Genomic DNA, 144179 nt, shown 5'->3' with positions numbered 1-144179 from the left:
AGCTTTTCTGGAAGCATTTCACTCTAGGCTGTCTTCTTATCTTTGATGTTTTTAAACTCACTTCAGTAACTCTGGATCAACAATCACCTCATTAACATCCTACCTTATACTCCCTGTGCCATTGCTGGAGACCATGTTTGGTGTAAAAATGATTAGAATAGGTGATGCATTTGTTCCAGGAGATAAGTTTTATCATCATGAAATATCAGGCAAGACTAGGTTAGATGTTGCTGTGAAATTGTCTGATGAGATGTAGCTTCTGGAGGCAAGAAAATTAGCCTCAAGCCAGTCTCAAGTGTTTCCTGGATTTATTTATTTTCTTAATAATTTATTGAAATAAAATTCATGTAACATAAACTTAACCATTAAAGTGATAATTTGGTGACATATCTAACACATTCACAGTGTTATGCAATCACCTCTTTAGTCTAAGACAGTTCCATCACTCCAGAGTAAAACCCTATATCCATTAAACCATTTCTTCCCATTTTTCACCCCTCCCTAGCCCCTGGACATCTGAATTCTCTATGGATTTATCCATTCTGGATATTTCATGTAAATAGAATCATACAATATTTGACTTTTCATATCTGACTTCTTTCACTTAGAATAATGTTTTCAAGGTTCACCATATACATCCACTGTGGTATGTATAAGTACTTCCGTCTTTTTCATGGCCGAAATACATATATACATACATATATATATATTATATATATACACATATTCTTAAAAATGACAGGACACTTTTATTTTTGGCTGTACTGCGTGGCACGTGGGATCTTAGCTTCCCAAAGAGGGACTGAACTTGCACCCCTACAATGGAAGTGCGAAATCTTAGTCACTGGACCAGCAGGGAAGTTCTTGAAATATATTTTTTAATCATAATTTGTTTATCCACTTATCTGTTGATGAATATTTGGACTGTTTCCACTTTTGACTACTACAAATAGTGCTGCTATGAGCATATGTATCCAAGAACTTATTTTAGTACCTAAATTCCATTTTTTTTTTTTTTAGGTGTATACCTAGGAGTTCAATTGCTGGGTCATAAGGTAAGTCTATGTTTAACTTTTTGAGAATTTCCAAACTGGTTTCCATAACAGCAGAACCATTTTGCATTCCTGCCAGCAATGTAAGAAAGTTCCAGTTCTTCCTTGCCAACACTTAGTTTCCATTTATTATTATTATGATAGCCCCAGGAGATATGAAGTAGTACCTCATTGTGGTTTTGGTTTATATTCCCCTGATGACTAATGATGCTGAGCATTTTTCATGTGCTTTTCGGCCATTTGTATATCTTCTTTGGAGAATCTATTTATGTCCATTGCTTATTTTTTAATTCAGTTGTTTGTCTTTTTATTCTGGAGTTGCAACAGTTCTTTATATATTCTGGATACTAGTCCCTTGTCAAATATATTATTTGCAAATATTTTCTCTCATTCTGTGGATTATATTTTCACTTCTTTGAATAATATCCTTTGACACACACAAGTTTTTAATTGAGATAATTCCAATTAACCTATTTTTTTCTTCTCTTACTCTTTCTTTTGGTGTCATACCTAAGAATCCATTGATAAGTCCAAAGTCAAAAAAATTTACCCCTATGTTTTCCTCTCATAGTTTTATGATTTGTAATTCTTATATTTAGGTCACTGATCCATGTTGAATTTGTATTTATAGGTAGGAATCCAACTTCATTTTATGAATGTGGATATGCAGTTGTCTGCATCATATATTAAAAAGATGAGTCTTCACCACTGAATGGCCTTGGCACATTGCTGAAAATCTATTGGTCATAGATGTATGGGTTTAATTTTTAAACACTCAATTCTACTCCGTCTGTCTATACTTCCACTGCTGCTGCTAAGTCGCTTTCAGTCGTGTCCGACTCTGTGTGACCCCATAGACAGCAGCCTACCAGGCTCCCCCGTCCCTGGGATTCTCCAGGCAAGAACACTGGAGTGGGTTGCCATTTCCTTCTCCAATGCATGAAAGTGAAAAGTGAAAGGGAAGTCGCTCAGTCGTGTCTGACTATCTTCGACCCCATGGACTACAGCCTACCAGGCTCCTCCATCCATGGGATTTTCCAGGCAAGAGTACTGGAGTGGGGTGCCATTGCCTTCTCCGTCTATACTTCTAGGCTTATGCTAATACCACACTGTTTTGATTACTATAGCTCTGTTGAAGTTTTAAAATTGGGAAATGTGAGTTGTTCAACTTTACTCTCTTTTTTGAGATTGTTTTGGCTATTCAGGGCCCCTTACGATTCCAAATGAATATGAAGTAATATATTTCAATGTGTTGAGATTTAAGTCTTTGTTCTTTTGTCTTGTGTTCAGCTAGTATTTTGATAGCAATTTCCATGTTCACCAGGAGCTAAAACACACACACACACACACACACACACACACACACAAAACCCTCCCAGTTTTTAGAGATTGACTCCGTGATGAGTCACTCCCTCAAACTCAGCTAGGCTGTTTACAACTCTGAATTAGACTTCACTTCCTGCTTGCACTGAGACTAGAGGTCAGCCAGAGGTAAAAGCTTAGAGCATTCTATGGTCTTTTCTGAGCATCTGACCTTCCTTGGACAAATATTTGGGTTTCTAAATTCCCAAATATATGTGGATGCTTTTCCAAGCTCTGGTTTCTCAAAAAAAAAAAATTCTTCCCAGCCTTTGGACAGCCTGTTGCATCTCAGCCAAAATTTTTAGCCCCAGGTGGCTGTGGGTTGTTTGTCACCTTACAATGTTTCAGAGTAATGCTGGCCAGTTTTCTACCCTGAGTGAGCTCCAAGTTAGGCAAATCAGAGACCTTGCTAGTGTCTCAGGCAGCTCCCAGAGAGCTTAGACTAAACAAACATAATATTTTGTCAATTAGATCTGCTCTGCTCCCTATGGACCAGGGAGTCAGACTCTTACACTGGGTAGGTGGGCTGCCATCTTCAAGAACACCACAAAGCTGGGGAGGGGTTTGAGCAAGAGGAAGGAAAAATGCCACAAAGCTTTCCTATCATTGTTAAGTTGCCTTCTGTTTTTGATTCAGCATCCACCTGGCTGCTGTAAACCTTTAAGTGTTTTCCAGAATTCTAACAAAGTTGATTCTGCCAGTTTCTGCTTCTTTTCAGTGTTTCTGTAGAGAGATAGGAGCTTGGAGCTACAGCTCTGCCATTTTGCTGATATCCCCCAAATTTCTTTTTCAGATCAGGTCAGATCAGTCGCTCAGTCATGTCCGACTCTTTGCGACCCCATGAACTGCAGCACGCCAGGCCTCCCTGTCCAACACCAACTCCCAGAGTTCACTCAGACTCATGTCCATCAAGTCAGTGATGCCATCCAGCCATCTCATCCTCTGTTGTCCCCTTCTCCTCCTGCCCCCAATCCCTCCCAGCATCAGAGAGTCTTTTCCAATGGGTCAACTCTTCACATGAGGTGGCCAAAGTACTGGAGTTTCAGCTTCAGCATCATTCCTTCCAAAGAAATCCCAGGGCTGATCTCCTTTAGAATGGACTGGTTGGATCTCCTTGCAGTCCAAGGGACTCTCAAGAGTCTTCTCCAACACCACAGTTCAAAAGCATCAATTCTTCGGCGCTCAGCTTTCTTCACAGTCCAACTCTCACATCCATACATGACCACTTTTTAAGGCCATGCAAATCTACTCAGAGTGTATTTAGAAGCTCTTGTGATGGTCTACATCAACAGAATAACTGAAACTGGTTAGGAGGCTACTCATAAATTCACTTTCCCAGGAAATAACCTGTATGCCAATATACAAAAAAATTTTTGAACAAATTTGGTTTACAGTAATGACTAGAATTTTATTTTGATGCCTTCGGGTATTTTATAAGTATTTTTCATTTTAAAATATAATGAATAAAAATAGCTCAGTTAAAACCTATTATATGCCTAGTCAGTACACCTATTAGAAAAATGCCACACACTACTATTAAATGTAAAACTGCTACAATACAAGGATAATTTGTAGTTTGAAAGATAATCCATTATCTGTGGTCAAAATTCCATCTTTATATTTCACTAATGTATTTATTGATGTTCAAGCTGGTTTTAGAAAAGGCAGAGGAACCAGAGATCAAATTGCCAACATCCGCTGGATCATTGAAAAAGCAAGAGAGTTCTAGAAAAACATCTATTTCTGCTTTATTGACTATGCCAAAGCCTTTGACTGTGTGGATCACAATAAAATGTGGAAAATTCTGAAAGAGATGGGAATACCAGACCACCTGATCTGCCTCTTGAGAAATTTGTATGCAGGTCAGGAAGCAACAGTTAGAACTGGACATGGAACAGACTGGTTCCAAATAGGAAAGGGAGTACGTCAAGGCTGTATATTGTCATCCTGTTTATTTAACTTATATGCAGAGTACATCATGAGAAACGCTGGACTGGAAGAAACACAAGCTGGAATCAAGATTGCCGGGAGAAATATCAATAACCTCAGATATGCAGATGACACCACCCTTATGGCAGAAAGTGAAAAGGAACTAAAAAGCCTCTTGATGAAAGTGAAAGAGGAGAGTGAAAAAGTTGGCTTAAAGCTCAACATTCAGAAAACGAAGATCATGGTATCCAGTCCCATCGCTTCATGGGAAATAGATGGGGAAACAGTGGAAACAGTGTCAGACTTTATTTTTCTGGGCTCCAAAATCACTACAGATGGTGACTGCAGCCATGAAATTAAAAGACGCTTACTCCTTGGAAGGAAAGTTATGACCAACCTAGATAGCATATTCAAAAGCAGAGACATTACTTTGCCAACAAAGGTTCGTCTAGTCAAGGCTATGGTTTTTCCTGTGGTCATGTATGGATGTGAGAGTTGGACTGTGAGGAAAGCTGAGCGCCGAAGAATTGATGCTTTTGAACTGTGGTGTTGGAGAAGACTCTTGAGAGTCCCTTGGACTGCAAGGAGATCCAACCAGTCCATTCTAAAGGAGATCAGCCCTGGGATTTCTTTGAAAGGAATGATGCTAAAGCTGAAACTCCAGTACTTTGGCCACCTCATGCGAAGAGTTGACTCATTGGAAAAGACTCTGATGCTGGGAGGGATTGGGGGCAGGAGGAGAAGGGGATGACAGAGGATGAGATGGCTGGATGGCATCACTGACTCGATGGACATGGGTCTGGGTGAACTCCGGGAGCTGGTCATGGACAGGGAGGCCTGGCGTGTGTGGTTCATGGGGTGGCAAAGAGTCGGACATGACTCAGTGACTGATCTGATCTGATCTGAATGTATTTATAAGTAAAGTACTATTGTTGTTGTTTAGTTGCTAGTTCAGTTCAGTCGTTCAGTCATGTCCGACTCTTTGCGACCCCATGAATTGCAGCACGCCAGGCCTCCCTGTCCATCACCAACTCCCGGAGTTCACTGAGACTCACGTCCATCGAGTCACTGATGCCATCCAGCCACCTCATCCTCTGGCGTCCCCTTCTCCTCCTGCCCCCAATCCCTCCCAGCATCAGAGTCTTTTCCAATGAGTCAACTCTTCGCATCAGGTGGCCAAAGTACTGGAGTTTCAGCTTTAGCATCATTCCTTCCAAAGAACACCCAGGGCTGATCTCCTTTAGAATGGACTGGTTGGATCTCCTTGCAGTCCAAGGGACTCTCAAGAGTCTTCTCCAACACCACAGTTCAAAAGCATCAATTCTTTGGCGCTCAGCTTTCTTCACAGTCCAACTCTCACATCCATACATGACCACTGGAAAAACCATAGCCTTGACTAGACGAACCTTTGTTGGCAAAGTAATGTCTCTGCTTTTGAATATGAGTAAGCGTCTTTTAATTTCATGGCTGCAATCGCCATCTGCAGTGATTTTGGAGCCCAAAAAATAAAGTCTGACACTGTTTCCACTGTTTCCCCATCTATTTGCCATGAAGAGATGGGACCAGATGCCATGATCTTTGTTTTCTGAATGTTGAGCTTTAAGCCAACTTTTTCACTCTCCTCTTTCACTTTTATCAAGAGGCTTTTGAGTTCCTCTTCACTTCCTGCCATAAGGGTGGTGTCATCTGCATATCTGAGGTTACTGATATTTCTCCTGGCAATCTTGATTCCAGCTTGTGCTTCTTTCAGCCCAGTGTTTCTCATGATGCACTCTGCATAGAAGTTAAATAAGCAGGGTGACAATATACAGCCTTGATGTAGTCCTTTTCCTATTTGGAACCAGATTGTTGTTCCATGTCCAGTTCTAACTGTTGCTTCCCAACCTGCGTATAGGTTTCTCAAGAGGCAGGTCAGGTGGTCTGGTATTCCCATCTCTTTCAGAATTTCCCACAGTTTATTGTGATCCACACAGTCAAAGGTTTTGGCATAGTCAACAAAGCAGAAGTAGATGTTTTTCTGGAACTCTCTTGCTTTTTCGATGATCCAGCAGATGTTGGCAATTTGACCTCTGGTTCCTCTGCCTTTTCTAAAACCAGCTTGCACATCTGGAAGTTCACCGTTCATGTATTGCTGAAGCCTGGCTTGGAGAATTTTGAGCATTACTTTACTAGCGTGTGAGATGAAGACATGTCCAAATCTTTAACCACGCCATGGACTGTAGCCCATCAGGCTCCTCTGTCCATGGAATACTGGATACTGAATGGGTTGCCATTTCTGCCTCCAGAGGTTCTTCCCGACCCAGGGATCAAACTCACATCTCGCTCATATAAAGACATATTGCCTACATATTTTTAAAATTTTATTTTAAAAATAACAAAAAAGTATATTTTGGAGGTCCTATTAAATATTTAACCTCATTTGAGTCTCACAGGAAGCCTGTGAGGGAAAGATTCCTAGGGCAATTATATGAGGCATCAGGAGTGTGACTTATGGATATCACAAATATCATTCCTATCTTGTATCTGAGAGAGACAAACTGTGAGAAACAGAAGAATATGACTTATAAAAGACTACCTTAATTGGACTTGAAAAATGGGACTAGCCACTTGGGAGGGGAATAAAAACCGAGAAAGTATCAAAATATTTTCGGGAACTTCTTGGCCAAGAAGATTCCCTTCTCTTTACTGGACTCTTAATTAATTAGTTTTTTATTTTATTTTATTTTATTTTTTGGTAGGATAGTGTGAAGAAAGTTCTAGAGCTCTAAGAGAGAAATATCAGTTAAAAGGGTTTGCTTATTTGTTTTCAACAAAATCTTACTTATTTTCTATTTTGATCGTAAGGGTCTATTTTGTTTCAATTATAGGAAATTAAAAGCACCCCACCTCCCACCTCCCCACCCCACCTCACTCACTACTGGTTTTAAGAAAGGCAGACAAAAAGGAGAGATTCATCTTTTATGCTATAGAGAAGCAAGCATAAACTTTTTTTTTACCACGCAAAATAAGATTTAAAGATTTGATAAAATATCCCTTAATTTTGTTTTATCTATTAATCAAACTTAAATAAGTTATTTTTTGTGATTTGAATTGCCCAGGTGTTACAGAACTATATTAAAATAATAAAAAAAAAAACTATTGAATTTTTTCCCTGGGATTAACTAAATCCTACAGCAATGTGTGTAGGTATGAGTCATTTTTTTTCTTATATTCTGTTTTGAACTCTGTGTGATCTTTCTCCATACTTGTTTCTTTCTTCTTCTAATTTTAAATGTTTTCTTTTACGTCTTTGGTAATTTTCTTCCTGCCATATCTCTTCTTTGTTATAGGACTTCCATCATATACTGGGCCTGTTGGGTTTACCCTTTATATCTCACTTTTTCCTCTCTCATTTTTTACACAAATATCTTTCCAAAGAGTTTACTCCATGTCTCTTCAATAGCTAGTGATTATGCTGTTTCCCCTGCACATTTCAAAAGGCCCTGGGAAACTCCACTGTCAGCCACCCTGTGGACACTGGCTGGCACTTCCCAGTGCCATCTGGGATCCTGGAGCAGGGTCCCAACAGGCTGACACTCTTTCCAGCTTGGATCCTGAAAGACCATTCCCCTTACCCTTCATAAGTATTCACAGTACATCAGCCAAATATGAATGGCTGCTTCACTGGCAATCAGAGCAAGCTCAGAAAGAAATTACAAATTTAAATTCTAATAGCTTCCCTTAAATGTCACAAAGAAAGGATTTCCTACGGGTGCCCTGACTCCAACTTCTGACCAAGGTCACCTACCTTCAAGTTTGTAACCATGCGGGGAAAATGCAAAAGTAGACATGCTTTAAAAGACAAACTGCTATTGTGCTAGGATGACAGGAATATGGAGGATTGTACTTATTTTTTCCCCATCTTCCGGCATTTGGGTAAAGTATGCATATTAATTTTAAAATAAATAACAAATTCAAAGTAAATCTTATCAGTATGAAAAGCATATCAGTATTCATTGCTTGATAGTCAAATATTCATGACTTTGTATGTGCTCCTTGTTTTTTATGCATCAAATTCGGTGTCCTTTTACCATATTCCCTATTTTAAAGAGAAGATATCATTGCAAAGTACAGCAAGCATGTAGAATATTGATGCTTTATGGTATTCCTCAGCTCCCGTAACTTTCCAGTTCTTGATGTAAGACTCATATGAGGCCCAAGAGCACCTCTTGTCCTTGGACCCTATGGTATTCCTGTACTCTCTATCATTTCTTCATGTTTAGAACAAATTAACCTACATGATTTCAGTTAATTAGAATGGAAAGTTCCCTTAGAAAGACACAGGGCAAAAATCTCCAGTGATGAAAAGCCACCACCTAGCTAATATGAAGGCTTTAAAAAATGTAATAGAGATATCTGCCACGTCTTAAACGGACAGTTTGGAAAGGCATTGCCAAAAGCCATTGCAACTGTGTCCTTGATTTGAGTTATAGGAGGAGAAATCAATTAGCAATAATTTTAGTTAGGAAGACAGCTAACTTTGGAAGTCTATTATTAAGAAGTTCACACTTCTTTTTTTCCCCCTATAAATAGCTCTTGGTTTACTTCTTTAAAGTAAAGCACATACCTTAAGGCTCAGAGTGGCAAGCAGTACTCTTCAAGTATAAAAGTTAATCAAAACAATTCATTTCTCAAATGCTGATATTTACTTTTTTTTTAAATACAGTTGACCCTTGAACAAAACAGGTATGAACTATGTGAGTCCATTTATACGAAATTTTTTTTTTGTTCAGTATTAACTACTTCAGAACTACACCATCAGCACTTGGTTGAATCCACAGATGCAGAACTGGGGATGAAGAGAAGCCTTGTATATGATGTGTACATGTGCTCAGTCGCTCAGTGGGCTACCAGGGCTTTCCAAGTGGCGCGAATGATAAAGAATCCATCTGCCAATGCAGGAGACACAAGAAGCATGAGTTCAATCCCTGGGTCAGGAAGATTCTCTGGAGGAAGAAATGGCAACCCACTCCAGTATTCTTGCTGGGGAAAATCCCACGGACAGAGGAGCCTGGCAGGCTACAGGCCATGGGGTCACAAAAGAGCCGGACGCAACTGTGCTACTGAACACCCACACGCCACAAAGGTCACATATATGGAAGACTGACTATAAATTATATGGTGGGAATAGGGACTCCTTGAGGGTTGGTGCCCCTAACCCCCATGTTGTGCAAAGGTCAACTGTAGATACTATTACTGACTTTTTACAAATGGGGAGATTGAAGCTCAGAGAGCTAACTATTTTGCTTGAGATTTCAAACCCAGTAAGTGTGAAAGCTACCCATAAAATCCTGATTCTAAGTCTATTGGGCTTCCCATCTTTCCAGAGCCACTATTTTTTACAATAAGACTATTAAAAAAAAGACTACTTTTTACAATAATACAGTAAGACTATACAGGACATTGATCTCAATGGAAACCAGCCTTATGAATAATACAATCAGCTAAAGAATGTGTTGAGAAACCATGAGCAAAATCCCCTTCTCCAAAGTATTTCACTCACTACCTAACAGATTTCCTCATCCTGGCACCCAGGTCAGGAGGAATTTACCTGAGATGAGAGCAGTAAGACCTCTGCCCTTACCAGTTAGTAATGGATATCAAAATAATATTGGTAGCCTTTTCATTGTACAGTACTTATTCCTAGAACTCTCTATCTCCTTCTCCCAAATCCATATTTGGTGTGGGTAGGGACTAGCACATATGTATAATGACAATCCAGGGGATTCTCAGTTCAGTTCAGTCGCTCAGTCGTGTCTGACTCTTTGCAACCCCATGATCTGCAGCACACCATACCTCCCTGTCCAACACCAATTCACGGAGCCCACCCAAACTCATGTCCATTGAGTTGGTGATGCCATCTAACGATCTCATCCTCTGTTGTTCCCTTCTCCTCCTGCCCTCAATCTTTCCCAGCATCAGGGTCTTTTCAAATGATTCAGCTCTTTGCATCAGGTGGCCAAAGGATTGAAGTTTCAGCTTCAACATCAGTCCTTCCAATGAACACCCAGGACCGATCTCCTTTAGGATGGACTGATTGGATCTCCTTGCAGTCCAAGGGACTCTCAAGAGTCTTCTCCAACACCACAGTTCAAAAGCATCAATTCTTCAGCACTCAGCTTTCTTTATAGTCCAACTCTCACATCCATACATGACCACAGGAAAAACCATAGCCTTGACTAGATGGACCTTTTTTGGCAGAGTAATGTCTTTGCTTTTGAATATGCTATCTAGGTTGGTCATAACTTTCCTTCCAAGGAGTAGGTGTCTTTTAATTTCATGGCTGCAATTACCATCTGCAGTGATTTTGGAGCCCCCCAAAATAAAGTCTCTCACTGTTTTTGCTGTTTCCCCATCTATTTGCCATGAAGAGATGGGACCAGATGCTTAGTTTTCTGAATGTTGAGTTTTAAGCCAACTTTTTCACTCTCCTCTTTCACTTTCATCAAGAGGCTCTTTAGTTCTTCTTCACTTTCTGCCATAAGGGTGGTGTCATTTGCATATCTGAGGTTATTGATATCTCTCCCGCCAATCTTGATTCCAGCTTGTGCTTCCTCCAGCCTAGCATTTCTCATAATGTACTCTGCATAGAAGTTAAATAAGCAGGGTGACAATATACAGCCTTGACGTACTACTTTTCCTATTTGGAACCAGTCTGTTGTTCCATGTCCAGTTCTAACTGTTGCTTCCTGACCTACATACAGGTTTCTCAGGAGGGAGGTCAGGTGATCTGGTATTCCCATCTCTTTCACAGTTTTCCACAGTTTATTGTGATCCACACAGTCAAAGGCTTTGGCATAGTCAATAAAGCAGAAATAGATGTTTTTCTGGAACTCTCTTGCTTTTTTGATGATCCAGCAGACATTGGCAATTTGATCTCTGGTTCCTCTGCCTTTTCTAAAACCAGGGGATTCTAAAATACTCTAATTTAATAACTGTCTTATCGGGATTTGTTGATAGATGGCAGTGAGTAAACTAGTTTTCTTTTGTTGAGGTGGTTGTTGTTTAGTCACTGAGTCGTCAGACTCTTTTGTGATTCCATGGACTGCAGCCTTCCAGGTTCCTCTGTCCATGGGATTTTCCCAGGCAAGAACACTGGAGTGGGTTGCCATGCCCTCCCTCCATGGGCTTTTTGCAACCCAGAAATTGAACCAGCATCTCTGATGTCTCCTACTTTGGCAGGCAGGTTCTTTACCACTAGCACCACCTGGGAAGCTCCACACTGTTCTTCCATCTGTGTCCAAATTTCCTCTTTTTATAAGGACATAAGTCATATTGGATTGCTGCTATGTCACTTCAGTTGTGTCTGACTCTGTGTGACCCCATAGACAGCAGCCCACCAGGCTCCCCCATCTCTGGGATTCTCCAGGCAAGAACACTGGAGTGGGTTGCCATTTCCTTCTCCAGTGCATGAAAGTGAAAAGTGAAAGTGAAGTCACTCAGTCATGTCCAACCCTCAGCGACCCCATTGACTGCAGCCTACCAGGCTCCTCCATCCATGGGATTTTCCAGGCAAGAGTACTGGAGTGGGGTGCCATTGCCTTCTCTGCATATTGGATTAGGGTCACCCTAATAACCTCATTTTAGCTTAATTATCTCTTTGAAGACTCTGTCTCCAAATATAATCACATTCTGAAGTATTGGAGGTTAGGACTTCACTTTGGGGTAGCAGGGAACAAAATTCAGCCCATAATACAAATTCTTACTGGGTACAATATATAGCTTGCTAGTAATTTCTTTAAGGAATCCTTCATCTTGATTCTGTCCATCTCAGGCTGGGTTAGGTTTCTTTCCTCGGAACTCCCAAAGCAGGATATACATTCCTCTATCACACGAAAGGGTCTGTTTTTTTTTTCACTCCACTCTAATATATGTTTATATTTTCTTCATTCCAGCACTTAACCCTGTTCTTAGAACATGGCAAGTGTGCAAGACTCTTTGTATTTATTTGCTTTATTGAAGTATTAAGCCTTCTTGCTCGGCTGTATTATGACAGCATTTCTTGAAATAGGAAATATAGGATTAGCAAGTTTGCCCAAGGAGCTTTCTTTTGTATGCTGAGTTTAAGCTCTATTATGGGAAATTCTTAAAGAGTTGGGAATACCAGACCACCTTACCCATCTCCCAAGAAACCTGTATGCACGTCAAGAAGCAACAATTAGAACCAGACATGGAACAACTGACTGGTTCAAAGCTGGGCAAGGAGTAGGACAAACCTTAGATATGCAGATGATACCACTCTAATGGCAGAAAGTGACAAGGAACTAAAGAGCCTCTTGATGAGGGTGAAAGAGGAGAGTGAAAAGGCTGCCCTAAAACTAAACCTTAAAAACACTAAGATCATGGCCTCTGATTCCATAACTTCATGGCAAATAGAAGGGGAAAAAGTGGACTGTGACAGATTTTATTTTCTTGGACTCCAAAATCACTGTGGATGGTGACTGCAGCCACAAAATTAAAAGACACTTACTTGCTCCTTGGAAGCAAAGTTGGACAAATGTAGACAGCATATTAAAAACCAGAGAAATCACTTTGCCATAAAGTTCTGTATAGACAAAGCTATGGTTTCTCCAACAGTCATGTATGGACATGAAAGCTGTCCCATAAAGAAGGCTGAGTGCCAAAGAATTGATGCTTTTGAAATGTGGTGCTAGAGGACTCTTGAGGATTCCTTTGACTGCAAGAAGATCAAACCTGTTAATCTCAAAGGAAATCAACGCTAAATATTCATTGGAAGGACTGATGTTGAAGCTGAAGCTCGAATACTTTGGCCACCTGATGCGAACAACCAACTCATCGGAAAAGACTTGATGAGAGAAAGATTGAAGGCCAGAGGAGAAGGGGGCAGCAGAGAATGCGATGGTTAGATAGCATCTCCAACTCAATGAATTCGAGCGAACTTTGGGAGATAGTGAAGGACAGGGAAGCCTGGAGTGCTGCAGTCCATGGGGTCGCACAGAGTTGAACGTGACTTAGCGACTGAACAGCAACAACAAAGCAGGGAGTAGGAAGTGTGAGCACAAGCTCAACATTTGCTGAATGGGGTGTGATCATTTAGTGAGAATAGAAAATGAGAAGAGAGGCATGAAAAAAGCCTTTAAATAATGACAAAATTTTAAAGAGTGGGAAGAACAAAAATTAAATGGAAAGGTCAGAGACGTAAATGAGACTTAAAGAAGGTGATTTCAAATTGCATTTACTCTAATTTCCAAACAAGAATCTGGGGTTTTTTGGTGAGCTGTTTTCCCTTTATGTTGCCACCAGGGGTCTCCAGTAACCCCTGCAATATCTGTTAGGGGAGCCCTCAACAAGTATCCTTTTAATTCAGTTCAGTTCAGTCGATCAGTCGTGTCTGACTTTTTGCAGCCCCATGGACTGCAGCATGCCAGGCCTCCCTGTCCATCACCAGCTCCCAGAGCCTACTCAAATTCAGGTCCAAGGAGTTGGTGATGCCATCCAACCATCTCATCCTCTGTCATTCCCTTCTCCTCCTGCCTTCAATCTTTCCCAGCATCAGAGTCTTTTCAAATTAGTCAGTTCTTCACATCAGGTGGCCAAAGTATTGGAGTTTCAGCTTCAACATCAGTCCTTCCAATGAATATTCAGGACTGATTTCCTTTAGAATGGACTGGTTGTGTCTCCTTGCAGTCCAAGGGACTCTCCAGGGTCTTCTCCAACACTGCAGTTCAAAAGCATCAATTTTTTGGCATTCAGATCAACTCTCACATCCATGCATGACTACTGGAAAAACCATAGCTTTGACTAGATGGACCTTTGTTGGCAAAGTGATGTCTCTGATTTTTAATATGCTATCTAGTTTGGTCATAACTTTTCTTCCAAGAAGCAAGTGTCTTTTAATTTAATGGCTGCAGTCACCATCTGCAGTGATTTTGGAGCTCCAAAAAGTAGTCTCTCACTGTTTCCATTATTTCCCTGTCTGTTTTCCCTGAAGTGATGGGACCCGATGCCATGATCTTTGTTTTTGAATGCTGAGTTTTAAGCCAACTTTTTCACTCTCCTCTCTCACCTTCATCAAGAGGCTCTTTAGTTATTCTTCACTTTCTGCCATAACGGTCCTCTCATCCGCATATCTGAGGTTATTGATATTTCTCCCAGCAATCTTGATTCTAGTTTGTGCTTCATCCAGTCCAGCATTTCTCATGATGCACTCTGCATAGAAGTTAAATAAGCAGGGTGACAATATACAGCTTAGATGTACTCCTTTCCCAATTTGGAACCAGACTATTGTTTCATGTCCAGTTTTTTTTTTTTTTTCCCATGTCCAGTTTTAACTGTTGCTTCCTGACCTGCATACAGATTTCTCAGGAAGCAGGTCAGGTGGTCTGGGATTTCCATCTCTTGAAGAATTTTCCACAGTTTGTGGTGATCCACACAGTCAAAGGCTTTGGCATAGTCAATAAAGCAGAAGTAGATTTTTTTTTTTTGGAACTCTCTCACTTTCTCAATGATCCAATGGAAGTTGGCAATTTGATCTCTGGTTCCTCTGCCTTTTCTAAATCCAGCTTGAACATCTGGAAGTTCATGGCTCACGTACTGTTGAAGCCTGGCTTGGAGAATTTTGATCATTAATTTGCTAGCATGTGAGATGAGTGCAAATGTGCGATAGTTTGAGCATTCTTTGGTATTGCCTTTCTTTGGGATTGGAATAAAAACTGACCTTTTCCAGTCCTGTAGCCACTGCTGAGTTTTCCAAATTTGCTGGCATACTGAGTGCAGCACTTTCACAGCATCATCTTTTAGGATTGGTGGCTCAGGGGTAAAGAATCTGCCTGCAAATGCAGGAGACACAGGAGATGTGAGTTCAATCCCTGTGCTGAAAAGATTCCCTGGAGAAGGAAATGACAATCCACTCCATGAACAACTGAGCATAAACGTGGCATTAAGAAGAGGGCTTTTCCAGCTGTGTCATCCACACATCAAGAAGTCCAGGTACCTCACAACAGTAACAGTTTATTGGATGCCTGATACTCTTGACTGAAGTAAAGTTAGATGAGTCATTCAAGTGATCCATTGGTCTGTGGTCTATTGACTTCCCTGTAGTCACTTGTATTGGCAGTTTTATCACATGATAAATGAATGAAACATATTTTCCCATTTCAGAACTGGACTGATTATCTGCCTAGGACACACTAGTGCCCAACATACAGATTGTATAAGGTTTGGTGAGACCTCTAAGCGTACTGGAAAAAAAAAAAACAACACCTGATGTTCTAAAAAAAAATTCATCATGTTATAGTAACTCTAGAAAATATTTTTCTTTCTTTTAAAAAAAAAAAAGATGAGAAGAAAAATAGGTCTGTCTCCTGGAATGATGAGAAAAGTGAAACTAGATAAAGCTGCCGCTGCTGCTGCTGCTAAGTCACTTCAGTCGTGTCCGACTCTGTGTGACCCCATAGACGGCAGCCCACCAGGCTCCCCCGTCCCTGGGATTCTCCAGGCAAGAACACTGGAGTGGGTTGCCATTTCCTTCTCCAATGCAGGAAAGTGAAAGGGAAGTCGCTTAGTCATGTCCGACTCTTCGAGACCCCATGGACTGCAGCCCACCAAGCTTCTCTGTCCATGGGATTTTCCAGGCAAGAGTACTGGAGTGGCGTGCCATTACGTTCTCTGAGATACAGCTGACAAGTGTTTATTTCTAAACTTTTCCCTTTTTCTCATTATTCCTACAGATGACACTATTTCTGTAATGACAACATCATTATCTCCAACAGGTTATAATGCAATTAAGTTATGTGCATATATACTTTTATATTGGATATTTAAAGTTTTACTAACATGAAGATGTTTATTAATACAGAAAAGTAGAAAAGTAAAATATCACCTAGAGATGTCCTATATCACTAACACTTTGCCGTATTTGTTTGTTCTATATGTTTTTTCTCTTGAACCCTTATAAAATAAATTATATTCTGATGCTTCAACCTAACTGCTTTAGCATGCATTTTTAGAAAAATAAGAGCATTCTCCCAGCTATTGACAGTACTGTGCCCGTGTGTGTGTGCTAAGTTACTTCAATCATATCTGACTCTGTGTGACCCTATGGACTGCAGCCCTCCAGGCTCCTCTGTCCATGGGATTCTCCAGGCAAGAATACTGGAGTGGATTGCCATGCCCTCCTCCAGGGGAGTCTTCCTGACCCAGGGATTGAACCTGTGTCTCTTACATGTCCTGCATTGGCAGGTAGCTTCTTTACCACTAGCGCCCCCTGGGCAGCCTGACAGTACAGTAATCACATCTAGTAAATTTGGAAAACATCTTAATGTCACCTATTTCCCAGTTTGTATTTAAATATTGTTACCTCTTTCCAAAGCACATTGTATAGCTTTTTACTTTCAAACCAAGAGCTAATCAAGAACCATGCATTGTCTTTAGTTGGTTTGTCTCGCTGAATCTAAAACAATTACAATTCCCTCTTCCTTTTTCCACTACAATACAGACTTGAGATAAGACAGACTGTCTTGCAAAATATCCCATATCCTTGATTTGTCTATTTCCTTGTCGTATCCTTTAAATTGGGCTTTCCTAGGAGAAGGCAATGGCAACCCGCTCCAGTACTCTTGCCTGGAAAATCCCATGGATGGAAGAGCCTGGTAGGCTGCAGTCCATGGGGTTGCACAGAGTTGGACACAACTGAAGTGACTTAACAGCAGCAGCAGCAGCAGCAGTGGCTCAGACCTGGAGGAGGAAATGGTAACCCATCCCAGTATTCTTGCCTGGAGAATCCTATGGACTGAGGAGCCTGGCATGCCACAATCCATAGGGTCGCAGAGTCTGACATGACTGAAGTGACTTAGCTAGCTAGCTAGTGGCTCAGACAGTAAAGAATCTGCCTGCAATGCAGGAGACCTGGGTTCAGTCTCTGGGTCAGGAAGATCCCCTGGAGAATTCCATGGATGGAGGAGCCTGGCAGGCTGCAGTCCATGCAGTTGCAAAGAGTCGGACATGACTGAGTGACTCACAAACACACACACACACACACACACACACATCCTTTAATCCTCTAGCTCCTGTATTTCCTATATACTGGAGGTTAAAACTGGGCCTCCTGAATTATGTTCAAGTTTAAATTCTTAACAGGAATTCTTCCTAAGTGATACTGTGAACAACATTGTACATCACACTGAAAGGCACTGGCAGTGTGTCCCTGTCATGTCTGATGTCCCACTATTAGTGACAGTAAATGTGATTACTAGATTAAAGGCGACGAGCTAATCTCTTGGTTTTAAAATTAAGTTATTTTCCTTTGAGAGCTACATATAATCTGCATTCCCCATCAACCATTTACTTACTGGTTTTAGAATTCATTAACTTCCCCTACTGTGACAGGCACAATAAATCCCTCAAAGATGTTCATGTCATAGTCCCCAGAACCTATGAATATGTTATCTTACAAGAAACAAAGAAGTTTCAGGTGTGATTAAAGTCAAGGACCTTGAAATGGGAAAATACACTGGAATATTGAGATGAGTCCAATCTAATCACTTCTCCAAGTAGAGCAAAGAATCTTTTCCACATGTAGTCAGAGAAAGTGATATGATGATGAAGCAGGGTCAGAGAGATACTAAGTTGCTGGCTCTGGAGATGGAATAAGGGATCCATGAGTCAAGGAATTCAGGCAGCCTCTAGGAAGTGGAAGAGGGAAAGAAACAAATTCTCCCCTAGATCTTCCAGAATGGAGCACATCATGCTGACATCTTTTCAGTCCAGGGGGAACCCTCTAGGACTTCCAACCTACAGAATTGTAAAATAATACATTTGAATTTTTTAATAATATTTATTTATTTATTATTTCTGGTGGTGCTGGATCTTCTTTGCTGCAAGGGCTTTTCTCTAGTTGCCGTGAGTGAAGGCTACTTTCTCGTTGTGCTGTTAGGGCTTCTCATTTCGATGGCTTCTCTTGTTGGGAACACGGGCTGTAGGGCACACAGATTTCCGTAGTTGTGGCACATGGGCTGGGTGGTCATAGCTCCTGGCTCTAGAGCACAGGCTCGCTAGTTATGGCATATGGGCTTAGTTGCTCCACGGAATGTGGGATCTTCTCAGATCAGGGATAGAACTTGTGTCTCCTGCACTGGCAGGCAGATTCTTTACCACTGAGCCATCAAGGAAGCCTTATATATTTGTACTTTTTTAAGTCACTAAATCTGTGGTAATTTGTTATAGCAGCAATAGAAAACTAATGCAGATCTTCAACTTACAATGGGGTTGCTGCTGCTGTTGCTGCTAAGTCACTTCGGTCGTGTCTGACTCTGTGCAACCCCACAGACGGCAGCCCACCAGGCTCCCCTGTCCCTGGGATTCTGGGTTACAACCCAGTAAATCCATCATGGGTTGAAAATATGATTAAGTCAAAAATACACTTAATACGCCAAACCTCCTGAACGTCATAGCCCAGCCTACCTTAAACATGCTCAGAACACTAACATTAACCTGCAGTTGGGAAAATCATCTAACACAAAGCCAATTTTATAAGAAAGTGTTGAATGTCTCAAGTAATTGTTGAATACTATGCTGAAAGTAAAAAACAGAATGGTTGTATGGATACAGAATACTTATAAGTGTACTGATTGTTTACTCTTGTGATTGCAAGGCTGACTGGAAGCCGCAGCGTGCCACTGCCCAGCATTTCAAGAGAAGATCAAATGTATGTCACTAACCAGGGAAAAGATGAAAATGCAAGATTCAAAGTATGGTTTGAAATGCATATCATTTTCATGCCATCATAAAGTTGAAAATCATAAGTTAATTGTAAGTCAGGGTCATACCTACATCAATTATTTATTGAGGGATATGAGTGAAAGTGTGTACACATTTTCTACATCAGTCATATTCCAAATCATGTGTTCCTCAAGGCTGTACCTGGTCTATTATGTTGAACTACAAACATAATCATGGCCCATCGGTATTTAAGTAGTTATGCAATTGAATGATTTTTACTAATTTTCATGTCATAGAATGAGATTTTTCTAGTTTTCAAATACTCTATACCTTCTCTATCAAAACTTTGGACTTTATTATATAGCAACAACATGGAGGCAAGCCAGAAAGTATCCATTCTTGGAAAGCATTATCATCATCAGTTAAAGAATACTGCTTATATGGGAATTTTCTTGCATAGTTCAGGAAGTTTTAGAAGCTTTATAAACATTAGTTTCCTCCTCTTCCTATACACGACTTTGTCCCAGAAGACAAATGCTAACAGTAACTAAAAAGAGCTGGAGTACCTGTTACTATTGTCAGACAAAATGAACTTAAAAATAAGAACTGTTACTAGGACAAAAAGGGCATTTTATAATGGTAAAAAGGATCGTTTCATTAAGAAGGTAAAACAATGATAATATGTATGCACCTAAAAACAGAGCTCCAAAATGCATGAAGCATAAACTGACAGAATTAAAGGGGTAAATAGACAATAACAATAATTGTTGGACACTTCATAATCCTATTTTCAATAATGGATATAACAACTAGAGACATCAACAAGGAAATAAAAACTTGATCAAATTATAAACATAGCAACAGACAAAGAACATCTATAAAACACTCCCCCAATATCAGAATATATATTCTTTTCAAATGCACATGGACCCTTCTCCAGAAGAGATCATATATTAGGTCATAAAAACATGTCTCAAACTTAAAAGAATCAAAATCTTACCAAGTGTGTTCTCCAACTTCAATGGAATGAAGTTAGAAAATCACAATAAAATGACGGATGGAAATTTGAAAATTTCACAAACATACAGAAGTTAACCAACATACTCCTAAATAATCAATAGCTCTACCTGGCTGGGCAGCTGGATTGGGAGATGTTAGTACTGCAGTCCATGGGGTCGCTAAGAGTTGGACACCTGAGCAACTTCACTTTCACTTTTCACTTTCACACATTGGAGAAGGAAATGGCAACCCACCCAGTGTTCTTGCCTGGAGAATCCCAGGGACGGGGGAGCCTGGTGGGCTGCCGTCTATGGGGTCGCACAGAGTCGGACACGACTGAAGCGACTTAGCAGCAGTACTATAGAAGATTGTGGTAAGCCTTAAGGCTTAAATCAATGTTGCTGCTGCTGCTGCTGCTAAGTCGCTTCAGTCGTGTTCGACTCTGTGCGACCGCACAGATGGCAGCCCACCAGGCTCCCCGGTCCCTGGGATTCTCCAGGCAAGAACACTGGGGTGGGTTGCCATTTCCTTCTCCAATGTGTGAAAGTGCAAAGTGAAAGTGAAGTCGCTCAGTCGTGTCCGACTCTTCACGACCCCATGGACTGCAGCCCACCAGGCTCCTCCATCCATGGGATTTTCCAGGCAAGAGTACTGGAGGAGGGTGCCATCGCCTTCTCCAAAATCAATGTTAGGTAGGGCCTAAGGAGCACTGTTGCGTTCAACTCTCAAATATTTCTTGGATCTGTCTTTGTCTATAAGCAAACATACATTTAATGGCTTCTCAGATAAGCTCCCAATCCCATTTATAATCAAACTAATCTATTAAACTATTGCTCATTACTGCCAATTCAACTGCCCAGCTAGATTAATCCCTCAGGGTTTTGTAACTCAAGGAGCCTTCACATCCTCTGTGCCTTAGCTGTACTACTGAATGCCTGCTCTCCTCTCTGCTTCAGTATGACCCTCGATATGACATTGTGCTGTGTGCTGTGCTGTGCTTAGTCACTCAGTTGTGTCCAACTCTTTGTGACCCCATGGACTATAGCCTGCCAGGTTCCTCTGTCCCTGGGGATTCTCCAGGCAAGAATACTAGAGTGGGTTTCCATGCCCTCCTCCAGGGGATCTTCCCAACCCAGGGATTGAACCCAGGTCTCCCGCATTGCAGGCAGATTCTTTACCAGCTGAGCTACCAGGGAAGCCCCAATATGACATTATGTGTATGCATTGTTGTGTAAACTAGAACAATACATTGATGTAAACTACATTTACTTGCATTCACATCCTTCAAGAACCAGTTAAATTTCCTCTTCTTCCAAGAATCTTACTAAACTCCTAGAGTCCTCATTGATCTCATTTCTTTTTCTTTTTTAGATTTTCCTCTCTCCCTTTCTTCCTTCCTTCTTTCCTTCCTTCCTATTTTCCTTCTAAAACTGTATTTTCCTTCTTCTATACCTCTATCCCCCACACACCTAGTAAAAATTATTTTGAATTGTGTATTTATTATTTCCTGGTTTATTTCACAGGAATATCATTCATGTGTATTCCCTGAAATAAAACATTGCTACATTTTGTCTTTTTTAACTTCACATAAAAGCAATTATAATGTATTTGTTCTTCTGTACTTTGTTCCTTTTTATCATCATGGGTCTGTCAGTTAACTTGAGTAGGAATTATATACAAGGTTCAGACAGCAAAGCAACACAATACAAAATACTGAATAGCCTTACTCCACCCTCCCCCTCTCCGCGTTGCCGCCAACCTATGTCTCCCTCTACCTTCTTCCTATGCTTCTATTGAATCTTTCCAGGGTAAGCAAACACAACTGTATTCTTATCCCACCCTACCTTTTCAATTTAAAAAGGAGTTAACATCATGTATAAATCTTTTCATATAAATTTACACAGAGAACTTTTTTTTTTTATAATATGCATCTGCCATAGTTTCATAACTAGTCTTCTTTAATGGACTCTTGGATACTCTCTAATCTTTTACTAATACAATGTTGCAGATAACAACATATTCCATTTTCTTCTATGTTCATGTATTTCTGTAGAATAAATTCCTATGCGTAGGACTCCTGGATGGAAGGGGAAAATACATTTATAATTTTGACAGGCATTACCAAATTGCCCTTCAGAAAAAGTGTGCTATTTTATACTTGTCCAACAATATGTGCCTGTTTTCCCTCTGTCTCATTAACCTTAGATTTTTGCTAATCTAATAGGTGAAAAATTCATCTACTGGATTTTAAGTTGTGTGTATTTTCTTATTTTTAAGACTATTTGTCTATCTTTTCTATGAGCTAACTTTTCATGTCTTTGGTACAGTTTTCTCTTAGATTACTGATACTTTTTTCAAATTAATTCCTAGCATATCAATTCCTAGAATTACAGGAATGACAACTTTATTATCTTTTACTTTGTGTATTATAGTTTTGCCACAAAGAAATTTTTATAAATGTTAGTTTTGTCTGTTTTAAAATAGCTCTGGGTTTTTAATCAAAGGTAGAAAGTGCATTCCTAATTTAATTTTGTCAAGATATTCTTCAATGTTTTCTTCTAGTACTTACGTGATTTTATTTAAATCTTTGAGTTTATATCCATGTAGAATACAAGGACTGGCTCTGACTGTATCTTTTCCTAAGTGGAGTTACCTAGTGCTCCACCCCAACATCATGTATAAGATTCACCAGTGTTGATGCATATAGCTACTGCTCATTCATTCATTCTACATATTGAATTTCATTGTGTAAATATGAACAACTTATTTATTTTCTCCAGCAATCCAGTGATGTTGGTTATTTCCAAAATTTTGCAATTATAAGCAGAGCTTTGTAAATGTGCTTATAGTATCTTATTTCTAAAGTCTGTAGCACTTACTGTCTATCATGTATAACTTGCATTAACTGGATAAATGAATTGATATTTAACTATTTCCTATTATTTATTCACTCTTTTCACACTAGGACTTGAGAAAAAGAAGACAGTAATCTTACATCTTCTCCACTGACTAGAAGAGAGATGAGCTCTCAGTAGTAAATGAATTGAATTGAATTAAACTGAATAGAATTAGTAGCCTGCTATAGGCAGTGAAATGTAACATTATTTCCTGTTATTCACCAAAAGCAGAAGCAACAGGATAAAATTAACTGCACACATATTTTGAATATATATAGCTGTTTATTTTTTAAGGTTACAGAGAACATGAATCTTAACGAGAAGCCCATTGTTATTGTTCAGTCACTAAGTCATTTCTGAGTCTTCTGTGACCCCATGGACTATAACTCACCAGACTCATCTGTATATGAGATTCCCCAGGCAAGAATGCTACAGTGGATTGTCGTTTTCTTATCCAGGGGATCTTCCAGACCCAGGGATCAAATCCACGTCTTCTGCATTAGCAGGTGGTTCTTCACCACTTCGGAGAAGGCAATGGCACCCCACTCTAGTACTCTTGCCTGGAAAATCCCGTGGACGCAGAAGCCTGGTAGGCTGCAATCCATGGGGTGGCTAAGAGTCCGACACGACTGAGCGACTTCACTTTCACTCTTCACTTAGCCACATTGTTAGTCCACTCAATTAATTCATTCACCTTTGATACTCTTGGAATATTTCATGTGCATATGAATACTGATATAGATTCTGTGTGTGCTGTGCTTAATTGCTCAGTCGTGTCTGACTCTGCAATACCATGGACTGTAGTCTGCCAGCTTCCTCTGTCCATGGGGATTTTCTAGGCAGGAATACCAGAGTGGATTGCCATGCCCTTCTCCAGGGGATCTTCCCTACCCAGGGACTGAACCCAGGTCTCCTGCATTGCAGGTGGATTCTTTACTGTCTGAGCCACCAGGGAAGGCCTTTTATGACCTATCAAAAACAGATGAGAAATGAGAAATGGTGGAAATTTTATTGCAGTTTCCTTTTCATGCATTCAAAAAGAACATGCTGGCCTTATTTGGTGTTATCTCTCACATCACTTTTGACTAATCCTTTTGTTTAAATGATAGGCGTCTAGGAGTGCCTACATCCTCTTATGGTAGAAGCAAATGCCTTTTAGAATTCATTCCAGGCTAGGTTTTTGCCCAGGGATTAGAAGTCTGAGTTTTAAGTGAACAAAATCTACATCTCTTTCAGAACTGTAATTGATTTTCCTCCTTACCCTGCTATTACTGCAAGTACTGCACTAAAATAGTCACCAATAAGCTGGAGTCATCCCTTTTTAGGACTGATTAAACTTATGAAAAATAAATTAATATCTTATGTTCACACTGAGGCTTACCAGAGGCTCATATTTATACTACAGTTAAGAGACAATCTTAAAAGTACATTTCCATTAGCAATAACATATTGAGCTCTCAGGAAATGGTATACCCAAGGAAAAGCAGTGTTTAAAAAATGAGATCTATGTACATTCTTAAGGTAAGAAAATTTATTAAACGACAATATAATAGATAGAAGGATGCTTTTCTATAAGGCAAAATCATGATTTTACTATTAAGTGATAATAGTCCATTAAGGCAAGGTGTTGTGTTATAATTTAAATATTGATAGAATTAAAATGCCTGTGAGCTTTGAGCCATTTAGGAATCGCACATAGTTCTTCTGACATACAAGCCAATTTGTCTTTTTCTGTGCTTAAACACTTTTCTAGAAAAGCTATAATTACATTATTTAGGAAATAAACTGCTAAAATAGTTAGAAAAATGTAAGACAATAGTATTTGTTTAATTTTTCGTGATACTTGTCTTAAAAAATACCATAACTTGGTGGCTTATACAGCACGTATTTATTTCTCATAGTTCCAGAGGCTGGGAAATTCAAGACCAAGGTACTAGCAGATTAGGTGTCTGGTGAGAACCTACTCCTCCCTGTGTCCTCACATTGCTCAAGGGCAAAGGAGCTCCCTTGGGTCTCTTCTATAACGAGTGTGTACTCAGTTATGTCCAACTCTTCGCGACCCTGTTAGCCTGCCAGGCTCTTCTGTCCATGGAATTTCCCAGGCAAGAATACTGGAGCGGGTTGCCATTTCCTCCTCCAGGGGCTCTTCTGACCCAGAGATCGAACCCGTGTCTCCTTTCTCTCTTGCACTGGCAGGCAGATTCTTTACCACTGTCATTTGAGAAACCCTCTTTTATAAGGACATTAATCCCATTTATGAGAGTTCTACCATCATGACCTAATCACTTCCCAAAGGTCCCACCTCTTACTATTACAACATTGGAGGTTAGATTTCAACATGAATTTTGGGGGGATGCAAGCATTTAGTCTATGGCAGTGCTCATGGTTTTTTGTTCCTGCTGATGAGCAAAACTTTAAAAAGCCCTCAGTACTTATTCCTAAAAGGTATCATTCTACCCAGGGAACATGCTGCCATAGACAATAATTCCACAAATACCAGTCAGTCCTCACTGCATTTGCCCACAAGGAAATATTTATTCTAAAAATGATGTAAAATTCTCCATTGCAAGAAACACAGGGATTCCTAGCCAATGACTTCAATAAACTCCAATGCTCTAATGTCTCATGCTTTTATTTTACACCCCTATCTTTTACATCACATTTTCCTTTTTTGCCTAGGAAAGTAGTGAGCATTTAGCATTATTATTAATGTTTAACACTGACTTGTGGAAGAAACAGATAATAGCTTTGCTTTCTGCTTTTTACATCATGTCTAAATTCATCCAGCAATTCAAGAGGGATTACTCAATGCTCTAGGTTTAGGTTAAAAGTAAATCTTACTAAATTTTGGTGAAATAGGGATGGAGTTCTTGCTATCAAAACAACAAAAAGAAAGAAAAAATTCCCTAGAATTGAAAAATGATTGTGCCAGTATTTCCCTTAAAATTATAAGGGACTTAAATAGATAATAACATCTTGTGACTCTTTAGTTTAATAAGAAAAAAAATTTTGATTGGCCATAGATCATTTCCAGAATTTTTCAAAATTAAACTTGTAAAGAAGAGTCTTATTTTACTTGGTTATGAAAGATGTGAACTGGAATTATCTGTTGCTTTGTCACTGGTAACATGAAGAAGCTTTGTAAGCGACATTGAAGTCGCTCAGTCGTGTCTGACTGTTTGCGACCCCATGGACTGTAGCCTACCAGGCTCCTCCATCCATGGAATTTTCCAGGCAAGAGTACTGGAGTGGGTTGCCATTTGTAAGGGAATGAATTTGAAATACTACAAGGGAGAGAAAGAATTCTAATGAAGTCAATAAACCCAATTGGGTTAAACTAGTTCAAATTATGTTTCTGTCCTATGCTACCTAGACAATGGCAAGACATTGAGAAATTACTATCTGGAAAATGGGGTATTGCAAAGGAAAGGCCTTAATATATGATTCTATTGGTGAAGGGAGACAATGGTGAGATACAATCCATTGAAAATGATATTAAGAAAGTTAGTTAAATTTCTTTCCAGTTTTCTATTAGGACACAGGCCATGCACACCAAGGCTGTTACTTAAAAGAATTCCAAAACAAATGTCAGGGTATTGGAGGGTGTGGGTGACATCTTGCAGTCTACATAAACTACAAGACAGAGATAAGCTAGGATCCAAAGCTGGAGCATCAGAAAGAAGAAAGGATCCCTTGGTACCAACCAACAGTGTCAGTGTTGTTAAGAGAAGTACTTTCTACCTGTTGCCAAAAATCCAAAGCAGCAGGTCAAAAAAGCACATATTCTGCTCATACAAAGATGAAACACTCTGTCTCATACTGAACGTAGTGTGTTGGCTTAGAGAGGTGCTTTCCGGAGGAATCAGAGAAATGGGGAAGATTTTATCCCACGTGACTCACCAAATGATCTGTGTCCTCGCTGTTAGGCTCCTCTCCAAAAGCCTCATTTCAAGATGCAGTAACCTGGAATCAGTCCTGTGGCAAGCTGAAGCTTTCTATTATCTCTGGCTGTTTGAGGATAGTGGCCTAGAGCAGGCAATTAAATTGAGGTTAGAGGGGTAGACAGAAAACCAAACTTGTTGCTCAGAGATCAAATCTATGGCTTAAGGCTAGAGATGGAAAGATTTCACTTGAAAAGGGGGGCAGATTGTATCCAAAGATGACCATAATAATATTTTCCATGCCACATTCTTACTGTGTGATATTTACATCTTTCCTATTGCACAGTAAAGTCTATGACACCATGATCTTGAGGGGACCTTTGTAACTACATTGATCAACAGAATTTAGTGAAATTGATGCCATGAGACTTATGAGGCTAGTTTAGAAAAAATGTTAATCACTTCCACCTTGCTCTTTTGGGATGTTTATTCTTGGAACCCAGCTACCACATGTGAAGAAGTTCAAATTAACCTATGCTGAAAGAACACATGGAGAGATCATTTGTAGATGTTTTTGCTGATAATCCTAATCACCAGCCATCATCAACTAGACAGTGAAGCACCTTCAGGTTATTCTAACCCTAACCATTGAGACAACCCCAGGTTTCAAGTCTTTCAGCAAAGAAGCCTTTCCTGTGTGTGTGGTCCCCAAGACCACTCTCAGGTTCAATGATTTAGTAGAAAGACTCATGTAACTCAGAAAAACTGTTAAACTCATGTATGATTCATTACAGTGAAAAGATATAAATTAATTTCAGCAAAGGAAAAAGACACACAGGGCAGAATCCAGGAGAGACATGAGTTTCTAGTTTTCTTCTTTCAGTGGAGTTACAAGGACAGCACTTAATTCTCCCAGTAATGATGTGTGACAATATTCAGGAAATATTTCCAGCCAGAGAAACTCACCTGAACCTTGGTGTCTACTGTTCTACATAGGCATGGGAGTCTGTGTGACTGACCTTGGTTACTCAGTCTATAGCCACCCAAGAGGTCAAACTGATACAGCACAGCCCATGAGTCACATTTTTAAACTATCTAGTACATCTTAAGTCTCCAGATAGATAAATGCATTTTTCTGAGGCAGGATACTCCAAAAGTTTAGAGGTTATCTCCTAGGTGACAATTAAAGCCAATTTTATATTTGGAATTTGCAGGGTTTGAACAACTGATATCCATTGAGTTAACCCTCTACTGAGCGTGAGGCTAGTTCAGAAAGATGCCCAGCACTTCCACCTTGCTCTCGGGGACCTTGGAATTCAGCTACCATGCTGTAAGGAAGTTCAAACTAACCCAGGCCAAAAAAAAAAAAAAAAGAAAGAAATCAGAGAGAGGCCATATTCAGATGTTCTTGCTCTTAGTGCTGGTCAATATCTATCATTAATCATACATGTGAAGACATCTCCAGAGAATTTTGTTCCCCAAATGTTTTGTCATCCTTAGCTTTTAAGACTTCCAGCTTAAGTCCCAGAAATCATGGAACAAGACTTCCCCACTATGCTCTCTCCAAATTCTTGATCCACATAGTTTCTAACCCTACTAAAATGGCTGTTTTAGGCAGCCGACTTCAGGCACTGGATGTAGGGTCCTGCCTCCTTCCCTGCCCTGCCTCTCACACACAAAAAAATCTAAAACATCTTACACTGGCTTTGGGAAGAAGTGAGAAGAAACTCAAGGGCCTAAGTATACTATTTGAAAGTCTAAAGGGATTCCAGGCAACAGTTATCTAAAGCTAAAGAAGGCCGTCAGTGAGTTTTTAAAGGAAAGTATGAAAGTGTTAATAGAAACTGGAGGAAAGAAAGCAGTTGTTACGTAGTGGTAGAAAATTTGCCAAGACTGTTGTCTCTAGTAATGTATAAAACAGAAAACAGCTAGAACTGGATAACTGGAGAATATTGAAAGTGCCACTTGGCTTCTTTTTACTCTCTATGGTAAAATGTGAGAAGAGAGATGAACTAAAGAATGAAATGCATTGTTAAATAAAAAAGGGACTGGTACTTTCTGGGTTCAAAAGTAAAACTGTTTCACATAACCAACATTTCCATATGTCTAACAATTTTTAAATTAAGTATTGAGAAATGGCTTCTTGGTAAATACCAAACCTGGGGTGGTATATAACAGTCTTTGTTAAGACAGCAAAGAGATTTAATAGATTGACTCATATATAGTCTTTAGACAGATGGAGGGCCCCCTGAGGTTCTTAAGGGTGTGCCTCAGATATCATCTGCATTTTAAAGTATTTCTAAGAATACTAAATATAATATCTCATGGAAATTTCACACTGGAAGGACAAGATAAAGAAATGATACTATCAGAGAAGTCTGTGGATGTGGCTTTGGCTTAACAGAATATATTACACATTGGCACATAAGAAACACAAATGGTTTTTCAAATAATTATAAAAGCTTGAACTGAAAGGGAAAAGTCAGTACAAAATGCTAAAAGGCCTTTGGACTCCTATTTTTTGCATTCAGGAAGCAGGTTGAGAAAATGATTCGAATGCAAACATGATGTGCTCTTGGTAGAAAAAGAAGAATGCATCAGAAAGCAAAGCCAAGATTCCAGAGTGGAGTCAAGATCCATGAAGAACAATTGCCAAGGAACAGAAATGAGTGCCAATCAAGGAAGTCACAACATGGTCCTGGCCAGATTTCAGAATTGCTATGAAACAGTGGTTGTTATGTGCCGCCTGTTTTACACATTATTGAAGGGGGTCGTCTACAGCAGGTATTCCAGGACTCTCCCACTATACACTAAGTATGTGTGAGGCACAGGTATCTTGTTTCTTTAGTTCAGAGTTTTTCAGATCAAGAGGAATTGTACTCAAGGAGCTGTAACCAAATAGCTGCACTTGAGGAGTATCATCCACATCTGGACTTGGTGTGGATGACAGAGACCAGACTTTGTACTAAGGAGACCTGAAGATCTGAGAGAACGACATAGTTATATTTGGCATGTGAAGGAAGGTGAGTTTTTGTGACAAAGGGTAGATGGTAGAAGATTATATTTTCCAAAGAAGATTGCAACTATATCTCCTACTTTATATACTCTTCTTAAATTGTGATTTTTATACTCTTCTCATCAAGGTGGAGTCTATGTCTCTTTCCCTTAAAACTGAGAAGATGTTTATTATTATCTCAAACAACAGAGCATGATAGAAGTGGTACTACTATTATGACTTCCATAGCCAGAACATAAAAAAATGCCATGAATTCTACCTAACTCTCTTGGAACACTTGCTTTTGAAACCCAGCCACCAAGCTGTAAAGAAGCCCAAGCAGCTCATAGAAGCCCTAGCTGGAGAGGAACCGAGGCCTTCCCCCACCCACAAAGATCTCTGAGGTCCCAGCTGATAGCCAGCACTAACGTGCCTGTTGTGTAAAGCCATCTTGCAGCATGCCATGTAGCATTCAGTCATCTCAGCTGATTGTGCATGCGGTGGAGACGGGGGACTCTGGCCTTTCCTGTTCAAACTGCAGATTTGTGAGCAAAATAAAGTTGTTCTTGTTGTTTAAAGCTATTAAGTTTTAGGGTGGTTTGTTACACAAAAATAGATAGTAGACTTCTGGAATCTTTTAAAGCTGAGTGGTTCTTAACTGGGGATAATTTTGCTCCACAGAACACATCTGACAATGTCTGGAGATATTTTTGGTTGTCACAAGTCGGGAGGGATGCCACTGGCATCTAGTGGGTTAAAGCCAGGAATGGTATCTAACATTCTATAATACACAGGACAGCCCCCTGCAACAAGTAATTATCTGGCTCAAAATGTCATTGGTCTCATGGTTGAGAGACAGTCAGACATAACTAGCACTTTGACTTTTCTTAGCACACAGTACCTGAGACATGAAGTCTTCTCAATCTTCTTTCATCACAGGCCAACCTTCTGAAAGCCATCAACTGGAATTTATTTGGGTTTCCCAGGTGGCACTAGTGGTAAAGAAACTGTCTGCCAATGCAAGAGACACAGGAGGCTGGGGTTTGATCCTTGGGTCAGGAAAATCCCCTGGAGGAAGGCATGGCAATCCACTCCAGTATTCTTGCCTGGAGAATCTCATGGACTGAAGAGCCTGGCAGGCTACAGTCCGTAGGGTCACAGAGAGTTGGACACAACTGAAGCAACTTAGCACACACATGAAATGTCATTGGTCTAATGGTTGAGAGATGCCTATTTAAAGTTTCCCTGAAATAAAAATGACAGGCATATTCTTAAGTCTCAAGCCTGGCAAAAGGTGTTGTTTTATCCCAAACATCTCAGTCCTCCAAAACTCTGCTCTTATGCTAGCACAGCTTTCCAGAAGGAAATCCTCAATCAATGCCTTTCTAGAATTCATTTTAGGGAACAATGGATAAGGAAGAGTTTTCCAGAAGTAATAATCCAGTGCCTCTAAAGTAGAAGACAAAGGAACTAACGCCACTGGCAGTAAATTTAGTGCTTATATTCTCAATTCTGCAAGATATAGTGTTGAGTGTGGAAGGAAGGCCACTGATTGCTTCTGCTTTTTCCTAGTAACAGTTTTATTGTGACTATGTTGCTTTTGTTCTCCTACTGTAATGGGTTATATCATGTCCCCCCCAAAAAAAAATTCATATCCACCCAGAACCTCAGAAAATAACCTTATTTGGAAATAGAGTTTTTAATAGACATAATTCATTAAGATGAAGTCATATCAGATTAGTGTGCATGCTAAGTTGCTTCAGTTGTGGCCAACTCTTTGCCATCCTATGGACTATAGCCCGCCAGGCTCCTCTGCTTATGGGATTTTCCAGGGAGGAATACTGGAGTGAGTTGCCATGCCCTCCTCCAGGGGATTTTCCCGACCCAGGGACCAAACCCACGTCTCTTAAGCCTCCTGCATTGGCAGGTGGGTTCTTTATCACTAGTGCCACCTGGGAAACCCCATACCTCATTAGGGTTGGCCTTAAATCCAACGACTGGCATCTTCATGAGAGAGAGATGAGAGATTTAGACAGAGATACAGAGAAAACAGCCAAGTGAAGATTCTTCAGGAAGGGCTCATAAGAACTGTATTTCCTAAATTCTATGTTTATAAAAGTCTTTGCCCTTTAACTTGAAAGTTACTTCATATAAAATCCTTGGTTTACATTGTCTTTCTTGAATAGCTTAAAATGTTACTCTATCCTCTTCTCATCTAGAGAATTGCTAAAGCAAAAGCGCACTGTTAATACAATTGTCTTCCCCTTTTAAGTCACATCCCTTCCTAAAGCTGAATACCCAAAGGATTTTCTTTCCTATTCTTCAAAGTCCAGTAACTTTACTAGACTATGTCTTGTGTTGGTTATTTTGAGTCAATATATTCTCAGGTAAGCAATATGATCTTTCAATATCTAGTTTCATATCATTTTTATAATTTCGGAAAGTTTTCTTGAGTCACCATTTTTTAGTGTTTGTTCCTTTGGTTTTCATCTTCAGAGACTTCTATCATCCATGTACTTGATCTCATCACCTTTTTAATATTTGATACTTTCTCTAGAATACTTTATATTTGTCTTCATTACTTTTTAAATTTTTTATTTATGTTTAATTGAAGGATAATTGCTTTACAATATCGTTTTGGTTTTTCCCACACATCAGCATGAATCAGCATAGGTATACATATGTCATCACTTTTCGATTTTTTAGAAATAAGAATTTTTACTATCCGTTGTTTGTAGGCATTATCGGTTTTTTGCCATAGTATCCTTTTTAGTTTAGCCTTCATCTATGTAATATTATTTTCTTCATTTCTAATTCTTTCCTGAATTCTATTACCTCAGTTATGAGTTTTTCTAATTCTGATTTGTATGATCCTTTCATGACATGCATTAACTTTTTGATGTCTTTGTTTTCAAGTAACACACTTTTGCTCTGTTTTGTGGACACATCTTTCTGTAGGGAAGTTATTCTGCTCCGTTTGCTCTCTTTTCTTATAAGTTTGTATTGTATTTGACCTTAATAACTTACTGTTACCCATTATTATGTGACATTAATTTTCCTAAACTTATACGATGATGCAGAGTTTAGAAAATTTTGTCCAACTTCAGAGAGCTCCATCCTCCCTTGTTTTTATGAAGCGCTAACAAATACAACAAGATTTTGGAGATTTTCTGACTCCATTTCCCTTTCCGGCTGTTGAGCACTTGAAATATGGCTAGTATGACTGAGAAGTCAAATTTTAAGTTTTAATGGATTTTAGTTAACCTAATTAATTAAATTTTAAATAACTACATGTGGTTACTGGCTACTACATTGGAGAGAGCTCCTCTAGCCTTTCACTTTCCACTGTCTCTTCTGCCCCAACCTACTTATTCTGATTTCCCTTGACAAAGTTTCTTATTGTGGGACCCTCTCTTAGAAAGAAGTCCTAGTGGGTGAGTCATGAGATATCACGGGGTGAGATTAATTCAGCTCCTTCAGTCACATTTCACTGTTTCAGCTGCTGTTTGAAATTTGGCCTGAAGTGTTTTAAAATGGATATCTGGAGGAGAACATCTTGAATTTTCCTGGTTTCTGTCAGACACCAACTTATTGTTTCTCTCCCTCCCCTGACAGAATTTTTTATACATGCATGTCTTGTGGCTTTTGTTGGCTTGTCCTTATCTGTTGTGTTTTTGGATTTATGGAGATACCTTGCCAATTTTATTGTAAAGGCTGTCCATGGCTTTTGGTTTTGCTAACCAGTTGATCAGTTTTTTGTTTTTTTTCTTTTTAATGTAGATTTTTCAGGCAGGTTGAAAAATTATACTGCCACTGCCCCATCTTCCTAAAATGCTTTGAATAATATATTTTTAGATAAGGTTTTTCCATTAAGAAATATGCCATGATCATCATGGAATATTTTTTAAAGGAAAGAAGGAATCCCCATGGACCTATCAATCAGAGACAAACCTCTGCTAACATTTTATGAATTTTCCTCATGTTTCTTTTCTGTGCATGATATTTTTGCACAGTTGTGAGCACAATCTATATACCATTCTATTTTCTATTTTGTTCCTATAACATTGATTGTTTACTGTTAGAAAAAATTAATATAAACTTATCATGTGAATCATTCATTATTTCCCTAGCCAAACACCAGTGTTTGGTCAACTAAAAAAATTTTTACAGGTAATAATTTGCTCTGAAAAAATGTTTGTCTCCCCATAGAACAATGTGTAATCCATACAAGCTGCTAATGAGCAATAATAGCTAAGTCAGTAGCACAGGAGTTCCTCTAACAGGTGTTAATAAATTATGAACATTTGCTAAAGAGGCCACCTGGGGCTACATTAATAATTGAGGAGACAGGTACAGTCATCTTTATCTTGGAAATTTACCTTACCTGGTGTAGAAAACTTTCCTATTGGTGTTTCATTTTCCTAGTGTTCTGGTATGCTGAGTGTGTGTGTGTTTATACGTACATGTGTATATGTCGATGTTTGTGCCTGTGTATTTATAACCAGTCATCTGTATCTCCATCCCAGATGTCTCTTTTGACTGCCAAACTCAGATCCAATTGGCCTTGCAAAATCATTACATACAAACGAAACTCATCTTAAGGTGGGAAAGGAGAGATTTACAGCCACCGTACAAGTCACCAAATTAGATCCCTAAGAGTGACTCTTAGGAATGCTCATCCTTCCTCCCTTCAAGTCAATCACTCAATTCCAGTATTTTCTACTTCCTTAAAATCACTGGTTACTCCTTTAACTCTCTATGTTGCTGCCTCAGTTTGTCCTATAGCCTATTTGACATGGGATACAGCTTTTACTCCCCAAGTTTACTTTCTGTTAAATTCAATGAGAATTTGACCCTTTTCTATAGCTGGACATTGTTGATGAATTCCTTCTTGAATTTCTTCTCTTAAGAGTTTGTTGGGAACTCTAATTTTTTTTTTCCTTACTAACTAACCTTTATTTCCTTTCTGTGCTTTTCGTGCTCAACTTTGCTCAATTGAGGTCATTGATATTCTCTCTTATTTTGCTATATCCCATGCTGATCATTTCCATCCATGGCTTTCAATTATTTATCTATGTAAGATATTGACACTTAATCACCATTCCACCCCAGTTCTCATCTCCAAGATTAATATTTGGATACTTCAGTATCCCAACCTCAAACCTAATGAATTAAAAACTGTACCTTTTGTCCTCATCCCACTCCCAGGAAAACACAACTAAACATAGCCTATATTTTCCTTTTTCCAGAACCACCTACAAAAATGAGCAAGCCAGCAACATGTGTGTTATCTTCTACTCATTTTTCTGTCATCAATTACATCTTGTCATCAAACAGTGCAAGTTCTAATTCCTTAGTATCTCTTTAACGTAACACTTGAACAGCTAATAAGAAATTGGAATCTAATCCTCCTAACCTAAAACTTATCTACCTCAATGTTACCTTGTATATAATTGGCACAGTAATGTTTCCAGGTAGATATCACTTAATTTCAACTAGCAAATGATACACAAAGTGATGCTAGAAGGTTTGGGAGGGAAGAGAGAGAGAAGGGCAGAATATGATGCTAAAAAATGTTTCCAAAGTGTTCTTGCCTGGAGAATCGCAGGGACGGGGGAGTCTGGTGGGCTGGGGTCACACAGAGTCGGACACGACTGAAGCGACTTAGCAGCAGCAGCAGCAGATATTTTCTTTAGTATTTGTCTCTCAAATTTCACAAAATAAGCCCAAAATTTATGTTACAACATTGTTTGATGCCTTATTTAAACTGTTTCACTGGACATTTTCCATCTGTTAAGCTCCCTGAAAGAGACCAAATTGCCTTGTCATAACTAAACCTCATATTCACTGGAGTTTACATTGGGTAAACTTTGCAGGAGCCCAAACATTGTAGCATGGTTTGGGAAAATGGCTTGGAAAAGTTTTAATTAAACTGAGTGAGAAGAAAAATTCATGACCATCTTGGTCATTCCATTTTTACTTTATTAATAGAATAAGAAAAACATCACATCATAAATCAGTGCTCCGTTTGTTACTGAACTGAATTTGGGTCTGCCCATCCAATATGAGACAAAGCTAAGCTGCTGACACCAGGCTGTGGTGAAGCAAACTGTAGTGTTTATTGTGAAGGCATCAAGCAAGGAGGACAAGCAACTAATGCTCAAAACACTAAAACTCCCCAATGGTTTTTAGGGGAGGGTTTTTAAAGGCAGCATTTGGGGTATGGGTTGTAGGATGCCTGACCAGCTTGTGCACAATTCTCTGACTTGTCGGTGGTGAAGTAACAGCATGCTATTTCAGGAATCCCAATCATCAACCTTCTTAATTGCAACTGGTCTGGGGCCTACATGTTGGTGGTTCATCTGACTGGGGTGGGGGCTGGTTTCTATAAAACCAGTACAAGGATATGGCTCAGGATACTATCTATAGCACTGAAGGAAGAAACTAAAGGCCCCTGGCTTTACTTTACAGCCAAACTATTATTATTTAGTTTCATTTGACTGTTTTCCTTTGTTTTTGCAATTTCTCATATAACTGATTAAATTTGCTTTTGGGGACTTGGAAAAAGCCTAGGAAGTTAATGTTCTTCTACAAACAAAAGGCAGGGGACACCAGGGGACTGTCCAGGGGAAGGTCCTAAGGGTTCAAAACGTTAGCTAAAATGAATTTGGGTTTTTTACAGTTACCATATTTCAAAAGGTAAAGGGGATAGAGGACTTCCCTTGTAGCTTGGTTGGTAAAGAATCTGCCTGCAGTGCAGGAAACCTGGGTTCGATTCCTGGGTCGCGAAGATCCTCTGGAGAAGGAAATGGCAACCCCCTCCAGTATTCTTACCTGGAGAATCCCATGGATAGAGGAGCCTGGCAGGCTACAGTCCATGGGGTTGCAAGAATCAAACATGACTGAGAGACTAAACCACCACCACCACCACCACCAAAGGGGAGAGAAATGTGAACCTAAATAGCTATGTGATTTGGGACTTTTTCCCTTTTAAAAGTAGATGCAGATTAGGTGGTCACTTGCTATCTAATCATTATAATTTTCTATCATTACCATGAACAGAGGGGAAAAAAAAGACTCCTCTCTTTTAATTAGTCAAAAGGTTGTTTTTTTCCATCCCAAACAAGCTGAAGACACTGCTTAAAGACTCATGAGCTTTAGCTCTGTTCCCAAGAGACTAAGAAATTGGGCAGGTCCCTATACCTCTGGGGTCCTCAGTTCCCTGCAAAATGAGAAAGTTATACTCAATAATCCCTAGAATTCCTTTCAGGTCCACCAAGGCAATAGTATTCATTGCAGTTGCTCCTGAAGGAGGCCATGATATGGATCCAAATCTAGAACTGAAGCGCTGCTTGTTATGCCTATGATACTGCTTCATCTAAGCATGAGCACATGAGGAGCCTCACATCTTTTCACACAACAGGGACAACGGGCAAGCCTCTTCTTCCAAAGGAATGGTGTAAGTTATCTCTTTAGTGGTTCACATTATCCTCATTTTTGAACTATCAAATCCTCAGACAACCCATATAACCATCTTCATTGGCTGTCTGAGATAAGGTTTCCTGCCAGTGCTTGGGATAGTGGAGAAAAGTATTTAGCCAAGTGCCTTTTCCACAACTCAACAGTGCAATTATAGAGTGCAATTATAGAGTGCAATGCCCATCACGAAGATCCCTAACAATCCCCACAACTTGTCTTTTTCTTTGCTCTGAATTTATATTTAAAGTCCCAAGCAAAACAGGTACAAGCTGACTGAATGGAAAAGGCTCTTCCTCATTTCAGCTGGAGGCAGCCTGGGCTCCAATTCTTTGGGAGGAGGTAGTGAGGACGCCCAGCGGAGCCTCAGAAACCAACTCCCGGCTACCCAATTGAGCTCCGCAGGGTACCGCCCCGAACGCGGCCCCGCCCCTCACCTTGCTGGCGCCGCGCTCCGCAGCGAAGGTGCGTGCGGCGCTCAGTGATTGGCGGCTGCCCGGAGGGGCCCGGCTGTCATTGGCTGCTTGGCCCTCTTTGTTCCCGGTCCCCGCCGCAGGCCGGCTGCAGCCGACTGGGCGGCGGAAGTTTGACCGTGCCGGGCAAGTGGCTGCGGCGGTGGTGCCGGTGTCCCGGCACATCTCCTCCAGTACCCGCAGCGGTGCCAGACGCCAGGCGATCCTGGGCGTGATATCCCCGCCAGGAGGAGAAACCCCCTCTGACACATAGACATGGATTTGGAGGCCAAAGTGAAGAAGGTAGGGTGGCTGGCAGCAGCCGCTTCACCTGCGCGGGGCGCCGCCCCCTGGCTACCAGTGGCTGGTGGGGCGCAAGGGCCGTCAGGCTCGAGCGGTGTCGGGATCTCCGGCGCCCGGGGCCCCAGTACCCGGTCCTTCGGGTAGAGGGGTGTCCGCTGGCCCAACTAACTCCTGAAACCCAGGAGCGACTGAGAGTCGCGCGCGAGGGCGGGCGCGGGACATTTCTCCCTGTCTAATCAAGTCCAACGGTTGGAGGTGTTTGAAACTTTTTCTTAAGATGTTTTGGCTGGGCCTGTGCCTCCCTAGAAGAAAAGGATGAGCTTAGGGCGAGTTCGGGCGAAACCATGACACTACTTCTTCCTGTCTCAGGAAGCTGAACTTTATTAAGCCTTTGTGGTTTGGGGTCACTGATGAGACTTTTGACAGCTCAGACCTCCTCCCTTCCCAGCTTGGCAGTCAAGAGGCTGTCTAGAGTGAGCGTTGATTTAACGTCCTTCCTTCGCAGCAGCGGCTGGTGATGGCGTGAAAGGTGAAGTTTTGGGTTTTTTTTTTTTTTTTTTGTCTCTCTTTGGTCATTCATTACTTGACTTCCAAAGCACTGCATTCGTCTTCCAAAGAAAATGTTCTCCTTCTTTGGCAACTAGTCCCAAAGGACGATTGTCAGCGGTGGTTTAGCTCCAGGAGACGTTTCCTGACTGGCTGCCCTCCGGGCTTCAGGACCCATGGCCCTACCTGAGCCGCTCCGTGAGTTTAGGAGACTCACGTTTCCTGGGAGAAAAGGGTGGGGACCAGACTGTGACTCAGAGGGAATGCTGATGTCACATTCCAGTGTAACGTTCTGTGTGAAAGGTCGTCTCATTCCAGGGAATTGATTAAGCTAGTTGCTCCTTGGAGAAGGAAATGTTGCTCCTTATCAAATAAGGAAGGAAGTTCTGCTGAGAGTAAAGGGGGGGAAAATAGAGAACCTAATTTTCTTCTCTTGCTCATTGTGGGTTATCAGCATTGCCATTACTTCATCTTCTAAAGACAAGGTTTCTGACCTAAGCATGAGTTCTGTTTCATGCCCACAGTTGGATTTTTGAAAATATATGCAAGTGCAAAATATTAGGTTAGGTTAGGAGGCTGTTGAAAAATAAAAAGCCTGCAGTGGGGGAAAAAAAAATGTTTGCCCTTTGTGACTAGACTCAGCATCCAAAAGGGAATTCAAGAACAGGAAAACGTAAATTCTGAGTGTACAGTGATTGAATTCTGTTGTCTTATAGTTTGGTTTCTTATTCTTTTCTTTGCTTTTAGATGACACTAAAAGCAAATTGATTTTTTGTTAATCTTGCTTGCTACTAGGAAAGCATTTTGTTTGCCCCTTAATTAGCCTTCTGTTGATGAACGCTTTGCTTATTTTGTTTTTCTTGTGGGAAACAGTGGGTAATTTAGTACTTGTCTAAAATTTTTTGTGGGGGGATCTTGTCTATGATTAAACACAGTGCTTCAAAAAAGACTTTTTAAATGCCCAGATTCTTTGGAAAGGAGGGATGAGTGGGTGAAACCATTCTGTGTTACTGTAATTGCGAATACCTGTCATATATTTGTCAAAACCCACAGAATAAACACAAAGAGTGCACCCTAAAATAAACTATGGACTTTGGGGGATGATGATGTGCCAGTGTAAATTCATCAATTGTAGCAAATGTACCACTTTGATGTGGGATATTGATAAAGTGGTGGGGGGGGGGTCTGAAAGGGGATAGGAGATATATGGGAATGCTGTATCTTCTGCTAAATTTTGCTGTGAACCTAAAACTGCTCCAGGAAAAAAAACAAAACAAAACACCCTCTATTTAAAAGGAGGAAAAAAAAAACACACAAGTAACATTCAAAAGTGATTTTGAAATTATTTGGGACAAGAAGTAATTCTGAGGGAGAAAGTCCAGAGTTAAGTATTATATGTGCTAGCAAGGGAAAAATCCAGACATTATTTATACACAGTTTCCTTAGTTTCAGAATGTGGATTATCGTAAATAATCGTCTTGATATATGGTGTAATTTTTCTCCTGCATCTTCCCTTTACTTTAAAAGGTTATCTTTTCAACCGAGAATCTTATCCTTCTAATCCTCCTCCCCCCCTCCCCCCACCCGAAGAAAAAGGATTCCATAAATTTAAAACTTTTACAGACAATACCATGACAGTAACAAATCCTGTTTCACTACCTTGTCATCACTGGTGATTCTCAGGGCAAAGTCCTCAACTAGTAAATTGGAAAGTAAAAGATCCCAAAGATGTCCAATCTGATTGCCAACATACCCTCTCTGTGTCTAGGTAGGATCCTTGACAGATTAATGTTCTGTGTATTTGACAGAGTGTTTCCCAGTACAAATTATTTAGAGGTTCCAGGAATACAGAAACTTGCATTCCCTTTAGAAATTGTTTTCTAACACATGAGAAGGAAACATTACAATATCATCTTTGATCTTATGAGTCTTCTTACCCTGTTTTGGTATCTAGGATACTTTTCAGGTCTCCCTTCTTTTTGACTTGGATATGCAAGAAAACTGATGGTTTGAATATACCTTTTAAAAATCATAGCTGCAAGTTGAAATAAAGGCACAGCCATTTAAGTAAAACTAAATTTGACTTCTGTTTTAAGATGCATGGCATTTTTTTCCTTTTAAAACCTTTTTACTGTTGTTTTCATAAGAAATTTTCTCCAGGCAGATGACAAATGTTACTTTCCCATTAACATTTCATGTAAAAAGAATTAGAGGGTTGTCTTCATTTCACATCCACCTAGGTGGATGATGTTATTATAAGATTCTTTGTTTTTAAAAGGAGAACTTGGGTGTCTATCATTGGCATAAATTTGGATTAATTACCGGTTAAATACACCATCAGAAAGGCAAGGAATTTTTATAACTAGATTTTACTATATTGTATTTTGTTTGAGATAAGTGAGCTGTTGCTAGGAAGTGAGAGCTAGTTTGGTTATACAGAGTTTTGTTTTAATAATATTTTAGAGTAGAATTTGATTTTTACATCTTTGCCCTTTCTTTGGAGTTACTTGTCTAGATCTCTTCCTTATGTCTTGTGTCTCTTTATTATAATTGACTTCATGTAAGTAGAGCCTGTGTCTGCTTGGAAAAAACAATGACCTTTGAGAAACAGAAACAGAGTCTCATTTTATGGTGAATGCTAAATCATGGCCCACAGCCAGATGTTTTCCTCTTTCCTTTCTGTGTTACTCTCCCCTGAGAGGAGAAGGAAATGGCAACCCACTCCAGTGTTCTTGCCTGGAGAATCCCAGGGATGGGGGAGCCTGGTGGGCTGCCATCTATGGGATCACACAGAGTTGGACACACTAAAGCAACTTAGCAGCAGCTCCCCTGAGAATCACTTTTTTCTCTTTAAAAACATACGAGAGAGAAAGAGAACTATAGTAATTTCCCTTAGGCTGCCTGGAATTGCAAAAGAGCTTTTAATATTACACTTTATTCATTGTTTGCCTCCTTTCTAACCTCCATCTTTTGATCCTTCCTGATGTCTTGTGTATTTTTTCTGTAGGACCCTTTTCTTTGTTTCTTTAATTTTAAAAAGATGAGATTTTAAAGATTACAAAGTCACTAAAACATCTTGTTTCTCAGCATCCAAACATGTTCTGAAAGCTTCTGTCATTGCTGAAAAATCAAAGTGAAACCATGTGATTGCAGTTGGAAAGATAACTGAACCACAAAGATTATTTCCATTAGAAATTAGAATGAACCTTTTCTCTTAGGGTGGTCCCTGACTGAAGTGGAAAAGACAAGTAAATGGTGACCTGGAGGTTCAAATCTACACTTGAATTCTCTGCTTGAAGCCATTCTTGCCTGAGAATCATTGGCAAGACTTGGGGTAATGGGAGGGCTTCCAGGGCTTTACCTTAGAGGCAGTTACTCTCTCAGAACAAGTATAGAATAAAGTGTTCCTTAGCAGGGCTTTTATCTCTTTTAAGCCATAGTGTGAGTCATTACATTAATTAGATATGAAAAGTCACTTTTTCTAACTTGCTTTGAATATTGGTTTGAATAGAACTGTAGTAGGTTTTCTGTTGATTTTGTTCCTTAGTCCTGTCCTGTGAAGTTGAATTAGGGGTTTATGTCTCCACTGGCTGTCAAGCTGTGTACCATCACCTCTCTCCTTGACTTTGCTAGCTCACCTTCAATAATACTAAATATTACTAATCCAAGACACACTCCTCACCCTACATGCCCCCTTTTTCCCCCAACACACACATCACCCTCCTTTTTTTTTTTTTTGAAACAAAATAATTTTTATTTCCTAACCATAGCAAACATATACATCCAATATGTACTTCTTCTTGTTACCAGCTAGATGGAAAATCTCTTTCTTCTATATTCCCAAAGCATCTTATCATAACTCTTAGCAAACTCATTACTTTCTCCCTCTAGATTATAGTCTTTCTCTTAACTAGATTGCAAGGTTCTTGAGGGAAATTCATATCCTATTTATATTTGTATAGTTATTTTGTTTTCTGTTCAAAGCAATTTATGAAGCAGACTAGCTTCATTTTAAGGATAAGAAAACTCAGGCTTAGATAGGTTGATCTGAAACTGGCAGAACGTAACTGTGATCTTGCACCATGGTCTTCATAATCCACGTGACTTCCATTATGTCACCTAGCCTGAGTCCTCTGATACTTTTGCTCTGATCACTGCATATATGTTGAATGAAGTACCCTAATAGAAAAAAACCTAAGATGCATTTAAGCATTTTTATTTGTTTAAAGGAATTATATTGGAGAAATGGTTTCTGTTCCAATAAAATTACCACTCTACTGGTTTCCTATAGTTAGTTTATACTTTACCCATGGTCATATGTATGCCTTTAGTGTAAGTTGCCTTTGACATTTTTTGCATGGAAACAAAGTCTAAATAAGTACAAATATCATGAAAAGTAACTTCTGGGAGATTTTACAGTCAAAGAAATTCCATAAGTTCCAATAACGTTCTGGACCATATCTTCTAGAATTCCCAGGTTTTGTTGGGAGCAGTTACAGTGCTGCCTTCTAGCTACTTAATATGGTTCTGAACAATAGCAACCCTGCTTTTGGCTCTTTGTCTCTCAACTAGTGACATCTGGAATTGTATACAGGTACTCATGGTTGGCCTGGAGAACAATCTGTTCTACCTGCTGAACCCCAGAGTTGATAGTAAGCCTTACACATAACATGGTAGGCTACACCTCTTTTTCTCCTAGCCACAAAGTACTCTAAGTGCCACTGGAATGGCAGATCATGCAGCTTAGAATAGAGCAGTTAAAAACAAAAAGTTCAATGTTAGGAGAATTGTTCATACAATAAGATCTATTGAGAAGCAGTAGGAAACACCAAAATGAACTATTTAACGAGGCACTCACTGAACTCCAGGAGGGTACCAGTCTTGTGAGCCTGGAATTAACATCATGGACCACAGAATTAGTCTGAGGGGTCTATTTAGTAGAAAGAAAATGATAAATTGGTAAAAGAGTATTACTTCCTATGTTCTTTTTCTGAAAGCCAGAAGTAGGGATATAGTTTGCCCCATGCTAATTTGAATATGTTTTTTACACACCAAATCACTACAGTGTGTTCAGAAATTAGAAAAGATCAGTAAGTACCCAGTATAGGTAAAGCGCAGTAGTATACAGAAAGATCTTCTGTGGTATATTAGCTTTCTCATGTCTGTTTATCAGTATGATGTTTTAAATTCGCTCTGGGCTGAGAATTAGCAGATCTGGGTCCACTGTAGTCTTTGTGATCTTGGCCACTCTGGATATCAATTTCCTTATCTATAAAAATCAATAGGGGAGCCAAGTGATTTCTAAGATTTCTTCAAACCCAGTTACTCTTTTTGACTTTGGAAAATATCAGTAGTTTACCAAATATAATAATGTTCCACAGTGCTTAAAAATCATACAAGCCAAGAATATATAAATATATATGATTTTCAGTGAAATGGCCTGTATATAAATGTTATATATTCTTATGGAGTCCATGAGAAAATGAAAATTTTTTTCATGGATCTTAGCTGTTTTTTCAGCTTGTTTTTACTTAATTAGTTTGCCTTTTAAATATTTGTGGGGTATTTGAAAACATTAAGTTTAATTCATTTAACTCTTTAGTTTACAGCTTCAAAGGCATATAAATTGCTTTATTAGCATGAGGCAAATAAGCCTAGTCATGATGTATATCACTCTCGATGGTACTTAATTACAGGAAAATGAAAAATAATGGAGCTTTTATTGTCTTTAAAAGTTATCTCTCCTAAAATAAGATGATTCATTTAAAAACTATGTGAGTAGTTTATGTGCAAAACATTTTTCTAAACCCTGGGGGTATAGTATGAACAAAAAGACAAGATACCTTGTATTACAGAACTTACACTATTGAGAGAAAGGATAGAGAAAAAAAAATGACAAAATAAATGATAGAAAGTAAGTACAAATGGGATTATATCCCTTAGTGAACTCTTTACAGGTCAAGAGTACACTAGATTTGTAACACAATGTCCTATTTTAGTGGTGATTCTTGGCATTTATTCCTGGCTTTGCAAGCTTTGTACTTAGGAGTGATTATTTGTCTTAAGTAATGTCAAATGAAAAATGAGAAAGCAGCTTATATGTATTAGAATGTGAAGAAGCTTATAATCAGATAAAGCTAAAATATTTACAGTGTTACACCTATAGATACACAAACTGTCTTTTTCCTGATTACAAATGGGCTTCAAGGGTCATTCCTGTATTGCGTTTCCTGTTTACGATCATTACTAATTTTTGTTTGGTAACTACTGTCATGGTACCTGAAAGAAGGACTTTTAAAAATCCATTTATTAGATCATTGATATATAATACATACAGGAAATTATTTTGCTTTTTACAAAGTAGTGATGTTTAGAGATTATTATATGAATTATGAAATAACTTTTTTAATGATAAGAAAATAGAGAAAAGACTAACCAAATTGAAAATGAGTTTTAGAACCTCAAATTTTCAAGATTTTAAGGAAAAATTAATTTGAAAATTGATAAATTTGTATTTGATCTTTGAGTAAAATCCATGGATTAAAATGTGCCTTAAGCACTGTATTAGAGGATTAAGTTTAGAGGTTATGTTTTTCAGCTATCCAGCTCCAGTCTTTGATTCTCCTATAAAAAAGCTGTGGTCATATTTAAAATAGTTTCACTTATTTTTTTTCCAAGTACCTGATCTACCTAACTCCCTACTTAAATAATAGGAAATTAGAAGAATTAATATGCATGACTATAATTTTCTAATGCAAGTTCAAGCTGTGATTCTAAAATGACTTTTTAACTATTTTTCTTTCTTTTTTCTTCTCAACCATTATAATCACTGTTCATTGCCAGTTACAAAAACTATAAGAAAGAACAGAAGGTGATAGAAGAAAGAACCTACCTAAAGAAACTCACTAGGTATAATCTGGGGACTGCTATGGAAGTATTTCATGTTTCTGTAGTATTTAGCTATAAAAATTGGTTGATTGTAGGTATCACTGCTTTTATTTTGGTCATATTCAACAAAGGAGAAAAGCATTGTTTAGGATTGCCAGTTTCTCTTATCCTTGGCTAGTCAACAATGTTGGACTGCTTGGGTTTGAGTATGGCTTGAGGGAGGGACTGTAGGAGAAGCCAGGCAGTTTGAGGACTGCCAAGAGCACATCTGCCAAGCAACAGCCAGGCTACCACTATGTAAATATAATTAAACTCTGGATGAGGCCGGATCATCCTCAAATCACCTATGCTTCAGTCTGTCTTTATTACAGTGACATTCTGACCACCATACAAATTTTAAGAAGGGGTTTCAGGGCATCTGTTGGTTACATAGCTTCGTATCTAAAACAGTGAGCCTAGCAAAAAAAGAGGCTGAAAGCCTAGCACAGATGCCTTGGTGCTGAGTCCGTTAATGTCTGTTGCCACCATGAACTTATTACCCCTGTTTTGTTTAAAGATAAAGTGATATCATGTTTCATTGCAAAATGACAATGCAAATATTAGGTGTATTTTTCTTTTTATGAGTGTAATATCATGGAAGTCTTGATAGAATGAGTCACAAAGTGAAGGTAAAGAATATATTTCCATTATGGGATACTGGCATACAATACAAATAATTGAGGGTTAAACAAAACAAAGTCACCATTTGTTTTTCATAGAGGATATTAAAATTTCAATTTAGATGTAAAACTACAGAATCTAAATTCCTTTTCTATCAGTATCATCTGTTGAGCTTGTATCCCCCAAACTTCCATGATGTCATCTGTGGTGGATCAAAGAAGGAAGGTAGGCAGGCTAGCTAGTGGGCAAGATGTGAATTAACTACAGTGCTGGATAGAATGACATCAGTGCTATAATACAGTGTTGCTCAAAATATCTGTGTTGAGGAACCATTTTTTCAAAACTCCGAATCTGTCCCAGGCCAATACTTTTTAAAATACAATAAAAACGAGTTACTAAAAGAAAAAAAAAAAGATAAAAATGAGGCCAATTTAAGAAATATACCAGACATACTGTCAAAGTGCTTAACAATTCTAATTTCTTTCAGTTTCTTTGTATGTTCCATCACAAACTGGTAACCAAAAGTTTGCAGACTGCACACTTTGTAGCACTGCAATAATAGGAATACAGACAACTACGACTACCATTCTCTACCCTTATCAGTGGAGAATATGTTCCAAGACCCCCAGTGGATGCCTGAAACCCCAGATAGTACCAAACCCTATATATACGGTTTTTTCCTATATACACATGCCTATCACAATAAACTGGAAAATTCTGAAAGAGATGGGAATACCAGACCACCTGACCTGCCGCTTGAAAAACATTTATGCAGGTCAGGAAGCAACATTAGAACTGGACATGGAACAACAGAATGATTCCAAATAGGAAAAGGAGTAAATCAAGGCTGTATGTTGTCACCCTGCTTATTTAACTTCTGTGCAGAGTACATCATGAGAAACGTTGGGCTGGAAGAAGCACAAGCTGGAATCAAGATTGCCGGGAGAAATATCAATAACCTCAGATATGCAGACGACACCACCCTTATGGCAGAAAGTGAAGAGGAACTAAAAAGCCTCTTGATGAAAGTGAAAGAGGAGAGTGAAAAAGTTGGCTTAAAACTCAACATTCAGAAAACGAAGATCATGACATCTGGTCCCATCACTTCATGGGAAATAGATGGGGAAACAGTGGAAACAGTGTCAGATTTTATTTTTCTGGGCTTCATTATCACTGCAGATGGTGACTGCAGCCATGAAATTAAAAGACACTTACTCCTTGGAAGGAAAGTTATGACCAACCTAGATTGCATATTCAAAAGCAGAGACATTACTTTGCCAACAAAGGTCCGTCTAGTGAAGGCTATGGTTTTTCCTGTGGTCATGTATGGATGTGAGAGTTGGTCTATGAAGAAGGCTGAGCGCCGAAGAATTGATGCTTTGGAACCGTGGTGTTGGAGAAGACTCTTGAGAGTCCCTTGGACTGCAAGGAGATCCAACCAGTCCATTCTGAAGGAGATCAGCCCTGGGATTTCTTTGGAAGGAATAATGCTAAAGCTGAAACTCCAGTACTCTGGCCACCTCATTGCAAAGAGTTGACTCATTGGAAAAGAATCTGATGCTGGGAGGGATTGGGGGCAGGAGGAGAAGGGGACAACAGAGGATGAGATGGCTGGATGGCATCACTGACTCGATGGACGTGAGTGTGGGTAAACTCCTGGAGTTGGTGATGGACAGGGAGGCCTGGCGTGCTGCAATTCATGGGGTCACAAAGAGTCGGACATGACTGAGTGACTGAACTGAACTGATGATGAAATTTAATTTATAAATTAGGCACAGTAAGAGATTAGCAACAAGAACTAAAAATAGAAAAATCATAACTATATACTATAGTAAAAGTTTTGTTGATATGATTTCTCTCCTTAATTAACTTCCTCATTCCTACCAAAAATGGAGCTGTGGCTTATTCAATGGCATACCCAGTCTCTGCAGTAATTTTTATATTTTTCTGTCCAAACCTATTCCCAAATATTTGTAACCATCCTTTGCATGTGTGCTTGCTAAGTTGCTTCAGTCGTATCCGACTCTTTGCAACCCTATGGACTGTAGGCTGCCAGGCTCCTCTGTCCATGGGATTCTCCACGCAAGAATACTGGAGTGGGTTGCCATGTCCTTCTTCAGGGGATCTTCCTGTCTCAGGGATCAAACCCGTGTCTCTTTGTCTCCTGCAGTGGTGTGCAGGTTGTTTACCACTAGTGCCACCTGGGAAGCACTAAATGGTATAAGTCATTTTAGGGGATCCCTTGCTGAAGTCTTCATGTGGGCTTCATGTTTTCTGGTGCCACATGTTACCACCAACTAGAATATGTTTCTGCTTATGTCTCCCACCCATGAGTTTAATGCCTTTTCCATCTTAACTAGGCAATTAGCACGTACTGTGTGGCTATAATTTCTGCAGTTTGAGGTGCAACAGCAACACTAACATGAATTTGTTTTTCCTTCTTTACAATTTCATGAATAGAAGATTTCTTCCTACCATAGATCTTAGTAGCATCAGCATATAATTTTTTGCTGCTAAGTGGAGAAATATCCTTTCCTTTCACTTAAAGGAATGACCTTTCCTTTCACTTAAAGGAATCACTTTAAGTTTTCTCTTTGGCATATCTGAATTGCCAGCATCACTATTTCTGCAGTTTGGAGCCATTATTAAGTAAAAATAAGGGTTATTTGGAACACAAGCACTGCAATGATACTGTAACAATCAGTTTGGTAATGAAATTGGCTACTAAGTGACTAACTAGCTGAATAAACTGGTCAAAGGATGATTTGTAACTAAAAGCAGGACACAGCAGACTCCAGATTTCATCACACTACTCAGAATGCAGTTAAAATTTAGGAATTGTTTACTTCTGAAATTTTCCATTTAATATTTTTGGATCATAGTTAACCATAAGTAACTGAAACTGCAGAAATCACAAGTGTGGATAAGGGGCAACTACTGTATTATGAGGTTTCAGAAGCAGAAGCACTATAATTGGGTGGATTGGGAACAACATTATGGAGGAAACATCAGTCAAACTAACTCCTGTAGGATAAGTAGGCAAAGAAGGATTTCCAGGAAGAATAGATAATCTGAACTAAAGAAACATGGCTGCAAAACATCAGTAAACCCTTGGCATTCTCACCATTAACATTTTCAGCATTGACTCTTCTAGAATAAAGCTAAGGTATATGATTTGTGATTTTCCTAGATTACACGTTTGAATTTCGAAGTGTGCCGCTGAGCTTGTACGGGAACCTAATCTACTGCTGAGGATCTATATCTCTCGCCTAATCGTGATTCTTATTTAATGTCATCTCTTGACTTAGAGGAGAAAACATCACACTGGAGTCTAGCTGAGGTAGTCTGGGCTTGGCTGCAAGCTGTGGGTTAGACTATCCTGCTTTGAAGTAAAACTTTACTTTTGCTCTAAATACACCTGAATGCCAATCCTGGGCAAAGTGGAAAATAAAAAGATGGTCTTTTGACACCTTTTACCCCAGATTTTCTGTGCCTTCTCCTCATCGGGCTTTTCCTCTCCAGATTCCCTTGGATGCTTGTCCTTGCCTGGGCAGCCTGCTCTAACAGCTCTTTCAAACCAGTGCCACAGGCCTTTCCCTTCATTCTGTCTCTGAGAACATGCCTGTACTGTTCTCTTTTCTGCATGTGCTCTGATTAGGTAGACAGTCAATGTCAAGACATCACTTAATTGTATAGTCATCCTTACTCCTCAATTATACTCCTAAAGAAATACTGTAGCCCTTAAGCCTGGTAAAAAATGATGGGAATATTCAAGTTTAGGTATGTACAGTCTTTAAAAAGGCTTCTCAATAAATAGCAATATCTGTGGAATCCACTCTTTGAGCCAGCTGTGGAGTTAGTGACACAAGACCAAATTAGAATTGTTTGTCATGATCTAGATTCTTTTAGGAGACTCTTACAGACGCCTTTTGGAATCACATTTTAAAAATACCTTTTATAGCTGATAATTGGGAGTTTCTGAGGCCTGTGTATAAAAGCACATGCATTACAAAGTCTTTCCACTGAGCCAGAGCTCAGCCAATCCTAATTAAAAAATCATTTCGTCGGCAGCTGTAGCCTGTGACACTTTTATAGTCTGCATTGTCTTTCTCAAAGTAACAGAGTTAGGAGGAGGCTCTTTTTGAATAGAATTCACAGAATTGGTGAACAGCTCAGGTGACTGCCTTCATGTAAGAGTTTAGAAATAATTTGATAGTAGTAAATTTGAAAAATGTTTATAAGGAACCAGCATAAACTGAACAGATGCAATACATTTCTTTTTATAATTTACTTACCTAAAATAAGTGCAATCTTAAAAAAAAACAACTAAATTATTTTGTCTCCAATAATATTGTGAGGATATATTAGGTTCTGAAAAAGTATACAGTACTGAAAAGTTAGTTATGAACTGCTGCCTATAAACATACCTAATTTGAATCAAGTAATTTACATTCTGATATCACAAAGAAGTACTATATATTTTTTCCTTTTCATCACCAGAAAAGTTATATAATAAAATAAGGTTTATATCAGTCTTTTTCCAGTTTTATCCTCTGTTCATTAAGGAGGACTATGACATATTATAAAAATTGTGAAATTTTTCTTTTGAATGTATTTCTAGAAATTTCTTGCTAGTCAAACCTGATCGTTTGTATTCTGGTTTGTGACTGTGTTCTAAAACAAGTATGTATGTATGTGTGTACACAAGTGTGTATGTATGTTGAGATGGCTAGAGAATAAGATGAGAGACAAAATCATTCTACTGTGTCTTCTGAAAGATTGTTCCCTGATCTTGACTGAGTGAACAGTTAAACTGAGGGGAATAAAATGAGAGCATTTATAAGGAAAGAGCAGAGTTTTGTTTACTCTGCCCATTGGGGTGGATAGAGACTTAAATATTTGAAGTGGAAAAAAATAGAGGCAAGGGTGGTAGATAAGCACATTTATATCCCCTCCCTTTGTAAAGTCTGTCATTACAGATCACTTAGTCTTAGCATTTAAAATCAAAACAGAATAGAGGCTGTCAAGATGGCCCCCGTTGATCCCACCTCCTAGAATTCATAATCCTTTGTGTTCCCCTTCCCTTGAGTGTGGGCTGGTCCTGGTCAGTAGCTGCCAAGGAATGTAACATGGCAGATGTGATGGTACATCCCTTCGAAGATTAAAGACTTCAGCCTCTATCTTGGGTACACTCACTCTCTGTGGTTTGCTTGGCCTGGGGAAAACTTGCTGCCATGTCATAGGTGCCAGTGTGAGAGAGCTTAAAAGTGGATCTTCCCCAGTCAAGCCTTGAGTGACTACAGCCTTGGTTGACCCCTGACTGCAACCTTGCAAGAGTCTCTGAGCCAGCCCACCTAGATAAGCCACTCCCACCTGCCTGACCCATAGAAAGCTATAAGATGATAAATGTTTGTTATTTCCAGCCCCCAAATTTTGGAGTAATTTGAAAGTAATACAGAGGTTTTCCACTAGGAATCTAGTGATTTGGGAAAAAAAAAAAAAGAATTATTGCAGTTTTTGCTTCATTATATTACCCCTGGACACTGCATAAATATATGGAATCTTCTATACAATATAGTTAATAATTTTCAGTACTAGTGATAAACCTACTTGTTTTGAATAAAGATCTTTCTACTTTGAGAATTAACTTGTTCATTTGCATTTCGTTGTTTCTTTTAAAACATTTTTTTTCCTCTTCCTAAAACATTGTAAGAGAACTATTTTACATCAGGACCCTGGATGTTTCCTTGACTTATGCCCCATACTTTTGAGGGTCCTCTTGTATGTGTGAATGATCACCTCAGGGCTTTCTGTGTAGTGCAGGTGGTTAGCAGACACTCGGGTTTTTATAATCAGTCTCAGGTTTGTCTAGGAAGGAGGAATTCCTGGCTGGTAACAAATAGACAGTCTTTCAGATGAAAGTCTATTGTTCTACAGAAGTTACAGATGAGGAATATGACTCATTTAAATTATTACTTATCTTCAGAGTCTCATTTTAGAGGAAAAAATAGTGATTTTGTAGTTAAGCTCAGGATTTGGAGTTAGAAAGGCCAAGATTCAAATCAGCTCTGTCAGCTTTTGGCAGATTGCCCACAAGATAGTCTTAGACAAATTACTTAATCTCTCCAAGTCTCAGTGTCTTTATTTGTGAAATAGGAGTAATAACACTTTCCCATCAGTTGTCTTGAAAATTCAATCAGGTGATGTATGTATTGTGCTTGGTAAGTATTCGTGTCTTAACAAATGGTGTGCGTGCATACTAAGTCGCTTTAGTTGTGTCTGACTCTATTTTTGTGACCCTATGGACTTGTAGCCCACGAGGCTCCTCTGTCCATGGGATTCTCCAGGCAAGAATACTGGAGTGGGTTTCCATGTCCTACTCCAGGGGATCTTCCCGACCCAGGACTTGAACCTGGGTTCCTGTACTGTAGGCAGATGTCTTACCAGCTGAGCTACCAGGAAAGCCCCTAACAAATAGTAGTTGAGGTGTTTTTATTACCACTTCCACCTTCACAACTACCAGTGGTCATTAAGAAAAAGCATAATGAGAATTGCTTTAAGGTACCCTAACAAAACTACAATTCATTATTGTTTCCTAGAAAAAAGCAGCAGGATCTACTTCTGGTCTTCGTCAAAAATGTTACTGTATTTATTGAGGTTGTGTAGATGTTTTAAGTAACTTACAATTTGATTATATCCCAGACCAAAGTAGAGAAATTGCCTTGGTTACAGTCCTTATATCACTTAACCTAAGACTGGTACTGCCTTAAAGAATGTAGAGAAAGACTGAGTGGGAGTTATCTATTTAATTTGTTAAAGTTCCAGGAATATTGACCCAGTACCTCCAGAATAGAATTTATTATGAACTGTTTAGACTGAAAGATCACTTGTTTTCTTTTCCTTCTTATCACAGTGATTTGTTAGTGATGATTTACTACTATATGTGAACAAAAAAATGTCAGTTCATTTGTCTCACAGTGGATTTTGTGATATAGTTTCACGAAGGGCTCTGCCTTTGTACTTCATGCACTGAAAAGCTGAAAGGATGTGAAAATGAATTCTAGAATCTGTTATGAAGAGTTTTATTTCCACTTGCTTCTGAATAAGTGGTCCTGACAACTAAAGATCCTTACTTGATTATTTTATCTTGGTATAATATTTTGATCTCAAATTAAAATTTATATTTCTTTCTATTTAAAAAGGATTAATATATTAAATATTTATCTGACCCGAGGTCTTTGCATGTTCCTGATCTGTACGTAGGCACTAGTGGTTAAGAACAGGCATTCTGCGGTGCAGCTGACCTTAGACCTGTCAGCAGTTTTCTGCTTTAGTTTCTTCACCTGGATGAAAATGCAGAAATAATTAACAGGTTTCATAGCATTGTTATGAGTATAAAATGAGATGACCCAAGTGAAAATTTACAGCCATGCCTGACAATATAATGGCTCAATAACTATTTGCCATTGCAGTTATTATCACCACCACCCCTGCCAGAGCCCTTTTAAAATCTTTATTTATTTTTTTGTGAAAAGTAATGGAAATTCCTTGGTGCTATGTCATAAATGATTTGATTAAATTAAAGCAAGTATTAAAAAAGTAGATAATACTTTCTGGCATTTCTACAAATCTCAGGCTCTGCAGCAGGCATCAGGAATTCAAATATGAACTAGAAACTCAGTCCAGTGGAGTAAATGAGTATCATAGTATAGAAAAAAAAGGGCTAAATAATAGAATTTGAACTAAGACCAATGGAATTCAGAAGAACTCTGCTGAGGATGGTTCAGGAAGGATACAGAGTAACTGCTGTTTGAATTGGGTATATACAGATGAAGGAGAAGAGGAATGAGATCCAGGCAAGGGAAAAGCTCATCTAGAAGCAGAGCATGGCTGGAGGGGGAGGGCTTCGAGGAAGGGAGTTGTAGGATCGAGGGTGGTGCCAAGTTGAAAGGCCTTTCTCTGCCAGGCTGAACTCACTGAAAGTATCTAACAAGGGTAATATTACCATCACCTTTGGGTTTTATTAAAATAATTTGGGGAGCAGCGCTATGACCTTACATGAAGGGAGTGATCAGTTTGGAGAGTGTGAGCCCAGGTTGATGTGATAGAAATTTGGACATCAACAGGAAAGTGGAGATGTAAGAGCAAAGTGTAGTTTTTAACAGAACTTGGACATTAAAAGCCTGACTTTGACAAGGATAAAGAGGCCTGCATGCCCAAGTTTGGGTAACTAGGTAAGTGTAATGACTTCTTCTTCATGCTTCTCATGTATTTCTGAATTAAGTGAGAGATGGAAAGTTTTTGTTCTTCTGAGCAAAGCAAAAAACAACCGCAATTTTACTAGGAATGATTAATCATACCTCTTAATCACAATAAGTTACTTCTTTGTATTCCCACCTAAAAAACTTGACAAACTATATGAAAGTTGAAGTCTTTATGTTTAAGTCTGGTTTTCTGTGTACTCTGACCTTTTTTTTTTTTTGGTGGTGGGTGGTCACTGAGAATCTTAGTAGATATTGGGAAACAGGCATTGAGCTAAAAAACTAAAACAGTTTAAACTCTTATGTTAGATATTAATGAAAACATACCAATTTGAAGTTGGGTTGAGGGGAAACTTCAAAGATTATACCAGGTTTCTAGAAGAGCCATATGCTGAGAAGAATTATTTATTTAGAAATTTAATTCCTTTGTCTGGAATATTCACTTCTGTGAACAAGATCTAAAATACCTGGGTGTAATATGAATATATGTGTGTATACATATATATATGTGGATGAATAGATGTGTACATGTACAGAGAAAGAATATATATGTATTTCATATAATCTACCTTGGTCAGCTTCATTCCAAGGTGATTAAAGAATTCTTAGTAACACTTGTGTGTTTAGTAACCACATATGATTTTTTGCTCCAGAGGGAAATTTGGTTATGAAAACAGCATGAATCAGATGATCTCACTATGAATACTGAATAATATCTTCCAGATGTAAATTGTATCCAAATCAAGTCAGACTGTATTCAAAATACCAGATGTTCCCTACTTTGCTTTTTCTTTAAAGTATCTGATATGTAATACCCTTTCCTGGGTCAGAAGGGTCACCTGAAATATTGCCAACCTATGTGGTTGCCTGAAATTATAAATATGGAGAAATTGATCCCATTCTCATTTCTCTCTCTGAAATAAGCAGGAGATGAGGGATATTTTAGGCACGGATCACAGTGCTATATGTTCAGTATCTGGATCCTGTAGTTAAGGATATTTAAAAAGCTTATTTGTCTATGACTAGTATTTCAGGATAAATATTATACAGTCATTTTTATTTTTTCAAAGGACCTAGATAGTTATTCCTAAAGCATTACTGTAGTTTTTCCCAAATATAGTCAATCCAAAGGACCTGTTTTCTTGGACACTGAAGAAGAAAAATTAATCTGTCATGTCCTTGTATTGATGCTGGCCAGAATATGTTACTAAAATTATATGAAGTAGACAACTTTTGGACTTGTGTGCTTATGAAAAACACGTGTTTTCAGGCACCAAGTGTTGACTCTGCAGGGACTACTACATCCCATTTGCTGCTGAAATAATTATGTATAATAGAACTGCGTCTTACCCTCAGAACTTAAATTTTGTGTTTCCTATGTAGTTTTTAAACTACTCTTCCAAGCTGAATTCCAGATGATTCTGACCTGTTAGAGCCAATAATACATTAGCTTTCTCAAATAATTATTTGCTATTTAGTATTTAAATGTTAAGCTGGTGACCATGCTGAATAGCAACTGAGATGAAGTTAATCTGAAACACAATTTTCAGCCATAATTTTAGAATTGAAAAGTGTCTTAGAATTGATCTAGTTCAATTCCTTCATTACCTAAATGAAGCCTAGAGAAGAAGAGTAACCTCTAAAATCAATGGACTTGGTCGTAATTCCTTAGGACCACATCACAGTTTTCCTGACTCTCTTCCAGTGCTCTTTCTACATTTTCACCATTTAGTCATGTAATTCTTGATCATTAATACCTGATATAGTTAATTCTCATCCATATTACATGTAAGCACATATAAGCACATACATATATAAGCACATACATAAAACACCAACATGTATGACCTTCCTGTTCTAAACAGCCAGGCTGCCTTAGGTGAGGAACTAATACTTCCTCTACCATCCCCTTCCACACACTGTGGATATCATTAAATAACTTCCTTGTTCTCATCACTCACCAAAAATTCTCCAGCCCAGAAACCTGGGCAGAAACTAACCTATAAGATCTGAATGTCTAAGAGTAGTAGCCGTAACTCTTGAGGAAAAGAGAAGGACCCTGACTGACCAAAGAAAGCAGTCTGTACTGTGGGTAAAGGGAAGCATGAGGTATAGAGAGAAGAATTCTGGGTCCTGGACTTAAGGGAATCCTGAACACTAAGGAGGAAGAGAAGTTGGTTGAGCCCTTAGAACAGATGGTATTCCAGACCCGCAAACTGAGACTAAGAAAAGTTGGAGAATCCAAGCTCTTATGACCTCTGCCCAAAAGAGTCTTGGAATAGGTCTTGAGAATGTTCCTGGGGAAGCTCTGGCTCTGAAATTCATTTTACTACAAAGTAGACTTAGTACATTTTACTTCATTTTATATGTTTAACTTGTTAAAGGGAGAATAGCAGATGCCTAAATTGGTGCGGGAACAAAAGCAGAAGGAAGTTACCTCATACCAGTAGAGATATGTCTGCTGGGGTGCAATTTTATCATATAAATTGGGTTGAACAGGATTAGAGAACACATTATACTCTGGATTATTACTTAATCTGGAAGTAGGCAATCTATAAAACACTGTTTTCCACAGATCTTTGTTGTTTGAGTATGATACAGAGTTTGTGCTTTTGTATCCTAACAGAGTTTGATAAAGAGGGTAAGATTATGGAAGAAGTTCCCATCCCAGTAAGTGGCATAAGTTAGAGATCTTCAGTGCTGGGTGTTAAGGAGGTTGAGTTTATAGCTTCATTTATATCTATAAAATTTATCTTAATGAAATTCCTCTAAAGAAAGTAAGTTTATTGCCAGTCTGAAACTCTGATCACTTTAGCTGCTAAAATGGTTTTGAAACCTAGGTCCTTTTTTTCACTTGTGTGTTGTTTTTTAATTAGAAACATTGGGTTGTAACAGGAGAGTTTGTGTATCATATTGCTGTGACCTCATTCCGCTCTCTTTCATTTACTTGTCTCTTTGTGATATTTTGAGTCTCCTCACTCCTTATGTATGGACCCCAGGGGAAGAGGAATGTGTGTGTGTTTGGGAAGGTGGGAAGGGACACATTCTTCAGGTGGACACAAACCCAAACTGCAGGAAAGAAGATGAAGTTGATCTTCCAGGCAGGCCAGCGGGAGTAGAACAACACTGGAGCAGTGCTTTCTGAGCTTTCCAGGGCAGACTGCAGAAGTGTTTTCTCAAATTACTGCTTCTCTCAGAGTTAGGTCTCCTAGTCTCCCTGAGGGTCTTCCTGAGGTTTGGCCAGCAGAACTTAAGAGGGGCTCTTGCTCCCCAATTCCCCATCCCACCCTATGCCTGCATGCCTTTTCTCTAGGACCGTCCTCTGTAGAGTCTCATCTTCTCTCTGGGGATGTCTTCTTTTTTAAACCTGGTAACCTAAGACATGGTGCCAGATGCTTCAGGAGATTTATTTGTTCCTCAGGAAAAGAAAAAAAAGGATAGAAAGCCCCACTTGGCCGCTACAAGACTGGCCTTATCACCTCTCATGTTCTCTAAGAGTTCCTCAACTCTAACCATCCTTCTTCTGTCACGGGCTTCAAATACGGTGTCCCTTCTGCTTTGAATGTACTTCCTCCTTCTCTTTACTGAGTTAGATGTTCATCCTTTCCAGCTTATTTCTTGGATTACTTGTTCAAAAGATCTTTCCCATCCTCCCTGCCTGATTCATGGTGTCTCTTTATATAGGTTTCAAAGTCATCTCCATTGAGAGGCATTGCAGGAGGCTTGGGGCTTGTAGTCCTTTTCCTTGAAGCAGAAATGAGCTAGGGAATCTCTTTGGAAAATGGAAGGGCTCCCACTGGACACCCTACAGAGTCTGCCCCAGCAGCACTGCTGCTGCTGCTGCTGCAAAGTCGCTTCAGTCGTGTCCGACTCTGTGCGACCCCAGAGACGGCAGCCCACCAGGCTCCCCCGTCCCTGGGATTCTCCAGGCAAGAACACTGGAGTGGGTTGCCATTTCCTTCTCCAGTGCATGAAAGTGAAAAGTGAAAGTGAAGACACTCAGTCTTATCCAACTCTTAGCGACCCCATGGACTGCAGCCCACCAGGCTCCTCCATCCATGGGACTCTCCAGGCAAGAGTACTGGAGTGGGGTGCCATTGTCTTCTCCGGCCCCAGCAGCACAGTAGAGCACAAGTCAGACACTGGGTTTTAGGTTAGTTTGCTGTTGACTGGCCGTGTAACCACCAGCAAATCATCTCCTCTAAATTTTGGTTTCCTGATTTCTTATATCAAGGGGATGTCTAGGCTTCTCCAGCATGAAAAATATGTGGGCACTTTAAAAGAGTAGATGTTCATGGAACACCACCAGTTCTAATAGCTCTCATGAATAAATGGATAACAATTTTAAGAATATTAAAAAGCAGGTAGGAAAGAAACAAATTGCCCCTTTCCAAGGCTGACATCCCCAAGAAAAAGAAATGCAAAAAGGCCTTACAAATAGCTGAGAAAAGAAGAGAAGCTAAAGGCAAAGGAGAAAAGGAAAGATATACCCATTTCAGTGCAGAGTTCCAAAGAATAGCAAGGAGAGATAAGAAAGCCTTCCACAGCAATCAGTGCAAAGAAATAGAGGAAAACAATAGAATGGGAAAGTCTAGAGATCTATCTCCTCAAGAAAATTAGAGATACCAAGGGAACATTTCATGTAAAGATGAGCACAATAAAGGACAGAAATGGTATGGACCTAACAGAGCAGAAGCTATTAAGAGGTGCAAGAATACACAGAAGAACTATACAAAAAAGATCTTCATGACCCAGATAACCATGATGGTGTGATCACTCACCTAGAGCCAGATATTCTGGAATGCAAAGTCAAGTGAGCCTTAGAAAGCATCACTATGAACAAAACTAGTGGAGGTGATGGAATTCCAGTTGAACTATTTCAGATCCTTAAAGATGATGCTGTGAAAGTGCTGCACTCAATATGCCAGCAAATGTGGAAAGCTCAGCAGTGGCCACAGGACTGGAAAAGGTCAGTTTTCATTCCAGTCCCAAAGAAAGGCAATGCCAAAGAATGTTCAAACTACCACACAGTTGCACTTATCTCACATGCTAGTAAAGTAATGCTCAAAATTTTGCAAGCCAGGCTTCAGCAGTACGTGAACCGTGAACTCCCAGATGTTCAAGCTGGATTTAGAAAAGGCAGAGGAACCAGAGATCAAATTGCCAACTTCCATTGGATCATCAAAAAAGCAAAAGAGTTCCAGAAAAACATCTACTTCTGCTTCATTGACTATGCCAAAGTCTTTGACTGGGTGGATCACCATAAACTGTGGAAAATTCGTTAAGAGGTGGAAATACCAGACCACCTTACCTGCTTCCTGAGAAATCTGTATGCAAGTCAAGAAGCAACACTTAAAACTGGACATGGAACAATAGACTGGTTTCAAATTAGGAAAGGAGTATGTCAAGGCTACATATTGTCACCCTGCTTATTTAACTTATATGCAGAGTACATCATGAGAAATGCTGGACTGGATGACGCTCAAGCTGGAATCGAGATTGCCAGGAGAAATACCAATACCCTCAGATATGCAGATGACACCACCCTTATGGCAGAAAGCAAAGAAGAACTAAAGAGCCTCTTAATGAAGGTGAAAGAGGTGAAAAAGTTGGCTTAAAACTCAACATTCAGTAACAATGATCATGGCATCCGGTCCCATCATTTCATGGCAAACAGATGGGGAAACAATGGAAACAGTGACAGACTTTATTTTGGGGGGCTCCAAAATTACTGCAGATGGTGACTGCAGCCATGAAATTAAAAGACACTTGGTCCTTGGAAGAAAAACTGTGACCACCTAGACAGCATATTAAAAAGCAGAGACATTAATTGACCAACACAGGTCTCCTTCTAGTCAAAGCTTTGGTTTTTCCAGTACTTATGTATGGATGTGTGAGTTGGACTATAAAGAAAGCTGAACGCCGAAGAATTGATGCTTTTGAACTGTGGTGTTGGAGAAGATTCTTGAGAGTCCCTTGGACTGCAAGGAGATACAACCAGGCTATCCTAAAGGAAATCAATCTGAATATTCATTGGAAGGACTGATGCTGAAGCTGAAACTCCAATATTTTGGCCACTTGATGCAAAGAACCAACTCATTTGAAAAGACCCTGATGGTGGGAAAGATTGAAGGCGGAAGGAGAAGGGGACAACAGAGGATGAGATAGTTGGATGACATCACCGACGTGATGGACATGAGTTTGAGTAGGCTCCAGGAGTTGGTGATGGACAAGGAAGCCTGGTGTGCTGCAGTCCATGGGATCACAAAGAGTGGGACGTGACTGAGCGACTGAACTGAACTGAACTGAACTGATGCCTTCAAGGCACTTGCAATCTAATGTGCTTTCCAGACTGGCACTGAATTCTCCCAGCATCCAAATATCAGCCACGTTTATTCAAAAAACTACTCTACGTAAAGTATCAAGGCCTTTGAGACACTTAGGAGAAACCCGCTTATATGGTCAGTACTGTCTGAAATTTACAATCAACAGATTACACAAGTACATAAACATAAGCATACCTGTTACATGCTAATTAATACTGCAGGGTAAGTAAGTGCTGCAGAAGTTTTTCCAGGAATTCACAGGAGGGGTATAGTAGTTAGTCATGATGCAGTGAGTAAAAGTAAAATTTAAAAGGCTAATTGTCATTTCCAAACTTAAATTACTTGAGTAATTTTAAATATCTGGAACTGTGAAAAGGAGCTGGACAGGATTGAGCAACTGAACTGACTGAAGGCTGACTTTGTAAATCAGCAATGAGTTCTTAGTATAAAACCTCTGCTAACTGATTGAGGTTCTAGTTATATTAGCTGAGCTTCCAAGTTTCATTCAGAAATACAGAATGAGGTGGCATTGGTCTAGTATGTTTCTGATATTTTAGATCAGTATTGCTCAAACCAGATGATTCAGATTTGAAGGCAGGCAAGAATTTGTTTAGGTGGCCATTTAACTTAGAGGCAGAATCATACTTAGTTCTCCATATTATATAAGCCAGTAAACCTTTGTTTCAGGATTTTATACACAGCTACAAACATATAAGTTTGTATGTGTGTGCATATTCTCTTTCCTGAGATAAAATGTATTTCTTTTTTTTTAATATTTATTTAATTGGAGGCTAATTACAATATTGTATTGGTTTTGCCATACATTGACATGAATCCGCCATGGGTGTACATGTGTTCCCTATCCTGAACCCCCCTCCTATCTCCTTCCCCATCCCATCCCTTTGGGTCATCCCAGTGCACCAGCCCAGAGCACCATCTCATTCATCGAACCTGGACTGGCGATTCATTTCACATATGATAATATACATGTTTCAATGCCGTTCTCCCAAATCATCCCACCCTCGCCCTCTCCCCACAGAGTCCAAAAGACTATTCTATACATCTGTGTTTCTTTTGCTGTCTTGCATACAGGGTTATTGTTACCATCTTTCTAAATTCCATATGTATGTGTTATTATACTGTATTGGTGTTTTTCTTTCTGGCTTACTTCACTCTGTTATAATAGGCTCCAGTTTCATCCACCTCATTAGAACTGATTCAAATGCATTCTTTTTAATGGCTGAGTAATACTCCATTGTGTATATGTACCTCAGCTTTCTTATCCATTCGTCTGCTGATGGACATCTAGGTTTCTTCCATGTCCTGGCTATTATAAACAGTGCTGCAGCGAACATTGGGGTACACATGTCTCTTTCAATTCTGATTTCCTCAGTGTGTATGCCCAGCAGTGGGATTGCTGGGTCATATGGCAGTTCTATTTCCAGTTTTTTAAGGAATATCCACACTGTTCTCCATAGTGGCTGTACTAGTTTGCATTCCCACCAACAGTGTAAGAGGGTTCCCTTTTCTCCACACCCTCTCCAGCATTTATTGCTTGTAGACTTTTGGATCGCAGCCATTCTGACTGGTGTGAAATGGTACCTCATAGTGGTTTTGATTTACATTTCTCTGATAATGAGTGATGTTGAGCATCTTTTCATGTGTTTGTTAGCCATCTGTATGTCTTCTTTAGAGAAATGTCTATTTAGTTCTTTGGCCCATTTTTTGATTGGGTCATTTATTTATCTGGAATTGAGCTGCAGAAGTTGCTTGTATATTTTTGAGATTAATTCTTTGTAAGTTGCTTCATTTGCTATTATTTTCTCCCATTCTGAAGGCTGTCTTTTCACCTTGCTAATGGTTTGTCAGTTTTATTTATCCTTTCAAAGAACCAGCTTTTGGCTTTGTTGATTTTTGCTACGGTCTCTTTTGTTTCTTTTGCATTTATTTCTGCCCTAATTTTTAAGATTTCTTTCCTTCTGCTAACCCTGGGGTTCTTCATTTCTTCCTTTTCTAGTTGCTGTAGGTGCAGAGTTAGGTTATTTATTTGACTTTTTTCCTGTTTCTTGAGGTATGCCTGTATTGCTATGCACCTTCCCCTTAGCACTGCTTTTACAGTGTCCCACAGGTTTTGGGTTGTGTTTTCATTGTCATTCGTTTCTATGCATATTTTGATTTTGTCTTTGATTTCTTCTGTGATTTGTTGGTTATTCATCAGCGTGTTGTTCAGCCTCCATATGTTGGAATTTTTAATAGTTTTTCTCCTGTAATTGAGATCTAATCTTACTGCATTGTGGTCAGAAAAGATGTTTGGAATGATTTCAATTTTTTTGAATTTACCAAGGCTAGATTTATGGCCCAGGATGTGATCTATCCTGGAGAAGGTTACATGTGTGCTTGAGAAAAAGGTGAAATTCATATATTGTTATATCTTCTTCTTCCATTGATCCTTTGATCATTATGTAGTGTCCTTCTTTGTCTCTTTTCACAGCCTTTGTTTTAAAGTCTATTTTATCTGATATAAGTATTGCTACTCCTGCTTTCTTTTGGTCTCTATTTGCATGGAAAATCTTTTTCCAGCCCTTCATTTTCAGTCTGTTTGTGTCCCTTGTTTTGAGGTGGGTCTCTTGTAGACAGCATATATAGGCGTCTTGGTTTATATCCATTCAGCCAGTCTTTGTCTTTTGGTTGGGGCATTCAACCCATCTACGTTTAAGGTAACTATTGTTAAGTATGATCCCGTTGCCATTTACTTTATTGTTTTCGGTTGGAGTTTATACACCCTTTCTGTGTTTCCTGTCTAGAGAAGATCCTTTAGCATTTGTTAGAGAGCTGGTTTGGTGGTGCTGAATTCTCTCAGCTTTTGCTTGTCTGTAAAGCTTTTGATTTCTCCTTCATATTTGAATGAGATCCTTGCTGGGTATAGTAATCTGGGCTGTAGGTTATTTTCTTTCATCACTTTAAGTATGTCCTGCCATTCCCTCCTGGCCTGAAGAGTTTCTATTGAAAGATCAGCTGTTATCCTTATGGGAATTCCCTTGTGTGTTATTTTTTGTTTTTCCTTGCTGCTTTTAATATTTGTTCTTTGTGTTTGATCTTTGTTAATTTGATTAGTATGTGTCTTGGGGTGTTTCACCTTGGGTTTATCCTGTTTGGGACTCTCTGGGTTTCTTGGACGTGAGTGATTATTTCCTTCCCCATTTTAGGGAAGTTTTCAACCATTATCTTCTCAAGTATTTTCTCATGGTCTTTCTTTTTGTCTTCTTCTTCTGGGACTCCTATGATTTCAATGTTGGGGCGTTTAACATTGTCCCAGAGGTCTCTGAGATTGTCCTCATTTCTTTTAATTCGTTCTTCTTTTTTCCTCTTTGATTCATTTATTTCTACCATTCTATCTTCTACCTCAGTTACCCTATCTTCTGCCTCCATTATTCTACTGTTGGTTCCTTCCAGAGTGTTTTTGATCTCATTTATTGCATTATTCATTATATATTGACTCTTTTTTATTTCTTCTAGGTCCTTGTTAAAGCTTTCTTACATTTTTTCAATCCTTGTCTCCAGGCTATGTATCTGTAACTCCATTTTGTTTTCAAGATTTTGGATCATTTTCACTATCATTATTCAGAATTCTTTATCAGGTAGATTCCCTATCTCTTCCTCTTTTGTTTGGTTTGGTGGGCATTTATCCTGTTTCTTTGCCTTCTGGGTATTCCTCTGTCACTTCATCTTGTTTATACTGCTGTGTTTGGGGTGGCCTTTCCATATTCTTGCAGTTTGTGGAGTTCTCTTTATTGTGGAGTTTCCTTGCTGTGGGTGGGGTTGAACGGGTGGCTTCTGTTTAGGGAAGCTTGTGTCGGTGTTCTGGTGGGTGGAGCTGGATTTCTTCTCTCTGGAGTGCAGTGAAGTGTCCAGTAATGCGTTATGAGATGTCAGTGGGTTTGGTGTGACTTTGGGCAGCCTGTATATTGAAGCTCAGGGCTATGTTCTGGTGTTGCTGGAGAATTTGTGGGGTATGTCTTGCTCTGGAACTTGTTGGCCTTTGGGTGGTGCTTGGTTTCAGTGTAGGTATGGAGGCATTTGATGAGCTCCTATCGATTAATGTTCCCTGGAGTCAGGAGTTCTCTGGTGTTCTCAGGATTTGAACTTGAGCCTCCTGCCTCTGGTTTTCAGTCTTATTCTTACAGTAGCCTCAGGACTTGTCCAACTATATAGCACCGATGATAAAACATCTAGGTTAAAGATGAGAAGTTTCTCTACTGATGGACACTCAGAAAGGTTCACAGAGTTACATGGAGAAGAGGGAAGAAGGAGATAGAGGTGACCAGGAGGATAAGAGGGGGAACCAAAAGAGGAGAGAGCAAGCTAGCCAGTAATCACTTCCTTATGTGCACTCCACAGTCTGGACCGCTCAGAGATGTTCACGGAGTTACACAGAGAAGAGAAGAGGGAGGAAGGAGACAGAGGTGGCCAGGAGGATAAAGGAGGAAATCAAAAGAAGAGAGACAGATTCAGCCAGTAATCAGTTCCCTAAGTGTGCGCCACCGTCCAGAACACAAAGAGATTCACAGAGTTAGGTAGAGAAGAAAAGTGGATGAGGAGATAGAGGCAACCTGGTGGAGAAAAATGAGAATCAAAAGGGGGAGAGAGCAATCAGGCCAGTGATCTCATTCCCTCGTAAAAATGGGTACTGAAGATCGGGTTCTTAAAGGTACAAAGTTGATAACAAATACCAAAAAAGCAAAAATTAAAAATCTAGAGTAGAAGTTAGATTCTCAAAAATACAATATTAAAGAAAAAAACAAAGTCACAAAAATTATAAAATATATATATATGAAGTTTGCTTTAAAAAATAGGGTCTTTTTTTTTTTTGCAAAGTAATAGGTTATAAAATGAAAATTAAAGGAGTAATAGAGGACTTAAAAATAAAATTTTTTTTTAATTTAAAAAATGATAATAGTAAAAATATATCTTGGACTTTCTCTGGTGTTGTGGACAGTGTGGGGTCAGTTCATTCTCAAATAGTTCCTTAATCTGGCTTATACTTCCCAAGATCTATAGGCCCCTTCCTATGTAGTCGGTGCTAACTACAGAGTTTTAATCTATTGCACCTGTCTCTTCCAAGGCAGTTCCCTCTGTTTGTTTTAGCTTCTTTTGTTTGCTGGTCTCTTCAGTGTCTAATTTCTACTCTGACACAAGGGGGCGGTGGTGGGCACTTTTTTTAGACTCACTTGTTCAGTCATGCTGTGGGGAGGGAGGGACGCTGCAAACAACACTGGCGTGTGCTCGCAGTGTCTTGGCCACACTGGGTTTGCCCCCACTCACAGCCTTATGGCAGAAAGTGAAGAGGAACTAAAAAGCCTCTTGATGAAAGTGAAAGAGGAGAGTGAAAAAGTTGGCTTAAAACTCAACATTCAGAAAATGAAGATCATGGCATCTGGTCCCATCACTTCATGGCAAATAGATGGGGAAACAGTGGAAACAGTGTCAGACTTTATTTTTTTGGGCTCCAAAATCACTGCAAATGGTGATTGCAGCCATGAAATTAAAAGACACTTACTCATATTAAAAAGCAGAGACATTACTTTGCCAACAAAGGTCCGTCTAGTCAAGGCTATGGTTTTTCCAGTGGTCATTTATGGATGTGAGAGTTGGACTGTGAAGAAAGCTGAGCACCGAAGAATTGATACTTTTGAACTGTGGTGTTGGAGAAGACTCTTGAGAGTCCCTTGGACTGCAAGGAGATCCAACCAGTCCATCCTAAAGGAGATCAGTCCTGGGTGTTCTTTGGAAGGACTGATGCTAAAGCTGAAACTCCAATACTTTGGCCACCTCTTGCAAAGAGTCGACTCATTGGAAAAGACCCTGATTCTGGGAGGGATTGGGGGCAGGAGGAGAAGGGGATGACAGAGGATGAAATGGTTGGATGGCATCACTGACTCGATGGACATGAGTTTGAGTGAACTCTGGGAGTTGGTGATGGACAGGGAGGCCTGGCATGCTGCAGTTCATGGGGTCGCAAAGAGCTGGACACGAATGAGCGACTGAACTGAACTGAACTGAACGGCGTGTGTGCTTTCTCTGTCTACACTGTTTAGGCTCTAGGTTGCTCTGCCAGGAACCGTCTGAGGCTGGCCCTGGGTTGTATGCACTTCCCAGGTCTAAGCCACTCAGTTCAGGTACTTGGATACTCCACAAAGGCACAGACTTCGTTGGGCCTGCGTTTGTGCCCTTCCTAGGTCTGAGCAGCTCAAGTGACCAGGTGCTTGGCGAGAACAACTGCAACTTATGGCCTCCCCCTGTCCCTGCCGCTCGGTCTTCTGGGTGTACAACCAGTGCACCTTCTCAGGTATGCCGTGTGTCTCTTCTGGGGAGCTGATCTCTGGTTGCGACCCTCCCGGCGGATGTCGACCATCCAGAATCTCAAGAAGTCTTGGTTAGCAATGATGCCTGCTTGCAGTTTGGTAGATGATGCCTCTCTGGGGCCGTGATTGCCTCCTTCTGGCTCTGGCTGCCCTTGCCTGCCTCTCCGGCGGGGGATGGGCCAGTCTGCAGCCGGCTAGCTCTGCTCAGTCCTTTGTTCTGTGAGCAGGCCTGGTGGTGTCTTAGGTTAAGGCTTTTCTCCGGATAGCTATCCCACAGTCTGGTTTGCTATCTAAAGTTAGTTGCCTCAGATTGCCCTTGGGGCATTCAGTCCTGGTCCTTACTGTAAGCAATGCAGCCTGTACCTCCCTGCCCAGACCCTGCTTGCTAGTGGCAGATGTGGGCATCTGCGGGTGTCTGCGGCTGCTTCTCCGCTGGGAGTTACCATTGGGCACGTAATCTGTGGGTTTTAATTATTTATTTATTTTTCCTCCCGGTTATGTTGCCCTCTGAGGTTCCAAGGCTCGCCACAGACTCGCCAGTGAGAGTGTTTCCTGGTGTTTGGAAACTTCTCTCTTTTTTAAGACTCCCTTCCCCGGACTACCTCTTTTGTCTCTCTTTTTGTCTTTTATATTTTTTCCTACATCCTTTCAAAGACAATGGGCTGCTTTTCTGGGTGCCTGATGTCCTCTGCCAGCATTCAGAAATTGTTTTGTGAAATTTACTCAGCGTTCAAATGTTTTTTCAATGAATTTGTGGCAGAGAAAGTGGTCTCCCCATCCTATTCCTCCGCCATCTTAGGACCGCCTCAAAATGTATTTCTTACTGTGAGTTTAGAACCAGCTGATTTAAGCTGAGCTATGTGATTAAGCCTTAATAATATAATCTTAATTTTCATCTGAGATTCAGTTTAGCAGGAGATACATGGAACATAGTATGAGGCAAATCCATATACCAGACAGATTCAGGATCGTTACCTCTCCTGTAATGGAAAACTAAAAAGGGCTGGAAAAATAATTGACCTTTTTAGATTTGCTGTTCATTTTACTATGAGTCTTGTAGTGGAGAAAAAACTCTTTAATTATGTTCATCGCAAAAGACCAGTAAACTAAAATAGCTAGAATCTGTCTTTTGGTAATCCATTTTATTTCTGTACTATGAACTGTAATGATAAGTGACAGAAAATAATTTGATTCTTTCCAAAAAAAAACAAGTGGCTAGTGTTAAAATGTACAGTTTAGAGAATTTTTAATCTTTTGAAAATGGTAATGGAGATATGGCAAAGGTAATAAAGTGTAGTTAATGCTGGACAGATTTTTATCACGTTTAGCAAATATTCTTGAAATGGTCTAACTTTAAAAATTGTAGGTTCTCCTCAGCAGTTGGGTAGACCAGCTGGTTTTGAATATGCCCTTAGTTATGTAAAAGGATGTGGTAAAATTCTTAAGAAAAAAGGAAGGGCTTCATTTAAACTTCATGGACTGATCAAGCTGATCTCTCATGGAACAAGTTACAATGTGTTTTGTTTTGTTTTAAATTTTTTAATCGAAGGATAGTTGCTTTACAGAATTTTGTGGTTTTGATTGCAGTGACAAACACAACTTGGTAAAGCTACAAAAGGGAGCCATTGAAAAAAATCTCTTGTCTGACTTGTAACACTCACTCCAGACACTAAACAGTAACAAATCTGTCAGCAGTCAGTGATATGAATAATCGAAGCACTGGTGATTTGTTGATGTGCTGAAGCAAAGCTAGTTGATCTTTTTCACTCTAATACCAATAGTTGGGTACAGAGCTTACATTGTCTTCTGGTGTCCTTCCCTCATCTGCACCCCTCCTCTTTTGCTTATTAAGTCATGTCTCAGCAGTTCCTGAGAATTACTGTTAATATGGTAGAAGGAAAAAAAAATGGTTTGCTATATAAGGGCAATAGTACAATCCCTGCACCCCTATCTAGGGCCTAAGAGCACAGACCTTGGAATCAGACCTGGAGTCAGATCTCTTGTACACCATTTATAACACATTGATCTTAAGTAAGCTCTGTGGCCTCTCAAGAGTTTCAGTTGTCATCTCTTAAGATGGAGAATAGAATTGCCTACTTTATAAGTATTTTATGAGGTCTGTAAAATTTCAGTAAGTGCTCATCTCTATCCCTGTCATTCAGTATCTTTGTTGTTGCTATTATTGTTATTATATTTATCAAGAATAAAATAATAAATCAATATTTAAATAATTAAAACAATATTTCCCCAAATCATTTGCATATTCCTTCTTTGCCAAAAAATATGTCATTTGGGGCCAGGCTTGCTTTCCAAGCTCTGGCTCTTCTGACTGTTCCCTGTACCTATTATATACAGGGCATGTAGTGGCCAAAAAGATAAATTCATGACTTTTTGTGACTTTTGCAATATGTGTAATCTGATATATAGTTGTATTCTAATGCTTTTTTATTCATGAAAGAAGCAATAAGAATACAGGGTATGTTATGTATGCATTTGGAATCGCCATATAGCATACCTGGGTGTCATGACTGATTAAACAATGTGATACTCATGAAAGATTTGTTTGAAAGTTATATCAAGAGGAGTGGTAAATGGAATTAAAGTTGTGGTCTATTGATTTTTTTAAAAGATTTTTAAAAAACATAATAGTAAATCCATGTTGTTTTCTGTTTAACAGATGGGTCTAGGTCATGAGCAAGGATTTGGAGCCCCCTGTTTAAAATGCAAAGAAAAATGTGAGGGATTCGAACTGCACTTCTGGAGGTAATGTTTTGAAAACTAAAACCACATTAGTAATTTCTGCTTTTTGGCACTGCTTCCTCAGACAGTGGAGACTGCTTACAAGTTATCCATCATGGTTGATAAGTTGTGATCTATTGTATTATTTTCTAAGAAATAAGAAATAAAGCTATTCTGACTTCTTATCAGTATTTGAGCTTATTGGGCTATAGTGACTGTATTTATTTGCTTGATCTATTTGCTGGTTTTCAGTTTTCCTGTGAGACTAAGATAATGAATATGTCTCTTCTCTGAGTGGCAAATAAGTTTATGGTAATCCTGAAAGACTGTTTATTAATTGTTATTCTTTTATTAAGAATGGACAACTATATTCTTTTATTAAAATGGGCAACTATGCACATCTCATCTGTATATTTGTGATTAAACAATAAATACAATGAATTGAGCATTCATGTCCTAGTTGTCAGGAAATGGACTTGAATCTAGTTTGTTTGTTTTTTTTTCCCCAAAATTTTCAGCTGTAAATTTACTACTGAAAACCTTTGAAAAGCTTGAGTTAAAAAAAATGATAATCTGTTGCCATTGTCTTGATTTGAATCAAGTGCATACATATGGAAGACAAATGTTAGTGGATCAAAAATGTGAATTTCTTATAGCTCTTATTTGCATGTTTTTTTTTAAATCATTATTCTCTGTCATATAAACCTAAAATTGGTATTTTAAATCCATTCTTTTAAAGAACATAAATGTCATTCATCAGTGGCTGCCAAGACCATAATGTTAGTTTATAAGTGTTCAAAGTTAGAATTAGCATATTATTGCTAGAAGAAAAAAATTAAAGTGATCAACCATACATCATTAGGATGGCAGCTGACTGTTAGAATGAATCTCATTTGAGGACCACTCTTGCACTGCTTATTTCCATAGGAAACATTGTAGAATAAAAAATGTCATCGGCTATAGGGTTGTATACAGTATAAGTTAAAGAAGAATGTAAAATAAAATTTGGGGTATTAAAGTTTCTTTAAAAGCTCATTTACATAATAAGTTTTAGGAAACAAGGACAGTTGTTTTAAATAGTGAAGGCAAAGGAAAGCTCAGCCCTCCCCCAAATGATGATACAGTTCTTTATGTGTAAGGAACTTAAAATGGCCCAGGGAATTTTAAAATTACAAGACTTTACTGCCTCTTCTTTGTGCTGCCTCTTCAAGGGACATAGCAGTTTGTGAATATGTCTGTTATATTTTGGAAAGGTAAAGTCAGCAGATACAAAATAGTTGTCATGCATTAGAATATTTCAGCTCCTAATGAGAACACAGCTCTTTGTACTCCGTGGGTTTTATGGAGAGCTGCACTGCCCTCTGCTGGGCACAGTTCTTGCTTTGCAGTCTCAAATCATGCTCTTTTTAGTTTGACTATGCATTTGCCAAAACTGCTAATGAGATTTTTATTTAAAGCTCTTTCCTCAGTGATGGTATCTTTTCTCTAAAGCAGGTTAGTTTATAGTAGTTCTTATTTGCTCTATATTCTTTTTGTATTGTAGATAACTATCATCTGATATTTTCAGATAAAAATGTCAAATAAGAGCAGTGACATGAAAATCACTTTATTATCATTTTTCCATGTAGTCTTATCTCCGTATCCTCAGTATTTTCTGAGAATCTGTTAAGAACCATAAAAGACTACATCTTCTTCTGGTTGGGCTTCCCTGGTGGCTCAGAGTATAAAGCATCTGCCTGCAATGCGGGAGACCTGGGTTTGATCCCTGGGTGGGGTAGATCCCCTGGAGAAGGAAATGGCAACCCACTCTAGTATTCTTGCCTGGAAAACCCCATGGATGGAGAAGCCTGGTGGGCTACAGTCCATGGAGTCGCAGAGTCGGACACGACTGAGGGACCTCAGTTTCACTTTTCTTCTGGTTACTGACCACAGTGTTGGTATGTAATGTAAGCTGACCCAGTCGTGGTACGTCATTTCCTTGTTCACACTGATTTGTCCATTTATCCATTTATGGGCACTTGACAAAAGTCAGATCAGTTGAAACTCTTCCTAGAGGTGGTAGTTGTTGAATAATTTTACCCTCTAGGGACCTGCAAACGTCTTGTGTTTCTGATTGCCTCAGGTTGCTTATGAGAAACCATATGCGAGTAAAAAGAAACAAACTCTGACTATTGCCTAGTAGTATTTGCATTAGCATGTTGCTGCCTGATCTCCCAGGGTCTCAGAACTCAGGCTGAGTTATTTGCTGTTCCACACACATTCACCAAGCATCTGTTATGATTTAGATATTTTGCCATGTGCTAACTCCAATACTTTGGCCACCTGATGCGAAGAGCTGACTCATTTGAAAGGACCCTGATACTGGGAGAGATTGAGGGCAGGAGGAGAAGGGGACGACAGAGGATGAGATGGTTGGATTGCGTCACTGACTCAATGGACATCGGTTTGGGTGGACTCTGGGAGTCGGTGTTGGACAGGGAGGCCTGGCATGCTACAGTTCATGGGGTCGCAAAGAGTCGGACACGACTGAGTGACTGAACTGAAGAAAGATAAAAGTCCCTGATCTTACCCAAAGTGTAGGTATTCCTATGATTTACTAGTTTCTCTATGTTCCCTGAAGTATTTGAGAAGTTATTTATCCCCCATAATCCAGTTTTTTCCCCCTACATTTCCCCTTACATAGTCTGCACAAATGATATTGGCCTCTTTATGCTGTTGGGTAGCTGCTCAACCCTCAGATCATGGCTTAAATGTTACCTCTTCAGATAAGTTTTTTGTTTTCTTTTATTCCCCATTTACATGGATTTATTCTGTTGTTGCTCTGTATTAATGTACCATGTTTCTTTCCTTCCTGATACACATTGTTCTAGGACTTCCCAGCTGGCTCAGTGGTAAAGAATCCACCTACCAATCCAGGAGACACAAGAGACGAGGGTCTAATCTCTGAGTCAGGAAGCTCCTGGAGTAGAAAATGGCAACCCACTCCAGCATTCTCGCCTGGAGAATCCCATGGACAGAGGAGCCTGGTGGGCTACAGTCCATGGGGTCACAAAGAATCAGATGCAACTGAACATACATACATGTTCACACATGTTCATAAAAGACTAGGGCTTTGCCACAGCTTCCAGTTCAACTTGGATTTATATAGTCAGTACAAATGGTGTTATTTAGTAGTTCTGTCTTCTTCCTGGCATCAGTCCAGACACATTTCTCAGAATTTTTAATAATTCCTTGACCTTTTCACCACAGCTGGAAAGCTTGAGGGTAAGTCCCTTTGACCTCCAGATGAGCCATTTTCGGTACAGTCTTTGAAGACTTTTACAGACTTTCTAAGGCTGGTTGTCCTGAGTGTAACAAAGATTCCAGATTTGGTCCAGGGCCACAGAACTGCTGTGATTGAAATAGACATGGGGTCTCAAGTTCCTGCCCACTTAACCTCCTCCTCCATCTTCATGGTGACCCTTGACTTCTAAGACGCTTAGGGCTTCTTGGAGCACATTGTGAAAATCAGAGCCTAGTTATTCTTCACTTTTATCAGTCTGACCTTCTATGCAGCCACAAGAATGGTCTTTTGAAAATGGATACTATTGTGTACTTACCAATAGCTTAAGAATCTTAATGCTTTCCCACTGGACTTGATCCTTTGAACAAAGTCTTTGGCCTTTGATGTTAAACCTCAATATCTGTCCTCTGCTTACTCTTCCAACCTTCCTTCCATTTCAAGTACCCTGTGCTTCAATTACTTAGACACATGCTGTTTCCTAAAATTTCTGTGCCTTATCTCATGTTCCCTTTGCCTGGAAAGACCCTGTATGGTCCAACTAAAAAGAAATCTCACCACATGGAAACAAAAAGTCCTTCCTGTTCTCCTCACATATTGGCTCAGGCAGTGTCTCTGAGAAGTTGTCTTTGTCTCTATATGAGTCAGCTCAGCTTCTGTAGTAAAATACCATAGACTGGTTTCTTAATAGCAGAAATGTATTGTCTCACACTTCTGGAGGCTAGAAGCCCAAGACTAAAACATGAGCATGGTTGGGTTCTGGTGAGGAACCACTTTCTAGTTTGTAGATGGCCACCTCCTGGCCGTATCCTCACATTCCCTTTTCTCCGTGTGTACATGCAGAGAGAGGAATATAAAAGATTGCGGATACCTGATATTAATACTTATCATATAGAAACTACTATCTTCTGGGCACACTTATAAGTAATGTTTAGAAATAACATTTATGAAATGCAAGACAGAAACCCAGGATATCAAGTTTAGAGCCAATTATTTTATATTGAAAGTAATATCATTGGAACCATAGATCATTTATTATATAAGTAATAGAATAAGTAATAAAATTATTATTTTATTTAATCCTCGATAAATGGTTTCAATAAAACAGTTGCATTTTACAAGAAAAGTGTTATTTGAATGAATATAGCATACATCTCTCCAGAGAATTTCTGATTGGGTGAGAGCTGGCTGAAAACTGAAAATTCCCCACCATAAATGGATTAATGCTTGTGTTGAATTCTATAACAGAGGCCCACTCTTAAGTCCATATATGTATATCCCTGTTATAAAAGGGCAGCTTCCAACCCTTTTAAATTATTCGTTTATAGCAGTGTCATGACCGTTCCGTTAAATCACTATGACTGCTGGCGGTATGTCAGAGCACTCCAGTTGCTACTACTTGCCTTGGAAAAATAATAATTTTTACAAATAGTGCTACAAAAATAACTTCTCTTTTGAGAAGCTATGAGGGATAGTTTCTTGACTGCTTTCAGCTTGAAACTATAAATCTATCTACTTTTCTGAGCAGTGCTTTTGGTAAGTTTTGTACTCTCTTGAACTTAAGAACTCTGAAGTTGTAATATAAAATTGTGAGTTAACAGTTCTTATTTGTCATGCATATTAATCTTTGCATGTGTATGTGTTAACAGCTTTAAACTTTTTAGGACAAATAGCTCTCCTCACCCTACATCATAGAGCTTCCCGGTCTACCAGTCTACCCTCACATCTTTTTTAGAAAGTCATATAAAAAAGACTGTTTTAAACTAACTTAATTCAGAGTCTCCCCTACATTTCCCCTTTGCACAACTTTAATTAACCTCCCATGGAAAATTTGGGCAGAAATGCTATAGGGCAGTTTAGAAGATTTAGAGATATGATGGCTGTGCTAAGTACGGGAGCTGATTTAAATACTCCCCTCAAACGAATAGCTCAAATAAATTTAATAAAAATAAACTTTTTAAGCCTTACACATATCATCAAAAGTTACATGTGAATCATCTGAAGAAACATACTGTACACACCTTATAACATAGCCTCTTGCACATGGATACTCTGGTCACCTATGCCGTTTTCATTTTATTTCAGGTTGGTCTAAAACAAATTTTTAAAAGTTCCTTATTTTCTTAAATGTCCTACTCATCCTCACACTTTCTCTTAGATAAAAAATAACGGTATCTCTCTCTTCTCTAATTTCTCAACAAAATTTTCTGTTTAATAAATTTATTGACTATTTTCCAAATGACTTGAAATTTCCTAAAAGATATTTCTAAAAATTAAAAAAAATTAATTTAAATATGGGAGATTAGAATATAAAACACTGTAGACTAAACCCCCCTCCCCAAATATTTTTTAAAACCTAGATAAGTAGTGGATAGTGCACCTTTCCACAAGGATAGCTCTTGGCACCTGGCCCAGAATTTATGGGTTTCTTTCTTGCCTTTTTATAGCTGTAGCTGCCCCTTTTTATTGCAGAAATGGAACGATAGTTTTCAGAGTCTGGAACGAATGTGGTCATTCCAGCTACTACATTGATGACAACTCTCTGGCTAAAAGAAACATCCTACCCTTCTTGAGTCACATTCTTGCCAGTTCTGTTATTGCAGGTCACAGTTTTGGAGTAAGGATTCAGATGAGCTTATATGTAAGTAAGGAAGCAGATGAGGCTTATATATATTGGGATTTTAAAAATGATCATGAGTCAGTCATAGGTTTTCCCCACTTAGGAAACTGCTAATCAGGCATAGGCTGACTCCTTTAACTACTACTTCTTCCCTCATCACTGCGCTATCAGTGTGGTGTCTTAACCTGAATTTACTTGCTTAATAAAGTTATATTGGATAGGTAAACAGGTAGACAGGGAATATAGGTTTTCTCAGAATGTAAATCTTCTAAGAATAACCAAGACTAATAAGAAGAAGCAGTATAGAGACGGCTAGTATGTCATTGATTAATATACTTTTTTTTATATAACATTTTCATAGTAAATATAATTTATTTAACCATGCTACAGCTTGTCATAGTATAGTTCATGCTTTAGAAAGTCCACAGGCTTTGTTTCACTTACTCTTTTACTGTTAATCCTTCAGATTTTAGAATCTTACTCTCTTTATTTCATGGCATACATGTTATACTGGTGTACACCTGGATAATAAACATTTTTAAAGGAACTCCCAATATTTATCACTATCCTTGTAACATTATTACTTCCTTCTTTAGTCAGTCACTTTGCTAATACCAGGATGCATGCCATAGTTCACAGCCATATAAGGAACTATTTATTTATATAAGAACTAAATTCCCAGCCCACCTTTCCCCTCAGGAAGGTGTCATTTTAAACTTGATCCAAAAGCACTGTGATAGTTTTATGAATAATTATATTGTTTTTGTTAACTGAAGAACAAGAATGAAGAACATACTGTAGTAGGATAGTATGCTCCTTTCCAGTAGATGAAAGTATGAGATAACCAGATGTAAGTCTTTTATAGCTGAACTAGAATATGCAAACTATTCAGTAAGTTATTACCAAATAAAGAATTCTGACCGATGTGTACACAAGGGAAGTATTTTGCCTCCCTACCCCACATCTCTCGACACACTATCTTTCTCTCTCTTTCTGGGACTGTATAAGTCCAATGTAATATTTTCAGTTTGCATACCTCACCTTAAGAAAAACAACGTAAAAGTAAATAATTATTTAATAATTTGTTATTTGGCAAAGTGTTTAGTTTGGGGTGGTTTTTTTTTTTTTGGTAATTTTCTGATGTAGAGAAATCCAATGATTTATATTAATTTTAAATACGAAAGACTTATTAATAAGCTTTTAATGATGCTAATACATTTTTATATGATCAATTCGAGCATGTGTAATTAACAGTTTAGTTTCTCCCTTTCTGATGAATCCTTACCACTTGTATTTCTTTGAACTTTCTTATTGCTCTGATTAGTACCCAAGGAAAAATGAATGAAGTGGCAATAGCAAGGTTGCTTTCTTGCTTCAGATCCTAAAATGAATGCACTAAGTATGATGGATCCTGAGTGCTTGCTGACTTTTTCCCCCCAGAAACCCTTTCTAAAGTCCTACTTTCTTTCTACAACTAAAATTACTTTAAATGTAATCAGAAGAAATGTTGATATGTATTGAATGTTTTCTGTATCCAATGAGAAGCAAACCTTTATCAGTTTCTGTTATTGTCCTTATTTTCCTTTTTACTTTAGGTTTTGTCTGAATATTTCCTAACCTCCTGAGTTAAACCCTTAGCTTATTAATTTTTATTCTTCTTTCTAATTTGAGCATACCTTAACTATAATTTTCCTCCTCAGCATCTCTTTAGTTGTATTTCACAAGTTTCAGGAAGTAATAGTTTTGCTTTCTTTTTTCCTAAAATATTTTTTGTTTTAATTTATATTGTAATTCTTTTCTTTCAACATTTAATTTTTTAAGACTCTTTTTTTAAAAGTACTTTGTAATGTTTTTGTTGATGATTTTTAACATAACTGCATTCTGTTCAGCTTATCTGGTTGATGATCTGTCCTTGAGACTTGCTCTATGGCATAGTAGATGTTCGGTTTTTCAAAATGTTTCAAATAGTTGTAAAAAGAATGTATATTCTCCAGTCACTGGATATAATGCTTTCATGTGTGTCTTAGGTCAGGCTTGATACTTGTGTTATTCAAATCTTTATCTCTAATTTTTTAAAATCTCAACATAGTGATGGCTTTGTCCATTTGCTTCTTACAATGTATGAAAGTGAAAAGTGAAAGTGAAGTCGCTCAGTCGTGTCTGACCCTCAGCGACCCCATGGACTGCAGCCTTCCAGGCTCCTCCATCCATGGGATTTTCCAGGCAAGAGTACTGGAGTGGCATGCCATTGCCTTCTCCGATAGTTCTGTTACTTTTGCTTATATATGTTGAAGTTAGGTTATTAGGTGGTGTTAAGTTAATTGTTATAGCAGAGAAGTGTTTTTTTAAATATTTGTTACTGTGAAGTGACTCTGATACTCATTAAGGGAAAAAGCCTTAATTGTATTCCCTAATATCATGGCTCAGTTGGTCAAGAATCTGCCTGCAATGTGGGAGACCTGAGTTCGATCCTTGGGTTGGGATGATCCCCTATAGAAGGGAAAGGCTACCCACTCCAGTATTCTGGCCTGGAGAATTCCATGGACTTAGCCCATGGGGTCACAAAGAGCTGGACACAACTGAGCGACTTTCACTTTCAATATACGTAACAACGTTTTGCTGGTATTTGCCAGGTTAATCTTTTTGCATCATCATACTTTTCATCCTTTCTATGTGGTTAAAATTAAGTGTTTCTTAAACAGCATATAACTGTTTAAATATAACTACTTTGTTATATTATCCTTCTGAAAGCCTTCATCTTTTAACTGGAGAAATGAGTCCATTTATTGTGACTGTTGATATGCTTGGGTTATATCAACCATCTAATTTGTGCTTTCTACATGTCCTAAGTTCCCAAGTTTATTTTTCTCCAATCTTGTTTGACTAATTACATTTTCATATTTTCATCCCTTTTTGTCATAGTTAGAAATTACATTTCTTTCTTTAGTTATCTAGATATTTTAACATACATAGTTAACAACATCCAATGTTAATCTATATCTTCAGTATCTTCCTGAACAGTGTAAGGATATTAAAATGTTTTTTTAACTCTCAGATTTCTCCCTCTAACTTACATGCTATCATTGTCCTGTATTTTAGTTCCAGCTTATATTTTTAATCCCACAAATTCTTTCTACTCTCTGTTTTCCTCTGCCATCTTTGCCAGCTTCTGCTCCTGTACCAGGCTCCCTCCTGAGCCCTCATCTCCCTCTGCTCTTCCCTCAGGAGGTGAAAGTGCTCTGTTCAACTTATTCCCTGGCTTCTGAATTTATATTTTCCACCGGGCTACAGTTTCTAATAATAGATCTATATATCCTATAATCTACTTGATATCTTTACCCTGTTTTATAGGCATTTCAAACTTATTATTTCAGTTTGGATAGATTTCACCAACGTTTTCATCCCATACCTCAGTTCTATTCTTATTTTGCTTTTATGATCTAATAAATTACATTCCTTTTACAATCTTACTCATCCCAGAAACCTGGGTTCATTTTTTAACTGATTCTGTCTTCCCTTCATCAATGTATTCACAAGGCTTAATTCGTTTCACATTATTTGTTTAGTCACTCAGTCTTGTCCAACTCTTTGCACCCCATGGACTGTAGCCTGCCAGGTTCCTCTGTCCATGGGTTTCCCAGGCAAGAATACTGGAGTTGGTTGTCATTTCCTTCTCCAGGGGATCTTCATGACCCAGAGATCCAATCCAGGTTTCCTGAGAGTCACCTCCATTGCAGGCAGATTGTTTTACCACTGAGCCACAAGGGAAGACCAGTTTCACTTTAAGGATATCTTAAATTTGTCCCTTTCTTTTTATCTCCACTATCAGATACTTCAGTGCAAGCTATTACACATCTTAGCCAGGCCAAAACAGTAACCATCCAAGATGTAAATTCCACTTTTGAAATAGCAGTAGAATCCCTGTTCCTTAGGACCTTGCAGACTGGATGCACCATTGACATGTTAACTGGTCTTCCTGCTTGAAGTTACATCTATCCCTAAGTCCTTCTCCATATGGCAGGTATTACAGTTTTTGAAAATGATAGATCTAATCATGTTATTCCATGACTTAAAAGCCTTTAGAGCCTCCTGATTGCTCTTACAGTGAAAGCCAGACTTCTTAATATGCCTTACAGTAGTCCCTGCATGATCTCAGGCTTGCCTACCTTTCCAGCCTTGTCACTACCCAAGTTACTTAGCTCACTGTAGTCATACATACCAGACATCTCTGATCATAGGGCCTAAGGGCGCAGTCTCCTAATATAGGACGACCACACATACTCTTTCTACCCAAAATGTCTGGAGGCTTTTCTTCTTCTGTCTTTACCTCTTCTCAAACACACACACAGAGTTCACATTCATTTTACACATCCTTCAGATTTCAACCTAAATGTCACTTTCTTAGGATTAATGTTCTTATGGAGTCCTTTGCTCACCAGTTCCAAGTCAAAATTATATCCTCTCAAAGTAGTCTGTGATTATCACAAATGCATTTATAGGTGTGTGTGTGTGTGTGTGTGTGTGTGTATTTGTTTAGTGTCTGTCTCCTCACCAGGTGGTAAGCATAAGTTCTAGACTGTCAGAGACTGGGCCTAATTATTTTCATCATTATATCCTAGTATCAGGTACATTGCTTGGCACGTGGACACTCATATATGTTGCATAAATGAAAGATTACATGCCATACCAGATTGGGGAAGGGAAATTGTGTCTTTCAAGTATAAGAAGGGAAGAGACTTCATCTGTCTTATACATAAGGGAGCACAGGTTAGGTGGTCACTAAATGTTTTGAAGAAATAAAAGAAGGGGAAAGGAAAGGGAAAGGAAGAGAAAGGAAATGGAACATGAGAAAAGAGAGAAAAAGAAATTGGAAAGGGGGACAGGAAAGAAAATGGAAAGAACTAATAAATCTTGGGTTACTGTCCTTGATGAGAAAAGTTATATCAACTTCTTTATCTCTCACTTAGTGGAAAAAAAATAGGTAATGGCTGCTACCATGCAATAAAATATGAAAATGCTTTCTGTGATAGTTTTTGGTGATTTTGTTTTATATGCATATCTGGTTGAGAGAATGAGGAGTATCACATGGGGTTACCCTCAGCCATACTCCCTTGAGCATGCACTTTCTAATCAAAACCTTTTTCAAAGTCTTATAAAGCAAAGATGCATTTTTATGTTTCCTTACTTAAACTTATGTATAGCTACTTGTAATCCCCTCACCCCCACCTGTCATAAGACTTGACTTTGCATACCATTATAAGGAATATTTGTAAAAATATATTATGAACTATATATGTATGATTGAGTAAGTATAATTAGTCATTGCCTGCTTATCTCCAAAATTATAGAAAAATATGTCGTAACTGCAAGTGTGGCCAAGAAGAGCATGATGTCCTTTTGAGCAATGAAGAGGATCGAAAAGTGGGGAAACTTTTTGAAGACACCAAGTACACCACCCTGATTGCAAAGCTAAAATCAGATGGAATTCCCATGTATAAACGCAATGTTATGATACTGACCAATCCAGTTGCTGCCAAGAAGAATGTCTCCATCAATACAGTTACCTACGAATGGGCTCCTCCTGTCCAGAATCAGGCATTGGTAAATAATAAGGGGGAGGGAAGTCCCTTTATTAAAGTTCCTAGGCTACTTATTTAGGGCAGTTCCTTTAGTGACCTAATTGACCTCAGGTCTATTATTTTTTGGGGTTCCCATTACCTTGACTTCCAACTCCTATTGGACTTTTGGAAGTAAGATTAGATATCTCATAGAATTTTTCTCACTACATAGATAATCGGTGTTAACCTTTTCAAAGAAATGGCATGACATTTTCAGTAATTAAATGAAAAACATGTTCTGTATAAAGCTAGTAACTTCTTTGTTACTTTTGGGAAGATTTTTCTTAAGATGGTTAAAAAAATCTAAAGAATAGAATTTCTTTCAATTTTTTGTAACTCAAAAGGTGGTCAACACTATATTTCTTTTACTATATAAGGCAAAAAAAAAGCAATTTTGTGTCAAGCTCCTTCCACTAATATAATAACTAGATGAGACATTTGGAAATCTTTTAAGAGGGTTAGTTAAATCATGAGAATGAATCTTGTGATATCATTTTCTTATAGGATACTGATGATCCTTAGGCCATTCTGAACATGTAGCTTAAAAAATTGTTTTCTTTTGCAGTTATACAGTAGTATTTTTGTTTGTTTGGGGGGCTTTGTTTTTTTATGAATTTTATTGGAGTATAGTTGATTTACAATGTTGTGTTAGTTTCAGGTGTATAGCAAAGTAATTTTAGCACAAATAAGCATTAGTAACCCAAGTCTTTACAAAGTGAAAAAAAACTTTGCTTTCATGAAAAAATGTGTTCATATTTACTGACTAAATCTATTTATTGCTCCATTTTTAATGTTTTTTAATATATTAACATCTCAAGATAACTTGTATTATGAAGATCAATTGTTATTAATGGATAAAACTGAATTATTCAGTAATTTGATTCCAATGAGTGTTATATAGTATCGTTTGTCTGATGGCCAAGGCATCTCCCAGTTAACACTGGTCTCCTTTGTGGTCTAGGCCAGGCAGTACATGCAAATGCTGCCCAAAGAGAAGCAGCCAGTGGCAGGCTCAGAGGGAGCACAGTACCGGAAGAAGCAGTTGGCAAAGCAACTCCCTGCCCATGACCAGGACCCTTCAAAATGCCACGAGTTATCTCCCAAAGAGGTGAAGGAGATGGAGCAGTTTGTGAAGAAATACAAGAATGAGGCTCTGGGAGTAGGAGATGTCAAACTCCCCCGTGACATGAACACTCAAGGCCCCAACAAAATGTACATTCCTGGAGGGGACAGAAGCACCACGACAGCAGTAGGGGCCATGGAGGACAAATCAGCAGAACACAAAAGAACTCAGTATGTAAGTAAAGCAGTCATGACGTTAGCCCATTTGGTATATTTTACAGGTTCATTCCATTTCTTTGAATTGTGGGAGACTGGTGGGGGAAGTTGCATTCCTCTTGTTTCCAGAAGGGAGTAGATGAGGGAAGTAAATTGAGTTATAATTTCAGTTTAGGCTTATTTTAGAGAATTATTATGTATCATGTTTGAAACCTTGGTCTAAAGCCAAGTTTTCTGATTATCTGTTGCCAAAGATAATTACAAGTGTTATGTGTATACAGCAGTTAACATGGTGTCATGCTGGAATAAAACATACAATCTAGAATCTGTTTCTAAACATAATTTTGGTGTTAATTGTTTCTCTCTTCCCATAAATAAGAATAATATATGCTTAGGTTAATTTGGTTTTGCTCGTGTGAACATGCATAAAATTCAAACTTAAACATGTGGATATATAGTCAATCATACTTTTTAAAAATGTCTCCTAAGACAGGGAAATTGAAGTCATTTTTATGCCTTGAAAGTAGAAGAAAATTGTAACACAGATGAACCAAAAATAAGAACTAAACTTACTGTTATGTATTTCTCATAGATCCTGTTAGCATGTCAACCAACCAGGCTTAGTCCTGTATTAAAACAGAAAAAAAAAATGATAGAATAAGTTTTAAGGTAATCATTTTTGAGAGAACTACTTAAAACTGAAGTGAAAATTACTATTAGCCTTTTTCCATAAGCAACTTTGATTCAGTAAACAGTGCTCTGTTACATACTGGATGCAAGAATTACATTTGGAGAACCTAGAGAAAGCCAAGAGATTCCTTTTCACATATACTAACACCATACTGCCTATATGGACAAATTACTAATTTCAGTAGAAATTATTTCTCTTGGAAGTGGTTTCTGTGAATTCCTTCTGAAACTGTTGATGAGAAGCACCGGTTTTGGATGACTAGATTGTTTTGGCTGGTTTCCCTTTCAGTCCTGCTACTGCTGCAAACTGAGTATGAAGGAGGGAGACCCAGCCATCTATGCTGAAAGGGCCGGATACGATAAACTGTGGCACCCAGCTTGTTTCGTCTGCAGTACCTGCCATGAACTCCTGGTCGACATGATTTATTTCTGGAAGAATGGCAAGCTGTACTGTGGCAGACATTACTGTGACAGTGAGAAACCCCGGTGTGCTGGCTGTGATGAGGTATGTTCTTTAGGGCCACCCGCATGCAGGCTCCCTTTTGCGTCTTCCTGTGGTTCCCTCACCATGCTAACCAGGCCTCCCTTAGCGAGAGAGCAGAATGAATTAAGCCAGTATCGTGTGCTTTATTTACATCCAATGAAGTTGAATGAAAAAAACATTTCAGTCATTCTGAATGCCCATGTTAATTGTGTTGACAAATGAAGACTGTCCAGATACCTAAAACATTGATTTGAACTAAACCAAGTAATCATCCAAGTTCAAACTTTAGGTTATCCTCAGACTTCAAGCCCCCGAAAGTAGACTGATGTTCCTTGTGGATCTAAATCTGTTGTCTAAAGAACCTAGCTTGGTCATTTGAAGCAAAAAGGAAAAAACATGATTGATCTTATTTTTATCCTCTTCCTAGCTGATATTCAGTAACGAGTATACCCAGGCAGAAAACCAAAACTGGCATCTGAAACACTTCTGCTGCTTTGACTGTGACAACATCCTAGCTGGGGAAATATACGTGATGGTCAATGACAAGCCTGTGTGCAAACCCTGTTATGTGAAGAACCATGCTGAGGTAAGAGACACCTTGGGATTCAGTAGCCTTGACCTGCTTTATTTAGGTCTCTTACAAAGGAGAAACAGAAAGTACTACTCTCAAATAGGAAACAGGTGAACTCTACCATACGGTGTTAAAATCCGGTAATTCAAAAACAGTACATGCGTTGACTAGGATGAACCACCTCAAGACTCTGTATATGCAGTTTATACTATAAAGTGCTACTTGATAACCAAATCTCCGCCAAAAAAATTCCTTAATGGGAGTAAGATTGATTGATTCTCATCATACAGATGAGCTTTCACTTAAATTAAGGTTTTTAGAGACTGTTCATATGCCTTAGCTCTATTTGAATGTTTATAAATTTCTGTTCATGTTACCAGATCATGCACTGTGGCTTTGTTTTTGCTACCTGGAGATTGTACAGTGCCCTTTCTTAAACCCTCACTGAATTAATATATATGTGAAACAAAATTTCAGAACAAAATTTGACTTGCGTGTTTATTTGCATAAGCCAAACATTCAAATATTTCATGTGGAAGTACATATATGTATGTGTATACACACACAGAGACACACACATATGTGTATATGTATAAAATCGACTGTGCTTACACAGAGCTTCTATTGCATGATGGCCCAGAGATAGATAAGGAGTTGACCATATATGGTAAAACTTATAATCCAGGAATATTAAAAGGATAGATGTTTACTTTATATACAGGTAAATAAGTACTAAAGATCTCCCTGAACTATCAACTAGAGGAGACTCCTGGCTGAGGAATATAATGACATATTTATATAGTTCTAGAAGTATGATATTATTAATATGAAAATAAGGTTAAGAAGTTTTGGTGTCAGTGCCAATTTTCAACATTTACCCATTGCCTTCAGATATAATCCATCAGCCATCATTTTCTATCAACTCTTCTCATCAATGTATCTCAGGTTCTCACAGTTACAACTATTCCACTTCAGAGCTTTATTTTTTGTCATATTGATTATTATAGCGACCTCAAATTTGGCCTCCCCACTAACATTCTTCTTGTTCAAAGCTACCTTCCATAATGATGGAAGATAATCCTTCTAAAATGAAAACCTGATCATTAAGCCTTTACTTGATAGATCCAGCCCCTTCTTACCTATCCAGCCACTTTTACTAGTTGTTCAGTCGAGTCCAACTCTTTGTGATCCTGTGGACTGCAGCAGGCCAGTCTTCCCTACTAGTTATCTAACCCAAATCATATCATTTCCCAAGCTACCTGCATTTTGTAGTTTATACTGTTCTTTGTCTTCTGCTAACACTCATTCCTTTGTCTGATATATCTTCCTATTCTGTTTTTATTTATTTTTGGCTGTGCCACGTGGCTTGTGGGATCTTAGTTCCCTGACCAGGGATCAAACCCAGGCCCCTGGCAGTAAAATCACCAGGTATTAACCACTGGGTTGCCAGAGGATCCCCTTCCTGTTTGACCTGATTATGCATGCACACTCCTCCAGACTCAGTTTAAGCTTAACTTTTTCAGAACACCTTTCCTGATTCCCTACCCTTGTTCTACCCCTTTCTCTCTGGCTAGGCAGGATGTCTCTGTTCCCTTGGGGTTCTTTGTGTACTTACCCACATGTGTGATTGTCAATATCACACCTCTGTCTCTTCCACCAGACTGTAAATAGCTGGAGCATAGAGCTTCCCTCTATTTCCATACCCTCAATGTCTGCACTTAGGAAATATTTGAGTGACTGACTTGTGTTTTAACATTTCTCATTTTCTGTGAGGGTCAGCATGGACCCTCCTTATATCTGAGAATAAGATGTTGAATCACTATGCAGTCTAATAGATCATTTAGCTTAAAAACAATGCTTCTTTGAATGTAGTTGCAACAGTTCTCTACGGAAGAGGGTTGTCATAATAAGCAGTTCACTGTATTGTGTGTTACCTTGGCCTCAAGGACTAGAATGTAAACTCCATGAGGGCAGGGATTTTGTCTGCTGCTTTTCTGTACTATTTTCAACACTAGAACAACACAGGAGGCACTCATGTTTGTAGAATAAAGCTTTTAACAGATGAAGCTACTTTGTTATTAATACAAGCTTCTCTCCATTCCGTTGCAGTAGTTATTGGAGAGGAATAACTACAGAGAGAATGCAGGAAACTCTTAAATTATTTAGCTTTATAATATAGCATGATTTATTTTAGAAGGTGTACTTTCTCAATAAGATACACTGTTGCCATGTGCTTAATACTAAAATGAATATTTATCGCCTGAACAAAACTTAGGTGATAGCAGCATGCTAAAGGATATAAAAATTGGAAGATTGTCTAGTTCTGGGCATTGATCTGCTTAGATCTTTTAATTTTAAAAAGAAAAAAAAAAGGAGTGAGAATATAAATTATTTTTAGACCTAAAGTGAAAACCTCAACTCAAAAAAGGACTTTTCTGAAGAAAAAATTAACCTGGAAGAATGGGAAATACACTTAGTTTGTCTCTGCATGGTCTCTGGAATTCCAGTCTCAAATGGCCACCCCAAGATTTCACATCTCTGAGATTTCACAGGACCCTCCTGCTAGAGAGCAAGCATCATTATCAATTTTTTAATTTTATAATGTATATACAAATAAAATAAGTAGGAATTGAAGGAAATAATAACATATTGGATTATTAGCTTTAATTAAGAATTCAGGATAATCAAATATCAAGCATAAAGTGGTGAATGAAGTCCATCAGCTCCCTGACCAGTCCTGGAGTCTCCAGACCCTTAGTTGAGACCAGGGCAGCTTTCAGATTTACGAAGAATTAGGGATAGGGATCCGGAGAAGGCAATGGCAACCCACTCCAGTGTTCTTGCCTAGAGAAACCCAGGGACGGGGGAGCCTGGTGGGCTGCCATCTATGGGGTTGCAGAGAGTTGGACACAACTGAAGCGATTTAGGAGCAGCAGCAGGGATAGGGATTGGTAGTTTTTACCTGGGGCACGTCAGATTTAGGGATGAATGGCAATCAAATTATTAATAAACATAAATTTTCTGAAGCCCACAAACCCTACATTCTATGCTATTTCAGTTCAGTCACTCAGTCATGTCCGACTCTTTGTGACTCCATGAACTGCAGCACGCCAGGCCTCCCTGTCCATCACCAACTCCCGGAGTTTACCCAAACTCATATCCATTGAGTCAGTGATGCCATCCAACCATCTCATCCTCTGTCATCCCCTTCTCCTCCTGCCTTCAGTCTTTCCCAGCATCAGGGTCTTTTCATATGAGTCAGCTCTTCGCATCAGGTGGCCAAAGTATTGGAGTTTCAGCTTCAGCATCACTCCTTCCAGTGAACACCCAGGACTGATCTCCTATAGGATGGACTGGTTGGATCTCCTTGCAATCCAAGGGACTCTCAAGAGTCTTCTCCAACACCACAGTTCAAAAGCATCCGTTCTTCAACTCTCAGCTTTCTTTATACTCCAACTCTCACATCCATACATGACCACTGGAAAAATCATAGCCTTGATTAGACGAACTTTTGTTGGCAAAGTAATGTCTCTGCTTTTTAATATGCTGCCTAGGTTGGTCATAACTTTCCTTCCAAGGAGTAAGCGTCTTTTAATTTCATGGCTGCAGTCACCATCTGCAGTGATTTTGGAGCCCCCCAAAATAAAGTCAGCTACTGTTTCCACTCTTTCCCCATCTATTTCCCATGAAGTGATGGGACCAGATGCCATGATCTTCATTTTCTGAATGTTGAGCTTTAAGCCAACTTTTTCACTCTCCTCTTTCACTTTCATCAAGAGGTGCTTTAGTTCTTCACTTTCTGCTATAACGGTGGTATCATCTGCATATCTGAGGTTATTGATATCTCTCCCGGTAATCTTGATTCCAGCTTGTGCTTCTTCCAGCCCAGCATTTCTCATGATGTACTCTGCATAGAAGTTAAATAAGCAGGGTGACAATATACAGCCTTGACGGACTCCTTTGCCTATTTGGAACCAGTCTGTTGTTCCATGTCCAGTTCTAACTGGTGCTTCCTGACCTGCATACAGGTTTCTCAAGAGGCAGGTCAGGTGGTCTGGTATTCCCTTCTCTTTCAGAGTTTTCCACAGCTTCTTGTGATCCACACAGTCAAAGACTTTGGCATAGTCAATAAAGCAGAAATAGATGTTTTTCTGGAACTCTCTTGCCTTTTCCATGATCCAGTGGATGTTGGCAATTTGATCTCTGGTTCCTCTGCCTTTTTTAAAACCAGCTTGAACATCTGGAAGTTCACGGTTCACATATTGCTGAAGCCTGGCTTGGAGAATTTTGAGCATTACTTTACTAGCATGTGAGATGAGTGCAATTGTGCGGTAGTTTGAGCATTCTTTGGCATTGCCTTTCTTTGGGATTGGAATGAAAACGGACCTTTTCCAGTCCTGTGGCCACTCTGAGTTTTCCCAATTTGCTGGCATATTGAGTGCAGCACTTTCACAGCATCATTCAGGATTTGAAATAGCTCAACTGGAATTCCATCACCTCCACTAGCTTTGTTTGTAGTGATGCTTCCTAAAGCCCACTTGGCTTCACATTCCAGGATGTCTGGCTCTAGTTGAGTGTGAGTGATCACACCATTATGATTATCTGGGTCATGAAGATCTTTTTTGTATAGTTCTGTGTATTCTTGCCACCTCTTCTTAATATCTTCTTCTTCTGTTAGGTCCATACCTTTTCTGTCCTTTATTGAACCCATCTTTGCAGGCTTCTCTGGTGGTTCAGATGGTAAAGCATCTGCCTACAATGTGGGAGACCCAGATTTGATCCCTGGGTCAGGAAGATCTTCTGAAGAAGGAAATGGCAACCGACCCCAGTACTCTTGCCTAGAAAATCCCATGGACAGAGGAGTGTGGTAGGCTATACTCCATGGGGTCACAAAGAGTTGGACACGACTGAGCTACTTCAGTTTCACTTTGCATGAAATGTTCCCTTGGTATCTCTAATTTTCTTGAAGAGATCTCTAGTCTTTCCCATTCTATTGTTTTCCTCTGTTTCTTTGCATTGATCACTGAGGAGCTATTTGTAAGGCCTCCTCAGACAGCCATTTTGCTTTTTTGCATTTCTTTTTCTTGGGAATGGTCTTGATTCCTGTCTCCTGTACAATGTCACGAACCTCCATCCATAGTTCATCAGGCACTCTGTCTATCAGATCTAGTCCCTTAAATCTATTTCTCACTTCCACTGTATAGTCATAAGGGATTTAAATTAGGTCATACCTGAATGGTCTAGTGGTTTTCCCCACTTTCTACAATTTAAGTCTGAATTTGGCAACAAGGAGTTCATGATCCGAGCCACAGTCAGTTCCCAGTCTTGTTTTTGCTGACTGTATAGAGCTTCTCCATCTTTGGCTGCAAAGAATATAATCCATCTGATTTTGGTGTTGACCATCTGGTGATGTCCATGTGTAGAGTCTTCTTTTGTGTTGTTGGAAGAGGGTGTTTGCTATGACCAGTGTGTTCTCTTGGCAGAACTCTATTAACCTTTGCCCTGGTTCATTCTGTACTCCAAGGCCAAATTTGCCTGTTACTGCTGTTTAGTATGTTAAATCTTTTTACCAAAACAGTTTCCTTAATTGTACATAGAACAGTAGTTATCACTTTTTTAAAATTGCAGTGAATACGTGAGTTTTGAAAGATTATAAAATGATCTAAAAATATTATTAAAGGGCTGAGATACAGAGGGTAGATCATGATCTAAAATCAGGGGAATAAAAAATTGAGTGTGAAAACAACAAAGAGCTACATTCTAAATGAATTACAAAGCTATAAAAATGAATTTATACAAAAGCAATTGCTTGCATGGTGCAGCTTCAGATTAGGAGTCATTGTAATCAAAACAGTCATTTTTGTTGTATTTAGGATTGATCATGCAAAGATCTCCCCTGCCTCTCAGGGAAGACTGGGTTGACATAAACTGTGAAATAAGGAGTTACAGTCTCTGTAATTAGAAACCTTGCAGTTATCTAAAAATATAGAAAGCATTACTATATTGCAGGTCTGAAATGGATATCTGTACCAAGGCCTCGCACCACATGCTAAATCAATTCACCCAGTGAGTGGCAGTCACACACCTGTGACCCTCCTCATCCCATCCACCTTCATCACACAGGAATTCCTGACAATCACATTAAGAGACCAAGAGTGCAGAAGATTAGCCACTTTTATGTAACGCTGGACAATCTTACTGGTTTCTTCATTTGTTATAAAATATTTAAAAGAAAAATATTAGTCAGTTTCATTCATAACACATATAAACAAGAAGGCATATGAACTATCTAATGTTTTGGAGCTCTCAGTTGGGTAGTTTTGTCTTCTGCTGTAATAATGCCAGTTATTCATTTATTTTCTCGCTAAACATGTTCAGCTAAAGAAGAAAATTATGTGTGTTTGCGGGTGTGGATGTGTGTATCTCATATTTATCTGTACATAACATACATATATACTGAATGGCATATTGAATATAAGTGCTAATATTCCATGATATTTGATTTTACATAAATTATAACATGACAGAAGAGATATTTTTAGTGCACACTAATTATTCTCAAACACTGTCAGTATTTTTGATTGAGTCCTGAATTATTTTGAACATAGTTTTCACTTGTGTGTGCTAAGTCACTTCAGTCGTGTCCGACTCTTTGCGACCCCGTGGACCATAGCCCGCCAGGCTCCTCTGTCCATGGGATTCTCCAGGCACGAATACTGGAGTGGGTTGCCATTCCCTTCTCCAGATTTTCACTTACTGCTGTCTAGAAATTAGTAGTGTTAATCATCTCACATGTCATAGGTAAGACTGGTAAAATTATCACTTCAGAGCTTTAGTGAATGAGGAAAAAATCTTTAAAAAAGACTATTTTTTAGAGCAGTTTTAGGTTTATAACAAAATTAAGAGGGAACTACAGAGATTTTTCCCATATATTCCCTTCTCCCACACATGCATTGCCTTATGCATTATCAACATCACTCACAAGAGTGGTGCGTTTTTTAACAAGGATGAATCTACATGGATATATCATAATCACCCAAAGTCCATAGTTTAGCTTAGAGTTCACTCTTGTTGTGTATTCTCTGGTTTGGACAAATGGCATATATCCATCATTGTAATATCATACAGAATATTTTTACTGGCCTATACGCCCTCTGTGCTCTGCCTGTTCATCTCTTCAAGCTGCCTGTCTCCTACTCCATACCCCTAGCAACCAGTGATCTTTTTATTTTCTCCCTAGTTTTGCCTTTGCTAGAATGTCATATAGTTGCAAGCATATAGCATATAGCTTTTCCACATTAGCTTCTTTCACTTAGTAATGTGCATTTAAGTTTCCTCCATGGCTTGATAGCTCATGTCTTTTTAGCTCTGAGTAGTATGAATGTGGAGACTTCCCTGGTGGCTCAGACAGTAAAAGCATCTGCCTACAATGCGGGAGACCCAGGTTCGATCCCTGGGTTGGGAAGATCCCCTGGAGAAGGAAATGGCAACCCACTCCAGTATTCTTGCCTGGAAAATCCCATGGACAGAGGAGCCTGGCAGGCTACAGTCCATGGGGTTGCAAAGAGTCAGACATGACTGAGTGACTTCACTTGAGTATGAATGTATTATAGTTTCTTTATCCATTTACCCACTGATGGACATCCTGGTTGCTTCCAGATTTTGGCAGTTACAATTAAAGCATCATGTGCAGGTTTCTTTGTGGACATAAGTTTTCAAGTCATTTAGATAAATACCAAAGAGCGTGACTGCTGGAGTATATAATTAAAGTACGCTTAGTTTTCTTATAAGAAACTGCCAAACTGCCTTCCACACGAGTTGAAACATTTTGCATTCCCACCAGCAAAGGGTGAGAGTTCCTATTGTTCCTGCCAGCATTTGTGATATAGGAAAAATCATAAAACTTAAAAAAAATAACTGCTAATATACAATCTAATAGATACAGTGGAACCCAACACACTGCTTTGGAACTTCAAGACTTTCTGCCTTGAACACCCATGGCTTATCTTAGAAGCATCAAGTGCTGTTTGGACTTCACCTGTTATTTCTCACATGCTCCGCATATAACTATGAAGGTTAACTAGAAGGTCATTCTCAGTTGTGTATCTTTAAGATTGTCATTCTTGGTTTATTTTGCCATCTAAAGAAATGCGTTGTTTGTTCTAACGTGAAAATGTTATCATCACAGTTTGATCTCTCATCCTCTTCTCTTCTTTGTATAACTGCCTTAACAGGTATGTCAAGGATGCCACAATGCCATTGATCCCGAAGTGCAGCGAGTGACCTATAACAACTTTAGCTGGCACGCGTCCACAGAGTGCTTTCTGTGCTCCTGCTGCAGCAAGTGTCTCATTGGGCAGAAGTTCATGCCCGTAGAAGGGATGGTTTTCTGCTCCGTGGAGTGTAAGAAGATGATGTCCTAAGAGGAGAGCACCAAGCAATATTGAGCCCTAGCTATCCAGAGTGGTCTGCATTTCTACTGTAAAATGCAATTTGGAAAAATAAAAGGAAAAAAAAAAAAACTATAATGGAAACCAGGAAATTTTGTTCAGTATCTTTCTTTGATGTTTTTCCTAACCAAATTTTTGCATCTCAATTTTTAAAACCTGCTTTAAGCATTTAATTTTTAAAATGGTAAAGAATTTTACCTTTCTTTGGCTTTCCAGATGTAAAATCTTCTGAGTTGAAAGCTTGAGTTTAATGTCTTCATATTCCTACCTTCTTCATGCCAAACACAATATATATGAAACACTTAAAAGTTAGTGTTTGAATGGAAAGATGAGCATTTCATGTTCTATATTCTGTTTCCCTTCTTGTATAAAATGAAAAGGAAATTAAACTTGCCCTAATGCCAAGGCTGTACTTTTATTGCCTCATCTTATTTCGCTGAATTTTGTAGTGATACACAGTGAATTCTTTTGACAGAGAAAATAGAAATGCAGCATAGTATGAAGAACCGTTATCATTTTAATGTCTATGCATTTGCTATTTCCTAACTTAGGCAGAAATGGCTTTACTGCATATCTCTATTTTTTTTTTAATCTGCTCTACCTCTCACTATCCTCTTTGTAAGCTGATGACCTCCATTTGTGGCCTTGAATATTTTATTGTCACGTGTGGCTTCCACACTTTTTACTTCTATAGATGATTTTTGGCAAGCCACTCATTTATGTTATATTTTCAATCCAAAGAACATGTATACTTTTTTGTATCCAAGAAACTATAACTTGTACTCTTTGCACTTGGCTCTGTGGTTTGAATAGACTTTTTGCACGGTTTCCATTCTTTTCTAATGGATACTGTCCTATGATATGATGACTGTTTGTGGATATATAACAAATGTCTTCTTTGCCTGTGTACTTCCTTCCTTAGGTATTTCTAATGTTTATTTTTCCTTTTCTACTTCCATACAAACCTATGCACTATGAAAATTAAATGGAATGAATGATATATGTATTACTATTCAAAATAAAGTCTCTTTCACTTTAATAATTATACCTTTATTTTTTGTATCTTTTTCATTTGAGAGCCAAAAAGTCCTTCTGCAATTAAGCATTTGTTACAGCAGGGGGCAGTGTTTCCAAGGATAAAAAATAACCTGACAAATAAGGGCTACTTCCTGACAGAACAGAAACTAGACTTTTCATTATGATGAAGGGATAAGTTTTATGAAACTTCATAATAAGTGAAAGCATTTAAATAGTTGGTTTTCAAGTCATGCACGAGTTTTTTCTTTCAGAAAAAAGAGTGTCATTTTAATTGACATCAGGAAAGCTACATTCTTTGCAGGTAAGTCTAACGAAGTATTAACTCTTATACTCAAACTGCAACTCTGGATTTCTATGAATTTTTTTTCACAGCAGCCTATTGTGAAAAAGGAAGCAAATGTGGAATAGTTGCAGCTTTGTTCTTCCTAATATTAGCAGGTTATGAGGGTTTGTTTTTTTTTTTCCCGTCAGTCTAAAGTATTTGTCACAGTAGAAGTAGCACTTTTCTCTGACACATACCCAGGATAATTTGATTATTTTTGAGCTCATATTTGTTTGGCTAATAGTGTTTCTCCTAAATTTTATACCCCACACCCCCACCCATCCTAACTCCACACTCACTAACATACCAACGTCCACATCTGTTCCCTCTCTGCGTTAGGCTTTCCTCAGCCATGAAGAAGTGAGTTGAACACGTCACCTTATCCAAGAAGTAATCTAATCCTACATATAATTTTAAATGCTAATGTCACAGATATCCATCATTGTCTGTATGTATCACTTTATGCTTTCTCTCGTTTACCTTTGTCTCAAATGGCAAAAGATGTATTTCCACTGCATTTTTTCTGTGAGGTTTAACAGCTTAATTTTCCCAAACATGGCTAAGTGAGAATAAACTGAAACAATTTCTCTGCGTGTTAACAGAACTACTCTTCACAGGTCTGCCTGCACAGCCTCTTCTCTCCTGGAGCTGAGATTGAAGCAGGCTGTTTTGGAGATGGAGAGACTCAAGAAATTTGGTTAAATCCATCTCTCACTACCTGAGATACTGATTGCATGAATATTAGGTATTTCCGGAAAGAAGAAACTACTTTGCCTGAGGAATACAGAACCTTTCTTTTGATTCATTCCCCTGACTTAGTTTTACTTTGGCCTTGTAATACAATAGAATGATCTGTAATGAAATGTAATGCAAGAGAATGTGCACCATTTTCATTGTTCATCACACTTTTTTTTTTTTAAGGGTTTTCAAATACTTTGCCCTTTAAGTACTTAAAAAGAGAGTAAGATGGTTACTAGATTCTATAAGATTTTCTTTTTCTCTAGCACTTAGGATATGGTCACCCCATTTTATATAGTCATGACTTTATATTCTGCATTGACTTCAATTCTAAATAATGGCTTACTTGATACAGGTGCCAGCAGTAAATCCTTCCCTTGCAATGGGGAAAATATAAGAAAGTAATATTTCTATCTGAATGTGTGCATTTTTTCCTTCAAAAATAGATATGAAGAATAACCTTTTGGCCTACTTACTTCCTATGGGGTCAATAAGTGGAAATTTCTATCATCCAAATCCCATTTAAATTATATTTTTCAAATATATAGCTTATCCCCTTTTTGAGAAGGCAGTGGCACCCCACTCCAGTACTCTTGCCTGGAAGAGCCCATGGACAGAGGAGTCTGCTAGGCTGCAGCCCATGGGGTCGCTAAGAGTCAGACACGACTGAGCGCCTTCACTTTCACTTTTCACTTTCATGAATTGGAGGAGGAAATGGCAACCCACTCCAGTGTTCTTGCCTGGAGAATCCCAGGGACGGTGGGGCCTGGTGGGCTGCTGTCTATGGGGTCGCACAGAGTCGGACACGACTGAAGTGACTTAGCAGCAGCAGCAGCATAGCAGGCATTTGACTAACATGTCTATGTATTGATAATTAGCAGTTGAGAGACCCTTAACCTGAAAGGGACTAGATCAGGAGGGACAGGATACTGGAATATGAACCACACAATAAAGGTACCACAGACAGTAAGAAAATAAATGTCTTTTCCCCTCTTATTCACCTGTTCAGCAGTGAGTACTTGAGAACAGCAATGTTAGATGCAGAAAGAGAAGGGAGATATTTCTTTCCTGAGACCCAGGAAGTTCGAAAGATTTTGACACATCAGTTGGTGGAGTATATTGAAGTAATACATTTATCATCCTTATTGGAAGAATTAGACATATTAGAATGACTAATCATGAACTCATTCACAGAATTTGCATATCCTGTTCATCTTTTAAGGGCTTCCCAGGTGGCTCAGTGGTAAAGAATCCTCCTACCAATGCAGGAGATGCAGGTTTGATCCCTGGGTTGAGAAGATTCCCTGGAGTAGAAAATGGCAACCCACTCCCATAAGCTTGCCTGGAGAATCCCATGGACAGAGGAGCCTGGCAGGCTGCAGTCCAGATTGCTTCAAAGGGTTGGACATGACTGAGCACACATGTATTCATCTCTAAACAGAAGGATTTTGCTCTTAACTTTTGAATACAATTGTAATTTTAAGAAATCAGTGTATTTTTGCTATCCAGTCCCTTTAAGAAATACAAGTTGCTTAAGAGACTAGTCATCATACTTTTTGGTATGGTGTCTTATTTATTTATTTATTTATTTTTGAAATGAGGGGCTGAAGTTGTTTTTCCTTTAATCAACTCTAGCTGAAACTTCTGTGACTCTGAAGTCTTCAAGCACAGATTTCCAAATCTGACTTTGAAGTATTTCAGCCCAATTTCACCAAAGTCAAGAGATTCATTACTGACTCATTCTTAAGGAATTTTCAACACGCAGTGTTTAAGCTCATCCAACTTCACCATGGTTACCAAAGAGACACCACAGCCCAAGATGAGCATTAAGCCTTTGTCTTAAGATGCCCTGGCATATCTGAACTTGTCTTCTGGCTGTTCACTTAATTCCTCAGAAAACTTATGACTCCATCAGTGTCTCCATAAAATAGCACTTTACCACACATTCTTGCTAGATATGTCCTGCCCCTCCCAGACCTCTCCCAATTTGAGTGCTCAGTGAGAACTCTTAACATTGAACTGGATATTCATGTATATGAAAGGACTCACTGGGGTACATGGGTGTGTTTTGAGCAAACAACCTAAAACACATTCTTGCTTGATTAATGAGATTTTTTTTCATGTATTTACTAGATGTTTAAATACCTTTAGCTAAGTATTTTGTCTCTTCATGGGCTGACAACATGGCATTGTAGCTTCTATTTAATCTGATAATGTATTTTGAAACCCTCAAGACATCATTAACCTTTCATATTGTTTTGAATGGCATTTTATGCTGACATTTTTAAAGGAGACTATTGATTTTTCTTCAGTGATACTTTTCCCCAGGATATCTTGACCTTCAGACAATAACACAAACAATTTGTACCCAGGTATCTTTACTAGAGCCAGCTATTGAATGCAGAAACATTTGAATTGACATTCCCAAGTAGTGACTAACTTTGAAAGCATCATGGCATGGTTCAAAGGAGGGCTGGGGTTAGAAGTCTAGAGACCTGGCTAAGTCCCACTGATCCTCTCTCTCCTCACAGTTTTACTGAGTAGAACAGAGGAAAGATTGTTGGATTTGAGGAGTCTGGGAAATAACAGGCCTGAGTGTGGGTTGGACATCTACAAATATATTGAAGTCACCAAGAACGGTAACTTCAAAATTGGGAAAGGAGTACGTCAAGGCTGTATATTGTCACTGTTTATTTAACTTACATGCAGAGTACATCATGTGAAATGCCAGGCTGGATGAATCACAAGCTGGAATCCCAGATCGCTGGGAGAGAGAACAAACCGAGGCATGCAGATGATATCACCCTAATAGCAGAAAATGAAGAGGAATTAAACAGCCTCTTGATTAGGGTGAAAGAGGAAAGTGAAAAAGCTGGCATAAAACAACATTCAAAAAACATTTGAATGGCATCTGGTCCTATCACTTCATGGCAAATAGATGGGGAAAAAGTAAAAACAGTGGCAGATTTTATTTTCTTGAGCTCTAAAATCACTGTGGATGGTGGCTTGGCAGCTACAAAATTAAAAGACACTTGCTCCTTAGAAGAAAAGCAGTGACAACCTTAGACAGCATAGTAAAAAGCAGAGACATCACTTTGCTGACAAAGGTCCGTATACTTAAAGGTATGGGCTTCCCCTGGTGGCTCAGTGGTAAAAATCTGCCTGCAAAGCAGGGGTGGCAGGAGATGCAGTTCAATCCCTGGGTTGGGAAGATGCTCTGGAGGAGGAAATGGCAACCCATTCCAGTATTCTTGCCTGGAGAATCCCATGGACAGAGGAGCCTGGCAGTCCATAGGGTTGCAAAGAGTCAGACACAACTGAAGCGACTTAGCATGATTTTTCCAGTAGTCATGTACAGATGTGAGAGTTTGACCATAGAGAAGGCTGCAAAAAAAAGAATTGATACTTTGGAACTGTGGTGTTGGAGAAGACTCTTGAGAGTCCCTTGGACTGCAAGGAGATCAAACCAGTCCATCCTAAAGGAAATCAACCCAGAATATTCTTTGGAAGGACTGATGGTGAAGCTGAAACTCCAGTAGTTTGGCCAGATGTGAAGAGATGACTCACTGGAAAAGACCCTGTTGCTGGGAAAGATTGAGGGCAGGAGGAGAAGAGGGCAACAGAAGATGAGATGGTTGGATGGCATCACCAACTCAATGGACATGAGTTTGAGTAAACTCTGGGAAAGAGTGAAGGACAGGAAGCCTGGCATGCTGCAGTCCATGGGATTGCAAAGAGTCAGACGAGCCTTAGCAACTAAACACCACCACCACCAAGAATAACAATAGGGGAATTAGCAGAGAGAAGAATGAGCCAGAGGCTAAAGTCATGTTAAAAAATGAAGGAATGTGCTGGATTTGATAGAACATGGCATCTAAGGATAGAAATAGGCGGTACAGTCTGTAGCCATGTACTAGATACATTTTAAAGAGCTGTGACTGAGGAAACAAAAAGGAATTGACATGAAACCAAGAAGAATCTTGAGGGGCTCCTGGGCACAGAAGTCTTTTTATGCCCCATTTGTTGTAGGCAAGACTCCAGTCTTCGCAGTTCCAAAAGGCAGATTCGGACAGTTGCTAATCAGAGGAGAAGCAGCCAAGAAACCACGTGAGGCAACCTTAAAGGGACCAGAGAAGCTCTTAAAGATTAGGAGACCAACCATCTGAGGCCCTGCAAACACCCTAGTCTTGTCAGCTGCTGCAGCTGCTAAATTGCTTCAGTCATGTCTGACTCTGTGCAACCCCATAGACAGCAGCCCACCAGGCTCCCCTATCCCTGACAACCCCATATAAACCCCATTTTTGCTATAAAACTCCATCAGATTCCCCAAAGTTGTGATACCTAGCTTTCGAAGGCAGGAGCTCACTTGTCCCCCTTTGCATGGCCAAACAATAAAGCTATTCTTTACTCAAAACTCTATCTCTGAGATTCAGTTTTGCGTTGGTGTGCAGACAGGCTGAGCTTTTGGCATCAGAAATAACAATGAGGAATGATGAGGATACCTACTCCACTGGCATTGCAGAACTCCCATATGGGAGAAAAAGTAGCTGGCCTCTGCTTGACTTTGAGGGATAACCAGGGATCAGTTGGAGCAAGATGAAGCTCTTGAGAGTACAAGGGAGGCTGCAGTTCATAGAAGTTGAATTTCAGAGAACCCAGAGGTAAAGTTAAGGAGTGTAGGAAGGAAAAGAGCCAAATTAGGAAATTCACAAAGAAGAATGGATATCGAGTTTCTAAATGAGGCCAGAAAAATCTAGATATCTGGGGTAAACAGGACTGAGGGGCATACCAAGTTTAGATTGCTAATGAAGGATGAGCTTTTGGCTGTAAATAACTAAAAACACAGCAAGATTAACTTAAAGACCAGACATAGGCTAGTCCAAATTTGGCTCAGAACAAGCTCTTTTTAATCTCTATGCTCTGCTATCCTCTATGTGTTGCATTCCATTCTCAGGTTTGTCCTTCCATTCAAGAACCACTCCCTCACATAATAGCATCCAAGATACAGAGCAGAGAGAGGGCAGAAGGTTATTTACTTTCTTAATAAGGAGAAAAATCTTTCCCCAGAGGCCCCAGCAGACCTACCTACCCTTCCATTTCATTAGCTAGAACTAATTCACATGCTCCTTCACGTGAGAAGAAAAAAACAGTAGCTAGAGTTGACTTATCTGATCATAATTCATACTCTGAGTACTAGGCACATGACCATCCAGAGAAAAATCAATGTTCTGATATAGGAAGAAAAGAAATGACCATTGAGTTGTTGAATGACAAAGACCACATAAATGAATAGTCGTTTAGAGCTCAGAGTCTTTTAGCTGGAAGGTATGGGATAGCCGGGCAATTGTTTATTCTGAAACTTGGGGTTTCTGTTGGCCTGTGAGATGAGACAGGGGCATCATTTGGGAGCGTCTTTCTTAGGCAGGATGTCACTTACTTACATGACCAGAGGTTATGTGGAGTCAGAGCAAGAGACACTGTGGAGTCCTTAGGGTGACATTACCAGATTTTGCTTGGCTTGCCTCACCACCACCACCGTCTCATTCTGTCTGTCTAATTTGTGCCTCAAAATGGTGAATAACAAAATGAATTAAGTGAGATCTCTATAAACCATGAAAATTAAGTGAGAATTTTACTAAGTTTGATGGAATTCATTTGGTCATTTCTAAAAAATACAACAGTAGAAGAAACAGCTCAGGAGCTATAAGCTAAAAAAAATCAAAGTTTACTTAAATATTTTAAAAATATACTGCTACAAGGATCAAAGTACATTGCTCCAGCAATACTTATTTTAAAAATTCCCTCTTCTGTCCTGCCTGTTTTCCTCAGACCTCCATCTGCTCTGTCCACAAGTCCCCCAAACCCCAGTCTTGTCCAACTTCTCCTCTCTTGACCTCTGCCATTTCCATTTCTCTCCAGTGCTTCATCCATTCACTCACTCAATTAATGTTTATTGAGCAACTGCTATATGTCTGGAATGGCTGCAGTTTGCAAAATAGTAAATGAGACAAGATCCCTACTGTAATGGTGCTTTATGTTCTAGACAGAACAGAAGTAAAGAATTCTAACACAAAAAAAGGAAATGTGGCCAACTGGGGAAAATAAGATTCAAAATCAGAATATATACAAATAACAAATGGAGGTCAAAGCCATTAAAATATTAGAGAATAAGGACCTACCTAGTAGCTACAAATAGAGGTCCACATTATTCTATGATTCTAAGCATTGCCTTTTATCTTTACAGGTGAGAATTGGGAACCTCTTTGACACTCTGAGTGGACTGAGGGAAGGCTGTGAACTCTCTCACGTGGATTATTTACCCCATGGCCTAAGAAAATTACTATTAGATGTCAGTACTAATAGAGCTTCACTCTCCAAAGGAAGGCATTCATTTCCACATTTCTGAAATTTAGAGTGAAAAAAATAAATGTAATTTCCCTTTCATTTTACTTCCAGGAAATTTTGAAACAAAATCTGACCCTCCACTAACAGAGCAACTATGACTCAAGTATCTCTATTATTTTTCCAGACTATATTATTATATGAGTTCCCCCTTTGACCTGCTTCAAATTCTTTGTGGAACTAGGTAGCATATATTTTTGGTTAGCATTTTTGTTTCTTTTCCAAATGGCCAAAAAGGTTATTCATCATAAAGGTACAGGCAGGAAGTCATTGGCCTAAAGAAAGAACAGAAATAGTCTGAGCAGCCATCAGATCTCTCCCCATCTTTCTCTCATTCCAGGTCTCCTGTGCACATCTGCTCCATTTTTCTTTTTGCTGTAGACACATTCTCTCCAGTCCTCAGTCCAGTGAAAGAGGGCTGCCCTAGCATTTCTGGGTTCAGTCACAATGAGAGACTGATGGGCTGTCTCTGGTTCTGATTCCAAATTTCCCCCAAAGAAAATCTAATTAATACTAGTTCTTTCATACCGGACAAAATAGTTTAATTCCAAAGGGTAGACTCATGCAATGTAGGTAAACAGTTGAAAATCTGCCTAAATGAGATTTGAGGGGGAAAGAGTGAGAATAAGTTGGGGGGTGGGGTCAGCTATTTAGGGAGCCATTGTGAGCAGAAAGATATTCCTCAAGACAACTATTGTAATTGCAAACATGTAGATAGAATGATAGTGTGATGTTGTTTAGTCACTAAGTTGCATCTGATCCTTTCAACCCCATGTACCAGGCTCCTCTGTCTATGGGATTTCCCAGGTAAGAATACTGGAGTGGGTTGCCATTTCCTTCTCCAGGGGATCTTCCTGACCCAGAGACTGAACCCACATGTCCTGCATCGGCAGGTGGATTCTTTACCACTGAGCCATGAGGGAAGCCCAAAAGTGTGATAAACATTGCCTATTTCCAGTGGGACTATATTTCCCAGCATCCATTACAGTTGTGTAGGGCTTTGTGACTTTGTTCAATAGAATATGAACAAAAATAAGTAGTTTCCTTCTAGGCTTGGCCTTTAAAAAATCAGAATCCCCCAGAAGATGGTGGAGCCAAGAAATAAACTGTTTCACATTGGAACATATGTGAGCCAGAAACAAGCTTTTACTGTTGTAAGCACTGAGATTAGGTTTGTTTGTCATAGGAATTAACCTTTCCTAACTAATACCGATAAATAAAGCAGACCTTTTTCTCATTCTACAAACATCCCTTGACTTGGTCATGTGTTATATTGGGATGCTGGGGAATTGGGGGTGAACAAGGCAAGGCTTCTATTCTTGCCTTCTTCTCTCCCTCTCTTCTCCATAGTCTCATGTAGGAGACAAGTAAATTGGAAATTAAAATAATGAAGACCTGTCCCCTAGAGAAGACAACGAAAATGATACCAGAGTGACTGTGATACTGAAATGTCTTCTCTAATAGCAGAGGTTATATTTAATTTTCTTAGGTGAGTGGATGGATAAATAGAAAAAACGCTGCAAAAACATAGTCTTAAAAGACCTATCACAGTGGGATAGAAGGACAGGAAGGAATCAAGGACAACTCTGAAGGCCCAGCCCTGCCAATTGAAAGGATAACAGTAAAATCCGGAGAAATGGGAGAGCTGCTTATGGAGGAGCTAGGTTGAGAGGAAAATGATGAGCTTGCTTTGGAACATGATGGGTTTGAGGCAGGTGGAAAGATAAGTTAGAACCTGAAATCTGATGCTGAAGAAACACCTCTGGCTGCAGATGTAGATAAAGAAACCAATGGATGAAAGTTATATTAGTATCTCATATTAACTTACAAAAAGGGGCCCAAGTTTTCTTATGAAATGTGACTATATGTCAAAAATACTCTTGAAATGATTTTCACATTACTTTTCCAGGATATAATTAAGACAAGTTTAGTCTATTTCCTCTTTTTTGAGAAAATGAAAAGTATACTAACAGTTTTGGTACTTCCACAATATACATTGTAAGCTCTGAAGAACCATAACCTTTCTGTGTCTCAGTTTCTCATCTATAAAATGAAAATATCAATCCCTATGCGGCAGATTGCATTTTGAAAAATAGCTGTAGTAATACTTCTGGTCCTATATGTTCTTCCAGAACCTTGCCACTCACCATCTGGAGTCTGTCTTCCCTCCCCTTGGACCTGAGCAGGACTTTGTAACTCCCTGGATGAAGAGAATGTGACATGCATGCCTTCCTAGGCTAGGTCATAACAAGTGATATGACCTCTCCAGGCTCTCTGCCTCAAGGATTGTACCTAGTCACCATACTGTAAGGAAGACAAAAATAGCCCACTTAGTCCATGTGGAGAGGAACTAAGGCTCCCAGTCCAATACCAACATCAACTGCCAGAAACGTGAGTGAATGATTCTTCAAATAATTCCAATCCAGAGCCTTGAATCTTCCAGTTGAAACCCTGAGATCGGCAGAGACAAGCTAAACCCACGTGTCCTGTCCAACTTCTGGAACCATAGAATCCATGAGCATAATGAATGGCTACTTAGTGCTGCAAAATTTGGGGTAATCTGCTATGCAGTCATGATATCTATAACACCTATTGAACAGAATTATTACATACATGTTTTACAGGAATCTTCTGTATTACTATACATGATATATATATATATATATACACATATGTATGTATTATCATAATATATACACACTATATACATAAAGGAGCATTCCTGCAAAATATGTAGATTTGCTACAGATACTACAAAATTTTTATTTTTATAAATATAGGATTTTATATTTATATAAATTTATATTCATTTTATATTTAAGCAAAATTTATATATAAATTTATTTATAATTATAATCAAATATTAATTATATATATATAAATATATATTTATGCTTTTATAGAGAGAGAGTAAACACTACAGGCAAAGCTGTTGACATAAAGGGTTTCATCCCCGAGGGAGAGTTCCTCAGTCCTATCGAAGGCTGAGACTATTTCTTGCTTTTTCACTTATAAAATGAACATATGAATTTCCATTACTTATCTCCAGCCAAAAAAATCTTTGGGGGATAATCCCAAAGCCTTTATCAAAGTACTTAATGTGGATTTTACTAAAGGAAGAGTTAACAGCTTTAGAATGACCTTTATTACTTGTGTGTGTTGGGACAAGCATTATTAAACAAGAGAAAATTTGGGCTGAAACATTTTCTTTAAACAAAATTCATTCTTAGTCACTCTCCCCTTTTTATAATTCCCTTTAGATTCTTTTGAACAACTGAATTAGTCACTGTTCTAAATGTTTTATGCATATACACTCACTTAATCCTTATAACAACACTTACACGTAGGTATTTTTATGAAATCTTTTGACAGATAAGAAAACTGAGGACAGTGGAATAATGTAATTTGGCCCAAGTCACAGACCTAGGAAGGGGAAGAACTGAAATTCACATTCTGGCAATCCGGCCCAAAAGTCTGAATTCTTATTCACCTCACTATACTGCCATAGTGAGTATATGTAACTTCCCTTTCATATAAACTATGTCAAGACCACATAAAATTTTTTTTTTACTTTTTTGGCTTTGCACAGGGATTTCTTATATGCACCTTTGCATCTTCCAAAAGATTTAGCTCATCCTTTAGAGGAAGTTTTTCTCTCCTTAAGGAGTTGCTCCACATCACATTGATCATGGGCCACACAGCCAGCCGCAGCCCTGTGTCAGCCTGCTAAAGACAAAATCCTTTCTGTTTCTCAACCAAATCCCTCATATTTTGAGCTGAAAACAAGAACTGCCCTGCTGAGGTGCCAAGGGAAACATACTTACGTTATGAACTGTTTCTAACAAATGTTTTGGAGATTTTAAAGGGACAGCTTTCTAAATATCTGAGACATTTGCAAACAACCCCAGAAACAGGCCAGCTTTGCAGCCCAAGCATTGCTTCTGGTTGTATAATCTTCTTTCTGAAAACAGCTGTTGCAATGCCCGGTTATCTATTGTCCGATGATAACAACAGATGTTTTCTAGGATTAAAGTAACCAAAATAATCTAGGTCTTTGGTTTTTAAATGTGCATTGTTAATATAATTTTGGCATTCTTTAACAGATTTCAAAGTGGAATCAAAGGTTTATGTTTATAGAGTTTATATTCATTCCACAAAGTTCAAGATATTTGGCAGTGCTAGGGAAAACTTGAAAAGAGTAACAAAAGATTACCATGAGGAATTCAAAGCTGCCTTGTATGGTAACACCGATTCAAACCACCACATTGCTCAGCATTATAAACTTAGCTGTAGTTTTAAGGAATGATCAGTGTGTAGCTGCAGAGATTGCTTAGTATAACATGGTAGTTTGCCCATTAACAATGAATAACGGACTTTGGAAAATTTATAATTAATGTCTCAGTTTTGAAAACATTGAAGAAATGAGAGAGAAATAAAGAGAGAGAGAACTGTTCATTTTATTAGCTTCTTTGACTTCCTCAGCACTAGCAGCTCCGCCTCGCTTTGTAATTGTAAACTGCACACTTTTGCCAACCTGGAATGCACACTGTGTTCCTGCCCAGCCCCAGCTCACTCTGAATCTGAGCACTCTCAAACCCTGCTCTCCCAAGCTCTTGATTTGTTGGCAGTCAGTAAAAGGGGTTTCCTTATGAATCATAGTGCGTGGGGAGACTGAGTGGTATACCCCTCACTTGTGCCATAATCTGTATGGAATGCATTTGAAATAGAAGACAAATCTAGAGTTCAGTTCAACATCTGACTTCAAGCACACGATCAAAAAAATTAGAGTGCAATATGGAAAAAGCACTGTGTCTCTATTGCTTTGGAAAAGTTTATTCCCATTAACATTGTCTCCAAAGGGACAGGAACTAAGTTGCACACTTTGGGCTCTGAGCTCTGATTAGGAAGGAGTCCATTTCTTGACCCTTTTAGATGACCCAGCTTTCCTCGTCTGTTAATGTGGTTTTATCCCATCCTTTGGTGTGCTGAAGTGGAAAGGCATGTGTTTGAGAAAACTGAGTTGCCATAAATAATTGTTTTCATCAGTCCTATTGAACAAATGTGAAGTCTGATGGCTCACATCATTAACTGCAAGAAGACTAAGAATATTGTAAGATAGGTATGTTTATAAAAGTCAGAATAGATGTGAGAACACTTTCCCACCACTTGTCGTCACCTGTTTATATTACATAAAGAAAATGGATTTACTTATCAGCAATATGCATGTATCTGGAAAAATGAATTGCAACTAGCTATCAAGTTCTAAATTTCATTTTAAAGAAACTAGATACACTGTACGAACCAAATCTTTTTTTCTTCTTAGACTGCATTAATCACTCAAATATCTTAAATGGAAAAAAAAAAAAAAAACCTAGTAAAAGTACCCTGAATACTCATCAGAAGGGTTGATACTGAATCTCCAATACTTTGGCCACCGGATGTGATGAGCCGACTTATTGGAAAAGACCCTGATGCTTGGAAAGATTGAAGGCAAAAGGAGAAGAGGGAGGCAGAGGATGAGGTGGTTGGGTAGCACCACTGATTCAATGGATAAGAACTTGAACCAACTCCAGGAGATAGTGAGGGACAGGCAGGCCTGGTGTGAGGCAGTCCATGGAGTTGCAAAGAGTCAGACACAGCTTAGCAACTGAACAACAACAAAGGCATTTTGAATGAACAGAAAAACTGGAAAATATGTGGCTACAAGCTTAGAATTTGCCCTAAAAGCTCATATCAAGCTCACATATTCTCTCAAACTATAGAGGATAAATCATGTTTCAGAAGTATAAAATTCAAATATGTCACAAAGTTTCCTCTGATTACTAGGCAATAAAATGATTATACCTTCTTACTTCATGAATCTTTAATTACTATTCAGAGAAATAAGTAAAGTTATTTTACTCATATTCCTTGCAACATGTATTTCCTGGTAAAGGTGAATGATGTGAGCAAAGAGAAATGAATAATAAGTAATTCTTTTTTGGATACTCATAATTTTGACTTGATACAAAAGTCCCTTCCATATCAATCATCTGATACAGTCACTGGATATGGCTGATGTTAGCAATCTCATAAGTATGTAGAAAATAACAAGCGTGTGTTCACTCATTTATTCAACAATCAACATCTCAAGGCTTACCAAATTTTGTGATGTTTACAAGGTGTTTAAGAGGTCTATAAGCTCAAGAAGCTCACCATGGGAGAGGAAGCAGACATGCCCACAACTAATTAGTATACTGCATATAAGGCAATGGCACCCCACTCCAGTACTCTTGCCTGGAAAATCCCATGGACAGAGGAGCCTGGTAGGCTGCAGTCCATGGAGTTGCTAAGTCGGACACGACTGAGCAACTTCACTTTCACTTTTCACTTTCACGCATTGGAGAAGGAAATGGCAACCCACTCCAGTGTTCTTGCCCGGAGAATCCCAGGGACGGGGGAACCTGGTGGGCTTCCGTCTATGGGGTCGCACAGAGTCGGACATGACTGAAGCGACTTAGCAGCAGCAGCAAGCCATCAATAGAAGAGAGCATGAATGAAGCAGAGAGGAGAAGAGCAGAGCAGACTTCAGGAATAAAGGCAATAGCTGAACTGGGTCATTAACAGGAGTGCAAGTGACCCAGGAAAAGGGTGAGAGGTTATGATATCATGATTTAAGAAATATATATTTGAATAAGCAATATATATTTGGCTTTTGTCCAGTTCCTGTCACAGGGCTCCCAAAACCCTTGGAATTTCATAAGTGATAATAGAGACAAAGATGTGTTTAGCTGTTCATAACAAGTCCCTTTCAACCACACTTGAGTTTGCCAGGGGAACCAATCATGTGATTAAAGGGTTAGAACTTTCAGCCCCACTCTCTGATCTTTGGGGAGGGCAGAGGGATCAGAGATTGAGATCTGTCAACAATGGCCAATGATTTAATCAATCATGCCTAGGTAATGAAGCCTCTAGAGAAACCCAAAGGGATGGGGTTCTGAGAGTTTCCATTTGGTGAGCATGTGGAAGGGTAAGTGGTGTGTCAAAGAGAGAACAGAGAAGCTCTCTGCCCCTCCCCACATAACTTCCCCATTCTTCTCATCCATCTGGCTGTTCTTGAGTTATACCTTTTATAATAAACTGGTATTCCTGTAAGTCAACTATGTTCCCAAGTTTTATGAGCCTCCCTAGAAAATTAATTGACCCGAGGAGTAGGCTCCAGGGACCCCCAACTTACAGCCAGTGGCCAGATCCCAGGTAACAACCTGGACTTGTGACTGGCATCTGAAGTAGAGGGGAAGCAGTTTTGTGGGGCTGGGCCCTTAACTTGTGGGATCTGATGCCATCTCCAGATAGATAGTATCAGAATTAACTTAAACTGTAGAATACCCAATTGCTGTCACAAAATCGTCTGGTGTGGGAAAAGTACCACATATTTGGTGATCAGAAATGCCAGAAGTAAAGTAGTGCAGTGTGATTGCAAGGAAACACAGATCTGGCCACTGAAGTGTTCTCTGTGAGCAAGAAAAGGAACACACAGGAATGTAGTCTTTTTTTCTTTCTTTTTTTTTTTTTTTCAGAAGAGAGATGGAGCAGTAAAGGGCAATTCGTATAATGCCATTTGCAGCTACATAGTGGACCCAGAGATTGCCAAACTGAATGAAGTCAGACAAAAAAAGATAAATGTCATGATACTGCTTACATGTGGAATCTAAATTTTAAAAAATGGTAAAAATGAACTTACCTACAAAACATAAATAGACTTACAGATGTAGAAAACAAACTTATGGTTTCCAGGAGATAAGGGGGAGAGGGATAAATTGGGAGACTGATATTGACATATACATACTATTATTTTATATACAATAATAACTAAGAAGGACCTACTCTATAGCACAGGGAACTCTACTCTGTAATAGCATATATGGGAAAAGAATCTAAAAAGAGTGAATATATGTATATGTATGACTGATTCACTTTGCTCTTCACCTGAAATTAACACAATGTTGCAAATCAACTATACTCCAGTAACTTTTTTTAAAAAAGACATTGTGCAGGAACAAGACATGAGTATGGGATGAAATGAGGTTGTAGTAATTTTTGATTATAAAGAGAGGGAATATTGGTGGAGACACTGACAGACTTCGGGCTGGCAAAGAATAAAGGCAAGGTGTGAGTCTTACTGCAAGGGTTGCAAAGGAATATGGCAAGCTCTGGGAGTTGGTGATGAACTGGGAAGCCTGGCGTGCTGCAGTCCTGCTGCTGCTGCTAAGTCGCTTCAGTCGTGTCCGACTCTGTGCGACCCCATAGACGGAAGCCCACCAGGCTCCACCATCCCTGGGATTCTCCAGGCAAGAACACTGGAGTGGGTTGCCATTTCCTTCTCCAATGCGTGAAAGTGAAAAGTGAAAGTGAAGTCACTCAGTCGTGTCCGACTCTTCATGACCCCATGGACTGCAGCCCACCAGGCTCCTCCATCCATGGGATTTTCCAGGCAAGAGTACTGGAGTGGGGTGCCATTGCTTTCTCCCATGCTTCAGTCCATGGAGTCGCAAAGAGTGAGACATGACTGAGCAACTGAACTGAACTGAAGGAATATGGACTACACAGCAGTATTTTCCAAAAGGTGTTTTATGAACTATTAATTTCATAGACCACTTGTTTCTTGGGTTATTTATAGTAAACGGAAAGCTTCTTATTCAAATAAGTTTGAGGAATGCTGGATTTCTTTTCTGCAGAAGTTCTCGGAGTCTTCAGTATGCTAATCCATATGGCTATACAAGAAAGGGTAAAAAAGAGAATTTCCCACATTTATTTGACCAAAGAACTTTATTTTCACAGGTTACTTTGAAGAACCAGTGTTCCACATAAGGTAATTAGGAAAGGATACTATAAAGAGTTGAGTGGAATTGAAAGTCTTAATTGTTAAAGGTCAGAGAGTTTTGTGGCCAAATCTGCATTTCAGAAATGCAACTTTGGCAAGATTAGGGAAAATGGATTGGAAGTGAAACAGAGTTGGAAGATGAGGGAGTAAGCTAAAAGGAAAAAATCTAAGCAAAGGCCATGAAAAAGAAGGGAAAAGTCTGAATTGGGGAAATTTTCAGAATTGACAGCACCAAAGGACTAGTTGGACATGGAGAGTAAAGAAGTGAATGAGAAGGGAAAAGCAAATAATAACTTAACCAAGTAGTCCAAGGTAAGATCATCCATAATGAGACAGATTGACACCATGTTCTTACTGATATGTTAAGAAGGATACAGTGTCATCTACATTATATCCCAAATAATACATAACCTGAAAATAACTTTCTTAAGTCTTTATTGAATTTGTTACTATGTTGCTTCTGTTTTATGTTTTGTTTTTTAGCTACAAGGCATTTTAGCTCCCGGACCAGGATTTCAAAAGTCTTAACCATTGGACCTCTAGGCAAGTCCATGAAACTAATCTTAAAAAATATCAGATAACCCAAGTTGATAGACATAAAATCAATGGAATGTTCTCTCTAAAAATGTCAATATCACAAAAGACAAAGAAAAGCTGAAGAACCTTATCAGATCAAGGGAGACTAAAGAGAGATGAAAACTTTGTGCAATTCTTCCTGGACCAGCAAAAAATATGTTATAATAGACATTAAAAAGGCACTTGGAGTGACTTGAGTAGGTCTGGTTTTAGAAAAGGCAGAGGAACCAGAGATCAAATTGCCAACATCCACTGGATCATGGAAAAAGCAAGAGAGTTCCAGAAAAACATCTATTTCTGCTTTATTGACTATGCCAAAGCCTTTGACTGTGTGGATCACAATAAACTGTGGAAAATTCTGAAAGAGATGGGAATACCAGACCACTTGACCCGCCTCTTGAGAAACCTATATGCAGGTCAGGAAGCAACAGTTAGAACTGGACATGGAACAACAGACTGGTTCCAAATAGGACAAGGCTGTATATTGTCACCCTGTTTATTTAACTTCTATGCAGAGTACATCATGAGAAATGCTGGACTGGAAGAAACACAAGCTGGAATCAAGATTGCTGGGAGAAATATCAATAACCTCAGATATGCAGATGACACCACCCTTATGGCAGAAAGTGAAGAGGAACTAAAAAGCCTCTTGATGAAAGTGAAAGTGGAGAGTGAAAAAGTTGGCTTAAGGCTCAACATTCAGAAAACGAAGATCATGGCATCTGGTCCCACCACTTCATGGGAAATAGATGGGGAAACAGTGGAAACAGTGTCAGACTTTATTTTTCTGGGCTCCAAAATCACTGCAGATGGTGACTGCAGCCATGAAATTAAAAGGCACTTACTCCTTGGAAGGAAAGTTATGACCAACCTAGATAGCATATTGAAAAGCAGAGACATTACTTTGCCAACAAAGGTTCGTCTAGTCAAGGCTATGGTTTTTCCTGTGGTCATGTATGGATATGAGAGTTGGACTGTGAAGAAAGCTGAGCACCGAAGAATTGATGCTTTTGAACTGTGGTGTTGGAGAAGACTCTTGAGAGTCCCTTGGACTGCAAGGATATCCAACCAGTCCATTCTGAAGGAGAACAGCCCTGGGATTTCTTTGGAAGGAATGATGTGAAAGCTGAAACTCCAGTACTTTGGCCACCTCATGCGAAGAGTTGACTCATTGGAAAAGACTCTGATGCTGGGAGGGATTGGGGGCAGGAGGAGAAGGGGACGACAGAGGATGAGATGGCTGGATGGCATCACCGACTCAATGGGCATGAGTTTGAGTGAACTCGGGAGTTGCTGATGGACAGGGAGGCCTGGCGTGCTTCGATTCATGGGGTCACAAACCTGACACGACTGAGGGACTGAACTGAACTGAACTGAACTGAAACTTCATTCTACAGATCTTGTGTTTCAGAAGCAACTTGGATATTGGTTTGGTTAGGTTAAACAACATTACAGTGAAAACATTTACTTTAATAAAGACTTCCCTCTAACCTGAACCTCTAACTTCATTAGAAATTGGGAACACTAATGCTAAAGTAGATTAAACTAACCAGGCTAAGAAAATGTAAGCTTTTCCAAACCTTGGGGTATAAAAGTGAACAGGCTCAAAGTATTTTACCGAAATAAATATTATCTCAATTTTGTGTACATAAGGCAGTTTCAACTTTTCCGGGACTAAATGCAAGATATCCTTGATGACTTTTTCCTGTTGTAAAATGCCAGAAATATCTACCCATCACACTGGGACACCAACTCACCCAAACATGTAAATAGCTCGTGCAATATTTCCTTCTGTATCTTGGAGCAATCATTTGAATAGCAGCAAAGTAATCCTTCCACTCTCTTTACTGGATGTAAATGCTGTTTAAAGCATATCAGACAGAATATCTAGCCAGACTGCCTGGGTTTAATTCTGTCCTTGCCTCTATTTACTGTCATCTAAACAGGATGTTGAATCTCTGGAGCAATGGCAGTACTTAGAGCTTTGGTCATTGTATTGTTGCTGTTGTTATTTAGCAGCTGAGTTGTGTCTGACTCTTTTGCGACCCCATGGACTGTAGCCTGCCAGGTTCCTTGTCTGTAGGATTTCCTAGATTAGAATACTGGACTGGGTTGTCATTTCCTTCTCCAGGGGATTTTCCCAACCCAGGAGTTGGATCTGTATCTTCTGCATTAGCAGGTGGATTCTTTACCAGAGCCATCTGCAAAGCCCTGGTCATACTATATATCATTTAAATGACAAAAGTAAAAGTAAAAGTAATCCCACCTACCTGGATGAATGGGCTTCCCTGGTGGTTCAGATGGTAAAGAATCTTCCTGCAATGCAGGAGACCTGGGTTTGATCCCTAGGTTGGGAAGATCCCCTGGACAAGGGAATAACAACCCACTCCAGTATTCTTGCCTGTGGAATTCCATGGACAGAGGAGCCTGGTGAGCTACAGTCCATGGTGCCGCAAAGAGTCAGACATGACTGAGTGACTAACACACACACACACATACACAGCTAGATGAATAGGGCTTCCCTGGTGGCTTAGCAGTAAATAATTTACCTGCAGTGCAGGAGATGTGGGTTCAATTCCTGGGTTGGGAAGGTCCCGTGGAGAAGAAAATGGTTACCCACTCTAATATGTTTGTGTGGGAAATCCCAGGGATAGAGGAGCCTGGTAGGCTACAGTCTGCTGCTGCTGCTGCTCAGTCGCTTCAGTCGTGTCTGACCCTGTGCGACCCCACAGATGGCAGCCAACCAGGCTCCCCCATCCCTGGGATTCTCCAGGCAAATACACTGGAGCGGGTTGCCATTTCCTTCTCCAATGCATGAAAGTGAAGAGTGAAAGTGAAGTCGCTCAGTCGTGTCCGACTCTTAGCGACCCCATGGACTGCAGCCCACCAGGCTCCTCCGTACATGGGATTTTCCAGGCAAGAGTACTGGAGTGGGGTGCCATTGCCGTCTACAGTCTAAGGGGTCACAAAGAGTTGGACATGACTTAGGGACTAAACAACAAACAAAAACCAACCTAGATGAATAGAGGTTCCAGCTTCCTCTAGGGTCTCATCCCTAGCATCATCAAGAAGCTACAGAGGTGCTCACTTACATCCAAAGGGGGAGTCTTAGTATTTCTCAACTACAATTTAGACAGTTTTCTTGGGACACGAGGACTGCACCAACACTATTTATATGACGGCAATTCCAGAAACAAATGCCCTCTGTGCTGCTGTTGTGACTGCTGTCACTCCTGTCCTGATCTGAAGATGCTTCTAGAAGTGACTGTGGCTGCTGCTCATGCTCTGCCTGTGTTTGTTGAACATTACCATGCTCTGATCTAGAAGAGAAACCAACGTTCCTCTTTACCTCTCTGCCCCAAGAACTCTAATTCTATAAGTCTATCACTGTTGTTTAAAAATTCCAAAAACTAACCAATCACTAATTTTAAATTATCTAGCACTCTATCCTGTTTTTTGGTTTTTTGGGGTTTTTTTTTAGAATAAAATTCTTAAATAAATTGTACTCATTGGCTATCCTGGGAAAATATCCTTATCCCAATGCAATGTTCAGGAGAGGCAATACAAAGGCCTTTGGAAGAGGCAGGGGAATTACTACTTGAGGAGGGCAGACTAAAGGTCTAGGTACAGGAACTAAAAAGAGAAAATTGCAACCTGAAGTGAGTTAAAGAAAATTTCTCAAAGCATTTTTCCCTTTCAAAAAGCAATATGTCAGAGAGTTAATAAAAATGAAGTGCAAATAGATGAACATACGAATTTAGGATAATTCTAAACCCAAATATAGAAGGCAGCAAAGCATTTCTACCACTGTCTACCAGTTTGTCAGTGTCTATTGTATTGCACTCAAGGAATGCCTTAATGAAAATCACAATAAAAATTGGAAATGTTTTCTGATGGGTTATTTTCCTGGTACTGATTAACCATGACCTCATATTTTTTTTTCTCCTAAAAATTATGAATATTTTGGTAGAAGATAATTTGCTTTTCCACTGCAGAGAGTCAGTAACCTGAGTGAGAAGATACCGCATCATAACCAGAGGATGAGTTAAATGAGTTAGCAACCCGGTGTGACAGCCCCCAGGACAGTGTGTCAAGAGGGGCTCAGTGGCCATGCCACAATATCCTGCCTACCTGAGTCCTGATATCTGGGGCAGCTGGCAGGGGTGGCTAGCATGGCTCATCTAGAGCTCCTCAGAAGGCAGCTCAAGTCTTGCTGTGGTCCATGCAGGGGGCAAGTGCAACAGCCGTTCTCGCCGCTCAACACAGATAGGATATGGCAGTCAGTGAACTTCACTTCAGCAGCCAGCTACCAAGTGCCTACTGCTTCCAGGGAGCAAAGGCCCTGTGTTAGTTGCCTGTGGCTGCGGTACATAGTACCACAAACGTGGTGGCTTACAACAACAGAAAACTATTCTGTTGAGGTTCTGCAGGCCAGAAGTCTGAAATCAAGGTGACACGTTTACAGTTCTTCTGGAAGCTCTAGGGGAAAATTTTCTTTTGTCTCTTCTGTTCTTTGACCCTGCCGTTAGCATTCCTTGACTTGTGGCCTTACGGCGGCATCACTCCCGTATCTGCCTCTGTGGTCATATCACCTCCTCTTCTTCTGTCTGTCAAATCTCCCCTGTGTATTTCCTATAGCGATGTGTGACATTGGCTTTAGTAGACTGTATGGATATTCCAGGACGATCTCTTCATCTCAAGATTCTTAATGAAACTACATCTGTAAAGATCACTTTTTCTGAATAAAGGTTCTAGGTTCCAGGAATTAGGACATAAATGTATCTTTCTGTGGGCCACCATTCAACCTACCATGGAGCCCATGAGGCTACTGGAGGAGTTAGTATTGGATCCACATTTGGATCCGTTGTGGATTGGATTGGACCCACATTGGATCCATTTGGATTGGAGTTAGCATTTGTACACCAAATTAAATTGGAGTTAGCCTTTGTACACATGGTAAAGGGTAAGGACATGACTTAGTGACTGAACAACAAGAAGAAGCTCTGAACCAGTGGCCCCACATTTCTGGCTTCCCATAAATTGATTTTTTTTTTTTTTTTTTTTGGTTTTCAGTTGATGTGCTGGCTGCACAGTAGCTATTTTGATGTGTAGAAGACCTGTCCCAAAACAGACCTTTGGTATTATCTCAAGACACATGATCTGGAAAAAAAAAATCTATTGGATTAAAAAATATCTGTCCTCATTAACAAAGGAAATTTCAATGTTATAATTGTCAGTGAGAGAAAAGGAAGAGGTTGCTAAAATGTTCAAATATAATTTTAACTTTGAATATTTTAATGGTTTTAATTTATCATGTATGCAAAAAAAGTGTCTAATCAATGATGATATCAAAAGTTTGATCATTATTGTTGTTGTTTGTTTAGTCACTAAGTCATGTCCAACTCTTTGTGACCTTATAGACTGCGGCATACCAGGCTCCTCTGTCTTCCACTATCTCCCAGAGTTTGCTCAAATTCATGGCCATTGAGTCAGTGATGCCATCCAACCATCTCATCCTCTGCTGCCAGATACTTCTTTTGCCTTCAATCTTTCAGAGCATCAGGGTTTTTCCAATGAGTTGGTTCTTCACATCAGGTGGCCAAAGTATTGGAGCATCAGCTTTAGCATCCAGTCCTTCCAATGAATATTCAGGACTGATTTCCTTTAGGATTGACTGGTTTGATCTCCTTGCAGTTCAAGGGACTCTCAAGAGTTTTCTCCAGCACCACAGTCTGAAAGCATCAATTCTTTGGCACTCAGCCTTCTTTATGGTATAACTCACATCTGTAGTGACTACTGGAAAAACCATAGCCTTGACTATAGAGGCTACAGATGCTGTTAAACCTCCTGCAATGTGCTTACCGCAACAAATTGTAAACTGTAAAATAAATGTTTCTCCTAACTTTATTTCTGACTCTTACTTCTATTTACTTATTTTTTGGTGGAAATGTTATTCATTGGAATATAATGCCATTGCTCTCAATGAAAATCAAAACAATAAACCAAGGACATATATGTTCTTCAGTAACAAGTGTCTATTTAAAGGCCAGGTGAGCCTTCCCTCATGGCTCATTGGTAAAGAATCCGCCTGCCAATGCAGGAGACGCAGTCTGATCCCTGAGTTGGGAAGATCCCCTGGAGAAGGAAAAGGTAATGCACTACAGTGTTCCTGTCTGGGCAATCCCGTGGACAGAGGAACCTGGCAGGCTACAGATCATGGGATCCCAAAAGAGTCTGATACAACTTAGCAACTAAAAAACAACAGTGTAGCAGCATGACTATACATATGACTGGAAATATGGAGAAGTAGAGTATGCTTTCCAAAAAGGCAATGGCACCCCACTCCAGTACTCTTGCCTCGAAAATCCCATGGACAGAGGAGCCTGGTAGGCTGCAGTCCATGGGGTCGCTAAGAGTCAAATACGACTGAGCGACTTCACTTTCACTTTTCACTTTCCTGCATTGGAGAAGGAAATGGAAACCCACTCCAGTGTTCTTGCCTGGAGAATCCCAGGGACGGGGGAGCCTGGTGGGCTGCCGTCTATGGGATCGCACAGAGTCGGACACGACTGAAGCGACTTAGCAGCAGCAGCAGAGTATGCTTTTTGATCAAAGAAGAGTCTATCTCCTCTGTTGAATTTGAGGTAGACTGGAATCCAGATTTTCTGGACTCCAAGACCCATAAGTTTTCAACTAGCTCAAGGGTGGCAGAAGCAGCTGACTGTTTCTCCATCCCCCAGCCTGTCTTAGAGTTCCAGCGGGACCACATGACCAGTTATAACAGATGGGTGGGAGTGGGAATGGCACATGTCACTTTGAAACCATCCTGACTCTTCTACCTCTCTTTCTAGCACATGAGGAAACAAGACTTTACAAAACAGAAACTGAGTATGGGGTAGGAATAAATTTAGGGAAATCACTTATTATTCACATTAAAATTTAACTGGGAAGGTCAGTACAAACAAAAATCATTATTATATAGAGTAGTTATATGATTTTAAAATTTATTTTCATTATCTTTTGCTATTTTCTTCAAATTCCATATAAGTATTTCACAGCTTTGATCTTGCTAATGTCCTTTATGCTTTATTTTGTTTCTAATATAGACAAATACTATAAAATAACAGTCATCTGAAACCTCTCTGTTTCTGCCCCTTTCTGTCGATGTCTCTCTGTCTCCCTGTGTCTTTCTGATTCTCTCTCTCACAAATATATACACATGCCCATTTTTCCACATTTACTCTGAATATTACAAAAATCTACCACCATGAGTAAATTTGCACAAAAAGTCGAAATAGAATTTAGACCTAAATGTCGCTTATGGCTTGTTAACTAATAGCAACCCGCTACCACTATGAATCAATGATTAAAATTGCTCTTTCATTTGAATGGTTAAAGAAGAAAGTGTGGGCAATGGGGAGAAGAAGGGGAAGGAGAGAAAGAACAGGGTGTGACTATGTTTAAGAGGAGGCGTGAGTGTTAGAAACACAGAAGTACAAGTAGTTAGAGAAAAGAATATATTTGAAGAAAGTTATATGGCAGAAAGGAGCCCATTACTGAAGCTTTGAGTTTATAGTTTAATGCCTATTCTTCTATATACTTATTTGTTAATTTCTTTAATTTATTTTGCTGGCTCACAAATTGCACCACCCTTTTTAGATAGGAAAATAAAGTACAGGCAGAAAGAAAACTAGGAAACTGTCTGGGACTTTATGCTGCTTGATGCAGCCGTGCCCCTCCCCTGCTTTTAAAAAGAAATATGTAGGCCAGTGGTTTGTTTAGAAGAAAGCTATCTTCATACTCTAGAAACTCAGCGGGAGGTCGCTGAAAAGAACAAGCAGTCCACACAGAAACACGCCCAGAAGAAACAGTCATTCCCTGAGCTGGAATGTTAGATCTGCTTTGAAGTAGCTGAGGTGATGCTGCTCTCCCTGGAAAAAAAGTGGGAGTAAAACCCAGCAAGGTCATTCACCTTGGGAGCCTGGGTAAGAGCAGATTTGGCCAATCAGCCCATGGCTATATATATACATATATATATGCAATGCACTATTAAACATGTTTTTAATTGGAGGATGATTGCTTTACAATGTTGTGTTGGTTTCTGCTGTACAGCAACGTTAATCAGTCATAAGTACACATACATCCCCTCACTCCTGAATCTCCTTCCTTACTTCCCTCATCCCACCCCTCTGGGTTGTTACAGAGTACCAAGTTGAGCTCCCTGTGTATACAATAACCTCCCACTAGCTGTTTGGTATGGTTTTACGTATGGTAATGTATATGTTTCAGTGCTTCTCTCTCATTTTCTCCCACCCTCTTCTTCCCCTGCTGAGTCCCTGTGGCCATATTTTTATTCAATGTAGTTGACTTCTCAGTGGATGGGGTTTAGGATTCCATAACTAAGGAATCAACAGATAAAGAAACAAATTTAAAAAGGTGGGCAAAAAGAAACCTTGACTACTAGGAGCAAATGGAAGATGCGTTTGTGTGCAAACAGGAAGCTAGGGCATGAGGTGGTGACAGTTGACTAGATTTGGAGACCAGAATCCTGGACTCTTATCTAGTTTGGACTACATGTGAGTAGCTTTTTATGTCTGGTTTTAATTTTCCTCATCAGTAAAATGAACAGATTTTTATTAGATGATCCAATAAGACTTTCTGTCATACCATAAACATTTTATGCATAGCTTTCTGACTGGCTGAAAATTCTGACTCAATATGACTCATAGAGTGTAACTTTGTTCTGGCTTGTCCTTGATCCTGGAGCACCTTGAAGTCTCAGTGAACTCCTCCTCTGAGGCTCTCCTTGTATAATAGTGAGACTCCCCACAACACAGGAGCCATCCCCCACCTCTGTCCTTATTGTTAGGGATTTGGTTCTCACTTTGGCCAATTTTATGGTGATCTTATCCTCTGAAGATCTGCCTAACCAAGTTTGCTACAGAAAACTGAACCCTGGTGCTAAACTGGGATTTAGATGCTCAGTTTTGCTTTCTGTTCCTTAAAAATTGAGAGCAAAGTAGTTCTGAATTAGAATGAAATGATTAATATAATGTATTAAAGTTTGCTTCTAGGGCCATTATTCCAGTAATTAAAGAATCATATGGATGCTCCAAAATAGCAATTGCTAATTAAGATGCCATCAAAAACTACTAGAGCTCATCAATGAATTCAACAAAGTTGCAGGCTACAAAATTAATATACAGAAATCAAACCTATAGGTATACAAATAGGTATACAAACCTATACCCTAACAATCAACTATCAGGAAGAACCATTAAGGAAACAATCCCATTTACAATCACATCAAAAATAATAGAACATCTAGGAATAAATCTAACTATGGAGGTAGAAGACCTGTATTCGGAAAACTACAAAACACTGATAAAATAAATTGAAGACTACATAAACAGATAGAAAGATATACTGTATTCACGGGTAGGAAGAATTGAGATCCTTAAAATGACAATAATACTCAAGGGAATCTACAGATTCAATGCGATTCCTATCAAAACACCAAAGGCATTTTCACAGAACTAGAACAAATACATTTAAATTTGTATGGAAATACAAAAGATCCCAAATAGCCAAAACAATTTCGAGAAAGAACAGAGTTGGAGGTATCTTGCTCCCTGACTTTAAACTATATTCCAAAGTTACAGTCATCCAAATGCTACAGGACTGTTTCAAAAAACAGACACAGAATAATAAGCCCACAAATAAACCCACATACTTATGGTCAGTTCAAGAAGGCAAGAATATACAATAGGGAAAAGACAGTCTCTTCAATACATGGTGCTGGGAACTAGACAGCTATATGTTAAAAAAAAATGACATTTACAAAAATAAACTCAAAATGGATTAAAGACATAAATGTGAAACCTGAAAGCACAAAACTCCTAGAAGAAAGCAGGCAGAACATTCTGACATAAATCACAGCAAATTTTTTTTTTCCTGGATTTGTCTCCAAAGGCAAAGAAAACAAAAACAAACAAATGGGACCTCATTAAACACAAAAGCTTTTAGACAACTTACTGAATGGGAGAAAATTGTTGCAAATGATATGACCAATAAGGTGTTAATAGCCAAAATAAACAGCTCATGCAATTCAATACCAAAAAAAAAAAAAACTACTTGATTAAAACAAATGGGCAAGACACCTAAAACAGACATTTTCCAAAGAAGACATACAGATGGCCAACAATCAAATGAAAATATGCTCAACATTATTAATTATCAGAAAAATGAAAATCAAAACCACAAGGAGATATTTCTTCACGCCTGTCAGAATGACTATTATCAAAAGGACCACAGATAACAAATGTTGACAAGGATATGGAGAAAGGGAATCCTTGTACACTGTTGATGGTAATATAAGTTGGTGCAGCCACGATGGAAAAAAATGGAGGTTTCTCTAGAAACAGAACTACAATATGATGCAGCAATTCCACTCCTGGGTATATATATCCAAAGAAAACAAAAACGTTAATTTGAAAATATACATGTATCCCAATGTTTATAGCAGCAACATATATAGAGGAGCCAAGATATGGAAGCAACATAAGTGTCCACCAACAGATGAATGGATAAAGAAGATGTGGTACATATATATATATATATATATATATATATATATACACACACACAATGAAATAGTACTCAGAAATAAAGAAGAATGGAATTTTGCCATTTGCAACAACACGGATGGGCCTGGAAGGTATTATGCTTAATGAAGTAAGTCAGACAAAGAAAGACAAATACTGTATGCTATCATTTATATATGGAATCTAAAAAATAAATGAGTGAATATTACAAAACAGAAAGAGACATGTAGAGAACAAACTAATGGTGACCAGTGGGGAGAGGGAAGGGAGGAGGAAGGGGCAGGATAGGGGCAGGGGATTAACAGGTGCAAACAACTATGTACAAAATAAATAAGCTGCAAAGATATATTGTGTAGTACAGGGAATATGGCAAATATAATAACTTTAAATGAAGTATAATCTATAAAAATTTTGAATCACTATGTTGTACTCTGACACTAATACTATAAATCATCTATGCCCCAATTAAAAAATATAAAATAATAAAAGTTACCCAAAGTTAGCAAAAGCAAAACAATAAAAATGTCCATTGATAGACAAGTGGATAAAGAAGATGTGGTTTATACACACATTTTATTGAAAAATGAAAAGCAATTAATGTTACATGAGGAATATTAATGATGTTTTAAACTTTCTTTATTCTTCAAAATCTTAGAATTACTATATTAAAATTTTATTCCAGCTATATTAAATCACTGATTTGATATCAGCCCACCAACTTCTTACATGTTCTTTACTTACTAAGATATGCTGCCTCAGGCATTTAGGAAAAATAAGAATTTCTAAATTATATGTTATTTTTTATGATACACAATTTCTATTTTTCTAAATGCCTACTCAGTAATACGTTCTTCTCATGCTTTGCCTTGTCAGATGGTTTTAAATAAAATCTTTTTTGGTTTGGTTTATATTCCTTAACTCCTTTGAACGCTGCAGACATAAGATAAAAAATTCACTAGACCAGAAAAACCAATCTTGTAGCCACTCAGTACAATCAATAAAAATCTACAATAAATAATACAATAAAATCTACTGTTTAACAAATTATTTTTTCTTTAGGTGGAGTTTCAGTGGGAAATTTAATCCACTCAGATGATCTAAAATGGTTCCTTCCATGGCATTAAATCAACCACTGGGCTGATGAGGTTGTGCCCAATCATTGGAAGAGAGACTAGGAACTTTAACAGCTCTATATAAATAAAGACATTTCAACTCAAGGCACAGTTTAAGATCCAGTCCCAGACACAAGGAGGCTGAAGGCAAGAGGACTTGAAGGAGATTCCTGAATAAATAGTCAATCTATTATTAAGGAAAACCAGGGCAAATCCCTTTTGATAGATCTCAATTAGGCACCAGTTCTAGAAGACTTTGCTCAGAGTCATATTGGAAAATTCTCCAGTAAATATAGCCACAGACCAGACATTTTCATGGGGTCACAGAAAACCCCAAGACAGCCCTAGATCAGAGTCGCCAGTGTCTGTACTATCCCAAGGAACACACTGAAAAGCAAGACTACAACTTTGAGACTTGGTACGTTAGATTCAGAACTTTTACCACTTTATTGGAATTCAATCCCTTCAAGGATCTGAGGAGACTCTCTGAGCTCTGTCATCTGTGGCTGAGGCCAGGTTTACAAACCAACAAGAAGAATGTAGATAAGTTGGTGATGGAGCAGTTTAGGATCTCCACATTGCAGGAGTTCCAGGTCTTAGTCAAGGAAAGTGGTTTGGAAAATTGCAAAGACCCAAAGGACATGCTAAGAAATAAAAAGAAACCCAATAAATAGACCACAGTCACCTTACAAGGAGAAAAGTTTCTTCTGCAAATTTGAATGTTCAGATGGTGGAAGTTGAAGTCAGTGACATGGGTAATGGGAGAAACTTATTCAGGAAGCCCAAACCCTCTATGAGTGAGATACATCAGATGACAGAAGGAACAGAATATTCTCCTGTCAGAGACCATTCCTGAAAAAAGGTACATTGGAGGGTCTGAGACTCAACCAGAAATTGGAGAAGGGCCTGATGGGAGACGGGGAAGAAGCAAGAATACTTAAATTTCAGGATCGTGAAAGGGAAGTTTTGACTCAGAGTGGACACAAAAGAGGCTCTCAAAAGAGTTCCAAAAGAAAAATGGGACAACAGTTCCATTTCCCAAGAAGTACCTCAAGAAGGAGCCACATATTTGTCCTGAGCTGCTCAGAACAACATGGGCCAAATTCAATTCCTTCACTGAACACTGTAGGTCATCCTACTGGAAAAGAAGCCACAGACACTGAATGAAGGTAGGGTATGCAAAGAAAAGCTTTCATTACAAGCCTCAGTTTGCCAGCACACACACACAGGAGAGAGATGCTTTAAATGCAATATCTGCCCCAAAGTTTTCATGCAGTCTTCAGATCTCCAAGCTCACCAGCAAATCCATGCAGGCAAGAAGCCATACCATTATGAACTCTGCACTAAGGAATTTACCCACTACTCCACCCTGTGACTCACCTGAAGATCCACAGAAAGAAGAAACCGTGCCAACATGAAGACTTCAAGAAATCTTTCAGTCACAAAGAGAACCCCAACATTCACCAACAAACTCATTCTGGACTAAAACAGCACCCTCTGTCAGTTGGGGACTTTTAAACACCATCTAAAAACACAATTAAAAATTATTTCCCAATGATTCCACCATCAGGTCCAAATCTCTTCTCCTCCAAGAAAGAAATTAATCTGTTACAAAAATAATGTATGATATGTTGAGCAATTAATGAGATTTCTGGAACATAATGGGGGTTTCATAAATATTAATTTCAAGAATCTTTGAATAATTACACATCTTCCCTGTTGGTTTTTGTTTTCTACTTCATTATATCCCTTTGTTTTACTATCAGATTTTGGTTTGTGCCACCATTCTTCTTCAGTGAATGCAAGTTTCATGAGTTTTCAGTATTTCATAATCAAACTGAAGCTGCTTAAAACAAACAAATAAATAAAATATGTTTTTTTACTGTACAAGAATTCAGATTTCCAGTTATATATATTGCATTTGCCATTTTACTCCAGTAGTGTTCCAGTTTGCTTACTTAGCATAATAATCTCCCTCTTAATGTCATCTCACTTTTTTATTACTTTAATGCCATCTTACATATTTATTTTTGACTTCATAATTTTAAGTTTTGGGTTCTTTTTCTTTAAATAAACTCAAGGCACTCACATAAATTGTCTTCCATTCTTTGGTATTTTCCTCCAGACTGAGTTCATCATTTTGTCTTTCATGTACCATATTTCTCATCTGATTATCCAACTTTTGATTGATGGATCACACTTTTACATCTCATTCTTTTATAATATGACTGTGGACACTGTATGGTAAAATCTACTTGATAGTCTCTCCTCATGTCTTGGTATGACATTTAAAGATCTGAATTTTGAGATTTTAAAATCTCTTGTTCTATTTCCTGTATACTGAAGCTACCAAGGAAGAATGCTTAAATGAAGTCACAAACATGGTTTTCCTTCTGAAACACTGTTACTAAATACATTTTAGCAGGACCCCTGCACCCAGCCGGGGATACATTCACTTCTGCAACCTTCTCCTGCTCTATCCACTTAGTACACATTCCTGGAAAGGCACAACTTTTTGCCTTTGCTGAGATCCTACAGTGAGAGCTCATGCAGTCAAGTGTTTCCTGTATTTCTCTCCTGACTTTCCAAGGATGCCTCCTCAACCCACTTCCCTCCTTATGGAAGATGTTGGTGAGAATGTCATAATGTTGTGGAATTCACAATATTAACAGAGTTGTTTCTGCTGAATAGAAACAGAGCGCCACATCAGAATTCACTCCTATATTCAACATGTATTTTTCTGTGTCATCTCTGTGGTGAGCACCATTCTAGGTTTACATCAGTTTAAAAAAAAATAGATGTGCTTATTAGCCTTCTATATGTCTTCTTTGGAGAAATGTCTGTTTAGCTCTTTTGCCCACTTTTTGATTGGGTTGTTCATTTTTCTGGTATTGAGCTGCATGAGCTGCTTGTATATTTTGACGATTCTTTGAAATAATAGTGGAGAGGATGTAGAGAAAAGGGAACCCTCTTACACTGTTGGTGGGAATGCAAACCGGTACAGCCACTATGGAGAAGAGTGTGGAGATTCCTCAAAAAACTAGGAATAGAACTGCCTTAAACTCAGCAATCCCACTGCGGGCATACACCCCGATGAAACCAGAATTGAAAGAGACACATGTACCCCAGTGTTCATTGCAGCACTGTTTACAATAGTAGGACATGGAAGCAACATAGATGTCCAACGGCAGATGAGTGGATAAGGAAGTTGTGGTACATACACACAATGGAATATTACTCAGTTATACAAAAGAAATGCATTTGAGTCAGTCCTAATGAAGTGGATGAAACTGGAGCCTATTATACGAGTGAAGTAACTCAGAAAGAGAAAGACAAATATTGTATATTAACGCATATATATGGAATTTAGAAAGACAATAACGATGATCCTACATTCAGGGCAGCAAAGGACACAGATGTAAAGAACAGACTTTTGGACTCAGTGGGAGAAGATGAGGGTAGGATGATTTGAGATAATAGCACTGAAACATGTATATTACCATAGATAACCAATGCAAGTTTGATGCATGAAATGGGGCACACAAAGCCAGTGCTCTGGGACAATCCAGAGGGATAGGGTGGGTAAGGAGATGGGGTGGGGGGCTGTTCAGGATGAGGGGACACATGTAAACCTGTGGCTGATTCATGCTGATGTATTGCAAAAACCATCACAACATTGAAAAGCAATTATCTTCCAATTAAAATAAATAATTTTTTAAAAAATAGACAAAGTTTCTGCCTCATGAAGATTACTTTCTGGTGGGAATGAGATAACAATGAATAAATAACAAAATATACATAAATCAGGTAATAAATGTGATTTAATAAAATGAAGCATAATAGTTATAAGGCTCGCTGTTTTGGATAGGGCGGTCAAAAAGAACCTCTGATATGGTGACAGAGCATGAACCAGAAGAAAGTTAGTAAGTGAGCCAGGTAGCTATGAGGGGAAAAATTCTCCAGGCAGAAAAAATATAAATGCAAAAGCCGGGGACTGGAAAGGTGATTGGCACATCTGAGTAACAGTGAGGAGAACAAGGGCTTCCCTGGTGGCTCAGATGGTAAAGAATCCTCCTGCAACATGGGAGAACTGGGTTTGATCCCTGGGTTGGGAAGATGCCCTGAAGGAGGGCATGGCAATCCTGACAAGGTGACTGGTAAGCTGTGAGATCAGATAGGTGGTGGGAGCCCAGGAAGGCACTTGCACTTTTACTATGAGGAAGATGGGAAGCCATCGGCAGGTTCTGCGTAAAGGAATGACATATTCTGGAAGGATTCCTCATTCTGTCTACTCTCTCTCTCTTAGCTTGCCACTTTCCAAATTTATGGAGAGAAGATTGCCCTTTTCTTGTTAAGCTGCTGTTAATTTTCTAACTTTTTTTTTTTTTTTTTTTTTTTTTAGTTAAAAGAAATTGAAGCTGTAAATCCTCTTCATTGAGCCATCTCTACCTCTGTCATTCAGTTGGAAGTTTCATTCCCACCGTGCTCTGGCGGCTTGTAGGCTTGGTCCACCCACACTCACCCTCCAGCCCAGGTCAGGAAGGTCGGGTCCTGAGCTCTCTGGAAACCGCACAGCCAGCACATTCACCTACCCCAGCCTTTAATCAGCTTTGCCTACAATCCAGGCAGTGTGTGCTTGCCTAGTAGTGCTTTAGTTCCTTTTTTCTTTTTATTAAATATATGATTCAAAACAGTATTGTTCTTTGTTTAGCTTTCATCTTTCTGAGTTTGAAGTGTCTGTAAGAAACAGTTGTAGATTTATTTTTCAAGATTGCTACCCTTAAATCAAGACTTTTTAAGAACATAAGTATGCCCTCTGATTTTTTTTCTTATAAAAGAAAGGATGCTAAATTTACCACACAAAAAAATAATGTTATAATTGCATTAATAATAATCAATGAATATAGGAAAATTCTTGAATATCTGAAAAAGAGGATTTTTGATAAAAAAAATCTACCAAACTCTGCTAATTTTTTCCTGGAGTACTTAAAATTTAAAGAGACTCCAAATGTTCTTCATGGAAAAGTCTAGGTCTTGTGTCTAAAGTTTACTTCCTTTGAAAAATTTCAAATGATTAGTTGAGCACAGTAGAAACAATGGCATGGGATTTATTAAGATGTGGTTTAAAATGTAAAGAATATATAATTGTTATGAATTATTTATCTACTAGTTGCAAAACTAAAGAAGTTTAATGAAATAAGAAGTGAACCTTGAACTTACAGATATATGAAATAAAATTTTTGACTATTGTAAAGGCAACCTGAATTTTTGAAAGATAAACATTGAAAAAAGCCTAAACTTAAGGTTACCTATAAAATATATTGTGTACCATGTCAATAAGCTTCTCATGTTGTACATGTATCCTTATTGTGGTTATTTTTGTCAAAGAATTCTATTCAAATGTGTTCCATATTTCGGTGGAGAAATCCTGGCAACTACACAAAGGTTGTACCAATTTTCACTTCCACCAACTATGTACGAGAACTTTCCAAGGCCCATGAAGCACTATTTTCTGGTTTGGCTGAAGTTAGGGGGGTATTGTTAAATAATCTAATATTTGCATAATGCTTTTTCTGAACACAATTATTTCAGTGTTTTCACAATGTGTCTAAATTTAAAAGAAAGTGTCATCATTATTGAAAACATGTTTGTGATGAACTAACCAAGTTTCCCAAATTACAATAAATCATACTATGAGAGAACTACATTAGACATTTTCACTCTGAGCAAACGAACACATCCAACACCTTTGTGTAACATTATAAAACAATAAGAAAGCATATAAAAACACATGCAAAGCAAAAAGAAAAACAAAATATAGCCAACATGTCTGCTTCTATCTTTGTATTTTTCAGTTATCTAGTCATGTCTGACTCTTTGCAACTGCAGCACACCAGGCCTCCCTGTCCCTCACCATTTCCCAAAGTGTGCCCAAGTTCATGTCCATCCCACCAGTGATGCCATCCAGCCTCATCCTCTGATACCCTCTTCTCCTTCTGCCTTCAATCTTTCACATCATCAAGAACTTTTCCAATGAGTCAGCTGTTCACATCAGGTGACCAAAATACTGGAGCTTCAACTTAAGCATCAGTCCTTCCAATGAGTATTCAGGATTGATTTCCCTTAAGACTGACTGGTTTGATCTCCTGGCAGTCCAAGGGACTCTCAGGAGTCTTCTCCAGCACCACAGTTTAAAGGCATAAATTCTTTGACGTTCTTCCTTCTTTACAGTCCAGCTCTTACAACCATACATGACCAGTGGGAAGACTGTAGCCTTGACTATACTGACCTTTGTCAGCAGAATACTGTCTCTGCTTTTCAAAACACTGTCTCAGTTCAGTTCAGTCTCAGTCGTGATCGACTCTTTGTGACCCCATGGACTGCAGCATGCCAAGCTTCCCTGTCCATCACCAACTCTTGGGGTTTACTCAAACTCATGTCCATTGAGTCATTTATGCCATCCAACCATCTTATCCTCTGTCATCCCCCTCTCCTCCCATCTTCAATCTTTCCCAGCACCAGGGTCTTTTCAAGTGAGTCGGTTCTTTGCATCAGGTGACCAAAGTATTGGAGTTTCAGCTTCAATATCAGTCCTTCCAGTGAATCTTCAGGACTGATTTCCTTTAGGATGGACTGGTTGGATCTCCTTGCAGTCCAAGGGACTCTCAAGAGTCTTCTCTGTCTAGGTTTGTCATGACTTTCCTGCCAAGAAGCAATCATCTTCTGATTTCATGACTGCAGTCACCATCTGCAGTGATTTTAGAGCCCAAGAAGAGGTAATCTGTCACTACTTCCATTTTTTCCCCTTCTAGTTGCCATGAAGTAATGGGGCCAGATGCCATGACCTTAGTTTCTTTTTTATATTTAAGCTTTAAGCTCTCTTTCACGCTCCTCTTTCACCCTCATCAAGAGGCTCTTTAGTTCCTCTTCGCTTTCTGCCATTAGAGTGGTATATCATCCACATATCTGGGGTTGTTGATGTTTCTCCCACCTATTTTAATTCCTGCTTGTAACTCACACAGCCTGGTATTTCTCATGATGTTCTCAGTATATAGATTAAACAAACAGGGTGACAATAGACAGCCTTGTCATACTCCTTTCTCAATCTTGAACCAATCAGTTGTTCCATACAGGGTTCTAACTGTTGCTTCTTGACCTGCATACAGATTTCTCAGAGACAGATAAGATGGTTTGGTACTCTGTTGAAGAGCTTTCCACAGTTTTCTATGACACAGTTAAAGGCTTTATCTATCTTTAGATGACAGAAGAAACTCTCCTTTTTGATTCTCTTTCACTCAGTCATTTCCAACTCTTCGCGACCCCATGGACTGTAGCCTACCACGCTCCTCTATCCATGGGATTTTAAAGGCAAGAGTACTGGAGTGGGTTGCCATTTCCTTCTCCAGAGGATCTTTGCAACCCAGGGATCGAAGTCGGGTCTCCCGCATTGTAGGCAGATGCTTTACCATCTGAGCCACCAGGCTTATCTAAAACTATCTTATCTCTATCTTATCTATCTTATCTCTCATTTAAATTAAAACCCAGAAAGAAAAAGTATCATAACCACAGGATATCAGTATTCTCATACTGTAATATTTCTTGAAGTTTCCATCAAGAAGTATTATAAACATTTTTCATGGGAAGTTTTATGTCATGTTTCCAAGGGCCCACACATTTCCTTCTCTAATTGTATACTCCCCAATTCCATACATATTTAAGTTAACCTAAGCCAAGCATAATAAAGTTATGAATGTATTGTATAAGTTGTCAATAGCACAAGCTGGAATCAAGATTGCCAGGAGAAATATCATTAACCTCAAACATGCAGATGACAACACCCTTATGGCAGAAAGCAAAGAGGGACTAAAGAGCCTCTTGATGAAAGTGAAAGAGAGTGAAAAACTGGCTTAAAACTCAGCATTCAAAAAGCCAAGATCATGGCATCCAGTCCTTTGACTTCGTGCCAAATAGATGGGGAAACAATGGAAATAGTGATAGACTTTATTTCCTTTATTTTGGGCTTCAAAATCACTTCAGATGCTAACTGCGGCCATGAAATTAAAAGACATCTGCTCCTTGGAAGAAACCTAGACAGCCTATTAAAAAGCAGAGACATTACTTTGCTGATAAAGGTCTGTATGGTCAAAGCTATGGTTTTTCCATTAGTCATGTTTGAATGTGAGAGTTGGACCATAAAGAAGGCTGAGTGCCAAAGAATTGATGCTTTTGAACTGTGGTGTTGGAGAAGACTCTTGAGAGTCCTTTGGACTGCAAGGAGATCAAACCAGCCCATCCTAAAGGAAATCAATCCTGAATATTCATTGGAAGGACTGATGCTGAAGCTGAAGCTCCAATACTTTGGCCACCTGATGCAAAGATCTGACTCATTAGAAAAGACTGATGCTGGGAAAAATTGAAGGCAGGAGGAGAAGTGGATGACAGAGGACGAGATAGTTTGATGGCCTCATCAATTCAATGGACATGAGTTTGAGCAAGCTCCGGGAGTTGATGAAGGACAGGGAAGCCTGGCGTGCTGCAGTCCATGGGGTCACAAAGAGTCATACATGACTGAGCAACTGCAACAATAACAATAGACAATTGTGTACCAGGTTCACCAAGTCGTGAACAAGAGATGTCCAATAAAATAAGTTCAAAATACAAACACTTCCCCTAATAGTTTTTCCTAACTTTCTGTTCAATCCTCTTGTCTAAACAAGTTTTTCCATGTAAACAGGCTAATGCATGCTTGATCACATTATTTCTTAAAGTGCCTAGACATCAAAGTTTATGTGTATTTAGAAGACAAAGCTTCCCTGGTGAAGGAGTCTTTGGGCCTAGAAAAGAAAACAACAGTCTCAAAGAATCATCTAACTTCGGAGAAAACAAAATCGAACTTTAGGTCCCACCCTGATGCTCCAGGCCCGTTGTATCTATCTGGGACTTATCACCCCCTGTCCAGAAACCTTCCACCCCCTACATTTGCCAGAGACTTATCACCCACTGCCCAGAAGACTTATCACCCCCTGCCCAACTACAAATGCCATCTCAACTAAAGAATACCCAAAACATCCCGCCTGATGTTTCCCTTATCTCTTCTACAAACCTCCCTTTAAATATGGAGCCTCCCTGATCCCTCTTGCACTCAGCCTGGTAGTTAGGCCGACTGTCGCCCCTCCTTGCCTGAATAAAGGTAATCTACTTCCATTGAGGTCATCTCTCCTTCTTTTCTGCCTTGGCCCAAACTATACCTTACACCTGGTGGCTTAAATGGTAAAGAATCTACCTGCATTGCAGCCAGACTTGAGTTCAGTTCCTGGGTTCAGATCCCCTGGAGAAGGAAATGGCAAACCACTCCAATACTCTTGCCTGGAGAATTCCATGGACAGAGGAGCCTGCAGGGCTACAGTCCATGAGATTGCAAAGAGTTGAACACGACTGAACAACTACTGAAAGACTGTTGCTGAACCATGAAAGATGCCAGGATTCTTGGCCTCTGGAGGAGAAGAATTCAATCTGGGATCAGTGATGAGGCTTGATGGCTCAGAGGTTTTGTGTAATAAAGTTTTATTAAAGTATAAAGGAGATAGAGAAAACTTCTGACATAGACATCAGAGGCGGAGCAGAAAGAGTGCCCCGCTGCTAATCTTTGCTGCTGCTGCTGCTAAGTCGCTTCAGACATGTCCGACTCTGTGAGACCCCAGAGATGGCAGCCCACCAGGCTCTCCCATCCCTGGGATTCTCCAGGCAAGAACACTGGAGTGGCTTGCCATTTCCTTCTCCAATGCATGAAAGTGAAAAGTGAAAGTGAAGTCGCTCAGTCGTGTCCGACTCCTAGTTACCCCATGGACTGCAGCCTACCAGGCTCCTCCATCCATGGGATTTTCCAGGCAAAAGTACTGGAGTGGGGTGCCATTGCCTTCTCCAGCTGCTAGTCTTTAGCCAGATGTTATATAGCTACTAGCAGTCTGCTAATTAGAGAAAGGAAATGTCTCAAAACTCAGAGAATGGCACCAGGCCCCTCACCTACAACATGCATTTTGAGATAACATTGGCACCAGGTGAGTCATCACACATGGACATCACCAGACGGTCAACACCGAAATCAGATGGATTATATTCTTTGCAGCCAAAGATGGAGAGCTCTATACAGTCAACAAAAACAAGACCAGGAGCTGACTCTGGCTCAGATCATGAACTCCTTATTGCCAAATTCAGACTTAAATTGAAGAAAGTAGGGAAAACCACTAGACCATTCAAATATGACCTAAATCAAATCCCTTATGATTATACAGTGGAGATGAGAAATAGATTTAAGGGCCTAGATCTGATAGAGTGCCTGATGAACTATGGAATGAGGTTCATGACATTGTACAGGAGACAGGGATCAAGACCATCCCCATGGAAAAGAAATGCAAAAAAGCAAAATGGCTGTCTGGGGAGGCCTTACAAATAGCTGTGAAAAGAAGAGAAGCGAAAAGCAAAAGAGAAAAGGAAAGATATAAGCATCTGAATGCAGAGTTCCAAAGAATAGCAAGAAGAGATAAGAAAGCCTTCCTCAATGCAAAGTGATCAATGCAAAGAAATAGAGGAAAACAACAGAATGGGAAAGACTAAAGATCTCCTCAAGAAAATTAGAGATATCAAGGGAACATTTCATATAAAGATGGACTCGATAAAGGACAGAAATGGTATGGACCTAACAGAAGCAGAAGATATTAAGAAGAGGTGGCAAGAATACACAGAACTGTACAAAAAAGACCTATCTTCATGACCCAGATAATCACGATGGTGTGATCACTTACCTAGAGCCAGACATCCTGGAATGTGAAGTCAAGTGGGCCTTAGAAAGCATCACTACGAATAAAGCTAGTGGAGGTGATGGAATTCCAGTTGAGCTATTTCAAATCCTAAAAGATGATGCTGTGAAAGTGCTGTGTTCAATATGCCAGCAAATTTGGAAAACTCAACAGTGGCCACAGGACTGGAAAAGGTCCATTTTCATTCCAATCCCAAAGAAAGGCAATGCCAAAGAATGCTCAAACTACCGCACAATTGCACTCATCTCACATGCTAGTAAAGTAATGCTCAAAATTCTCCAAGCCAGGCTTCAGCAATATGTGAACCGTGAACTTCCTGATGTTCAAGCTGGTTTTCGAAAAGGCAGAGGAACCAGAGATCAACTTGCCAACATCCACTGGATCATGGAAAAAGCAAGAGAGTTCCAGAAAAACATCTATTTCTGCTTTATTGACTATGCCAAAGCCTTTGACTTTGTGGATCACAATAAACTGTGGCAAGTTCTGAAAGAGATGGGAATACCAGACCACCTGACCTGCCTCTTGAGAAATCTGTATGCAGGTCAGGAAGCAACATTAGAACTGGACATGGAACAACAGACTGGTTCCAAATAGGAAAAGGAGTCCATCAAGGCTGTATATTGTCACCCTGCTTATTTAACTTCTATGCAGAGTACATCATGAGAAACGTTGGGCTGGAAAAAGCACAAGCTGGAATCAAGATGGCCGGGAGAAATCTCAATAACCTCAGATATGCAGATGACGCCACCCTTATGGCAGAAAGTGAAGAGGAACTAAAAAGCCTCTTGATGAAAGTGAAAGTGGAGAGTGAAAAAGTTGGCTTAAAGCTCAACATTCAGAAAACGAAGATCATGGCATCTGGTCCCATCACTTTGTCACACGAGTATATGTTCTATCTTCTATAGATGTCACGTGAGTGTATGTTTCTCGGTTCTTTGTCTCGTCACAACAAAGATTTGGAGCAATGGATATTAAAGCCCTCGGCGCATCACAGCTCTCGGGTCTTGGACAAACCATGTTACAGCTCTTAGGCAAATCAGTGTTACAGCTCCATTTTATTTAGAAGATAGCAGGAGAATCCAAGACTCGAAGAGAAGAGAGTGGAGGAGTGCGTGGGGAGGGGGGAGAGAGAGAGAGAGAGAGAGCACGTGCATGCATGTGGGAGAGAAAGTCCGTGAGAAAGCGCTTTGGCTCCTCCTTTTATATGTTTTTTCCTCCATCTGGGCCTGCCCTATGCAAATTTGGCTTAGCCAGGAGTGCTGTTTGTTCTGTTTGTTCTGCCTGAAGTCTTCACTCTGGTCCTCGGACCTTCCTTTGACCTTCCTTGTCTTTTAGCCACCGTCATTTTGGAGTCCTTTTCCCTATTCTACCTACCTAACATTCCCCCCTCAAGAGGTGGGAGGCCCAATTCTTTGGGAATAGGGGCGTTGAGGTCTTTCTGGCTACTTCCTGCTTAACTGGGATGGCGAGGGGTATTGGGCCTCCCCCTCTTGCTAGTCTCAAGCCTCAGAGTCCTTATAGCCGTGTCCAAGGGTGTGTGATATTTTCCGTGGTCGGCTGTAGTTTTATATCTTTGTTGAACTGGCACTGCATGTTGTAGCTGGTTGACCTGGGCAGAGACAAAACAGGTTAGCCAATTGACAGTACATGGAATAATCATAAGCATCATCAATATAGCATAACAAGGACTAGTAGGGACATTAGTCAATTTTAAATTCACATGGCCAGGATGGCTCAAGTTCCTCCTTGTTCAGGGATCAGAAGATCTATCTCCTGTCTGTCTTGGAGTACAATCTCTGTCAAGCTGTGTTGGCTCCTTAGAGTTATCCTGAGAAATCTTATCCCCAGAAACCAGATTTTAGATGTGTTTATTAGAATGGCACTCATTGGTAGTTCTGAATAGGTATCTGAGATCTCCCAGGGGCTCACAGGTATATTGAATGTCCTCTTCTGTTTTCTTCCACGGCTTGACTTGTGAGTAGTGAATCCAGGAGTCATGTCCTGGTACCTTGACTGCTGTGGGGGTAGAAAGTATTACAGGGTAGGGGCCCTTCCATGTGGGCTGGAGTTGAGCCTTTGGGGACCCATCTTTCCAGACTTTAATTAGGACTTGAGTCCCTGGATCATATAGTGGTGACTCTTTAGAATCTTTTGGGTCCTGGTTCATACCCCACAAGCATATATCCTGTTGGAATTGCCCAATGGCCATCGTATAAGACTGGAGGGTCTGAACCTCTGGATCTAGGAAGAGGTCATTGACATAAACAAAAGGTCTCCCATATAGCATCTCATAAGGACTAAGACCAACCTGTTCCTTAGGGGCAATGAGGGTGCGGAGGAGAGCTACTGGTAAAGCCTCCTTCCATCCCAGGGAGGTCTCCTGGATTATCTTTTTTATCACTGATTTTAAGAATTGATTGGCTCTTTCTACTTTTCCTGAAGATTGAGGCCTCCAGGCACAATGGAGATAATAAGTAATGCCCAATGCTTTCGAGACTCCTTGGGTGACCTTAGAAGTAAATGATGTCCCATTGTCACTTTGTAATGACCTGGGCAGACCAAATCTTGGAATGATTTCATGGAGCAGTTTTTTTACCACCTCCTCAGCCTTCACAGTCCAGGTGGGAAAGCCTTCAATCCATCCTGTGAATGTATCTATCATGACTAATAGGTATTTATACCCTTGAGAAACTGGCATCCGGGTGAAGTCCATCTGCCAGTCCTCTCCTGGGTAGGCCCCATTTTGTTGGATGGGCTGGGCCAGCTGGGGTCTTTGAGCTCCTTGAGGGTTGTTTAATTGGCAAATGGGACAAGAGGAGACCACCTGTCTCATAGTTGTTTGGAGGCCTGTTCCTCTGAAGGACCTTTCTAGTAATCTTTGGAGGGCCTTTTCTCCTAAATGAGTAGTGGCATGTAAGGAGTTAACCAACTTCCATTGGAGGTTCCCAGGCAGAAAAAGGAGTCCCTCCTTTTGGAACCACCCCATATGATCTTCTTGAAAGCCCTCACTCTTAGCTTTAAGAGTCTCACCTTCAGTATATGAAGGAGTTTCTGGCAAAGTAGTCTGTGGAACTAAGGTGGCAATCCCTATTAGGTCATGGTTCTGTAATGCTGCTCTCCTAGCTGCCTGATAAGCTGCTTGGTTCCCTCATGCCATTTCCGTGTTCCCTTTTTGGTGTCCTTTACCGTGGGAGACTGAAACCTCAGTGGGCAGATGGACTGCCTCCAAGAGTCGAAGAATCTGATCACCATATTTGATTGGGGACCCTTGGGTGGTCAAGTGGCCCCTTTCTTTCCAAATAGCCACATGTGCATGTAGCACCAGAAAGGCATACTTGGAGTCAGTGTAAATGGCTATTCTTTTTCCTTTTCCCAGCTCTAAAGCTCAAGTTAGGGCTACGAGCTCAGCTAATTGGGTGGAAGTAGCTGGTGGCAGAGGCTTAGCCTCTATGGTCTCAAAATTGGAGACTACTGCATACCCGGCTCTTCTTTTTCCATCCAGGACAAAGCTGCTTCCATCAGTGTGCCAGATTTCCTCAGGATTGGTCAGAGGATATTCTGACAATCCCTCTCGGGGTTTTGTCCAGTGGTCCAAGGTTTCTAGACAAGAGTGAAATGGGAGAGAGCCCTCGGGGGTAGGTAGGAGGGTGGCTGGGTTAAGAACCTCACAAGGGGATATAGTGAGGCCTGGATTTTCCATCAGCATTACTTGATATCTGAGGATTCTTTGATCAGACATCCATAAATGGCCTCTCCCATTTAGGAGTTGTTTTACTTGGTGGCTGGTAAAAATAGTTAATTTGCCCTCAAAGGAGAGTTTTAAAGCATCTTCTATCATGATTGCAATAGCTGCAAGATTTCGAAGGCAGGGGGGCCAAACTCGGGAAGTTGGATCGAGCCTCTTGGATAAGTAAGCTACAGGCTGGGGCTCAGATCCCAACCTTTGAGTTAACACTCCCAAGGCTATTCCCTCTCTTTCACGGACATAAAGTTGGAATGCTTTTTCTGGGTCTGGCAACCTCAAGGCAGGTGCCTGAATTAAAGCCTGTTTTAGTGTAGCCTCTGCCTCCTTTTGAGGAGTTTCCCACATTAGTAGGATTGAATCATCTCGTTCCTTTAAGCTTTCATATAAGGGCTGGGCAATTAGACCATAGTTGGGTATCCAGATTCTACAATAACCAGTCAGCCCCAGGAAAGCTCGCAATTGTTTTCGAGTCGTGGGGGAGGGCAACTGGAGGATTCCTTGTACCCGATCAGAGGACAGCCTCCTGGACCCGTGTGTAATCTGAACTCCCAGGTAAGTGACCTTTGTCTCGACCATCTGTGCCTTAGCACGGGAGACTTTATATCCCTTTTCTGCCAAGAAGTTTAGAACCTGAATTGCATGTTGTTGGGCACTTTTCTCATCTGGAGAGCAGATTAGTAGGTCATCTACATATTGTAATATTTTCCCATTAGGTCCCAGGTCCAGATCTAGGAGATCCTGGCTAAGGGCCTGTCCAAACAGGTGGGGGCTATCTCTGAACCCCTGAGGTAATACTGTCCAAGTCATCTGTTGGTGTTTTTCTCCTGGTGCCTCCCACTCAAAGGCAAAAAGGTATTGGGATTCTTTAGCCAGTGGTATGCAAAAAAATGCATCTTTGAGATCCAAGACTGTAAACCATTTGGCACTGGGTGGGATTTCTCCCAAGATTAAATAGGGATTGGGTACTGTGGGATGGAGGGGGACTACAGCTTCATTTATAATCCGGAGATCTTGAACCATTTGCCGGGTTCTGTCTTTTTTTCTTTACTGAGAGGATTGGGGTGTTACATGGCGAACTGGTGGGGATCAATAGCCTACAAGCAAGGAATTTATTTATTAAAGGCTGTAGTCCCTCCGAGCCTCTCTTTTGAGAGGATATTGTTTCTGGTTAGGAAACCGAGTGGGATCTCGGAGGACAATAATGACCAGTTCAGCTTGGTGAGCTCGTCCAGGAATCCCCTGGTCCCACACCTGGGGGTTAATTTTGTCTTCCCATAGTTTTTGGTCCCTCTCTATTGAAGGTGTAATGGGTTCTTCAGTAGTAACCAGGAGCTGTAGAGCTCTAGGGGCTGAAAAATTTCCCATCACAAGGGCGGTCTCCAGTTTAGTGAGTATATCTCTTCCCAATAAGGGGATAGGACACTCAGGGACCACCAGAAACTGGTGGGAAAATATTTGTCCATCCCAGCAACAAAGAAGTGCTCGGGTGAATCTTTTAGTAGTTGCTTTTCCTGTCGCACCCAAAATGATACAGGTTTGGGAGGAGAAGGCTCCAGAGTAGGAGGTCAAGACAGAGTAGGTAGCCCCTGTGTCAACCAAGAAATTCTTGGACCTACCTGCCACATCCAGTTGCACCCTTGGCTCCAGCCCCGTGATGGTTATCTGTGACAGGCGGGCTGGCTGGAGCGGGCCGCTTCAGTCCTCTTGAACCATCGTGAGGGTAGGTTTGGTGCTTGACCTTGAGGCTCTTGGATCCAGTGAGGGCAGAGTGCCGCCCAATGTCCCAGTTGATGGCATTTGTGGCAAGCCGTTCTAGGAGACTTGTCATGGTTTGGACACTCTTTGGCCCAGTGCCCCGCCTGTCTACAGATCAGGCATCTGTCTTGTGCCTTGTCCCTCAAGGACTCAGGGTTTGCCATAGGGCTTTTCTGGAGGGATTGGGGGCAGGAGGAGAAGGGGATGACAGAGGACGGGATGGCTGGATGGCATCACTGACACGATGGACGTGAGTCTGAGTGAACTCCGGGAGTTGGTGATGGACAGGGAGGCCTGGCGTGCTGTGATTCATGGGGTCGCAAAGAGTCGAACACAACTGAGCGACTGAACTGAACTGAACTGAACCGAATCGAGTCATCTCCGGCCACAAAACAATTGACATGAGTCTTGAAGAAAGGCAGATTCCCAAGCAAATACATATTTTCATTAACATAGATTAGGAGAACAATGTATGAGTGAAGTATACTGGTTTGTCAAGTTGGTTCTGAGTCTTTAGGCAAAGGGACTTGAAGGTAGAGTCTAGGGTAAATACACAGTATATTAACATAGCTTAAGACAAACATTTCCATAAGAAAAACGCATTGATTATCTCAAGGTTTGAGAAAAGTTAAGTTCAGGTGGAGCCAGGTGTCCATTATGGCAACACAGAATTTTAAGAGAAACCTCTTTAAATCTGAGAAGAGGGGGGAAAAAATCTAACATTGTTTGTTTCCTCCTGCAGCTTAAGAGAGAGATAAAAAACGTCTGCCAGTTGCAGCTCATTTCCTCCCTTTGGAGACCCCTGGCCTTCCTGCCTGTTACACTCTCACTATCTTTCACCTTTCTTTCAGAAAACAAAGCAATTCTTGTGAGAGATAGTCATTACTGCTTAATTCATTAATTCATGTATAGTTTATTTTGATCCTTCTTATTTAATAAGATGGAGAAAGCAATGGCACCCCACTCCAGTACCTCTTGCCTGGACAATCCCATGGACAGAGGAGCCTGTTAGGCTGCAGTCCATGGGGTCGCGAAGAGTCGGACATGACTGAGTGACTTCACTTTGACTTTTCACTTTCATGCACTGGAGAAGGAAACGGCAACCCACTCCAGTGTTCTTGCCTGGAGAATCCCAGAGACAGGGGAGCCTGGTGGGCTGCCGTCTATGGGGTTGCACAGAGTCGGACACGACTGAAGTGACTTAGCATAGCATAGCATTTAATAAGAAATATAAATATTTTCAATTTGCTTTTAGTTACAATAGACCTTTATACTTAGTAACTTCAATAATACCATCATTATTTCCTGAGTAATTATAAATTTTTATTCTCTTCATGGCCTTAAACTTATTGAGAAAAATAGTTTCAGTGTATAAATTGAGGATCTTTTCTAATATCACTATATAATGAATTTCTAAGTTTATTGCCTTATTGGCAGAGACTATAGCCCTTATTATAAAGTCATATAAGTTCCATGTTTGAAAGGTGAGATATTTATTATCTGTCTGTAGATTGCAGAGATTGATTTAGTCTTTTAAACTAACATAATTCTCTTATTCAGATCCTATACATTGTTATGTCACACATTTTTGTAGCCACGCGTTCTGGGAAACAAATTCACTCAGAAAGACAATACAGATAGTGGAGTCAGTTTATTAAACAGCGGGCCCAAGGCAGAGTCTCCTCTTAGCCAAAGACCCTGACCAGTTTTTGTGAACATGCCCAAACCCACCTCCCCAAATTCCCTGAAACTAGTCTGAACAAAGGAAAAGAAAGATACAATCAAAGTTAACTCATGATTCATATGCCTTAAGCGTAGGTAGTTAACAGTGGACAATTATCAATAGGCCTGTGGTCATACCTCAAAGAGCATAGTAGAATTTATGAGTCTATTCAATTACACAGATAATTAGGGTATTCTTTTAGGCAATGGAGAGTCTAGGTATGAACCGTGGGGCTCTTCCATCAGGGAGTCTGGTTTTCCAGTTGGTATGTCGTTTCCATAGATACTGGGCATATAGTTCAAAGTCCACAGTCTGGCCCAAGATGGAGTCCTGCTTTCAAGATGGGGCCTGTTCTGTTTCCTCCTTCAACATTACTAGGTAATACCACTTCAAGTCTCTATTTCAATTGAGTTCTTAAAGGCTAAAAACAATAGATTAGGTGCTGAGAATTCTTATATCTGAAAGCAAAGGGTTGGATGACCTAGATGATACAAGCCAAATCAGTTCTTCCAACATTAGCAGGTCATGGTGGATTTACTGCAAATGGGGAAACAGTGGAAACAGTGTCAGACTTTATTTTTGGGGGCTCCAAAATCACCGCAGATGGTGATTGCAGCCATGAAATTAAAAGACGCTTACTCCTTGGAAGAAAAGTTATGACCAACCTAGATAGCATATTCAAAAGCAGACATTACTTTGCCAACAAATGTCTGTCTAGTCAAGGCTATGGTTTTTCCAGTGGTCATGTATGGATGTGAGAGTTAGACTGTGAAGAAAGCTGAGCGCTGAAGAATTGATGCTTTTGAACTGTGGTGTTGGAGAAGACTCTTGAGAGTCCTTTGGACAGCAAAGAGATCCAACCAGTCCATCCTAAAGGAGATCAGCCCTGGGTGTTCTTTGGAAGGAATGATGCTAAAGCTGAAACTCCAGTACTTTGGCCACGTGATGCGAAGAGTTGACTCATTGGAAAAGACTCTGATCCTGGGAGGGATTGGGGGCAGGAGGAGAAGAGGGACAACATAGGATGAGATGGATGGATGGCATCACTGACTCGATGGATATGAGTTTGAGTGATCTCCGGAGATGGTGATGAACAGGGAGGCCTGGCGTGCTGTGATTCATGGGGTCGCAGAGTCGGACATGACTGAGTGACTGAACTGAACTGACTGAATGAAGATTAAGCTTCTGGGGCTCCTCACATGCACAAGCCTTTCTCCTTTACTGCATTATTAATGAATAATGCCTGTTTAAAAAAGTATTTAATATTAATTGCTACACCAGAATACTGGAAACACCCTGAAATCTTATAGCTCATATGTGCAAGAAATTTTATAGTGGTTTTCCCAGTGTTTGAAGAATTTCGAAAATTCACATGGCAGTTCCAACAAAACACTGTAAAGGTGGAAGAAACTTTAAAAATCATAACAAAAAATAAATTTAATTAACCATGCTGAGAAAGAACTGAAATGACTTTCTAATATATCTATTGAAATGGATCTATTTCCAAATATCTACTCCAAACGGAGATTGAAGAATATGCAGTCAAAAATGTTAACAAAAAAGTTATTTTAGAGATGTGTCAGGCAACTAGTCAATAAAAATGTTACTGTTTATTTTGTGAGGTTGAAGGTATTTGTAAACTTAAAAAATGGTAATGTTATGATTTCTTTTCACTTTATTGAACATTCACATTACTTCTTAATTTTGCATTGTTTGCATTTGTTTGTATCCTTTTTCTTAACTTCACTGAAAAACTGTAGCAGTTTCAGACCCCACAGTAGGTGAATACTCCCTGGTGACCATACACCTTTAGCAACAAATGTCAAATGAAGTGTCAAAGGATTTAAAGAGAAGGTTCATTTTTATCCCCTCGCCTTACACCAAATAACCACAAATTTGATAAATAAAGAAGCTGAAGAAGTATTTAAATCTCTGTGTCCCCACAACACTTCCCCATTCCCTCCCCCAACCACAAAGAAGAGTTTTACCATCACCTCAGTCTGGTGAGAAGGGCTCTGAAGGAATTGTCACAAGTCTTAGTTAGTATGTCCTTTAGATGCAATCGTGTCTGAGGATTCCTTAGAGATTATTAATGGCTGGAGCTGTCTTTTTTTTTTTTTTTAGAGCCCTGGGAACAGCTATCCTTGGCAAAGAAAGGATGCCTGAGTTTCTCAAAAGGCAAGTAGTTTTCGGGGGTGGGGGGTGCAGGGGCCGGGCAGCTACTACTTGGGAAGTTTTAAAAGGCTCAAGACAGAGGCCTGGAAATGCAAAGGAAGCCCAAAGAGAAAGGCTGTGAAAGGCAGACCATTCCTCCCAGCATAACATCCAGCCCTCCAGCACCTTCCCTTCCCCGTGTCTGGAGAAAGGGAGAGAGCTTTACTTTCAGTGAAATTTGGAGTTCTGGTTACTTCATTGGACTGGACATTTTAATTATTAAATTGCAATTTTCATTGTGGCTGAGTGACCTACCTGCATGATGCACCTGAGATGTCATTCATTCAGTTCAGTTCATTTCAGTCGCTCAGTCGTGTCTGATTCTTTGCAACCCCATGAATCGCAGTACGCCAGGCCTCGCTGTCCATCATCAACTCCTGGAGTTCACTCAAACTCATGTCCATCGAGTCAGTGATGCCATCCAGTCATCTCATCCTCTGTCGTCCCCTTCTCCTCCTGCCCCAATCCGTCCCATCATCAGAGTCTTTTCCAATGAGTCAACTCTTCATATCAGGCGGACAAAGTATTGGACTTTCAGCTTTAGCATCAGTCCTTTCAGTGAACACCCAGGACTGATCTCCTTTAGGATGGACTGGTTGGATCTCCTTGCAGTCCAAGGAGACTCTCAAGAGTCTTCTCCAACATCACAGTTCAAAACCATCAATTTTTCAGCACTCAGCCTTATTTATGGTCCAACTCTCAGATCCATACATGACTAATGGAAAAACCAGAGCTTTCACTAGACGGACCTTTGTCCACAAAATAACGTCTCTGCTTTTTAATATGTCTAGGTTTGTCATAGCTTTTCTTCCAAGGAGAAAGTGTCTTTTAATTTCATGGCTGCAGTCACCATATCTACAGTGATTTTGGAACCCAAAAGAAAATAAAGTCTCTCACGGTTTCCATTGTTTTCCCATCTATTTGACGTGGAGTGATGAGACCAGATGCTGGGAGGGATTGGGGGCAGAAGGAGAAGGGGACGACAGAGGATGAGATGGCTGGATGGCATCACTGACTTGACGGACGTGAGTCTGAGTGAACTCCAGGAGTTGGTGATGGACAGGGAGGCCTGGCGTGCTGTGATTCATGGGGTCACAAAGAGTCAGACACAACTGAGCGACTGAACTGAATTGAGCTGATGAGAGCAGGTGCCATGATCTTCATTTTTTGAATGTTGAGTTTTAAGCCAGCTTTTTCACTCTCCTCTTTCACTTTCATCAACAGGCTCTTTAGTTTCTCTTTGCTTTCTGCCATAAGGGTGATGCCATCTGCATATCTGAGACTATTGATGCTTCTCCTGGCAATCTTGATTCCAGCTTGTGCTTCATCCAGTATTTGACATGATGTCCTCTGCATATAAGTTAAATAAGCAGGATGACAATATATAGCTTTCGTGTCCTCCTTTACCAATTTGGAACCAGTCCATTGTTCCA

The 144179-nt window shown here is 39.5% G+C and overlaps 1 protein-coding gene across 4 annotated transcripts; it reads left to right on the top strand.

Annotated features, from left to right (window-relative positions):
- The first annotated feature begins 37872 nt into the window (after positions 1 to 37872).
- TES (testin LIM domain protein) lies at positions 37873 to 93884 on the top strand. 4 transcript variants are annotated; one of them, NM_001046390.2, is made up of 7 exons: positions 37873 to 38064; positions 69785 to 69870; positions 81095 to 81347; positions 82326 to 82661; positions 83622 to 83837; positions 84244 to 84402; positions 92622 to 92895. In NM_001046390.2, the coding sequence occupies exons 1-7, from the start codon at positions 38038 to 38040 to the stop codon at positions 92808 to 92810; spliced, it is 1266 nt and encodes a 421-aa protein (NP_001039855.1). In that variant the 5' UTR covers positions 37873 to 38037; the 3' UTR covers positions 92811 to 92895. The 4 variants fall into 4 exon arrangements, with proteins under 4 accessions (NP_001039855.1, XP_005205489.1, XP_059741641.1 ...); XM_005205432.5 differs by lacking the exon at positions 37873 to 38064 and adding an exon at positions 38491 to 38593 and having other exon boundaries at positions 92622 to 93884; XM_059885658.1 differs by lacking the exon at positions 37873 to 38064 and adding an exon at positions 38651 to 38808 and having other exon boundaries at positions 92622 to 93884.
- Positions 93885 to 144179: the final 50295 nt, after the last annotated feature.

Source organism: Bos taurus, chromosome 4 (genome assembly GCF_002263795.3).
Source record: "Bos taurus isolate L1 Dominette 01449 registration number 42190680 breed Hereford chromosome 4, ARS-UCD2.0, whole genome shotgun sequence".
Lineage (NCBI taxonomy): Eukaryota > Metazoa > Chordata > Mammalia > Artiodactyla > Bovidae > Bos > Bos taurus.
Note: the sequence above shows the minus strand (reverse complement) of the source record. Positions and strands in the feature narration are given on the sequence as shown.

Excerpts from the sequence above, each read along its gene's own strand:
- TES (NM_001046390.2), top strand. The coding sequence starts at position 38,038 with ATGGATTTGGAGGCCAAAGTGAAGAAG. Across the intron at positions 69,871-81,094 it reads TTCGAACTGCACTTCTGGAG|AAAAATATGTCGTAACTGCA; the intron begins GTAATGTTTTGA and ends CCAAAATTATAG. Across the intron at positions 83,838-84,243 it reads GGTGTGCTGGCTGTGATGAG|CTGATATTCAGTAACGAGTA; the intron begins GTATGTTCTTTA and ends TCCTCTTCCTAG.